Source organism: Enhydra lutris, unplaced genomic scaffold (assembly GCF_002288905.1).
Source record: "Enhydra lutris kenyoni isolate GAN:26980312 unplaced genomic scaffold, ASM228890v2 scaffoldscaffold39, whole genome shotgun sequence".
NCBI lineage: Eukaryota > Metazoa > Chordata > Mammalia > Carnivora > Mustelidae > Enhydra > Enhydra lutris.
The window spans coordinates 13,510,640-13,648,136 of NW_019154123.1; the positions used below are offsets into that span (position 1 = coordinate 13,510,640).

General features: G+C 40.1%; 1 protein-coding gene across 1 annotated transcript; it reads left to right on the forward strand.

Annotated features, from left to right (window-relative positions):
- Positions 1-15,155: 15,155 nt before the first annotated feature.
- Positions 15,156-121,331, forward strand: LOC111154965 (collagen alpha-4(VI) chain-like). The gene is made up of 37 exons (XM_022514923.1): positions 15,156-15,231; positions 18,747-19,349; positions 21,722-22,309; positions 22,991-23,596; positions 27,662-28,291; positions 33,805-34,350; positions 34,694-35,248; positions 38,869-39,203; positions 40,177-40,255; positions 43,304-43,449; positions 43,609-43,701; positions 45,879-45,932; positions 53,693-53,764; positions 54,826-54,852; positions 56,451-56,495; positions 58,751-58,804; positions 60,877-60,939; positions 61,466-61,531; positions 67,911-67,964; positions 68,082-68,117; positions 79,406-79,468; positions 81,457-81,519; positions 82,601-82,663; positions 83,209-83,271; positions 85,561-85,611; positions 90,370-90,405; positions 90,511-90,573; positions 92,055-92,117; positions 93,315-93,350; positions 94,517-94,553; positions 97,716-97,727; positions 97,816-98,309; positions 111,358-111,448; positions 112,731-113,414; positions 114,472-114,568; positions 115,067-115,296; positions 121,156-121,331. Exons 1-37 carry the CDS (start codon positions 15,156-15,158, stop codon positions 121,329-121,331), a joined length of 7,050 nt encoding a protein of 2,349 aa, XP_022370631.1.
- The last annotated feature ends 16,166 nt before the right edge of the window (positions 121,332-137,497 follow it).

A 137,497-nucleotide genomic window follows, 5' to 3' on the forward strand; every position in this document is an offset into this window, starting at 1 on the left:
TCAGTTACTGGCGAATACGGTTGTTAATTGTTTATGTGTCTCTTGGGCAAATTGTATCACCTTTTATGACCTCAAGTTTTCTCTGTAAAATAATGAGGTTTGACTAGGTGATATGTAAGATCCCTTCCAGGGCTAAATTTTGTAAAATGTACAAGCATTTGATGCTGCTGGATATTGTATTTGGCTCTAGAATTCCTGGTAGCAAAAGAAAATTGGAAGAGATATTGAATTATCCATTGTTCATTGATGAACATTGTTCATTGTCTGCAGAGATAGAGTAAAATGCAAGTAAGAAAGTATAATTTAGGACCCTGAAAAAAGTTTTAGATTGTCTATGTAAAAGTCATAATGATGATTCTCAGTTACAAATGACCAACCAACCAACAAACAAACAAACAAAACCAAAACCAAAACCCAACAAAACAACAAAAAAACAAATCCCCAAGCAAACAAACCAAAAACCAAAAACCAAAAACCAAAACCAAAACCAAAACCAAGAAAGCCCCCAAAACAGTGGAAGGGCAGGTACTTGAATGTCCTCAAAGTTTCATCTCTGCTTTCCTCTGTTCTGGGGTCAGGCTGCCTGCCCCACAGTGCTGAAACCATGGCGACAGACAAATTCAGCATTTTATCTTTACAGCTTCATAACCAGAGATGTTGGGGAAAAATTTTAAGGAAGGATTTTCATTTGTCAGGCTTGGGTCACATGCTGATTCCTGGGCCAGTCATAGTATGGGGACTGCAGCTCCCACTGGAGCAGAGGGTGGAATGGAAGCTTTTCATAAGGAGGCTTTCATTCCAGGTAGTTGAGGAGTAAAGGAGTGTTTCATCTTGTTTTGGTTATTTTCTTTATCCCTTCAACTCTAGGTTTGGGTCTACCATATAAATTTGCCCTTCTCAGAAGTCCATTATAGACTCAAAGCCCCTAGGTATTTAAAAAAAAATTATGGCTTATCTCCTGACCAGAGTTTGCCTGCCAGGTCTTCTCAGTGTCTATCTCTAAGTGCTTTTCATGGTAATGACTAGCAACCTTGATTTATTTGTCTGTGCTACAAACAAATTGGCCGGAGGCGATAAAGTCCATCTGATAAAAGCCACCAAGGAGCCACTTGTCATCCAATAAGGTTACTTGCTGAGTTAAGGGACCACACACCAAAGGGGCACCTCACCAAAGGAAGACTCAGGCTTGTTGTAGTATTTAAAGGGGTGGTGGGGCTTAAGTAAAATTTCAACAAAGCAGTGTTCTGCTCACTCAAAGTGAAGCAGGGGGTTGTATAAAGGAGTTGACATCATGTCTGGGCTGAGATGAGAACTCAGGGTCCTGTTTCCTTGGAAACCACAAAGTTAAGATAAATGTGGAATGCTGTGTTCAAAACTCTTATCTGAAGCTCTGCACCTGGGTTGGAAATTGAGTCTGTTTTTCTGTGTTAAAATGATTTAGATCCTCTAGGCAAAAAAGAGGTGTTTCATTCTCACTAAATGTTATTTCAAACATCAGTTTCTGACAGTCTATGTTTTTAGAGAACAAGTTTTCTCATGTCCTTTTGTTAATTAACAAAAGCATTTCCCCCAACCTCCCCAAAGCTTCACAGAGGAGATTCTCTTCCACTCATCAGATACACAGTTGATCAGAGTCTCCCTTGAAATAACAACATGGCTTTTGTAATCAAACATCAAGGAGTGAGTTAAAGTGAAAATGTCATGTCAGTCACAAAGAGAAGTTAAAGGTCTTTTGAAGTTTATGTATATTATTTAGGCAATTATTTGCTATTTATTCACTCTGCAAATATTTGTGGAGCTCCTACTTTGGACTAATATTTGCAAAGGAGATAGAATTTCTATCCTTGAGCAGCTCACAGTTTAGTGATGGGAACATTGCAGAAGGAAACAAGCCCAGTATGTAAGGGTGAAGACAACAATGGATTTTGGCATAGACATTTTCGAGAGCAAAGAGGAAGAAGTTGTGAACTTTGAGCTTAGAATTTAGCTCAACTCATGGGGAGAATAGCCAAGGGGAGGCAGAATCTGAGATTTTTGAGGTGAGGAAACTTCGAGTTGAAGAAGTTGGCACATGTAGCAGAGGCTGTTGATCCATGCTCCAGATCCTCTCAGTGCATCTCTGAGCTCCTTGCAGCTGTGGACAGTTTCTGACCATGTGCTCATCTTCCCACCATGGTCTTCCACTTGAGAGCTTTCTCAGTTGCCAAGAGAGTTTACTTACTCAGTCTGCTCACAGAGCAGCTTGGAAGTGCTGAGAATTTCATATCCACCCCCCTTTCAGTTCTCAACCACTGAGGGATGGCTTTCAGGGACTAAATCCCAACTATATCTCCCTGGGATTGTTCTCAAGGCCATTCTGAGTTTGTCAGAGGGTTCCCAGAGAGATTGAACCTCAGTTGCCTACCACAGTAACATACACATCGAGGCAAGCTTTTTGGCTTTTATTCTTTCAGGTTTAACTTTCCATATTCCCTCTCTTCCTTCCTTGGATGGCTTTCCAAATAAATGACATACCTCCAAGTCCTTTTCTCAGGGTCTGCTTTTGGAGGAACCCAAATGAAGATGGCAAACTTCTCCCTTATGAGAGAAGAGGAGACAAGAAGTAGGAATATTGCTTGAAGGTCAAGAAGAGGGTACAGAGCAGAACAGAATGGTGAACGTTCTGAAGTAACAGAAAAAATAAGGACCTTGCTATTTAACCAGGGTCTGTGTTAAAGAGTTTAAGATCTTGAACCTAAAGTTATCTTGGGGTCTAACCTACTGCTTTGGGGAATGAAAGGGAGACAGAAGGGGGGGATGCTGTGAGGTGGGTGAGTTGCAAGGTGTGGGGGGAGCGGGGAGGGGGAAACATGACCTGCTGAGCAGGAAGGCACAAAAGACTGAAAGTGCTGGTTGGCATTGAATATCTGAACAACACTGTTTTTACTGAAGAATTTTACATGTGATGGCTTGATTATTTCCCTTAGGGAATCAAGAAGAGTTAGTGAGCACTTACAGCTTCTTAGCTGTATATGAAGCTACTCTATTTCCAGGTAGAGCAAAGCTCTGCTCCTGTTATCCCCACATCAGGAATAATTAAGGGAAACTTGATGAAGAATGAGCTAACTTATCATTTTGGAAGTTATCTTCTGTGTAGCAGGCTCTCTAGGTTTTAGGTCAAATTTAGCAATCCTGGAAAAACACAGAGAAGCCTGAATTCAACTGTTAATGATACATTATCCTTCTATTAATAATTTCTTTTGGGAAACTTCACTTGACCCCATTTCCTTGAATACTTATGCCAGAAATGGGTCCAAGTATGGGTCTTCAGATTTTGAGATAATGGTGAATGACAAGTATACAAAATGTGATGGAGATGGTAGCTGACCAACCCCTCCTCCACCTCCATTCTCCCTCTCCTCCTTTTATGGGGACAGAGTTGAGCAGGGTACATGGTTGCTTGGTGGGAAACCAAACCTCAGGTGCCCCTTCTCTTGGATGTGACAGTGTCACTGAGCTCTGACCAGTGGAATGTGAGTGGAAGGAATGTAAGCAGCCTTTCCCTTGCTCTTTTAGGAGGAAGTCTGTAGGGTTAGCTCTTTCACCCTTCCCACTGGCTACCATCATGGTACTTGCAGAAACCCTAGATGCCACATGTTGAATACTAGCCTGGGTCCCCAAATGACCGTGTGGAGGAGAGCAGCTTGCTGACCTGGAATACCCACCTTGGCTGAACTACGTGAGAAGGAAATGACCTTTGTTGTTAGGTTTCTTGTAGCTGCTTAATGCTTAGTTTAACTCATGTATATATACTTATAAATACTTACATATTTCCTTTGACTCCATCCTGATCTGTAATCTGGTTGGTGTGGGCTGGTTTAGAACATCCCAGATGAGTACAGACAGTTGGTAAATGTTGTCCATGCAGACAGTTTTTATCGTTGGCCAGTTCATGAATTTATCTACCCATCCATCCACCAATTCATCTAACCCTTATGCCTACTATTTTGAGACCTGTGTTAAAATAATTTGTATGTATAAGTATGTATAAGTATGTATGTATAAGACCCTTGGCTGGGGGATATCCAGGGAACATGAGTGACCCAAAGATGAATTATATTCAGTTCCTGCTTTCAAGAGGCTTATAGTCCAGAGACTTTAGGTGGAGACTAAATCAATGAAATAAGGATAACTAGGATAAATTTTTATTCTAGGAATTTTTAATTAAATTTGAAAAAAGCTAGTTTTATTTCTATTATCTTATTATTATTACTGCTATTTTTTGAGAATGCTCTTCCTGGTAAGTTTTTGTATGCATTTTTGAGACCAGTGTTTACAGAAGGACACTTTATATTTAATGGCAATAAAACACGCATGAGAAAAAAACAATGCATCAGTCACCATAAACACCGATTTTGCTCCTCCCCTCACCCCCCCCTTTCCTTTCCCCCAGGAGAGGATTAAATACTGGAAAAGCTGATGTGTCACTGTACCCTTGAGCCTTCCTGTACTCTAGGGAATTCCCAGGGCTCAAACAGCTTCTTAAGGGATGAAGACCAGAAGGACGAATTAAAAGAACAAGTCCGAAAGATTTTGCCAGGTAGGAGGAAATGCCTTTTCCCAGGGAGAGTTTGGTAGGTGGGAACCCTACTTTGTTTCCATGTATTTTTGCAAATGCCCTGCTTCTCTTTCACTTCCGGGCAGAGAGAGACAGGGACACATAGACAGACCAACAGAAAAGAAGGTGATGCAGAGAGACCTTGCATAGCAAAGAGATGGAGAGAAAATGAGATGGGGATGAAGATGTGGAGGAAAAACCCCAAAGAGTATCTCTGTTAGATATACAGAAGAAGGGTAACCTTTAAGATTCAAAGTATGATGAAAGGAGATCTGTAACTCTGAACTTTTGTGGAGTAGGAAGATGTGAAATATTTGAAGATTGGGCCTAGAATTTACCATCTGTGTGGAAAGGGGAAACCAATTTATGGGGATTCACATATGTCTCATGAATTATTTCACTGATGAGAATCTTTGGGAGAATTTTAAATATGGAGATTAGAGTTAGAATTGTAAGGCCAAAGGAAGAAAGAAAACACTAAAGACTCAGGGAATAAATAAAGCTTTAGTAGAGTTATAAAACTCAGGTAAAAATGACTCTCTTGGAACAATCCTAGAGGCAATTTTGAGTTAGAAATAGAATTTTCTCCTATCTAGTTTGCCAGGATTCATAGAATTAGGCTCTCATTTTCCTTTCCATTTGACTACCATACACAATTTTAAGAAATAAGTTAGATGATTATTTAAAATTTTAATGAAAAATTTCAAACATAGAACAAAAGTCACAGAATTCACAGGGAATACATGTACCCACCACTGAGATTCGCCGTGAACATTTTAATATAGTTGTTTTTTTTCACATATCCATCCCTCTAGCCATCTGTTAATCCTTCTTATTTTTAAATGCATTTTAAAGTAAATTATAAACATCAGCAAATTCCCTAAATACATCAGCATGCATAACATTTACTAGAGTTCAAGAAAATGATTATAAAGTACCTCAGGAAAAGTTAATGTAAAATTGACCAGATTCAGATTTTACGGGCAATTTTTTGATGACTGGGGTTAATACTTAGACATTTAAATTCACTGGACAAAGATAGGGATGGTGACAGCTATTAAGGATGACTTCTGTGGGGTGAAAGGACCAAATATTGACTGAGAATTATTCCACGGGACTACAGGAGAACAATCTAGCATCTTTTTGTTCTCTTTTGTATTGATCTGCAAAAGCTAAGAAATTGGCCCAGGGACTTACAAACGTAGAAGGGTCCTTTTTATTTCAGCCCTGACTGTGTGTATGTCGCAGGCCTTTGAAAGTAGTCTGCCATCACATATATTCTGTCTGATAGATTCTGACTCATAGAAATGGGCTTTGAGAGGTCTATGGATGCATTTATTCCATCACTGACCAAGAGTAATGAAGCCTTGTTTACATTTTTGCCAAAATAGCACCTATAGTGCATTAGAGAGTCACTAGGAAGTGAAATAATGGATGCTATCTACCTGATATTTTGGCCTGAAACAAAACACCATGAGTCCTTTAAAAAGATTCTACAAGAAATTGTTTTGCCCCAACATTCCAACCTAATCTTATGTCTTAGGTTTGAGCAACTCACCGTATACGTGAACTTCTGTGACTGTGAGTTTTAAAAGATTCACCTCTGGCTGCACCTCTCCCCTGCCTTCTTGGGCATGCGTATAGTCATAGACTGGCTCCATTTTAGATTTCTCAGAGATCTTAAACCAAGTCTCTTCTAATACTGTGCCTGTGATCTGGTTTTACTTATTCTACAAACTTGCCAAATGTTTAGTTTTATGATGTTTGTTCTGATTATATTTTTTTAATTCAAATGAATTAAAAATAAAATTATAATTAAAATATAAAAGTGAGCCCAATTGGCTTTGAGTCTTCTACTTGCCAAAAGATAATGGCCTAGGGGGCACCAATCTTCCCAAGAATGCCTCTGAGTCTTTGTATAGAACATTCTGTCTTAAGGACCTGAATTTTTTTTTCTGAAAAGATGAATTTATGCAACAAATTCTTTCTGAGCTATATGTCAGGCACTGGGGATATATCATGGAAAACAAAATTCTTTATAGTGCTTCTATTCTAGTTAAAGATGGGGCATGGCAACAGGTAATTAATAAAAACCATGATGAATATTACATAGCATGTTAGAAGGTGATAAAAGAAGAAAAGAGGGAAAGCAGAGGGGGATAAATGGGGTTGTGTGCTGGGAGTACAAGGATGAGTAGCAATTTTAAGTAGAATGGCTACGGTGGAACTTACTGAGATGACAAGGGAATCAGCCATGCAGATATATGGGGATATATATGATATATGGGACCATATGGGGATGTGTGTAGGTATATGGGGACATATGTGGATATATGGGGATATATGTAGACATAGATGGTCATATAGGATATATACGGGTATTTGTGGATATATGTAGTTATCTGTGGATATGTGTAGATGTGTGTGACTATATAGGTTAATTTGTGGGTATATGGTGTTACATGGGGAAGAGCATTTCAGATGGAGGAAACCGTAAACACAAAGACCCTTAGCAGGGAGTGTAACTGGCTTATTTGAAGGACAGCCAGTAGGCCAAAACAATCAGGGTCTAATGTGCAAGGTTGAGAGGTGAGTTAGAGAAAACTGGGGGCCAGATTACATAGGACCTTGTAGCCTATTTTGTTTTTTCACTCTGAATGAAACAGGGAGCCATTGGAAGCCTTGGAGCAGAGGTGACTTTAGTTTTAAAAGGATTTTGCTGGATATATGTTGAGAACAGGCTCCAGAGAAAAAGGTTAGAAGCAGGGAGAGCCATGGAGGTTGTTTTAATAACCAAGCAAGAGAGATGATGGTGGCTTGAACCAGCCTGTTTGCAGGAGAAATGATGAGAGGATCAGTTTCTGTGTAAACAGCTTTAAACACTGATCCAGCATGATTTCCTCACAGGTTGGATGTAGGGTGCGTATGAGAGAGGAGTTAATGATAACTCCATGGTTTTTGGTCAAGGTTGTAGTTGCCAGGAACTGAGAGAAATGAACAGATGGAGGGAAGAGGAAGGAAGGGAGGGAGAAAGAACAAAGGAGAGCAAAGGGAACTGTTCTAGGTGCTGAGCATATATTAATGGTAAAGACACAATTTTAATAAATCCCAGTCATCCACTGAAATAAATGTACAAGTTTCAGGGAGTGAGTTGCCATCAGGCTTGGATTAGGAAGGTGACATGTAAGCTGAGTTTTGAATGGTGAATGGAGCCTGCAGGTGTGTGTGTGTGTGTGTGTGTGTGTGTGTGTGTGTGTGTGTGTGTGCATGAGCACGTGTGTACTGGGGCCAAGGAGTAGTATGCCACCTTCTAGGCAGAGGGAAGGAATAAGACATACTCTGAGTCATCCAAGTCTGAGTGGACTTGGCAAAACACACTGACTTATAATTTTGTAAGCTCCAGAAAGATGTGTAGCATGGTCAACACTTCTTGCAATCTGTAAAGAAATATCATTACCTTTCCAAGGGGCGATAGGTTTGTGTTGCTGAATTTAGTGGGTAGTTTTTCAGTTTGTCTGTAAAAATTTTATTATACACTATTTAAGATATGCACAAAAGATACAAAGAACTGTTCAATGGCACTTGTTATTTTTAAGCTGAGGCCCTGGAGACAAAAGTGAAAGATTCAACCCAAAGAACATAGCTAAGATTTCCTAACATAAGATTTCCAAGAGCTTATCTCATCCAGGTGACCATCAGCTTGCTGTCACACCTGGTGCCCGACTTCTCTGATTTAGGGAATTTTCTCTCTGCTGTAGCACGTCCGTTCCTATATGCTTTCATCATAGTGTGATTATTTCCTAGACATAATGAAGCAGAAATGTAGCCACAGCTCTTTGATTCAAGCAATGCATTCTTTCCTCTTAGAATAAAAAAATTCTGAGGCTTCGTTTTGTCAGTGAGAAAGGGTTCAGTTTTTGGAATTGTGTTTTGTAGACTATTTGCTTGACGAAAGTAATGGTAACCTCTCAAGTTTTATAGCTTTCTACAAAGTCTTTCCTACTGCATTAGCTTATGCTATCTTCACAATAACCCTTCCAAACAGTGATGGCACAGTATCATTACCTCTATTTTATGCTGACAGAGCTGTGGTTTAGTGAGTTCAAGAGACTTCCAAGATGCCAAATAACAAGAATGTGGTAGGGTTGACTCTTGAACCAAAAAATTCGAAGTCAAGATCCATGCAATTTTTATTGCTCCACACTACACTTTCTTTTCAGATTCTGGAGCAACTTTCTTAAAGGACATCAAAGAAAAAAGGGATTGGGTGTATGAAGCCCTAGACAATTGAAGAGGGCCACTGTGCCCTTGTTTACTACCATGACCTGCTCCTTCTATGTTTCTTGGTGATAGGAAGTAGGGAGTGGCAGAGTGTCCTGACCTGCTCCAGGTGTTTAGAGGGGCCTGATCTATTTAGTGGATTGTAGGCATTCTTCCTGAATGAAACACTTGAGAAAGATAGGGTAGTTATTCCCATTTCTGCCAGAACCAAGCTCATGGAATGCTGGGGTGATGGAGTTTCTAAGCTACACATAACTTGAAAGCGTTTGAGTATTCTTTTTCCCTTGGATTAAATCACTCAGCAGTTCAAACATTTATATAATGATCACAAAAGGGAAAGATTTATTAGTTTCAACAAAGAATCCAGCACTGCAAAGATTTCTCGGATTGTGGCTCCTCCCTCTGTGTGTTCACAGCCCAGTAAGGCAGATAAATGATTAAGCGATTAAGCAATGTCAATACGATATGGCAAAGAAAGTAGATGACCTATGAGTCAGACACAGTGGGAAACTAGGTGAATCAGTATATGAAAAGGGACTAGGATATTTAAAAACTGCCCAAGAGCTGAGATTCTATTTGGTTCTAAAATTTTCAACACCTCACAAATTGTGTGCTAGTTTTGACATGACCACAGCTGATGGGAGTGTCATGGCTATGAGCACCCATTTCCTGCTTTGCACACTGCCCTGCTGAACTCTGCCATTGCAATTCTTATCCTTCCCTGGAGGAATGCTCCAGGATTCTGTATCTTGTTATTTTTTTTTCTGAGCCCCATGACACATTAATTTTCATTGAAATGTTTGACACAGCCTCCCTCAAATATGTTACAACAAAGTTTATATAAATCCAAATAGTCATAGGAATTGTGAATGGGCACAGAAAGCAAATGCTAATGTTTATGCAATAGGTTAAGGCTAACCTTCATTTTTCTTAACTGTTAAACATACCATGTGCATTCTAATGTGATGTGTATAGAAGAATCTGTTCATGTCCCCCGACTGTTTGCCTTCTGGAGCTTCCTGTGGCCCAGATGTGGTACATTTCAAGACCGTCTTGTAAGAAAGCCAAATAATACAGTGCTTAAAATAATCCTATTTAAATGACCAGAAAAATTTTGGAAAAAAGTTAGAGAAAGAACAGTGTTCTTTATTATTTCAGGGAATAGAGTATAATTAAAAAACAAATTGAAAATTTGTGTTAAGTTAATTTTGCACATTTGCATTGGGTCTTTCATCTAAATATTTTGAAGCTTCTGCTTACCTCTCAGTCAGGTACGTATAGGGAAAACATTTTTAATTGATCACCTCTTCCCTTTCCCCACTTAACGGGTAATAGACACTTGGCTTTTCTCCATGTGGCGCTCAAGACGCTGTTGAAAGTAAGTGCAGCACACATCTGTCTGGTTGGTAACCACAGCATGCTAAATGCAGAGAAGAGTAGTTATCAAAGTGTGGTGCCTTGGATCCACTCAATATGCAAGTTCTTACCACAGAAACCTATTAAATCAGAAAACTCTGAAGATGGGGTCCAGGAAGCTGGGTTTTAACAGGTCCTCTGGATGATTCTGATACAATGCTCAATCTAAGAACCACTGGCATAGAACATTAGAGATGGCATCTTTTCATTTTATTTTTGAGGGGTTATTAGAGGGAGAACAGGAAACTCGAAGGAGACTAGTGTATAAAGCACAGCTGTTTTAATTAAATAAAGTGAAGGTGGTTTATGGTTGAAGACTGAGAAACTCTACCCAGTTCCCTCTTCTATCCCACCTTCTGAGTTCACACATTTCAGAAAACCAAAGACTCCATGAGATGTATGCCCTCAGAGCTTATGCAGCACAGCTGTGTGAGCTCCAAGAAGGCTTACCCAGTTTCCTTGCACTCCAAAATCTTATCTCTCAAGGCCTTGGATGAGCTCAATCTGGGGTTGTCCAATATCTCTTCTGAGACCTTGCATGTTCTGTTCCATACCTGGAATGCTCTTTCCCCACTTGCTCACTTTTAAATTTCTATTCCTCCCTTAAATCTCAACTCCAGCATCATCTGCTCTGTGAAGCCTTCACCAAGTGAAGGGAGATGTTCACCCAAGTGTTCCTTAGCACCTTGTACAGTTTTCTATATTATTTTGCTCATGTCACATATTACAGTGTATCCATTTCTTTTTCTCCACTAGAGTGCCAAGTTCTTCTCTCAAGAGAAGAACTATTTCTTTAATATTATTTCTAGTGCTTGATATATTATTTGGCAAACAGTAAACACTCAATAAAAAAGTTGCAAAGTATTACAATATTTTTTCCTCTCTCTCTCTATGAATTATTATAATTCTGCTGAATCTTTAAGAGTAAGTGGGTGACCTTAAGACCCTCTGCCTCATATTATGTATATTTCTTAAGAACAAGGACTTTCTCTTCCATAACTACAACACAATGATCAAACTCGGGAAATGTAACATTGATACACAATTATTATGTAACATTCAGTCCATATTAAATTTTTACCTGTTGTCTCCCTTTATGTCCTTTACAGGTGTTTTTTTTTCCCCCAATCCAGGATTGTTCATTGTCTTTAATTGCCACTTTTCCTTAGACTGTTTTAACCTCAGTTGGTTCCTTAGGTTTTCTTTGTTTTTTCATGACACTAATATTTTTGAGGAGCCACAGGTCAGATGTTTTTTAGACTGTCTCCAACTTTTGTTTTGTATGATTGTTTCCTCACTATTAGACTTAAGTCATGGGATTGGAGGAGGACTACCATATAAGTGATGTAGTTTTCTCATGCATCACATCAGGAAGTATGTGATATTGGTATAGCCTACCATTGTTGGTTACATCATGTCTACCATGTTTTTCAGTTGTAAAGGTACATTTTTGCCCGCTGTAACTTACAAATAATGTGTTAGGAGATACTTTGAGACTGTGTTAAAACCTTTTTCCCCAACATGTGTCTACCCAATGGTAGTTTCATTTGATGATTGTTCCCTCAATCGGTTATTACTATGGTGGTTGCTTGCCAATTTTTTGTAATTTTTTTGCTTGTAATTTTTTGTACCTGAATGAATCAGTCTTAGAAGATAGATGGTCCTAGTCGACTATTGAACTATTTGACTTCTCTCAGCATACTTTGAGGGAAGTGTCATTCTACTCCACACCCATTAGAATTATTTCCAGAAAGAATCAGTATTCTATGCTAGCCCTACCTAATGGCACTTCATTTAATGGCTCAGTTTTTTTTCCCTCCACAATGAACTCTATATGTTCAAATGCAAAACCCCTTCAGAAACTTAAACTAGATATAGACATCCTCATGAAATTGTATATACAATATAGGTATTAAGTTCTTAATTTATAGAACTTTTTCTCTTCATTAATGTAAATACACATATGTGCAGCTGTAAAATGTTTATAAACTTCTGACTTTCCCACTGGATTTCCATGAACAGCTCTGGTACTTTATTTATAACTAACTAAAAATACTCCTCATTTCTTATCATTAGCTGCATTAATACTAATAATTAGGATATAACCGAATATGAAGATGTAGATACTCTACTTGAAGGTTTTCTATTTTATCCAACTTTATTAATCCAAGAGTTAAAAAGTTGCAGTATAGTATTTTATTATAACAATAATAATAATCATAAAAATAACATCTGAATTTATTTTGGATCATTCTTCTTGGCCCTTTCAAACTCTCAAGCTCTTTACTCTCAAGCTCTATTCTTTGTGATCATGCATTTGTTTACTTGCCATTAGATAAAAGTTTATTAGGGAATAGGATATTTACAGTCTTAAAGTATCTTCCCTCAAATTACCTATAAGCCTCCATGAGGAGGCATTAGTGGGAAGTTGATGTTTCTCTGAGGAACCGAGAAATCCAATTGTTTCACATCTATTATTGGAATATTATTGGACCAACACCCTCTGGAGTGTTTGCAATATAGTAGGCAATGTAGTAGATGTCCCAAATCAGTACCAAGCCCTTGAGAGTCATCACAACCTCAGAAGGGGAACTGGCTAGCTCAAGTCCACAAAGCAAATGGTCAAACTGACACCAGAATTAAGGCCTGCGGGCCCCTTTTGAGGTCAAGGCTTCTCCCAGTATTTTCTGTTACCATAAAGTGGTAAAAATAGATGTGGTTATCCCATATCCTTGAGTCATTTGTAAGTAGTAAATTAAGCATGCACAGTAGGAATGTGTCCTTAGGGAAACAGGATGGCTCCACTTAGGCTTTCTGGAAAGAGAGCCTCAGTTGTTAGATAGCTGGGATTTCTAGACATCATGCTATGATTTCCACACAACTTTCCCCTTAAAGGGCCCAAGACTGCAAAGTGATGTAGACACAAGGAGATACTTGCCTAAACTCTTTGATACATTTAAAGTATGCGTTTAAAGTTTCCTGAATTTCTTAGTGTTTCCAGTGTAAAGTTTCTCCCCCCAAATAGATTGTTCAGTTTTCTAAACATAAAAGCAAGGTTTGTAATTCCATTCTCTGGAGCACCCCACACAGCGTTTTGTAGATAAAACTGTGCTCTCTGAAGACAAATTGGTGGATACAGGAACTTAGGGCTTGAGTTCGCGTTTTTACCCCATGGTAAATTGTTCACAGGTCTTCATTTTACATGAGTTGGGCTCTGGAGAGTTGAGTGACAGTCTGGACTTGGGGATTTTCACTGAGGGGTTAGAATTCCTGTCATGCGCTGTACCTAGGGTGGGGTTACATGGAACAAAGCCTGGCAGTCCATGGCTGAGTAGCTGTGGTTTGCTACTTAGCCTTGTTGGGGCCCCATTTCTTCATTTCCATCAACAAGAGGAGCAGAGTAAGGTCTGCTCTGTTGGCCTTTCCCAGGTTTGAGGTGAGGAACACGGAGATATCAGCATAGTAACTTAAAAAATAGCAATCAACTGAGTGAAAATTAAATGAATTAAGTAAAAAATATAAATTAAAACACACACAAAAAATAACCTCCTTATGAGTGCACAATGCAGAGTATTACTGTTCCTCTACTTCTGCAGATTCTGAGTTTCGAGTTAGAGGCAATATTTCTTTACTTCATAGTGGGTAGGCAAGAAGACTTATTTTATTTAACAAGCACTTAAGGAGTGATTTCTATGTACCAGGCATAGGTGAAGCGTTTTACAGTAATGAGCTCACTTAATCCTGATGGCAAGACTCTGAGGTAGATGCCTTTCTGCTTCTAATTTTATAAATGGGGAAACTGAGGCACAGGGCAGTGAAGCAACTTGCCCAAGATCAACTACTAAGTAGTGGGTCTGGGATCCAAACTCAGACAGTCTGTCAAGAATCCTTACTTTCAGCTCCCTGAGGATGCTGAGGATGGCTGGCTAAGAATATAAAGAGAAGGTGTTCTCTGTTCCATTTGAAACCTCATTCAACGCGAATTTCTTCTTACTATTATTTTTAAAAGATTTTATTTATTTATTCGACAGACAGAGATCAGAAGTAGGCAGAGAGGCAGGCAGAGAGAGAGAGAGGAGGAAGCAGGCTCCCCGCAGAGCAGAGAGCCCAATGTGGGGCTCGATCCCAGGACCCTGGGATCATGACCTGAGCCGAAGGCAGAGGCCTTAACCCACTGAGCCACCCAGGCACCCCGCGAATTTCTTATTTTTAAACACATGGACTTCTTTAGAGTCAAAAAAACAGAAATGGAATTAGCACTGGATAATTTTCACTGAGGCCTTCAGAAATGAATTCAAGTCTGATATTCAGCTTCTTCTGGGAACATATAAAATATTTCCAGGCTATCCTGATTTTATCAGGCCAATGTGCTCCCAAGATATTTGAATATTTCTGCATGCCACAAATATTTATAAGGTCATCCAATGCTTGTATACAAATACAAACAAAATCATCCAGAAATGTTTATGTTCCACTGAATGAATTCAGTGTGTGAGACAGAAATTCTACCCGTGCCCCATATGTTTCAGACTTTTCAGGTCATATCCGGACAACTTTAAACGGTGAAGTCTGAGGTAGTCATGCCAGGTGTTTACAAAACTCTTCCTGAGCTGGGTCAGCAAGACCATCTTCCTTGCATAATTGAAACAATGTAGCAACAAGCCCTTTATTTATTTATTTTTTTAATCAAGTTTCCATTAGTCTGGGGAAAGACATGTTTTTATATATATATATATATTTAAAATTCAACTTTTTGAGATATAATTAACATATGACATGATGCACTCATTTTAAACATATGAAGACAGAATTTTAATTATGAGGTTTTTTTTTTTTTTCCCTCCCTAGGTCCATATCCAGAATGGAAACTTGGAAGGCATTTTGGGAGTTCATCTTTCTTGCAGCTAGTTTTGGCTTCATCAAGTCACAGAGAATTGGTAATGCATTGGATTCTCTAAGCTAGAAATGATGACCTTCCCGGGGACCTATGGTAGTGACTGTCTTAAAAGAAAATAGTACAGAAGCTTTATAATCAATGGAAGGGAAATGCTTCTTTTCAGGAGAGCTTAGAATCTAGAAGCTTTTAGGGAGCAGTGGGCACATGATTTTTTTTTTTTTCAAAGCTAAGCCTCAAATGACAAAAAAAAAAAAAAAAGCTATGAAAAAATGCTATACTTCTGAATGCATTTCCAGGCTCTCAAATGCTTCTGTAAACACAGACCTATTCTCTTGACTCTGCATTTTGCTTTGTCTCCTTTGGCAGAGCTGTTCTGAGACGTAATTGTCATCACAAGATGGATCGCTTCACTAAACGCCAGTGACACCTTTGTATTTGTTTTGCAGTCATTTTAACAGATTGTTGTGACTTTTCACGATGAAAGTCTCAGGAAGAAAAGATTGTTTGAGTAGCCTGAAGCCCCACTGAGACAATATTGAGGTTTAAATATTTATATATAATTACACAATACAATTGTTGGGGGGGAAAAAAAACAACACATGCAGCTCTCTAAATTTTCCCTCCAGTTCTGACTTCCCGCTATTGGGAACAGAAGCTGTGACAGTCTGTCTTTTCATGTTTCAAACACCTTCTAAAATGACAAAGGGCTGGTGGAGGGGTTAAGAAAAGGAACGATGTATAAAAATGCAATACATCTCTCCAGGTGTACGTCTGGAACCCATACTTATTTGCCTGGAAAACCGTTCCACAACTGTGAATTTTCTCCTGATTGGAAAGATCAGGGCAACACTCTCATGTCTGTGTTTATCTCCTCTGAAAGAGTTGTAAAGAGGACAAAACACTCAGTCATCCCTACACGGCATTGCATTCTGGAGAGCCAAAGGGAAATAACGCTTAAAGGTCCATCTGCCTTTTCAATAATCATGATTCCACTTGGCTTTATGACCAAGATTAGGCAAACTTCTGAGAAGTGGGACTCTGGAAACTTAAAGTGATTTAGTGTCTCTGGAGCACACCACTCTTTGTCAGCCCTTCTCTGCCTAAACTCTTATAGGGTCTTTGCCTTTCTATAATATAGACTTTTAATTTAATCTTCTTTATGGCAGTCCTGGATGTCAGGAGACCTGGTTTCTAACTGGTCTGTTCTAACTGATATATGTGAGTAATTTGCCTTTCTAGGTCTTATTGTCCTTATCTGTGAGGTGGACAAACTGGATTCATTCTTCTACACTTGCATTTTTCATTTTTAAAAAAACGTTATTTATTTATTAGAGAGAGAGTGAGAGAGCACAAGCAGGGAGGGGAGTGGAGAGGGGGTTGGAGAGGGAGAAGCAGACTACCTGCTGAGCAGGGAGCCCAGTGTGGGTGGAACTCGATCCCAGGACCCTGGGATCACGACCTGAGCTAAAAGCAGATGCTTAACAGACTGAGCCACCCAGGCACCCCTATACCTGCATTTTTCAATACGGTGGCCATTAGCTATATGTGACTATTTAAATTAGATTAAAATTCAGTAAAAATTAAAATTTATTTTCTCATTTGTGCTAGCTACATTCCAAGTGCTCAATCACCACATGTACCTAGTGGCTATGGTATTGTATTATATAATCTCACAGGATTCTTTCTAGCTCTAAAATTTTCTGATTCCCTTATTTGGTTTCATTAATGTTCAATATTTCCATTCTTATAAGAGATATCTTCTCCCTTTGTCCCTCCTTCTCTCCTCCCCTCTTTTCCAAATATTTCCTTCCTTGGATATTTTTCTGGGTGACTATGCTAGACACCCGAGTGATGGACAAACAAACAAAAGATAGGGTATCAGTTTGCACAGAGCCCACTCTCTAGTTGGGGAGATTGCTATTAGTTGAATAAGCACATTGATGAATGTTACATTAAAAAATGGGAAAAATGAACACGATTCTATGAGAATTTATAAAAAAAAAAAAGAAAGAGAGAGAAAGAAACTCAGCAGATGGAAGAGCATGTAGGGGCCACATGGCAGCTGTGAGAACTTGGACTAAGGAGCCTGGACCATGGAGAGCCAAGTGGAGAGGGGACAGTATGTACAGGGCCAGGCCCAGCCAGTATTTTAACCCTCCAGACAGAAGATCAAATACAAGATGTATTTAATCAGCGTGGGATAATCATCCGCTGGTTGTTGAACCACTTGAAACTAACATCCTCTTCAGCTAGTTTCTGTTTTGTTTCTCTTCTCTCTTATCGCTGATTTATGGGTTCTCCTACCATCATCATGGACAATCAAGTTGCCAAGTGTGGGGGAAAAGTCATGCCAGTTACTGATGAACAAGGAGCTCATAATCACCTCTTCGCTTCTTTTGGTCCCCACAAGCACAGTGTTCAATCCATGCATTTACTTCTTGCCACAGCAGTGCAATGTTTGAGTTGGAAGAGACCAGGTCATCTGGTCAAACCCTTATCATAGAGAGATGCAATCTGAGAAGCAGAAAGATGAGCTCTTGGCCCCAGTCCTGCAGCCACCTGGTGTCTGATCCCTTCCATGCTGGAGGCCAGGGTGGGCCCAGCTGGAGTGACACTCACTCTGGTCACTGTTGGGGTTGTGATTTCTGGGGTTAGAACTGGGTTTGGGAGACGTGGTGTATAGTGCAGGCTTGAGTTCAGGGAGCCAACGGACAAGTGGGAGCCACACTTATGGTAATGCCAGAAGATAAAACTGAAAGGGGCTGGTGGTAGCTAAGGAATGCCGGGGTCAAAGCTAGAAAGCAGAGGTCTTAGGTCAGGTTCTCTAGATGCAGAGCCTGGAAGGGATTTGGTGAACATGTTATTGTGAGGGAATACTCTTCAGAACAACCTGTAAGGGAATAAGAGAAGTGAGATAGGCTGGGGGTGAAGAAGCCAAGCAAGGACGTAGTCTCAGCTAACATCCAGCCTTGGCCTGAGCCATGGAAGATGCTGGAACGTAAATGGCACTGGAGTTGTTTCAGTCAAGGCAAGGTGGCTAGGTACTTGTGACACCATATGATTGGCCATTGGCCACCAAGGTGGTATAAATTTCCAGGTGTCTCCATATGTGGTTTCTCTGCTCACTACAGCCACGGACAGGTCTCTAGACAAAGTGTCAGAGGGAAGCAGTTAACTGTAGCACTTGAAGCAGCTGGGGCACAGGTGTGCCAGTCAGCAAAGATCTAGGTGGGGCAACAATACATCCTCTACTGGTTGAAAGTATTTTCTTTTATTAAATTTAAGGGATGGGTGGAGGGCCATAATCAGGGATCTCACTGTAGGGATCAGATATCTGTTGGAATGAAACAGAGTGGCTAGTGAACAAGGGTAGATGGTGGCCATGAGGAGGCAAAGAAAGATGACGATATGCTTAGGCTGTGCATATTAGCAATTGTCAAAGAGTTGTGCAGGCAGATCTGTGGGCTGTGAAGGCAACAAGTGGGGAGAGATAGAGTCACAGCTGGTTGCTGTCAATTTTGTGCTGTTTTATCTTGAACTGACTCTCTTCCCCAGTCTGCAGGGAGGCATCCGTGGGAGATGTCGTGTTTCTAGTGGACGCCAACATCAACCCCCAACATACCCGCAGCGTGCGGAACTTCTTGTACATCATGGTAAACAGCTTCAATGTCAGCAAAGAGTCTGTCCGCGTGGGGCTGGCTCAGTATGGTGACCAGCTCCATTCCGAATTCCTACTTTCCTCTTACCCCCGCAAAAGCGATGTGTTGAAACAAATTCAGAGGTTTCAGTTTAGGCCTGGGGGCCACAGGTTGGGCCTGGCCCTGCAGGTCCTTCTAGATGAGCACTTCCAGATAATAGCAGGGAGTCGGGCAACCCAGGGCGTGCCTCAGGTGGCCATGGTGATCAGCAGCAGCCCCACTGAGGACCGTGTTCGGGAAGCTGCCCAGGCCCTAAAGAGGGCCGGCGTCCACATTTTTACCGTTGGTGTCAAAGATGCAGTTTTGGCGGAGCTCAAGGAGATTGCGAGCAGTCCGGAGGAGAAGTTCGCTTCTTTTGTTCCCAGATTCTCTGATCTGGGCAGTCACGCTCAGAAGCTGCGGCAACAGCTGTGTGATACTTTGGCAAAGGCAGCTCAACCTGCTGATGACGTCTTTCCAGGTACAGAGAATTTCCCCTTCTTGTTTCTGATCTAGAAGTCACAGGACTCAAAGCTTTATCTCTTCTTCATCTCTCCCACTGTCCTTATTTTCCTTATGTGTGTATGTTGAATTTTAATATTACAATCTCACTAAACTATCTGTACCCAAATCTCCTCTCCAATCATTGACCAGAGACTTAGCAACTTTTTTTTTTCTTAAAGATTTTTATTTATTTATTTGACAGAAAGATCCCAAGTAGGCAGAGAGGCTGGCAGAGAGAGAGGGGACGCAGGCTCCCCCCTGAGCAAAGAGCCCGATGTGGAACTCGATCCCAGGACCCTGAGATCATGACCTGAGCTGCAAGCAGAGGCTTAACCCACTGAACCACTCAGGCATCCTGAGACTTAGCAACTTTTTAAATAAATCCTGTGGGCCATATGCTGGTTCTCTAAGCAGATGTAATGGAAGTTGTTTTTGGAAGAAGAATATTTGTTCTTAGAATGATATTCTTCCTGGATTAACTTATCCATGTTGCCTGGGTGGGGGACTGAGGAAGAGAGAGCAGCAGTAGATCCTCTAGGAAGCTTGCTTATTTTATTGCCACTGTGTTGGTATAAAGTATTGGTTATGAGGATGAATTTAGGGAAAAGTAAGGTCTGGGCTCAAATCCCAGTCCTCCACTTCTTAATGGTGTCAATTCGAACAAGTTACTTTATCTCCCTGAATCTAAATTTTCTTCCTAGGATGGTAGTACCTGCCTCAGAAAGTTGTTGAAGTCATTAAATAAAATTATGTAAGTCGGGTGCTTATCCTAGTTTTCAGCCCATCAGAGGTGATAGCATTATGGCCATTAGCCATGATGAACTGTCATTAGCTTTGTACTTCTGTTGGTGGTGATGGGGTAGAGACTTGCAGAAATCCTTTAGGAGTTTATTACTTAATTCTATGAGAAAACAAGGAACTTTGAGCAGAGGAAGAGAAGCTTGCTGGTGGTTTTCATCAAAATGCATAAGAGGATAGAGCCTTCATTACTTATTCATTATTTTGGCATTTCTACATAACGTAGGTAAATTGGAAGAAGTGTTGAAGCTTTTTACCCATTTGATGCTGCAGGTGTGTGGTGGTAGTATTGCATTTGTACAGCCAAATCATATACCTTGTTTTTGTGTATCACTCTAGGGTTTACAAAAAGGTTTTAAATACCTAGTAATACTAAATACCATTTGCTTGGTACTATACTATTTGACAAACTTGTTTACATTGCCCTTCTGACTGATAGATACATATGCAAGGTGATTCTTTGTTAGACCCATGGGGATGTGTATGATATGTAGGGTAATTGGTATTTACTTTTACATAGATATGTGAGGCAACTGGTATTATTATTTGCATTTTTAAAGTGAGGAAACTGAGGGCAAAGGTAACATAACTGGATGGCACAGCTAGGATTTGGTCCCAGGTTTTTAAGACCAGATCCATTCCAATAGGACAAGTGTTGTAGATTGCATTCCCCAGAAGCAGAGCTTGAAGCAAGGATTTGGATATACATTATTTATTATGGAAGATCTCCCAAGAGATTGGTAAGGATGTGGGGGGTGCAAGATAGAGAGGTAGAGGAAAGAAAGGAGGAATGTAATCTCAGGCAATCAGAGGGTAGTTTTAGCTTGATTCTAGAGGAGAACTCAGAAATATAAATTATGCTTCAGCTAGGCTTTCATATATGTAGGCAAAGCAGCTCCAGCAGCTGAAGGGAAGTCCTCCTATGAACAGTGTACAGAAATGGTGAAAAGGAATTCAAAAGAACTTGGGCAGAGCACAAATAATGTCTGCTACAATAGATTATCTTATTTTATCCTCAAAACAACCCTTTGAGAGTGTGAGGGCTGGTATAAAGGTTTCAGTGCTGTGGAGAAGAAAACCGAGTCTTTGAAAGGTGGTTGATAAATAGATCACAAGGCTCTATGTGGTAGAGCTACAATGATGTATATAATGAAACACAGGACACATTCCAGCTTTCTGACCTGTTGGTACCAGCACACTTGTAGAGATGAAGTTTATTATCACTGGAAAGAGGACAACTCCTTTCTCAGCATACTGCTACACATACCCCTTTATAGAAGGGGTTTTCTTCTTTATGAGATTCAAGGGATGTCCAAGTGAGTTCCAAGATTGGACATATCAGTAGAACAAGACAGAACCCTTGGGAGATGATGGAGTTGAGGGAAGGAAAGGCACAGGGAATGTTGTTACTTCTCTGAGCACTGTCATTTAGGGTGTCTGAAGGCCACAGAGTATAGTCTGATTGGCCCTACTCTCCTTTCTGTGTACCATTCTGCCCCATTAGTTCCAAGCATTTTGAGTGACTCCAAGATTTTGTCTTCTTTCTTGCAGCTTGCAGAGAGGCAGTCCTAGCAGACATTGTCTTCCTAGTAGACAGCTCAACCAGCATTGGACCCCAGAACTTCCAGAAAGTGAAGAACTTCCTTTATTCTGTGGTTTTGGGGCTTGACATCACCAGTGACCAGGTCCGAGTGGGACTTGCTCAGTATAATGACAACATATACCCAGCCTTTCAGCTGAACCAATACCCTCTGAAGAGTGTGGTCCTGGAGCAGATCCAGAATCTTCCCTACCGTACAGGAGACACAAACACAGGAAGTGCCCTGGAGTTTATCAGGATACGCTATTTGACTGAGGCAGCTGGCAGCCGGGCCAAGGATGGGGTTCCTCAGATAGTTATCCTGGTGACAGATGGGGAGTCAAATGATGAAGTCCAGGAGGCAGCCAACAAATTAAAAGAAGATGGAGTGGTTGTGTATGTGGTAGGGGTCAATGTTCAGGATGTCCAGGAATTGGAAAAAATAGCTAGTGAGCCATTTGAAAAGTATCTCTTCAACATCGAAAACTTTAACACCCTTCAGGATTTCTCAGGAAGCATTCTTCAGACTCTGTGCTCCACAGTGGAGGGTAAGATAAGAGGTAAGAAGGGGTGTCAAAGCCTAATATTCTGACCAGGACACTTAAATACAGTATGAGCTAGGACACACTGAGTGTAGTGAGAGGGCAGGAGAATGAGCTGGCTGCCATCACTGGAGAACCTGGGGGGACTTCCTAAGTGAAGGAACCTCAGAGCTGGGGGTTGAACAATGAGCACAGTTTTCATGGGTAGAAAAGGACGTCTTGCCATGTTGTCCAGAGGAAGTCCAGAAGACCTATGTTCTTGATCCTGCCTGTGCCACTTTCTAGTTAGGTGAGTGTAGAGCAGCTTTACTTCTTCACATCAATGTTCTCATCTGTACAGTGAAGATAATAACACTTGCCTAGTAGGATGGTTTTTGGAGACTAAATCAAATGAGTATAAAAATAGCTAACACAAAATAACTCCTCCATATATGTCCATTTCCCTTGCCTCTTCCATTGCTGGCAAGAGGTGCTTTAGTGTAATAAAACAGACAACAAAGGCAGCAGGGTGCAAGAGGGAGAGTCTTGTGAAAGGCTCACACCGAGGAGGAGGTGAAGTAGAATATGTACATTGTTACATAAATACAGTACTCTCCCTCTTATATTTCCTGCAGGCTTGTATTCAGTTTTCGTGAGATCTTGATTTGATTTACTTTCTCTTCTATGTCTTTGCCTTCTTCCTCCTTTCTTTAATTCCAGAATTCTCCCAGGTTTATGCAGATGTGGTCTTTCTTGCCGACACCTCACAGGGCACATCATGGGCCAGTTTCCAGTGGATGCAGAATTTCATCTCCAGAGTGGTTGACCTCCTGGATGTTGGCAGGAACAAGTACCAGATTGGGCTGGCTCAGTATGGTGGTCAAGGTCATACCGAATTTTTGCTCAATACCTACCAGACCCGGGATGAGATGACTGCTCACATCCGTGACCACTTTTTGCCCCGAGGTGGCTCCAGAAGGACAGGCAAAGCCCTGCGATACCTTCATCAGACCTTCTTCCAGGAGGCAGCGGGAAACCGGTTTCTCCAGGGTGTTCCCCAGTATGCAGTGGTCATGACCTCAGGCAAATCTGAGGATGAGGTCTGGGATGCCGCACAGAAATTGAGGGAGAAAGGCGTGAAAGTCATGTCTGTGGGTGTCCAGGACTTTGACAGGAGAGAACTGGAGGGGATGGCAACTACACCCCTTGTATATGAGATGGAAGGACAAGATGGAATCAGACAGTTGATGCAAGATGTGGGTGTGGTGATCCAAGGGACCAGGCAGCCTGGGTTTGGGATTACATCTGAGAAGGAGCCTGTAGTAGGTAAGATTTGGTTCCTACATGTGTCAGCCACTGGGAGGTCTCAGAAACTCTGGGGGAGAAAAGAAAAAAAGAAACTCTGGGGAAGAGCAGAGAAGGGGAGAATTCTGGATTCCTCAGTACTGGGATACCAGCACCAGTGGATGGGGAAGAGGAGGCGGCATGGGGTTTCCTCAGGCACATATCATGTTTTAGTTAACTACGATCACAGCGAGCCTGCGGAAGAAGCCATCCAAAAAGTCAGTGGCCAAAAAGAATCATTTATTTTTGCTGATCTGCTGGGGATCAACTAATCTTTGTTGGGCTCAACTGAATGGTTTTGCTGATCTTCCCTGGGCTTTTTCACAGATTTGAGATTTGGCTGAGGGTTGGTTGATCTACATTTGGCTCTGCTCCATAGCTCTTATCTTCCTCCTGTAATTACTAGGCCAGTCTGGGCACATTATTTCCATGGTAACTGCAGGGGTGCAAGAGAGAAAACCTAATTACATAAGCACTTTTAAAACCTCTGCTTCATCATCTGCTAACATCCCATTGGCCGAGCAAGTCATATAGTCATGTCATCATCAATGGAATAAGAAAGTATATTTCTCCCATGGAAGTGAGATGTAGGGAGTTAATATCTCTGAACAATAATTCAAGTTACCATATGCCTTTTCTAGGAGAAGGAGAATTCAGACTTCTCCCCAGAGAAGCTGGTGTTCAAAATGCTTAAGGGAGGTGTTATTAACATTTTGAGGGAGACATTCATAGTGTAGGATTGTACTGTGCACTGTCAGAGGTCTAGCATTCCTGGTCCCTGACAACAGCATCTCCAATGACAATTCAAAACATTCTCATATATTTCAAAATGTCCCCTGGGGATGAGAACCGTTGAACCTTATCTCCTGCTAAGTCCCTTTATATGTTCTAACCATTAGCCAAGCTGAACTACTCACCATTTGCTATATACGTGCCATACTTTCCCACCACTGTCTCTGTCCTTGAATGCATTGGACCACCAGCCTAGATGCCCACAGGCAAAACTTCATCCTTTAGTTGTTATCTTCTTGGCAGAGCTTCTGGTTGATCTTCACAACAGAAATGATAAATCCCTTCTTCTCTGAATTATCAGAGCTCTGCCCAGACCTCTCAACATGTAGAGGTTGAAAGTCCTTTGCATTTTATAGTCAGAGAGACCAACATATGTGAGACAAGATGAGGAAAATCCAAGCACAGATAATAAGGAACTAAGAAGCACTTTAAAGACATTATATTAAGTAAAAGTAGAATAGAAGGGGGGTAGGTAATGGAGAATCTGACCTGGGCAGAATTGTGTTGGTTCATCAATAATGGGTATGGTCTTAATATACAGGGAAAAGGGAAGAGCCTTCTTGGGAAGGGGAAGACCTTCAGTAAGTGGAAAGTGGAAGTGGAAATAGGCTGGATAAATGCGGAAGAAAATGAAAAAATGGAGCTGATTGGAGGAGGGGGAGGGTAGTGAGAGGTAATGAGAGGTAGTGAGAGATGAAACTGATGAGGTAGGATGGACCCCAAGGGTCCTAAAGGCCAGGGGAAGTAACTGTAGGCTTTTAGGCAGGAAAAATAACATGACCGAAATGGTCTTAAAGGAAGGCTTCAAGAGGCAGGCTGAGTTCCACACAACACCTCAGACTCAGAAAGACTGTAAAGCTGAGCTGTCATCTATCCACATATGGAGGAGCTACCTGGGTCAAGACCAATGCTGGCTTTGATAATGAGGAAAAGGAATGAATCTTGAAGACAACTTGAAAGAAAAATACAGTTGACCCTTGAACAACTCAGGAATTAGGGGCCCTTACCCCACCCCCACAGCTAAAAATCTCCATATAAATTTTGACTTCCCCCAAACATAACTACTAATAGCATACTGTTGATCAGAAAGCTTACGGATAGCTTAAACAGTGGATTAACACATTTTTGTATGTTATATGTATCATATATTGCATTCTTCAATAAAGTAAGCCAGAGAAGAGAAAAATGCTATTAAGAAAATCATAACGATGAGAAAATACTTTTATAGTACTGTACATACATTTATTGCAACAAATCCGCATACAGGCAGGCTGAGCCAGGGCTGCACAGGTTAGGCTTGGCATGGAGATGGCGATGTCCTACAGCCTGGTGGTTTTCAGTTGGTGGAGGCAGCTGCCAGGTGGGCCTGTGGCTGGTGGCAGTAACCTTGAGGTGTAGTATAGCTGCCCTATTGGCCTGGGGCTGTAGCACTAGCCTGTGGAAATGGGCAGATGTGGCCCGCCATGAGTGCACTGGCTTCTGGAAGGTGGAGGGGAGGGGCACCACAATGGAAAGGGGTCTGTCTGAGACCCTGGTGAGTGGAGAGCCAAGTGGGAGGGTGTGGGTAAACCCTGGTGAGTGGAGAGCCAAGTGGGAGGGTGTGGGTACACCAGGAGCTCAGGGTTTCCTGCCCAGTGCTGTCCCTGACCTCTAGGCATGTTCCTCTGCTTCAGCCCAGCCTCCTGCCCCAACCCTGGCACTTTACCCAACCACCCCATGGACACACAGGGCAACCTGCAGCCCTACCGAGTCCCAGGGCCCCAGGGGCAACTGACAGCCTTGGCGGGCCTCCTTCATACTCAGAAGCTAGTAGGCACCTTTGATTGTGTCCCTAGAGACTTGGATCAGCAGTTGTAAATAAATGCCTTGTGGCTTTTGGTTCCAACTCTTAAAAAGAAATCCCATGTGTATAAGAGGACCATCATAGGGCAAACCCATGTTGGTCGAGGGTCATCTGTAGTAGCACTTGGTACCAGCAGATGAAGGAAGGGAGAAGTCAAAGATGCTTTGGAGTTTCTATAGAACATGTTTTAGACTTGGCAAAATCAGGGGGCAACACTCTTTAAATCTAGGATTATTTGAGGGTCGTTATAAAAAAGGGAAATCACAGGATCGTGAGAGGCCAAAGGTGAGTCAAAAGGTGATTGTTGTCTCTCTAAACATTTTTTTAAAAAGATTTTATTTATTTATTTGACAGACAGAGATCAGAAGTAGGCAGAGAGGCAGGCAGAGAGAGAGGAGGAAGCAGGCTCCCTGCTGAGCAGAGAGCCCGATGCGGGACTCTATCCCAGGATCCTGGGATCATGACCTGAGCCGAAGACAGAGGCTTTAACCCACTGAGCCACCCAGGTGCCCTCTCTCTAAACATTATTTAACAGGATGCCGCTCTCTATACCTTGGCTTCAGCCTTTTGTATGGGTGATTTTGGTTCTGTGTTAGGTTCATATGTATGTGGACATAGGACATAGGTTCATATGTATGTGGACACAGTGGGTTTCCCTGCGTTAGGCAGGCAAAATCTTAAATTTGGAGGGAGGGTCTGCACTCCTCTTGGAAGGGAGTTTAGGCAGGTACAGCTCCATGCTCCCATTTGAGGTAGGTTCAGGCAAAGGCTCTTTTATAGCAGAATGAAAAAGACAGTTAGCCCAATTTGTGGACAAAGACTTTTCATAGGCAATCGCAACATTTCATGTTGCCTCTGTTGAATGAGATTTTTCAGAGAAAGATGCACAAGTTAATAGTCACAATCTCTTATCTGCATCTGTACTGAGAGGAAAAATTATTAAGTCAAGGAGGTTTTAGGCCTATAATAGAGAATTTGATTCAGTGTTTCCTGCAACTAGAAAAATGAAGGGAAAAAAAAAACTAGTCGAGGCAGGCTCAGATGTTTCTAATGGACATTGACGAATTGAAAAAATGATCTTAAAGCACTTCTTGTGGATATTCACATATTTACATATTTTGCAAGTGATGTGAATACTCTTCCCAGTGAAAAATTCTGTGATAAGTACGAAACCTGTGATGTTCTTTGACCATCATGCCAAATACTGCTCATAAAACTTCCACTAAATTCTAAAACCCATTCATATAAATTAGTATGATATACTTTTAGAGTTTATAATACTAAATATATTATTACAGTATATAAAAAGATAGCATAGTACAACATAAAAATATAACATGATACCAAATGAGTATATTGTCTTTATTACTCTGTTCTCATGCTAAAGTCCTTCTTTCTGTTTTTGTTTATAGCATGTCCGACAACTATCCCCACTGATTTGGTCTTTCTCATTGAGGAATTCAGTTGGGACAGGCAATCAAATTTCCAACAAGTTGTCAACTTCTTAAAGACCACTGTCAGCTCTCTAAACGTTCATCCAGATGGTGTGAGAATTGGCTTGGTCTTTTACAGTGAGAAACCACGACTGGAGTTTTCCCTGGATGCATTTCAGAACCCAGCCCAAATCTTGGAGTATTTGGACAAATTAATCTACCGGAGAAGAAGTGGAAGGACCCAGACTGGAGCTGCTTTGGAGTTCCTAAGGAATCAGGTTTTCATTGAGGAAAAGGGCAGGCGGTCCAAGCACGGTGTGCAGCAGATGGCGGTGGTTATCACGGAAGGCTTCTCCCAAGATGAGTTGTCCAAGCCAGCTTCACTCCTCCGTAAGGCAGGGGTTATCATCTACGGGGTGGGCACCCACCTTGCCTCAGAGAGTAAGGACCTGGAGACTATAGCGTCATATCCTCCTTGGAAGCATGTCATCTTGCTGGAATCCTTTCTGCAACTCTCTGTTGTGGGAAACAAGATTAAGAACCAGCTCTGCCCTGAGACTGTGGACAGAAGTGTTTCCATTTCTGGGATGGGCCAGGATCTGCAAGAAGGTAGGAGAACCTTTTCCAAATTTGATCTTTTTTTTTTTTTTAAATATCTTCACTCTGCTTGTTCCACATACTTGCCTCCTCTACTCCTCAACAATGGAAAGATTTTGGAGTCAGTTTATTAAAAAACAAGAACTCAGGAGGTGCCTGGGTGGCTCAGTTGGTAAAGTGTCTGCGTTCAGCTCAGGTCATGATCCCAGGGTCCTGGGATCAAGCCCAGCATTGGGCTCCCTGCTCAGTGGGAAGCCTGCTTCTCCCTCTGCTACTTCCCCTGCTTGTGTTCCCTCTTTTGCGTGTCTCTCTCTGTCAAATAAATAAATAAAATCTTTAAAAAAAAACCCACAAAACTTATTTTTGTTTTGATTCCAAACAGGGCAAAAGAATATGAAATAAAAAGTGAATATTCCTCCCTCATCCTATCTTAGCCTTCATCCCTTTTATTAGTTTTTAATATTTATTTTTATTTTTTATTTTAAAAAGGATTTTATTTATTTGTTGGACAGAGAGAGAGAGAGAGCACAAGCAAGGGGAGTGGCAGGCAGAGGGAGAGGGAAAAGCAGACTTTCTCTTTTTAAAAAATTTTTAAAAAAATTTTATTTATTTATTTATTTGAGAGAGAGAGAGAGGGAGAGAGAAAGGAAGAAGGATGTGAGAGAGAGACAGAGAGAGACTACAGCAAGGGCAGGGGCGGAGGGAGAGGGAGAAGCAGGCTCCCTGCTGGGCAGGGAGTCCGATGCGGGGCTTGATCCTGGACCCTGAGATCATGAACTGAGCTGAAGGTAGACGCTTAATGACCGAGCCACCCAGGTGCCTGAGAAGCAGACTTTCTGCTGAGCAAGGAGTCCTGTGTGGGACTCAGTCTCAGGGCCCTGAGATCATGACCTGAGCTGAAGGCAGACACTGAATCCACTAAGCCACCCAGGTGCCCCTTTTTTATCAGTTTGATGAAAATATATGTAATATGTAATTTACAGTAGAAGCCTTAGGGATGTAAGTATGGATTTACTAAATCTTAACTTTCTTGAAACAGAACATTATTTCTAAAAAGATAAGAATATTCTTGAAATTAAAAAAAAATTTAACTTAAAATGTAAATGAACATTAATTTGCCAGTCTTTTGTGCAGAGCCAAGGCTTCTTTGAAAATGAGCCCTGCTGATTGGATTTCCGTATGTTTTCTTCATCAAACATCCAATAGTATAGTTTGTGTAATTTCTAGTTTCTTTATTTTTTTAAAAGATTTTATTTATTTGTTTGACAGAGAGAGATCACAAGTAGGCAGAGAGGCAGGCAGAGAGAATGGGGGAAGCAGGCTCCCCACTGAGCAGAGAGCCTGATGCGGGGCTTGATCCCAGGACCCTGAGATTTGGACCTGAGCCTAAGGCAGAGAGACTCAACCCACTGAGCCTCCCAGGTGCCCCTAATTTCTAGTTTCTTTAGAGTGGGAAGAAAACTTAGCCACTTTTGAAACAATTTGAGTATAGAATCCTGATTTTTGGTAGTCTCAAAAATTCAGTTTTTGTAGTGCTATCTGGTACACCAACAATTTCCTTTAAAATAATTTGCTTTGTTGGATCTTGTCTAAGCAGTTAACCTGGTTTTCATAGACATAATAAACCTTTTATTCACACTCATATCCTATTGATTTGTACAATATTTGATTTGTTGTGTAATTGTAGTAACAAAACTGCCATACATAGGCTGAGCATAAACCCACATTATTCTTGGTAGGCTTATTCTTTGTTGACTTTACAAATAAAACAGTCTGTTACTTCACCAGTGAAAATGGGTTAATTTGGGAATGGCAGAGAACTGTGATTCAGGACAGGCAAGCTCTAGCAATAACAGTAGGCAAGTCCAACAAACAAAGGAGAAGAATATTATTTTATTGAGAAGGAAGAAATTGGGAGGGATTGTTTTGAATGAAAGTCCATTAGAAAAATGCAAGAGCTCAGAGTGATGGCAGCTTCCCCTTGGCTGAGTTGCTGGGATAGTTGATTTCTTATAGGAGATGCATTATTCATTCTTTTCCTGTTGGGGCTATAATAGTTTCTTTCCTGCTGAGGATTCTTCTGTGGGGGACTGAAATGGACAAGTGGTAGGGCATGAGAGTTCCCATTTCTGCTCTCCCATCTCCATTTTAGAGAAGTCTCCCTTTATTAATTTTCACATCTTCCACTGAGTTAAGCAGAACTGTGTTGTGTTACCCTTGGGGGTCCCATGGGGAGGGCACTCAGTGTATTGTGGGAGCATCATTCATGTGTGCCTCTTTCAGTCGGCGAACGGAAGAGGAATTAGGCACAAACAAGTCGGCTGCAAGAGAAAGGGAGCAGGGGACAACAGTCGAAAATACTGCTGTCCCGAGCAACTCCACAGTCTCACTTTTATTAGATAGAAACAATAACCAACAAAAGAGCCAATGAAGGTCAAACATTAGTCACATGTCTTGTGGACAAACAAGAAGGAGGGCAAACTTTATAGTTAAACAAGCACATTCAAAGGACTCATCTAACTAACAACAGGCACTTTTGGGAGGAGAAAGGGGAGATAACGGAAAAGGAAAGCAGGCGGCGTCCGCCCTGAGCCAGCTGGGCATTTCCAGCTGCTCAGCTTCAAGGTTGTATATTGTCCTTTCCCCCAAAGGCCTGTTGCCAATATGTGTTTTTCTTAAAGCTATATCTAAATGTGCTTGGTAACTAGTAAAATCTTCCAGGGGTTATATTTTAAGTAATACATCGTTCTGAGGGACAGTTGCACATGTGTGACTGGAGGAAGGGAAGAAGTCAGTTACCTGGTGAGCTGCTTAAGAGGAAGTTTGTAGGAGAGCTCCTGCTATGTATGCAGTTTCAAAAAAAAACACCAGAGAAAACATAGCAGTTAAGTATATACACCTTGGAGTGAAAGTGCCTGAATTTTAAGTCCCTAATTTTCCACTTACCAGCTATCCTAAGTATCTTTGTGTCTGTTCATTTGTCTATTTTTGTCCACCCATGCTAATATTTCTAAGATTCAAATCAGGATAATAGAAAGAAGTTGACTATTTGAAATGTAGATAATTAACTTAAAATTCAAGGCTGTGATTGTATCTTCAGGGGAAAATCACTTAGCTTTTTTTTTTTTATTAAACAATCAATAAATAATCTTGTAATTTCTTGTATTACTTGTGCCGAGGTCTAGAGATTTAAAATATCTAAATAAATTCCCATCTTTCACTTTGGCGTGTATTTTTGGTCCCTTTCTCTGTTATGGGAATGAGAAACAAAATTGTTATGAATTTCATTTCCTTGGGCACCCACTCCCTATAATCTGTAGGGGAGAAGGGGAGAAGAAGCCTCCATTTCTCTTTTCTAATTCATAGACAGCATAAGGGGTGAGGGTTGATTTCATTCCCACACTGCATAACAGCTAAAATGAAACCTGAAATCAGGAAAATCAGTCCAAAATCTAGAGTGGTTAGAGGTAAATGGAAGCTGGGGCAATTTTACCAGAAATCTGTCCCAGATGACCATAAGATCATGACTTACAATGTCTTATAAGATCATGACTATAATATCTGCCATTTATTACTCATCAGCTCTGTGGCAGACTCTGCTAAGCATTTTGTATATGTGATAGATATGGATGCATAACAGTCTCACTATAAAAGTTATTCTCTCTCTTTTCCCTCTTGCCTCGAAGTTCCATCTGCCAAGATTGGCATGAATGTCTAGTGCCAGACACTCTTTAGGGCTCTGGGATCCTTTGGACTGTGCAAAGGCCCAGCACTGCAGTGGAGCCTCTTTGGACGACTGCTGCATGGGGCTGGCTCCAGAGATGCCTCTTCCTGCCCAATAATCTTTTTTGCAGACTTGGGCAAGCCATCTAGCTGTCATCAGTGGGTGATGGCTTCTGGTAAGGTCTGCATTTCTGCCTTCTTTTTCTATAACTTCCCCTTGAGTCTCCAAGAATTCAACAAACACTCTACCAGAGAGGTAGATAACTATTTTCCACACCCTTCCAAGTCACACCGCCTTCCAATATCTGCCCCGCTAGACTAGAATTGTCAGGTACAGTGCAGGATGTCCAGTTGCCTTTAAACTTCATTCAGATAAACAATACTTTATAAGTGTGTCCCATGTATCATGCAGACCAAGGTCCTTCCAAGTGAAAGGCCTGACCAAGGGAGCCCATCTGCCACCTCAGACCACTTCCCATTCAGGCAGGAAACATGGAAAGTCTCCTGATTCTTCCCTGAGGCAAGGGAGTCTAGAGATTAGAAACACAAGGCTGGACCACATTTTCTGAGTGGTGCAAGAAGAAAATCATGTGTCTTTTTTTTTTTTTTTTAAGAATCTGCTGTGTGACAATGGGTGATCTTATTCATTTTTAATAATCAGCTCTGCTGTTTTTATATGATCTGATTTAGTCCTCACTATAATCTTACTGAGTAGGTGTTAAGATTGCTGTTTGACAGGTTAGGAAATTGAGACGCAAAGGGGCAAGCCTGGATACCAAGTGGTTGAGAAAGGATCTAAACGTAGAACTATCTTGCCCTTTGGAGTCTAAGCCTTCATACAGAGTGATTCACTTAAGTAAGGCTCATTTAAAACAGAAAGCTTTATATTAAATTAATTAGGTTTCAGAAAGTATACTCTTTTGCCTACCTATATTTTAAGAAGGCTGACTTGCATGGGACACAGGACTATTGGATACTCAGAAGATTCCTAACTTCAAATATGTCCTGATATTTTACTCTGGCTTGTCCTCAACTTCCCCATTTTATTTTTTAAAGATTTTATTTTTTTATTTGACAGAGATCACAAGTAGGCAGAGAGGCAGGCAGAGAGAGAGAGGAGGAAGCAGGCTCCCTGTTGAGCAGAGAGCCGGATGCGGGGCTCGATCCCAGAACCCTGGAATCATGACCTGAGCTGAAGGCAGAGGTTTTAACCACCCAGGCACCCCTCAACTTCCCCATTTGAGAAATATCAAGTACTACTTACTTCACGTCTGAAGTGTGGTTCACCAGAAACAGAATCTGAGAAACAGACTCTGAGACAAGGATACGGATGCAAGTGATTTATCTGGGAGGTGCCCCCCAGGAATATGGTAGGGGCGGGTGGAGATTTGAGAAAGGAAAGGAAGGCAGCCAACTGAGGCTGAATTAATGAGGTAATTACTGTAGGCAGCTGGGGCTCAGTTCTGCTGGGGACTCAGGGAGATTGCGTAGAGTTCACCTCAGAGTTGTCCCACCCAAAGGGCAAGGGAGCTGGGTATGTATCCACTACTCCCCTCTCAGAATTAGTTGGTGGTGCTTCCAAACTCACTCCCAGGCATTGCAGTCTGCCTGCTATGTAGTTGGTTTTGCTTCTGGTCAAACAATATCCCTAGGCAGAGTCATGGGTACTTTCAGTAGAAAGCTGTTCGCTCTCAAGGGGACAATGAGAGCTGAGGGCCTATGGGTGGGGATCAGGATGAACAGCTTTGGCTACGGGCTATGTCACACCCCATTCTAATAGGTCGCTCCTTCTTATTGTCTAGACTGTGTACACATGGAGAAGGCTGATATTTACTTCCTCGTCGATGGCTCTAGCAGCATCAACCACGACAATTTTCTTGAAATGAAAACGTTCATGAATGAAGCCATAAAGAGGTTCCAAATTGGGCCTGACAGAGTACGGTTTGGAGTTGTTCAGTACTCGGATGAAATTGATATTCATTTCATCCTCAACCAGTATTCCAGTGTGTCAGGGCTGAAGGCAGCCATTGATGACATCCAGCAGAAGAAAGGGGACACCATGACTGGTGAGGCCTTGAGCAGCATGGCTCAGGTCTTTGCGAATACCACTCGCAGCAATGTACCTTGGTACCTCATCATCATCACAGATGGTAAATCTGAGGACCCAGTGGCTGAGCCTGCAGAGGCATTGAGGAGAGAAGGAGTCACCATTTATGCTATAGGAGTAAAAAATGCTAATGTTATGGAGCTCAAGGAGATGGCTAAAGACAAGATATTTTTCACGCCTGAGTTTGATTCCTTAAAGGCCATCCAAAAAGATGTGGTACAAGACATCTGCTCCTCAGAGAGTAAGCGTCGTTTCTTTCTAGTCTCTCTTTCCCTCCAAGTATATGTATCAAATCTAATTAGATAGGCTTCATTCTCAAAGTGTGGACTCATTGGGGTCCAAAAGTGAATGATGGACACAGAGTGACCACGACCTGGAATGAAGTAAGCTGGTTAGATTCTATCTTTATCAGCTGTGCCTCCTTTGTGCTGGGTCACAGAAAATATATCTCATTGACTTCCTTTTCCGCCCCCTTTAAAAATATTTTCATGTTGTCTATATGCCACCCTGGACTGTCCCTGGGGACTTACAGTTTATTAGTTTCAGACTCTGAGTGAATGTTCTGTTCTCCCTTTTGTCCCCAGCCTGTAAGAATAGGCAAGCTGATATCATCTTCCTGATAGATGGTTCGGAATCCATCTCCCCGGAAAACTTTGAAAAGATGAAGGAATTCGTGAAGAGGATGGTCAACCAAGCTGATATTAGTGTTGATGAAATTCAGATTGGCCTTTTGCAGTTCAGCTCAGCCCCCCGGGAAGAATTTAGGCTTGACCAATACTCCTCAAAGGTGGACATCCACAGAGCCATCTCAAATGTTCAGCAGATGAATGATGGCACCCGCACTGGGAAAGCCCTGAATTTCACTCTGCCTTTTTTTGACAGTTCAAGAGGAGGGAGACCCAATGTTCAACAGTATTTGATTGTGATCACTGATGGGGTTGCCCAGGATGATGTAGTCATGCCAGCCAAGGCTCTCAGGGACAGGAACATCATTATTTTTGCCATTGGGGTGGGAGAAGCCAAAAGTGCTCAGCTTTTGCAGATTACTGATGACCCACAGAAAGTATACTATGAAGAGAATTTTGAGTCCCTGGAGAACTTGGAGAAGAAAATTCTTCTTAAGGTCTGCCTTCAACAAGGTGAGTGACAGAGGGTTGTTATTTGATCTATGAGCCCATCGTAAGTGTCAGGGATGCTGTTGTCTCTATTAATAAAATGAAACTGATCCTTCTAGCTGGAGGAGGGAGGGAGGGTCACTCTGAGGGGAGGAGAGTGGGCCTGAACCCCGGATGCTGTGGTTCACCTTTCCCTAGGGTTTCTTTCAATTGTTTTCATGGCTGTCTCCACTCTGGACTCCAGGGGCCTGAACCTTCTCAGAATTCTGTCTCTAGAATATCCTTACAACCCTTAGGTTTATTCCTTGTAGATAGAAGAACCAGACTAGAATATGTAAACACAATTTACTGAAGATTTGGGCATACCAGAAGGAAAATAGAAGCAGAGAATAATAGCAGGTACATAGGTGCTCTTTTGAACAGGTCTTTTTCTACATGGCTTTGTACAGAGGCCTCTCTACTTTGTTGCCAGGAAGCTTTGCTATGGCTGAGGTAATCCTCAACACCATTTTATCTCCTCAAGTTTTTATCCTAAAACTTAAAACCTAAAAAGGTCCAGAGAGAGGTGTTCTTCCTCCCAACAGTCTAGGTCTGCTCTTCCTCCAAGACTTGCCTTAAAACATGCCATTGACCCTCAGCATATCTTTATGGATAACTCTCCCTCTTATCCACAGGGAGTGAGATTCTCCAGCAAATCACATTATAATCAGAATGGTTAACCTTTAGATGGTCTCTTTTTGGTGCCAGGAGCGATTCCATTGGCCTCCACATATTAAAACACTTAATCTTCACATAACCTTATTAAATAGATACTATTTTACAGTTGGGGAAACTAAAGCACAGCAAAATCAGGTTATTTGGCCCAAGTAAATAGCACAGCTGAGATTTAAACTTGAGGCCGTCTTGTTCTAGAGTCTGTATACTAGGTATTGTTCTATACTGTTTTTTGGAACAGCATGGTAGAGCAGAAGAGGGCCTCTCAAACTTGAATATGCTTTTGAATCACCTGGAGCTCTCATTGAAAGGCAGATTCTGATTCAGTAGGTTAGGGTGGGATTCTGCAATTCTAACAAATTCCCAGGTGATGCTGATCCTGCTGGTACTCAAATTACACTTCGAGTAGGAGGGTAGTATAGTATAGTGTGTAGTATAGTGTAGTGTGGTGTAGTACAGTATTGTATGATATTGTAAGGCAACACGAAAGGTAGTATAGTATAGAAGAGTTTAATATAGTATGATATAGTGTAGAATGTCATAGGATGGTATACAATGGTATAATACAGTATAGTAATACATAGTAAAGTGTAGTATAGTATAATAAAGCATATTATAGTATGAAATTGTATAAAGGAGTGTATAATGAAACCCATAAAGCTTAATATTCCTACATCAACCCCATGTGAAGCAGATACTATTACTATGATACCAAATTACCAAATGAGAAAAGCAAGGAAGAGGTAAGAAATGCCGATAAGAAGTAGTGGGAGTCCAGGGTTTGGATTTTCCAGAAGTTTGGTGTTGAAAGCTGGAGCTAATTTTCTTGAGTATTAAATTGATATTTTTGTTTTACTGCATAAAGGATATCACTTTGCCGTGTCCTTGCTGAATTCAGAGATCAATCGAAAAGAGTGGATATGTGAAATTATTTTTTAAATAAGCATGGATTATGGGTTGTCCTGCATTATGTAGTTCAGATTTTTCAGGAGGTAAAATCCATTTCTGTTTGTTTGTTTATATGTACCTAGGAATTATTCCAGGCAGGCTAAGAGATACAGGATTCTAACTTCTTTTTTCAGATTATTTTGTACCATGTAGTAAATTAGGATTTACATTCATTTTCAGATTTGTCTTTTAAATTTTTGATAAAATTAGCTGAGCACCTCAATAATGGCTGGAACCTAATTAATTCTAGAATTCTAGAATCATAAACCTGAATCATAAAGACCTTAGAGATTACCTAGCAAGGTTCAACCCTCTCCATTAACAGGGGAAAAAAAATGCTTGCATATTCTTGCATTTACAGAATAAAGCCAACTGACATTTTCTGGGGGAAAATGTAAATTAGAAGTGTTGGAATGATATACCATACTGCAGAAAGGAAATTCCTTTTTTTCTGAAATGAGATCTGATGTAGAAATGGGATTTACATCTGTGAAAACTCCTTTTGGTGAATTTCAATTAGAGATTTAAAAGTCAAAACAAAATCAAGATTTTATATGAAAGGAGCGCATTTTCTGTCTTGGTAATTCTGGAAGCATTTGGTCACCTAGCACAGAGTGTATTATTTAGGGGATGGAAAAATAATGGCTCAGCCCTGGATCTCAGATCCGTGAGAAACTTTGAGACATTGTTTATGACCATTTTCCCTGATTAAGGGTCCAGCCAGTATTTATTTATTTTCTTCAAATTTCTCCCCTAAAATCTGCAGTTTTTTTTTTTATTGATTCTGAGCCAAATACTCCAGTGTGTGCTGGTCTAAGGAGAAAATGTCCACATGTCTTGGCTTGCCCCAGACAATTGCATGTTATGCTTGTTGTCCAGAAGTAGTTAATAATTGTGGCCCTTTTATGATTGTTAAGTTACATTTTAAGTCATTTGTCCAGATTTTAATTCAGGTGCATCTGTGATCAGCTTGGCCTCCCCATTGGAATTCTGTGCACAGTCTTATTATTCACCAGTGGGCGGGTGTGTATAGCATGAAAGATCAGTGGGTTTTCAGATTCTTACAACACTCTTCCAGTAGTGCTTAACAATTTTCAGATAGAAGAAACATTAAGTCTTTTTTTTTTTAAAGATTTTATTTATTTATTTGACAGACAGAGATCACAAGTAGGCAGAGAGGCAGGCAGAGAGAGAGAGAGAGAGAGAGAGAGAGAAGCAGGCTTCCTGCTGAGCAGAGAGCCCGATGTGGGGCTCGATCCCACCCTGGGATCATGACCTGAGCCGAAGGCAGAGGCTTTAACCCACTGAGCCACCCAGGCGCCCCATAAGTCTTGATCTTTTCTAATATGCTCCCCTGAAATAAGACGTGTGCAGAGGTGGTGAGTGAGAAAAGAAACTTCTTGGGAAGAAAGAAATAGTACAGCATGTGCTGAAAGAGACTCAAGGCTCATTTATATTCCCTTCTTTATTCATTTATCAAACACTTACTGAACATCTATCTGTATTAGGCATTGGAAAAGTAAGATGATGTAATCCCTACTATGAAGGAATCTTTGGTTAGTAGGAGAGAAGTTCAAGTAAAGTAGCATGGTCATACAGGGGCATTTGGTAAGTCAACCTGAGGACCTAGGAAAATGAGTCAGAGAGGGCTTTAAGGAGGGGCTGTCTTTGGAATTGCAACTTGAAGAACATGTTTGGGTTAGCCAGAATGGGGTGGAGGAGATGGGAAAGGACACTTCAGTTGGAGGGAATAAGATCTGCAGAGGAACAGAGGTATGAAACACCTCTGTTGTATGTATGTTGTATCAGTTAGCTTTGCTGTGTAACAAACCAGCCCCCAAATTAAATAATCACTGCCATTGTTTAGCTTATATTTCTGTGTGTTGGCTGGAAATTCTTCTTCAGGGTTGGCTAATGTCTTCTGGGCTCTGTCATGAATCTATTGATGACTAATTTGATTTTCTTCTCTTCCACCTTTAAAGGATGCAACATAGATTTGTCCATAGGAATTGATATTTCCACTCCCACAACACAAGTTCAGCAGAAGCTTCAAGGGTTACTGCCAGAGGTGATGCAACAGTTGGCCTTGCTTTCCAACATCAGCTGTAGTGATGCTGGTGGCCTTGACTTGATGTTCCGCTACTTGGTCCCTGGCTCAAATGGCCAGCTTATCTTCAACTCAGGCTTTAAAAAGTATAGTAATGATATTATTCAGACATTCTTAATTCATCAGACTGCCACAAGCAACTATATGGATGCGGATTTTTTGCAGTCCCTTGGAGATCATGCTATCCATCCCTCTTCTGCTAAAGTGAAGGTAATAAATGCTGAGAACCTGTGATATGGCACCAATTGCCAGGGTGGGAGGGATAAGGCTTTTGTAACTGAGGCCAATAAACTCTGTGTAGAATCTCCAGTAGAATCACTTACACAGAGGAAAACCATAATCTTACTCAGTAAAGACCAACAAAGGATATGTTTTCATTCAATCAACCGATATTTACTAAGCCCTAGAGGTTCTGTGCTCAATAATGCTAGTAGAGATAAAAGGATAAATCCCTGCCCTCAAGTTGCTTACAACATGGAGATCCAGATTCTTCCATGGTACAAGTTCATTCCAAAGACAACCTGGAAGATATCAGCTCCTTATCGTCACTGACTATCAAGTAGAGTAGGGCCCATTATTTTTCCAGTCTTTGAATTATCTTTAGTAACTAGCTAATGGCTTGTCAGTGGTCCTCCCTTCCTGGTGCCCAAGAACTACACCCCACTAAAGACTGCAGAGATGAAAAGGTCTTATGTGATGTTTATTAGGAAATGACATCCCCAGACTTTGCAAGTTACCTTTAGTTTTTCCTTCAATCATGCATTCAGTGGGTTTCTTTCTTAAAATATGGAATTCACTTTTAAATTAAAATTTTCTGTGAGTAAATGTAACCCGTTTTAATTATAAAACTGCATTAAAATTTTGGTATTTTTGCATTGATAAAGCTGAACATTGTAAGACCATTTTTGGAAGGTATTTTTAAGGGAACACATTAAGCTGGTTCAAATTCTTTTTTTTGCCAGCTGTCTTTGGAAATGTTGAAGTAAAAGTGAATGTGTAATAAAATAACAAATAAATAAATGGGTGAAATGAAACAGGGTGAAAGGCTGGATACCACAAGAAAAGCTAAGCTTATCCTTGCATTTTTACAAAATGTGTAACTTCCAGCATTTATCTTTCCCCTCTCCTCTTCCTCCCTGCCATCCTTGTTCTCCCTCCACCCCCCACCCCTCATAAACAACAGATCCTTTTAGTGTTTACAGATGGACTGGATGATAATTTCCAGAGACTGAAGATAACATCTGAGCTTCTCCGCAGCAAAGGTAAGTGCTTGTAGTTGCCCTGGTGTTCCTCCCACAGCTGAGGGTCTAAGATCCTCTTTCAGATTTCCTGATGGTACTGGATTCCATTAAGCCTTCCACAGACTAACCCAGGTGGTTGGAGATCAGTGCCCACAAGGCTTTTGCTTTGTATCAATCAGGGTTGAGAGAACCCTGGGTCCCATATCCCCGACACTGACCAAGGGTCACTGACTGAGACAGGACTGACCAGTTACCAGCCTGGCATCTGCTTTTGAGGGTTGAATGTGCAACTCCTACTTCCTGATAAATGGGGTCCCATTTGCTCTTGCAGGCTACCAAGCGGTCCATACGTCTCTTTTCCTTAAACTCTGGAATAACCCTTAAGTGAGCTTTGCTTTCTCCACTGCCCTTCCTCCCTCCTTTGCTCATCAATTCTTCCTCTTTCTCCATCCTCCAAGGGCTGCTACTAGTCTCTATGGCATCTTGGTGAAATCAGAACAAGATGCCAATGCTCTGGGTGTATGCAACCCAGTGCCTGGGCACTTGGCTTGAAAAGCAGTAGGCTGGCTGGATTTCAGGGCTCCCCAACTCCCTCAGCTGGGCAGTACCACCTGTGGAGCTGTATGCCCTTGCTCTTCTGTTCCCATTTTGTGTCATATAAAAGCTTGAAGGCAAACTCAAGGTGAACAACAGTCACTCAAGCTCCCTGTGCCCCTCTCCCTTCTCCGTAGAGTATGTCCAGAATATTCCTCTTGAGATGATGCTTTCCCTTGGTTAACAAGGTGCTGGAATATTTGCTGTGATAACTTGCTCCCAATTGGATTCACCACACAGGAAGTTTAAAATGTTGTGGATCTTCTGGAAGGGAATTTGAAGCATTTGACAAAAGATGGCAAACTTTGTCTACGTGCTAGATCAGGTTTCCATTTCTAGAAATTTATTTTGAGGAATAATTAAGAAACTGTAAACAACTTTTTTTTTTGTAAACAACTTTTTTTTAATTAATTAATTTTTTTAAAAATTTTATTTTTTATAAACATATAATATATTTTTATCCCCAGGGGTACAGGTCTGTGAATCGCCAGGTTTACACACTTCACAGCACTCATCATAGCACATACCCTCCCCAATGTCCATAATCCCACCCCCCCAACCCCCCTCCCCCCATTAACCCTCAGTTTGTTTTGTGAGATTAAGAGTCAATTATGGTTTGTCTCCCTCCCAATCCCATCTTGTTTCATTTACTCTTCTCCTACCCCCTTAACCCCCCATGTTGCATCTCCTCTCCCTCATATCAGGGAGATCATATGATAGTTGTCTTTCTCCGATTGACTGATTTCGCTAAGCATGATACCCTCTAGTTCCATCCACGTCGTCGCAAATGGCAAGATTTCATTTCTTTTGATGGCTGCATAGTATTCCATTGTGTATATATACCACCTCTTCTTTATCCATTCGTCTGTTGATGGACATCTAGGTTCTTTCCATAGTTTGGCTATTGTAGACATTGCTGCTATAAACATTCGGGTGCACGTGCCCCTTCGGATCACTACATTTGTATCTTTAGGGTAAATACCCAGCAGTGCAATTGCTGGGTCATAGGGTAGTTCTATTTTCAACATTTTAAGGAACCTCCATGCTGTTTTCCAGAGTGGTTGCACCAGCTTGCATTCCCACCAACAGTGTAGGAGGGTTCCCCTTTCTCCGCATCCTCGCCAGCATCTGTCATTTCCTGACTTGTTAATTTTAGCCATTCTGACTGGTGTGAGGTGGTATCTCATTGTGGTTTTGATTTATATTTCCCTGATGCCGAGTGATGTGGAGCACTTTTTCATGTGTCTGTTGGCCATCTGGATGTCTTCTTTGCAGAAATGTCTGTTCATGTCCTCTGCCCATTTCTTGATTGGATTCTTTGTTCTTTGGGTGTTGAGTTTGCTAAGTTCTTTATAGATTTTGGACACTAGCCCTTTATCCGATATGTCATTTGCAAATATCTTCCCCCATTCTGTCAGTTGTCTTTTGGTTTTGTTAACTGTTTCCTTTGCTGTGCAAAAGCTTTTGATCTTGATAAAATCCCAATAGTTCATTTTTGCCCTTGCTTCCCTTGCCTTTGGCGATGTTCCTAGGAAGATGTTGCTGCGGCTGAGGTCCAAGAGGTTGCTGCCTGTGTTCTCCTCAAGGATTTGGATGGATTCCTTTCTCACATTGAGATCCTTCAGCCATTTTGAGTCTATTTTCGTGTGTGGTGTAAGGAAATGATCCAATTTCATTTTTCTGCATGTGGCTGTCCAATTTTCCCAACACCATTTGTTGAAGAGGCTGTCTTTTTTCCATTGGATATTCTTTCCTGCTTTGTCGAAGATTAGTTGACCATAGAGTTGAGGGTCTATTTCTGGGCTCTCTATTCTGTTCCATTGATCTATGTGTTGTAAACAACTTTTTAACCACAAGATTGTTAAGTAGCTTGTCTGCAATAGCCAAAAGCTGATGTATGTATGTGTGTGTGTGTGAACTTACTGTTCAAAATATGAACAAATATTTATTTATTCTGAAATTCTATGAACGGTGATTTCTAGCCAATCTGAAAAGTGTCCTTGTCCATTTGTTTTCTGTTATGTGGGCAAATCCACATGATGTTTTAGTGCCTTCCTCAGTAGGATGGGCTCACACCGCAATAATAAACAACCTTCAAATCCCAGTGGCTTAAATTAGCTAGAATATATTTATCTTAGGCCTTATAACCATTCGTTTGTGTCTCATTCTCATCCCTTAAGGACCCAGGCTGAAAGAGGGCCTGTTCCTGTGGCAGGGGGCAGGAAATTGGGCAAATTATGCACTGTTTTGAAAATTTCTCCCAGCGAGTGACACATGCCACTTCTGCTCCCATTTCATTGGTCCAAAATACAGTTTGAGACAAGACTGGTGATGAATATAGGAAGGGTGAGATGATACACGACTGTCTAGGGCCAGGACAAAGACCGTTCAAAAGATGTGCAAGTAACTCTCCCACCTGCTGGTATTTTGTATATGTGCTGCCGAAGCGAGCACTCACCTGCCGGTATTTTGAAGGACTCTCTGGGCTCCTCTTCATTGGCCTGGAAGGTGTGCATAAATTAGAAGAGCTCCAGGAGCTAGAATTTGGCAGAGGATTCATATATAACCAGCCCCTGAGCGTCACACTGCAATCCCTCCCAAGCATCTTACTGAAGCAACTTGTAAGTATTTTTTCCTTTCTAATACCGTCCTTCGCTATGTCTATTCACCCTAATAATTTAAAAAACCAGAGGGAATTTTGTCTTTTTTAGTGCGTCATATGACACAGGTTAACAGAGATGAAAAAAAAGAAATCATGTTACATGAATTCTGCTTTTCAGGACTCAATTGTGGAAAGAAGATGCTGCAACGTATTTATAAAGTGTTTTGGAGAAGATGGGTACCAGGGCGATAGTGGGAACCCCGGGAGCAAGGTGAGAATTGTTAGACGTGGATGGTGGGGGTGAGAGAGAGTTTTTCAACACCAACTGCATACCAAGCCCTGTGTTCTGTCTTTAACACACCTTTGCTAATTATGCCCTTTAACAAAATTTCGAGGTGAATGTTACCTTGCAGGTGTGGCAGAGGGGACATTGCTTTCCCAAAGTCACACAGGTACAAAGAGCCATTTTGGGACTTAAGCCCCTGTGTCTACCTGACACCAAGGCTCACGTTCTTTCCATTATATTTTGCTTTCCCCTCACATTTATTTGATAAATAATCTCACAGACAAGTTTCACATACTCTCCTGCTGCATAGAGGTTTTCACTTGTCTACAAAATGTTCCCTTGTGTACCAGCTTCTTTCTTTACAGGGGTTACTGCCTCTTCCCCTCCAAGCTGACTGTTCCATTCTGTGACATTAAACTGTGGAGAGATGCAATCGCTGGTTCACGAGTGGTCACTTTACGTCTTTCTGTTAACTCCACAGTGAAGCGATAGCAAAATTACCACATCCCACTATTAAAGGAGAATAAATCTCATTAAAAATGGTCCTCAGTTATGCAGGAACACGAGTACCCTTCACACATGAACTACAGTTTTATGATGGTGGGATCATCACAAATCCTCATGTAAGGTTGAATCAAACCCATTGGCTTTTCCCATCTTTTCACATTCTCTCTTTGTATGGTTTTCTGTGGGGTTGTTGGAATTCTGACTGACTTTGCACATCAATCTTGATTTAGAAGAGTATAAAGTATATAATGACTTTTTGAGAAAAATTGTAGATATGCCTTAGCACAAGATTTTTCCCCCTTGCATTGTTCTTAAATATCAGACTGGAGAATCAGGAAATTAAGCTTGGGAACCTCTTGACATATTTTTTTGTAACTCAAGGACTCATCCACAAAGGCCAAAAATGGGAATGTTTTGAATACTTGACTTCTCTGCTCTTTCTGTCTCTAAGAATTCAGTGGTGGTTGTATTGATATTCATGTCTTTGTTGATCCCAAAGAGAATATGGCTCCCATATCTTATTTACTATTTTTAAATCAAATAAACACATCTGGCTAGACATGGCAAGCCGAAGTTCCCTGAGAGGAAATGGTTTGTGTGTTTGGTTATCTAAGAAGAAGTAAAAAAGAGGAAGAGAAAGAGATTGGAAGAGACTAAACAGTTGAGTCGGACAGAAATAAACAACCATTTCTCATAAATAGCATAGACGGTAACACCTTTGCTTACTGACATTTTGAAAAACGAGGTCAAAGATCTCTTTAAGAGGTGCAGTGTTCCTAAAACATTTAACTAGAAACTAGTTTTTGTTTGGATTTTCAGAATAGAGTGGTAAAATGGTATTTTAGAAAAATAAAAATAGGCTGACGTGCCAGCTATTAAGACAAACAGGTATTCAAGTTTTCACTTCAGGACAAACCAAAAACAGAATAAAGATATGTTCATTTAAAATTCAAGTTTTTTTGTGCATGATAATCACCAGACTGATTTTCTATTAGAAGAATACATTCAGGAGATGGGTTTCTAAGGAAAATGGCCCAAAAAACTTTCCATAAATTAAAACTACTTGTGTGCAGAAAAAAAGAAGCCAAAAGTATTTGTTTCTTCATGTCCCTACACATTGTGCTCGACATTTAGTTGATTCTCAATAAAATACCAACTCAACAAGAAAAAGGTATCTATTAGTAACAGTTTTTTTTTGAAATTTTTGAATTTATTATTATTATTTTTGTTTTTAGAGGGAGAGCCTGAGTGGGGAGGGACCGAGGGGGAGAGAAAGAGAATCTCAAGCTTTATTGAGCCCAGAGCTGGATGTGGGCCTTGATCTCATGATGGTGAGATCATGACCTGAGCTGAAATCAAGAGTTAGACTTTTTTTAAAAAAAGATTTTATTTATTTATTTATTTGACAGAGACAGAGACACAGCAAGAGAGGGAATGCAAGCAGGGGGAGTGGGAGAGGCAGAAGCAGACTTCCTGCCTAGCAGGGATCCTTATGTGGGCTCGATCCCAGGACCCTGGAATCATGACAGGAGCTGAAGGTGAAGGCTTAACAACTGAGCCACCCAGGACCCTACTAACAACAATTTTTATTTCATATAGATTTAAGAAAAGGATTTAGAATCCAAGTTATTTCCTTTGCTTTCCTTTTTTCTCAGGGAAAGCCAGGTGCTGATGGATTACCTGGTCATCCTGGTGAAGAAGGTGGACATGTAAGTACTGACTCTTTTTTTTTAATTTGAAGGAATATGGTAAAATGGGTCAAATATTAGAAATAATTGCACTTAAGTCATGAAGATTTTTCTAATCTATGCCATTTAAAATGGGATTAAGTATCTATATAAAAATAATCATTTTTTATAACAAATGTTAGGTGGACAAATTTTGTAGATACAGGCTCTAAAATGTGTTTAATGGTGAAAGGTGGTCATTTTAATCTGAATTCGAGATAATTGAAAATGTGGGCTGTGTCTAGTGGGTATATATGTAATAGTAATTATTAATTGTGAGCTGAATTACAGGTAATTTGTTACTATTAATGAGATATCTGTGTTTGTAAGTAATTTAACAAAATAAATTAAAGAGAACTAAGGCCATTCTTATAACAAGATCCCTCAGATGCCTTTCTGAGTGGCCAAAAAGGTGATAGAGTTATAGTTACTCACGAAAAGTTTGTTTACAAGCCTGGATATATCCCTGGGCATGGGAAAGTTAGTCATCGTGTGATTAGCTGTGGGGAAAAATGTATATTATAGAGAGAATTGCTACCAAAAGGACTGGAATTTGACGGGGCCCATCTTTATTACAACATATGATATCAAAAGGATTTTTAAATGCCATAATTTTCAGTTAATTTTTAATTGTGGAAAACCACTTTACCACGGTGTCTATTTTAAAGTCGATATGTACATACCACTGGTCCTCAAACTTTCGGTCTCAGGGCACCTTTACTCTCTCTAAGGTTATTCAGATTGCCTAGATTCAAACAGTCAGTACATCACTTACACAACGTGGAAAGAAAAGGCGAGATATTCAACTATCTTCTCATCCATTTCTCCACTGATAAAATAAGTTTTATAGTATGTACTTGACAGAGATGTCATAAACATTACAGAATATGTATATGAAACATTTCACTCAATTCCTGATAAAGAGTAAATTACACTAAAAACTAGATGGGATGATGAGAAAACATCTGTTGATATAGTTTCTGTCTGTTGATATTTACTACGTTAGAAACTAAAAAGGAGAAAATTTTATTATTTTATTTTATTTTATTTTGTTTTATAGAGAGAGGGAGAGAGAGGGAGCTCATGGGGAAGGGTTGGGGCAGAGGGAGAGAGAGAATCCCAAGCAGGCTCCATGCCCAGTGCATAGTCTTGACACCATGCTCCATCTCAAGACTCTGAGATCATCTGAGCCAAAATCAAAAGTCAGTCACTCACCAACTGAGCAAACCAGGAGCCCCCAAATGGAAATAATTTTAAAATATTTATTTATTTTACTCCCAAATAACAAAAACAAGCCATTAATATAAATGAGACATTCCTTAATGAAAAATAACTATATGTTCCAAAACAAAATAGATAAGTGAGAAGAGTGGCATTGTTTTACATGTTTTCAATATCTGGTTTATTAGAAGATAACTAGATTCAAATGTCCACTTCTGTGTTCAGTCGGTTGTGATATCACTTGCTTTGTGGTTTCTTAAAAACTCTGCTGTACACTTGGAAGAGAATAAGAGTTACAAAAGATAATAGCATCTTCGTGTAATTGGAAAAGTAGTTTTAATTTTGTGAGCACCCCTTCCCAAAGGGTCTTGGGGACCTGTGGAGTCCTTGGACCACACTTTTCAAACTGCTGGGATATCTAAGCATTAATGTTCTCATTGCCCCCTCAGAGTTGCGCATTGTTTTACTGTTCTGAATATTTAGGCTGCTGGAACTTGGAAAATCATCAGAAATTAGAAAAAGAAATGCAGCTATTGGGAGCTATATCAGCCAATTCATTTCTCTGATTATATTTGTGGGAGAATTGCTCAACTTTTCTGTCTTTATTTTGCCTCAGCAATTATAGTCTTTGATGTTAGAAATACATTCAAAAGTGTGGGCTGTGGATTTTTGCTATTTTGTTCAGGTATGGTGAAAATATTCCTTTCCATTTTTATGATGTTTTAAAATGTCCTAGAAATGTTATTTTATATCTGTCTGCTTGGCCTATGGTTCAGTGAGCCTGGCCAAATTTTTTAAAAAGATTATTTATTTATTTATTTGACAGACAGATCACAAGTAGGCAGTGAGACAGGCAGAGAGAGAGAGAGGGTAGCATCCAGCTCACTGAGCAGAGAGCTGGATGCAGGGTTTGATGCCAGGACCTTGGGATCATGACCTGAGCCAAAGGCTTTAACCCACTGAGCCACCCAGGCGCCCCGAGCCTGGCCAAATTTAAGAGAATAATTTAGAGTCTTACCAACCTATTAGGAACACTGACACCAATTCCAGACAAATAACATAAACAAGCCCTTGTCTGTCTAGAGTAAGAGATAATTTTGTCCCCCTTTTCTGCTGTCTTAACATCCTAAAAACCATGGTGGTTTATAAAGACTGTCCAGTACAGAGCTAGGAATAAAATGTGAGTGATACATATAATTTTATAGAATTTAAAATTTCATAGTAGCCATCTTAAAGACAATAAAAAGAAATAGGTGAAGTTATTTTTAACAATTAAACCCAGTCTATCCAAAATATAATTATTTCAACATGTAACTAATATCAAAATGGTTAGTATTTTATTATTTAGAAATACACTGTCTTTGAAATCCTGTGTGTATCTTACATCTATAGCACATCTCAGTTTGGACTAGACACATTGCAAGGGTTCAGTACTCTGTGTGGTGTGTAGGGCTCTAGCATGTGTCGTTTTTTTTTCCTGCATTTCTTGCAAGAGAAGGTAACTACAAAATATGTTGTCTCCTGAATGGCTTTTAATGTTGTTCCCCCCCAGAGTAGGTCAAATTAGTCTGCGTAATGACTGAGACATCTCTCTGCAGATAGCAGGCTTCAGAATGGGGCTGTAATTTGTAGATTCAAATTGAAAGCGTATAAGGACAAAGAGCTAATTCATTGTTCCAGTTATCTATTACTCCTCTTCTCCCCCCTCCTCCCTACCCCCTACAAAACCAAAACAACAATCAATTTATTATATCCATGGGCTCTGGGGCGCGGCGTGGTGGGGGGGAGCTAAGACAGGAAGAGTGGGTGGCTGTCTCCTAGGTGTCTGAGGTCTCAGCTGGGCTGACTAGGCAGCTGGAGGGCCCCCTGCAGAGATGACTTCCTCTCTCACTCTCTGGAGCTTGGCTGCGATGGGAGAAGGATGGGCCATGGTGGTCCAAGGACAGGTATGGCTGCTGGGTCTGAGAGGGAGCTCCCACTAGGCAGGGTCCATCCTGAGAGGGAGGATTCCAGGAGACCAAGGCTAAGCTCAAATCTTCTAAGGAAGCCTCAGAAGTCACGTGGTAACTTGTATAGGCAAGTCACTAACTCCAGACTGGATTCAAGGTGGCTGGGGGTGGGGATTAGACCCTTCTTTTCGACTGTGGGTGTGACAAGGTTCCAGAAGAGCACTGAGATTTTGTCGTGGCCATCTTTGGAAAAGACCATCTGCCTGACTCATGAATTCTATATATTTTCAAAATATACCTCATATGAGATGGTGGTTTAAATATGCATTGGTTACCTATCAAAGCCTTATATATCAAATTAGATTATCTAGGGTCCCCCAAAACAGTTACGTAACTTCTGTAGGAACAAAACTAGCTGACATTTATTGAAGACTTCATATGTGTTGGATGCATGGCTAAACATTCTGTATACATTTCCTCATTTCATCTACAAAATAAGATACTAATGTTATTATTCTCATTTCTCAAAAATAACTTGAACCAGCCTAGCATTTGAACAGTTTATGATCGTGTTATTCTTTCCATAGAATCATGGCTATAGTTAGCTTTCAGCCACTAGTGTGGACAAATGGGAGACCAATTTTTAAACAGGATAGAGCTTAGTATTTGAATGAAAAACACTGTAAGCCCAAATTTTGTTTTCAAAACAATTTGACGTAGGTACCCGTTATAAAGTGATTCTTGTTTTCTCATGAGAATAATCTAAAACATTCTTTTGCCCAATTAGAAGATATAAACTTTGAAGGATAGGTGACAAATGTATACTTATATTATTTGACTTATTTAATTACTCATTAACATTTTAAAAGTCTTCATTATGTAAAGTGATGTAATAAGAAATTCTTTTTTCTCTTTCTCATATTTTATCAAGTATTTTTTTATTATTTATATTTTTATTAATTTTAACAAGTGTTTATCCAAATGTTTGCCACCTTTCCCCCTTCCCTCCTTCATATGCCACTTGTGAACCTTCCCAAGAACACTGTGGTGTATTTTTTTATTTATTATAATCTTTCTGGCTTAACAAGTGTGTTAAAAATTCTTCCCACAGAGTTTCTGTATCAGTTTTCCCAGCATTACTGGAGACTCTGTTTTGGAAACACCTTACCTGGTTTTCTAGAATATATTTTGTTAATTTCTGTCTAAGTTGTTTCAGTTAAACTGTGTGTGTGTGTGCGTGTGTGTGTGTGTGTGTGTGTGTGTAAGGGGGGTGGAGAGAAAGGGGGAGAACAGAAGGAGAGGAAGAGAGAGAAACTTAAGCAGGCTCTACACTCAGCATGGAGCCCAAAGCAGGGCTCGATCTCATGACCCTGAGATCATGATCTGTGCCAAAATCGAGAGTCAGATGCTTAACCAACTAAACCACCCAGGCATCTCTAAGATAAACTGCTTTTTAGATCTGCTTATAAAGTCTGTCACTGAAAATTTATTTTCAGTTTCAAAAACCGATTGCCTCATTTTTCTTGTGAGAATATTTTTATGGTCTTCACAGTATAATCATGAGTTCTATTGCTTTGAAAAGTGATTTTGAAAAATCTTGCTTGCATGGCATCTAACATTTGAAATTGTGAGACCTCACGGTCAAATACGATAAATAAGTGATCTCTCTTAGATTACTTAACCTCTATTCTTTTTCTCTTTTAACTAATCTGGTAGGTGATATCCTTGAGGATCTCATAAATAATCAAATATTAACATTGCCTGGGTGTCAACACTATGCTGTTCAAGGTTAAGCAATGGGCAGATGATTCTGAAATATGAGAATCTTTGTGAAAACTCAAGTTTAAAAATATCCTTTTTCCTAAAGAATAATTTTGGGAGAACTCATACCTAATTATGTCTGTATAACAACCAAAACTTTAGAAACTGGGAATAGAAGTCATGAGAGTAGGTTTTTTAATTTTTCTTCACAATTTTCTTTTAAATTTTTAGTTGTGGCAAATGACACACAACATAAAATTGACCATCTTAACCATTTTCAAGTGTACAGTTCAGTTATTAAGTGTACAGTACAGTTATTAAGTACATTAATACTGTTGCCAACAACCACCATCATCCATCTCTAGAACACTTTTCATCTTTCAAAATTGAAACCCTGTCTTCATTATCACTAACTCCCAATGACCCCATATCCCCAGCCTCTGCCAACCACCATTCTACTTTCTGTCTCTATGAATTCCACTACTCTAAGTCCTTGTTAAGTAGGATCATACAGTATTTGTATTTTTGGCTTATTTCATTTAGCATAGTATCCTTAAGATTCATCTATATTGTAGCATATCAGAATCTCTTTCCTTTTTAAAGCTGAATAGTATTCTACTGTATGTATAAGGACACTTTTTTTTTTTAATCAGTTTATCTCTTAAGGGACCCTTGGCTTGCTTCCACCTTATGGCTGTTGTCAGTAATGCCGCTATGAATGTGTGTGCGAATAGCTCTTTGAGACCTAGCTTCCAATTCTTTGGGGTGTATACCTAGAAGTGGAATTGGTAGATCATATGGTTTTTTTTTTTTTTTTTTTTGGAAACTATCATTTTTTTTTTTTTTTTTGGAAACTATCATGTTTTCCACAGCAGCTGAACTCTTCTATTCCCACAAAAAGTGCGTAAATGTTCCAGTTTCTTCACATGCTCATCAACACTAGCTTCTTTTTGTTTTTGTTTTTGATAATAGCCATCCTAAGAGTGTTTTGTTTTGTTAGAAATAAACTTTAAGAATTTTCCCTTTGTGCTCCTTCGTTAGGGACGTTTGTTTTGTATATAGCAACTATTTCCTAATGAAGGCAACGACCAATTATTCATGACAGGTAACACTGTGGAGGAGAAAAGAGTAAAGAGATGTCTTAAAATTAAATTTTCCAGATGAAACTTAACCACCACGTATGGAACCTAAAAATGCAGGCAGATGAGGAAGAGGGGGCGGAAATGGACATTTACTTGACATCTACTGTGTGTGAAGTTTTGCATTTGGCATTTTGTACACACTAAGACATTTCACCTTTGTGACATTTCTACTGATACGGGCTAATACTTTCATTTTATAGATGTGGGGCTCAAAACTCAAAGAGAGAGTGACTTATAAGGTCAGATAGAGAATTTTAGAGTTGTGCCCAACCCCCTGTCAGTCTGATGTCAGAACCTGTGCTTTTCTCATTATCTCTTCCTATTTAAGTACAAAACACCTCATTTGTCCAATCTGTATGATTTGTGAAGTACTTTCTTTCCTTCTTTTTTAAAAGATTTTATTTATTTTTTAAACATTTTATTGATTTATTTAATTTATTTATATTAAAGATTTATTTATTTGAGAGAGAGAGAGTGTGCATGAGCAGGGGGAGGGGGGCAGAGGAAGAAGGAAAGTCCAAGCACATTCCCATGCTGAGCCCAGAGCCTGATGCAGGGCTCGATCCCACGACCCTGAGATCATGACCTGAGCTGAAACCAAGAGTCAGATGCCTAATTGACTTCGCCACCCAGGCGCCTGTGAAGTACTTTTCAGTGCAAATTCTCATGCATTCAATATAATGATCCTATGAATGGCTAGCATCAGTATTACTAAGGTCCACATTTTATAAATGGAGGAAATTGTAATTCATAGAGTCATGTACTTATCCAAGCTCACAAAGCAAGTTGGAGGCAGAACTAGGACTTGATCCCAGGACCTTTCATTTTTGATCCAAAATGCTTCTCACTTTACCATGTTCTCTTTTACTGTCCCAGGCAGCTTGTGTCGTGAAGCCATTAAATCAAAGTGAGATTACATTTGTAGACCCTCCTGATGAAAGCTCACGGGATATACAATGCTTTCCAATTTATATTTAATCAATTTGGCAAAGGTATAATATCTACCAGTCCCTTCCCTATCCAATACCTAGATCAAAAGTTTATATTCACTAATGTAATTTAGGAAGTCATTCTTCAAATCTTGATTGGATGTCTGCTGCATGCCACACAGTGTACTTAGGGTTGGAAACCCAGAGATAAATACCAAATACATGTCCTTGTCTCCTAGAAGTTCTCAAAATAGCAGGAAACAATATAACACAGAAACGGGTAATAGCACACAATGTAACAGAAAAAACTTCTCAGAGGAGGAGGTGACGTATGATCTATACCTTAGGAATGGGCAGGATTTCACTTAGAAGAAAAGGAGTTAAATAATGGTTGATTCTTCGTAGAACCACAAGGAAAACTTTATCCAGTTCTAGCTTCCAGAAGGAAATGTTCAGACACACCTTTCGTTTTGCGTGGGTACTGAAGTTTTGTCCATGTGGCTTGAATGAATTAGTCAAAAAATATAGATAATACTGATTTGTAAGATTTGGGGTTATCAGTATGGGTAGTTGACAGATGAGTGTTCTGATTGTCTTGTAGGTGATCTGATCAGGTCTTTGAGGCTATAGAAGTAATTGTAAGGACAGTGTCATATTTTAATCATTCTGATGGTCTTTATTGGTTGGGTGATGATGAAGATAATTGCTTGACTGTCTCTGTGTGTATCTTTATTCCATAGGGAGAAAGAGGCCCCCAAGGCCTTCTTGGACCCCGAGGTGAGGAAGGTTGCCCAGGTGTGAGAGGACCTAAGGTGAGTATAGACCTCAAGCTGTGGAATTCTTTCCCTGTCCCAGTTTTATCCCTTGAGTTTGAGGAGCATCTTACTTTTTCAACATAGTGTCTTAGCTCTTTCTCAGACTGAGGTTTTCCCAGAAGTTGAGCCTAAGGAAAAGAATCAAGTGCAAATAGTTTCTTAGGAGGAGGTCTCAGTAAATACTAGCAAGACATGAGAGAAGTTAAGGAAGAAAGGTGACCTAAAAAGGGTATGGTATCAATTAGATGACCATGGTGGGTAGATAGAGCCTAATCCTGCTGAGGAACTGTGTGAACCAATGTTGAACATGTACCTCAATGTGGTCCCACCTAAGGGGAGAGAGCTGAGGTACTTATACCCCAAATCCTATCAGGTATTATTTGCAAGCTGCTCCCAGTGAGTATTAATTCCTCAGCACTCCTGAGCTGCATTGCATGTGGATAGGCTCTGGTACCAGAAAATGCCCTCAGGACAAATCATAGCTCTGGCAGTTGGAAGAGGGTTTGAAAATACTGAAATTTCAAAGCCTAAAGAACTAAAGGGTGGGGCTACTTTTTCGGTGGTTTCATAAATGTCTCTTAACCTTCCAGGATTAGAGAATCCCCTTTAATAAGGCTAGAAAATTTTCTCTATAATCTCTGAGTCCTATAGAGAGTTTTTCTGACCATAGCCACAATATTTTGAACATTCTAATAAGTTACACTTCAATTAATTTTTTCTATTGTTCCTGGGAGCCTTCTTAAGCTTCCTAGCCAGTGTATTCTCACTTTTGTTTGAAAACATATGATTGTGCTATTAATAAGTCGCAGGACATTGCCATTTCCTGCTCACCCCTACTATATGAGGAGTTACCGGTATGAATTTCTCCAAGTCACAGGCAAAGGGGAGTGGTAATAATCAGAGTGCTGTGATGGTCATTACAGTTGCTGAAGAGAAATCTTCATTTTGGTCTACTCATTGCATTTTCTTGGAATTCAGGAATATGTGGTTTCCTAAGTGAAACAAAGGTTTAAAAATCTTATTCAAGCTCAATTCTTTTTATTACTTTCTAACTTTAGGGAGCAAGAGGATTTTCAGGAGAGAAGGTAGGTGACAGTCCTTCCTCTTGCTTAAGCTAGAGAGCAATTTCTTTGGGAAACAGTCCGGAGTCCACTTGCTTTTCCTTTACGTATGTGAGGTGGGACTTAAAATTTTTTGACAAGGGGATATGTGGGATGATCTTAATAGCCAAACTGCCATGTTCATGAATGGTATAAAGCAGGGACATATATGAAAATGTATGCTTATCTGTAATAATTGAGCCACCATATCTGTCACATGATGCTCTTGAAGAGTGGGTCCTGAATTCAAGGAGTGGTAGTCAAGGGGAGTGTCAAATGGGGGATGGAGGCCAGTACGGGTTGATAGGAAAGGAGATGGCACAGTAGGATAACGACTTTACATTCAGATTCAGAGGCAAAGTACTCATTCGCTCATTCATGCACTCAAAAGATATTTTTGTAGGTACCAACTCTCTTCCCCACATTATCCTTGGAGTGACTACAAAGTGATGAACAAGACAGACAAGGGCTGATTGAGCTTCTTTACTCATGTCTCCTGGAGCCACTGATTCATCCATATGGCCTGTAGCAAATATATCACATAATTGTAGTCTGAGAGTTTGGTGTGCTTATTTTCATGCACTAACTCAGCTGTCCTTTGGTTTAAAAAAAGTGCCTGAAACTTGACTTCCTTGTACAGATAGTAGGAGTAAATGAACTATTTCACACATGTAATATGCATTTTATTTGGCTTGCAAAACTCTGGACATTCTTTTTCAAAAGATGATTTATAAGAAATATGTTTTTAAAAAAATTTTTTTTATTTTTATTTATTTGAGAGAGAACAAGAGGGAGAAAGAGAGAGCATGAGCAGGAAGAGGGGCAAGAGGGAGAACCAGACTCCCCACTAAGCAGGACCCTGGGATCATGACCATACCTGAAGGCAGACACTTCACTGACTGAGCCACCCAGGTGCCCCTATAATAAATACAACTGTCATTCTGAGATTGTTGGCAAAACGAAAGGCCATGAGTTGGAAGTGATGGAATATTTGATGAGACGGCACTCTGCAGGGGCCAGTTTTTACTCTTATTTAGTTAGTTTCAGGTTTTCCATTCTTAAGGAGTTTTCTTATGGTAAGTCTCCCCAAATACATACATATGGATATAGTCCATCTAATTCCTCCTTAATCTGAGAGATCTTCTGAGTTTCCATTATGTAAATTCATTCAGGCACATTTGCCAGTCTTTTTATATTAAAAACGCCAATGACCAAAGAACCACTTTTAACTTGCAGAGGACCAGTGGGAAATGTTTCATTCAGTCTTGTGAAAGAGTCACTACTTGTTCCCAGTGCAAAAGTTGAAAAAGAAGTCTTTCTATCCCTTAGATTTGAGTTTCTTATCTTTTTCTTTGGAAATTAAAACGGTCAGGAAAAACAGTGTATAACGCTAGGGACTATTTTGGGAATGAAAATGATCATTGTTTTTTAATATATGAATGTAGTATATAAGCGCCATTTCAGAAGGTCTAGATCCTCCTCCCAACTAAAACATACATTAGCAAGGAAGTTAACATCAAAGCAGTAAGCACGTACACCTGGTCCTCGTTTCCCTAACAGTTTCATCTTCCTTTGCTCCACAGGGAAGCCCTGGTGATGGAGGTGTTGACGGCTTTGTTGGAGAACAGGTATAGAAAGTTTCTCATTTCTATGTTTCTCCTCTATTAGTTTGGTATTTATGCTCTGTATTTATACTTTAAAATATAAAACACTATACTGTATTTTATACTTATATGTATATTTTATACATAGTCTACAAATGTTAGCATGCATACTCAACAGTGTCTAATCTATTATTTGCCCTTATCCTCAAAATATAAGGACCCTAGAAACATAGCTCTAATCAATTGTCTCCCATAATAACATGTTATAGTCCAGTATCTTTTTAAAAAAAAATTATTTATTTATTTGACAGAGAGAGATCACAAGTAGGCAGAGAGAGAGAGAGAGAGAGGAGGAAGCAGGCTCCCTGCCAAGCAGAGACCCTGATGCAGGACTTGATCCCAGGACCCTGAGATCATGACCTGAGCTGAAGGCAGAGGCTTAACCCACTGAGCCACCCAGGCGCTTAGTCCAGTATCTTATTCCCATTTATTTTTGTTAAATTCTATCAATTAGATATTGTTATTTTTATTGCTTTACTTAATCATTGCTTATCCAGCTTTACCCTCATATTTGTTACTTTCCCTGTATGCCTTCAAAGGAACATGAAAGATCTTGTCTTTTCCCCCAGGTACAACTTTTAGAATTTCCTTTAATGGAGTTTATAAACTCCTTTGGTTTTTGTTTTTCTGAAAAATTTTTTATTTTACCATTTTTCCTGAAAGAGATCTTGGGGAAATAATGATTTTCTTTCAGCACTTAGAAAATGGAATTTCATAGTCTTCTGGCTTCTATTGTCTTCTGTCTCTTACTAGTGCTGTTTAAGAAGTTATCCATCTTAACCTTCCAGCTTAAGAAGCTCCTGGGTGGCTCAGTGGGTTGAAGCCTCTGCCTTTGGCTCAGGTCATGATCCCAGGGTCCTGGGATTGAACCCCACGTCAGAGAGCCTACTTCCTCCTCTCTCTCTACCTGCTTCTCTGCCTATTTGTGATCTCTGTCTGTCAAATAAATATAAAAAAAATTTTTTTAAAAATAAGTTATCCATCAAACTCTTTGTTGTTACTTTTGTCAGCAATCTTAAAAAAATATTGTCATGTTGCTTTAAAAATTTCCCTTTCTTTCTAGTTTTCTGTGGTTTTAATATGTTGTGTCCAGGTGTGGGTTTCTTTTTATTTATCCTGTTTGGAGCTCTTTAGGCTTTTGAATTTGAGCATTTGTGCTTCAGTCAGTTTTGGAGACTCCTTAGCAAATTCTCATTTTGAAATGTTTATCCTTCCCATTTTCTCTATTATCTCTTTATGGAAGTCTAATTAGAAATCTATGAGAACTTGTGCTATCTGCAATGTCTCTTAACCTCTTTCATATTTTCTGTTTGTCTTTCTGTACTGCATTTGGAGTACTTTCTCCAGTTTCAAGTTCATTAATTCTTATGCCACTTGTGTTTAATATACCATTTAACCTGTCAATTGGATTTTTAATTTCAGTTATTCTGATTTTCACTTTAAGAAGTTCTATTTGATTCTTTCTCAATTCTGCTTGGTCTCTTTTTTAACAGTTGCTTATTATTTTACTCATTCTTTTTTTTAAACCTATTTAAATGAATGAAATATACTTATTTTATATTCTGCATATGATAATTCCAATAGCTGTAGTCATTACAAGTCTGATTTTGTTGCCTGTTGTTTCTGCTGGCTTCTCCCTCATGGTGTCTCCCTCACATGTGTTGTGAATTTTGATGGATTGATTGATTTGATTTTTTTTTCTCTCTTTTCCTTTTTTTTCTTCTTTTCCTTTATTTTTTCCTTTTTTGATGACTTTTGATTTAAGTTCATTTTTAAATGAACTTCATCTGTGAGATGTCATTAAGTTCTGCATTGAGGTTGTTTGCTTCTGTCTCATACGTGGTGACACGTCCTTTTGAGATCACTTCAAAATAAATGATGAGATTTGGTTTTTCACACTGCACTCATGGAGTGATCAGAAGTCCTAAGGACAGCCAATCACTATTCTCTGGATTTCTTCTTTCTCTTTACTCTGAACTCTAAGGATTTCTCTTGTTTTTTACCAGCTCATGAACATAAGTGGAGTATCTTAAACTTGGTTATCTGGAATTTATATTATTTTCAAAGGAAGGATTATTCAGGGTATTTAGTCTGTCACGTACATGTTGGATGGTAAAGAAACTTTCCGCTCTTGTATAGAATGTGAAACTACATGAAAAAAGTTTCTGGTGTGACTTGATATACAAAGCTTCTTTGTATATTTATTTTTCTTTTTCTAGGGTAATCGTGGAGCCCCAGGGTCATCTGGAAAAAAAGGAAATAGGGGAAATTGGGTAAAGTATGAAGATATTCTTCTCTCATATTTTTACTGCATAAACTAACCTTGACAGTTTATTTTTAAGTTCTGGGAAATAATCCTCTAGTGGTTCAAGTTCTAGATTGGGAGTTAAAGGGCAATAAATATTAGCTCTTTGGAATCTTTAGTGAAGACTCTCCTATGCTGCTAGTGAAATGAATGATGGAAACTGGCGTCCTTAACCCTTGGAACAGTAATCACCATGCCCTCATGGGCTTTGCAAGGCTTCCTGTCACCAGTGATTCAGTCTCACACCCCAGCCCTCTCAGCCACATCCTTCACTACTGTTAGTCCAAAAGTGTCCTTTCCAATAAGATTGTACTATTCATTGTCCCCTGAGAATCCTCGTACATGCCCACCTCTGTGTCTTAACTCATGCTAGGTACCCCATCCCTGAGTGGCTTTTCCAGCTTCCATTTCCAGTGTTTATTTGAATATCACTTTCCCTCCAATTTCCAACTCCTCTCTTTCCCCCTCATGATACCCCCTTCTTGACCATATCCATCTGTAGTGCCCTCTCCCTTCTCTACATCCTTCCCACATTATATTTCTATGTAAGGGAAGGCAGATGCCTGGTGTGTGTACCACAGCTCTACCTTCCTGTGCCCATGGCAGATATCACTAAGCAATTATGGAATCCAGCTAGAGGGATCCATCTCGGGACTGTTATACTCAGCTTCTATTGATTGACTGGATTAGATAAGGGGTGGAGTTATGTTTTTGTGTACCCCTCATGGCATTAGAGTAATGCTTTTACCCCAAGGTGGGGATTGATTTCCTGATAAGTAGCACAGGGAGTCACAAGAAATGGTTCTTTATTGAGGGAAGCTTAATTGATAAGCTGCAATTTGGGGATTAGATTTGGGAGAAGGTGGGGGACACCCCACTTCTTTCAAGACTGGAGAGCCTTCAGTTTCCATCCAATTCAGTTAAATTCAATAAATGCACGTTAAGGGCTTCTAACTTGTAGAAGGTATCCAGCAAAACAGTTAGAAAGTTAGGCACATCATAATAAGAACCAAATTCCAGGTTCTGTACTCAGCATTTTAATCGATTATTCCATTTAATTTCCATTGCAACCCGATAGAATGGGTACATCTGTTTCACAAATGAGAAAATGGAATCTTAGAGAAGTTGAAGAAATTTGCCTGGCTGGTAAATTGGATAGCAGGGTTGGAATTTAGAATCAAGTAATTCCCTTTTATCATTATATCAGGTGAGAAAAGAGATAAGGTGGAGTTACAAGTAACAATAAGAAGTGGCATTTTTTTTTTTTTTCAGAGTGTAGAGAACATTCCATTCCCTGCGTGTCTGAGAACCAGATCTCAGAGATGAGTCCCACTTCATTAGGGTCAGAGTGTGGCATAGACCCTCTAGAACAAGGCATATAACACAATTTGAGAAAGCTTTCTAGGGTGGGGGCTCTTCCCAACTCTGCAGGAACTACTACACAGAAGGGGTACCATTAACAGTATTTTTTTTTAAATTGTGTTATGTCACCATAAAACAGTAGGTTTTAAGAGAGGCAACCATTTGCTTATAAGGATAAGGTCATAGTCTTATGGCAAGTGGCTTCACCTCACTGGTTCTCTTTCTATAGTAGGAGCTCTAGAAATATTTTTCCCTTTTTTTGCCCCTTTCCATGAGATCTTGCTGTGTCAGTGCTGCCCATGTCTGTGATAGAGAGAGCTTCTTCTTTTGTGTGTTTCTGCGTAGGAATATCAGGGAGAAGTGGAAAGATCAGGGACTCAGTGGTAGGGGGGACTGGGTCCAACTTCCCTGAGCCTTGGGTTCCTTGCCCGCGATATGTACTTCCTGAGTTGTAAGGATTCAGGGAGGTAATGCACATCTAGGGCCACATAAACAGACTTCCAATAAAAGGATGCTCTTTTCTGCATTGCAATCTCACCTATTTAGCTGCAAATGCTTTAAAGTTCAAGTACTAAATTGCTCTTTTAATGTGATTCTCATTTCCCCTCTTAATGTTCTCTTTCCTTTAGGCAACAGATGATCTTTTAAAGTGACACTTTTTTTTTCCTGTGATTTAAGGGCTTGACAGGACCACCCGGATCTCCTGGAGAGCACGGAGAGCCTGGGTTAAGAGGAGACCCTGTAAGTGCTGGTTGAAGGATTAGAGCTGCTTTTATCCAGGGACTTCCAAACAGTTTGCTTATACGCAAAGACAACAATTAATTATTCATCAATGAGGCATCTGTTCAGCCTATCTTAGCCTTGCAACGAATAAGAGATTTGTGAAAAGACCCCATCTTATAGAATATTTAGGTTCTTTTTTTTTTTAATTAATTTTATTTTTTTTAAACATATATTTTTATCCCCAGGGGTACAGGTCTGTGAATCGCCAGGTTTACACATTTCACAGCACTCACCATAGCACATACCCTCCCCAATGTTCATAACCCAACCCCCCTTCTCCGAACCCCCCTCCCCCCATCAACCAGAACATTTAGGTTCTTAAAGAACTGAATGCAACTTTAACTGCATTGAGTATTCAGGATTTCTGAGCAGGCCTGGACAATTAAAATATCTACTTTGGTACCTTTAAAAAAATCATATTTCCTTTCACTTCTTTTCCTATCTTTCCCGTCCATTTGAGGTAAGCAAACTTTTCTTTTCTCAGGGGGATCCTGGAGCAGACAGTTACATCCAAGGCCCTAAGGGAGAAAAAGGAAGGCGTGGACATAGGGTAAGATGGTTTCTGTTTGTTCAGGGATGCTGGAACATGTGGGAAAGATGTTAGCTGGTGAAGAAGGCTTGAATGTTCTGGTTGGATCAGCATAGAGAGCAAAACTGTGGCACTCCACTGCCTGTAGAGACAAGAGCTCAGAATGCTAATCTCCACTTACAGCCTTGTCCTGGCATCCCTGTCTTGTGGTTCTTTTTTTTTCCCTGAAAAAAAAAAATCTAATTTCCCACAATACTAGTAACACAAGTTACTTAATCTCCTTTATCCTTGGTTTCTTCATCTCCAAAATGAAAGCATCGGGCTCAGTGATGCCTAAGATCTTTTTAGTTTAAAATTCTTCAATTTCATAATGATGTCTTGATTTAAAAGTGGTCAGGCCATTACACGGCTGACTCACTTTTCACCACTGCCAGTGTTGATGTGAATTGAATACTAGCCATTTTTAAAGATAGGATCCTTGTCTAGTTTGGAAGATTGGAAGTGTCCTGACAGAAGACCTTACCAAAGGTAGAAGACCTGTTAACTTTGTAGATACTGCTAACTAGTTAGAAGACATATTTAGATGTTTTATGTCCTAGTCATTAAAATGCATGACTGAAAAATGACTAAAGTAACCCAAGTGTCTCAGTCCTCACATCTTATCATTCCCAATTTCCAGAAACAGGGTCTACACAGCAAAATGTTTATAACTGGAAAGTACCCTCTATTTGCTTTGGACTCCAAATTACCTTCTTTGACAAAACTTTAGGATGTTGATTCTCTTCCCTTTTGTGGCTCATTCATATCCATTTCATATATGTGCAGGTCCCAAGTACAATCCAGTTTGTAACAGGATCAGTACTATGTATCTATGCCAGAAAACTGTCACTCTTTACTACAATAATTTCTCATCTTGTTGTTAATTATATTTATATTGAACGAACTCCATTGAGAGGGTTCTCTTGGGTGAGTTGAGATCAGAGAGCCCAGTGAATAGATACTCAATCAGTTATGGGATTGAGCTAAGAGAAGAGCAGGCCAGCACCCCTTAACCCATCTGGGCCTTGGTTTCCTCATCTGCAAGGTGGGAAGGTTAGAGAAACCATTTACAAGCTTTCATGAGTTAGTGGTTGTCATGGGAATTAAAATCTATGAATTGAGTTCATTTCCATGGTTTGCTCATGGTTTTACAACTGGGAAAGCACTCCAGCCTCTAGACAAACTGTCCAGTACTCTGCGCATCACAGCGCCCCAGCCATGGGGCGAACGTCCTGCTCCCAGTTTTTAGAGGTCTCCATCGCTGACTTTATAGCTAAGGGCTAACTTGGAACTTTAGATCCCTGAATTGCGTGTGCAAACCACAACTGTGACCCTCTGAAGTGGTGCCACGTCACACTGCACTGTGCTGAGCTCAAAGAAGGGTGCTAAGTATTTCCTGAATAGACTTGGGTAATAAAAGTCACTCTCACCAGTTACATAAGCCTGCTGCTGCAGAGGCTGAAATTCTTGAGATAGTCCATTAAATTCCATTAGAAGATAGACCTCTAGGGGGCAGTCTTTCCCCGGTACAGGTTTCTTTGGCTATCCTGAAGCAGAAGCAGAGCGTTCCTATGAAACCAATCATAAACAGAAACGGAGTAAGCAAAGAAGCAATTACCATTAGTTTCCGCGGAGACATGTTTAAGTGTTCCCAGACCCCCCAAAGAACCTCTCTTAGGCTTCCCTGATACCTTAGGACACATCTTGCTAAGGGATGCACAAAATAAATTGAGATGAATGGTTGCTCACAGAGTTCAAAGCTATGGTTGCTGCAGGCTGAGATGATGCTGAGTGTGGTCCCTGGGGAAGAAGCTTGGCTTGGCAGGGCCTCTGTAAAGGCTCAGTGCAAAACACATACTGAACGTTGTTTTCATTTTTTGCCCTTTTCCGTAAAAGTGAAAATCCTCCTTGTATTTCTTTTGGTTAGTGAAAACTGGTACTAATATAGATCTTTCATAAAAGTGAAGTGGCTAAACACATACTTTTAAAGAGGGAGGATACCTGTATTAGGTTCTGAGTTGAACCAAAGAGCAGATTCTATGTTGCAATTTGGATGGAGACAGTCCCCTGAAGGAAGCAGTCTTTTAAACGAAACAGAAACTTCATTATACACCCAGTATGGGGGAAGGAATGCAAAACCCGTCATGCTTTTCCTCACTTCTGAGAAGGAAAACCAATACAAGCCTTTTGGAAGGCAGTCTGGCAATGCACAGCAGCTAGGACTGCTGTTTGTTGCTTGTATATTTTAATCTACAAGTTTATATATTTTCATATGCAAGTGACAAAGCCTGACTAACAGTGTTTAGCTAATAAACATGTTTTTGATAATCCAGGGAAAGGTGATTCCTGGATTGATACATAGCTCTATGATATCATTAAAAGCCAGGGATGTCATCAGGGACTCAGCCCCTTTCTTACACAGTTATATCTTCAGTGTGGTCCCTGGGCTTAGCAGCCCAAGCATTTGTCTTCATGATTACATAAAATGCCAGAAGGAAAGGCACTTTCCTTTCATCAGGTCACGGTCAGCAATATTCTCTTTTTGTCCCCTTTGGCGCATTGTCTGGCTCCCGTGCGCCCTGCCTGCCCAAGATACCAGGGAAAGCAAGTTTCTGACAGAGGCAATGAGATTTCCATGACTGGTTCAGACCTGTCATAATTCGTTCCTTGGGGCTGGGTTGTTGTCCCAAATGAAACATTTTTTCAGCAAGAAAGAAAGGGGCAAGAGTGTTGTGTAGTCCCCAACTGCATCTGTCATGGTGTTAAGGTGTGTATGTCCTTTGATCCAGTCTCTCCAGTTCTAGAGATTTATCTAGAAGCCAATCATGGACCAATACAAAAATTCAGCTCCAAGGATGGAGATTAGATTATTAGATTTTAAATCACTACACTGCTTGAATGTCCAGTGATAAGGGATTGTTTATATAAACAATGGCACACAATCAAATATTACTAAGCTGTGAAAAATAGTTTAGAAGACTATTTCATAAACAAGGAAAACATTCATGATTTAATATTAAGTGAAAAGACCAGATTACAAAACTCTGTATTTAGCAAGAGTCCAATTTTTTTTTTTTAAGATTTTATTTATTTATTTATTTGAGAGAGTGAGAGAAAGCATGAGAGGGGAGAAGTTCAGAGAGAAGCAGACTCCTTCCTGGGAGTCCTTACCCTCTGTATTTTTGAAACATTCTATGATGAACTTGTATTATTTCTTACCCTGAGTTTTCATTTTAAAAAATTTTAAATCTACAGAAAAAGTTGTAGTTGCAAGAACAGCATAGTGTACACCAATTTTTATCATTTAGCCATATTTACTTTATGTCTCTCTATACAAATACATAGGTAATATTTGATATATTGATATTGAGCTATTTGATTAATTAATTAATCAAGGATTAATTGAAGGTCTTATAACATTTCTCTTCCAAATAGTCAGCAAGTATCTTTTTTTTTTTTAAAGATTTTATTTATTTGACAGACAGAGATCACACGTAGGCAGAGAGGCAGGCAGAGAGAGAGGAAGGGAAGCAGGCTCCCCGCTGAGCAGAGAGCTCAATCCCAAGACCCTGAGACCATGACCTGAGCCGAAGACAGAGGTTTAACCCACTGAGCCACCCCGGTGCCCCCAGCAAGTATCTTTTAAGAACAAGTACATTTTTTTATATAAACAAAATACAGTCATCACACTCAAAAAATTTAATATGGCACAAAATTATTTTCTAATATGCAGTCCATATTCAGATTTCTGCACTTACCCAAATGAGGTCCTTCATGTTTGTGTTTATTGTTGTTGTTCTGAAATCTAATCAAGGACTGTGTGGAATATTTAATTGTCCTGCCTTGGTTGTATCCTTCAATCACAGCTGTTGTCCAGTTATTTGTTTCCATGACATTGACATTTCTGACCAGTTATTTTGCTAAACATCCTTCAGTTAGGATTTGTCTGATTGTTTCCGCATGACTAGACTCAGATTAAGCATTTTTGGCAGATTAAGCAAAGCAGTACCCTTCTTCTTTTCATTTATTTATTTATTTATTTATTTTTAATTAACATATAATGTATTATTTGCCCTAGGGTGGTTCTTTTTCTTCTTCTTCTTCTCCTTCTTCTTCTTCTTTTAAGATTTTATTTATTTGCCAGAGAGAGAGTGAGTGAGAGAGAGAGAAAGTGCACAAGCTGGGGAGCAGCAGGAGGGGGAGAAACAGACTCCCTGCTGATCAGGGAGCCTAATGTGAGACTCAATCCTAAAATCCTGGGATCATGACCTGAGCTGAAGGAAGATGCTTAACTAAGCCACCCAGACGTTCCTAGGCGGTACCCTTCTCAATCATCAGGAGGGACACTGTGTTGGCTGTCTCATTACTGGTGCATTAATTTGGTCACCTGATGAAGATGAGGTTCACCAGACTTATCCATTGTAAACATACTTTTTCCTTCCTTGTAATGATCAAGTAATCTGGCAATGGTACTCTGAGACTGTAAACTTCTTGTTTCCCGACAGTCTTTCACCCAGTGATTCCAACATCTGCCCAGATGATTCCTTTGCTATGCTGCAAAAAGCTGTCTACTATTGAAATGAGAAAATGATAAGCATTTTAAGAAAAAAAATCTTTTTTTAAATCTAGACCAATCATGAGAGTGCCTTGTCTGAAGACTCCTTTCTCATTCAGCCTACCATATTAAAAATAATTCCCATTATAAAAGTAATGCTACCAGGGCACCTGGATGGCTTCATTGGTTAAGCGTCCAACTCTTGATTTCAGGGCAGGTCACGATCTCAGAGTCCTGGGATCCAGCCCTGTGTGGGGCTCCATGCTCAGTGGGGAGTCTGATTCAGGATACTCTCTCTCCTTCTGCCCCTCATTCCTCTCTCTCAAATAAATACATAAATCTTAAAAAAAAATTAACACTACAGATATTTGGGAATACAGAAAAGTAAAATGTAGAGAAAAATTTAATAGTTCCAGTAGCCAAGAAAAACTTCAGTTTATGGAACTTTCCTAACTTGTTGATGGCAAATCTATTCTCCCTGAGAAAGTCAGATAAGGATCCCATGGGCTTATTTTAATGTGTTCTAGTACAGTATAAAGAAATGAGGAAACATCATTTTGTCTTTCTCCATATTCAGGATAAATTATTCTTTCAGAAAATTTAACATACTTGAAAAGAATGTTATGACACATTTTTCCTCCTTCTTAAACTTCTGAGAAAACATAATTTTTAATAATTGCATACTATTTCAAAAAGTGTTTCTTACCGTAATTTTATCAACATTTCGCTCATACTGTGGGATATTTATATTGTTTCAGAATTTAATATATTATAAATAACAGTTGGAAGAACAGCTTTGCATAAATGTTTTTATTTCTGTATTTCACATTCTTTTCCTATTTATGTGTTCTTACTGAGTTGGCATGTGACTTTATTGCGTATCTGAAAATATCCCTACTTTGGAATCCAAGGTGGTCTCCATTTCTCCTGAAAGATGGACTCATTTTCTCTGGACATCACTCATCTTCTCACTTCTGACCTTGAGGAAGTGAGAGCACTAGAGCATTTCCTCATCCTGACCGTGTGTAACCTCTCCCTCTGTCATCATCAGTCCGTATTGGTCACTCCACACGTGCAGAGACTCGCTCTTCTGTCTTCTGTTTCTGTCAGCCGCTCTGCACCTTATAGGATGGGTAGGAAGAGAAGTACCGGTGTTTTTCAAATATTAAGCACAGGTTATTCAGGAATATCTCTGACTACTGTTCCAGCATGATGAACACTGAAAAGTTGTCACATGAACAATCTCTGGGGAAAGGTGCCTACAACATGGCTATTTTAAAACACCAGAATTGGGCGCCTGGGTGGCTCAGTGGGTTAAGCCGCTGCCTTCGGCTCAGGTCATGATCTCAGGGTCCTGGGATCGAGTCCCGCGTCGGGCTCTCTGCTCAGCAGGAAGCCTGCTTCCCTCTCTCTCTCTCTCTCTGCCTGCCTCTCTGTCTACTTGTGATCTCTCTCTGTCAAGTAAATAAATAAAATCTTAAAAAAATAAATAAATAAATAAATAAAACACCAGAATTAATGCATTTGCTTCTAGAGAACTACTGACCAACAGAACTTTCTGAGCTCCAATATCCTATATCTGTGCTAATATGGTAGCCACTAGCCACATGGAGTAACTGGACCCTTGAAATGTGTGTAGTATAACTGAGAAACTACACTTTTAATTTAATTTAATTCTAATGAATTTAAAATTGATAGCCACCTGTGACTAGTGGCCTCTGTATTGGAGAGCTCATGTCTGAAGAATAAATGCAGAAGAGTGTAGACCTCTAAACTTTTATATTCCCTTTACTTCTTCCTTTTCAGGGACATTCTGGTTTTGATGGACCACAGGGGGAGCCTGGAAATGTTGGCCCTCAGGTTAGTACAACCACTCATGGGTCTTATTTCAGCTGTTTTTGTGGAGGAAAGAGGTTGGCTGGGCTGAAAATTGGCTTGTTTCCTTTTCTAAGGTCTCTGCTTCCCTTCTACTCATAGGGGTCAAGAGGAAGACAAGGTGTGCCAGGGCTGAAGGTCAGTGCTTTCTGGAAAGACTTGCTTCTCACTCCACAGATATACCTACTTCAAATAGTTCTCTCTGACGTCAAAGGGAGTTCTGGTTGGGCTGTCTGAGGTTGCAGGAGGATCACTGAGAAGTTTTCATTAAGACCTTTTCCATGAAGAAGAAAAAGTTAATATGGTTCTCTGCTTCCCCTCCTACCTGGTATAATATTTCATTTAGGTTGAAAGGAAGCTAATACCTTAGTGAATGGTCTTACCTCTGAAATCACGATTTTTTTCATTTAAAGAAGTGGGACTTTCTGTGGGTACTCTAGGGGATCTCATAGTCCCTAAATGATGAAAAAAGATTGAGCTTTTAGCATTTATTCAAAGGGGAAGGATGTGATTTGTGGGTGGGATAGAGACTATCTCTGTGGGGGAATTGAATTATACTAAGCAATTATCTAGCCTCAGTCACTGTGCTATGCCTTTATTTCTAACACTTTAAGTAACCCTTCTAAGGCCCCAAGAGTTAGGAGCACCATTGGTTACATTTTACAGATAAGAGAAAAGATATAGATTTAGCAAAACTTGTCAGAGGGCACATGGCTAATAATCAGTAGAAATAGGATTCAAATCTGAAGATCAGGATGCTCTTAGAAATTCTTTTACGAAATAAATTTATTATATAGTCTTCTCTCTAACACAGTGTGGTCATGCTTGGCTGTTGGTTGTGTTTTTGTTTTGTTTTTTGTTTGTTTGTTTTTAGCATTCTCATAACTTAGAGATGGAGGAAAAGTCACAGATGGATTTATGTCAACTCTGAGTCCCTGTGTGTATGTGTGTGTGTGTGTGTTGGGTAGTGACTTCTGACCTCCTAGGTATAAAAGAAGATGGAACTGCTAGTCTTCAGATCAAATAGGTTAGAAAAGTATGGATATTGAGAAATTCAAAGTCAAACAAGTTCTGTCAACACCAAGTAAAATATTATTTCTCACAAAATGTTTAGGATTTGAAATCAATTCTTTTTTAAAAAAAGACATATATTTGAGAGAGGAAGGGAGAGAGCAAGCGAGCGAGCAAGCACAGTGGGAGAGGGAGAAGCAGGCTCCCTGCTGAGCAGAGAGCCTGATGTAGGGCTTGATTCCAGGACCCTGAGATCATGACCAGAGGCAGACACCTAACTGAACAATCCAGGTGCCCTGAAATAAATTCTTAAATCGATATTCTCTTGTACTATTAATTTGGTTTTAATACTTGTAAAATAAATGTCTTGAGCTATCATTTTATCCTATTGTTTTTACCCCCAAAAGGCAGAAAGAAATAGGCTAAGTTTTGAGGAAATTAAGTGGCTCTAGGCAATAGAAGGAATTTCTTACTCTTGAATTATTTAAGTCTTTTGTGATGCTACATGTAGTTTATCTAAATGTCTGCTCAGTTCACTGTGGATTCTCTGCTCAGTTGGGTCATGGTTATTTTTGTTTCCCTATGTCACCCCATCTCCTGTGTTCCTCTTTTTTAAATTTAATTTAAATAAGAGTGAAGCCTGTGTATATATTGAAAGTCAAACTGCATTCGTAAGCTTAATAGTGAAAGATATCTTCCTGTCTGTTCTTTCCAGCTCTTCGGGAACACTCACTTTCATCTCTGTGGGCAATTCCTTCTGGTATTATTGCTGTTTTTATTTTCTTTTTTATTTTATTTTACTTTACCTTATTTGATTTTATTTTTATTTTTTTATTAACATATAATGTATTATTTGTTCCAGGGGTACAGGTCTATGAATCATCAGTCTCACACAATTCACAGCACTCACCGTAGCACATACCCTCCCCAATGTCCATCCCCCAGCGACCCCATCGCTCCCACCCCTCCCCTCCAGCAACCCTCAGTTTGTTTCCATAAAAGATTAAGAGTCTCTTATTGTTTTCTATTGCTGCTTTTCTAAACAACATGCTTATTTTGCTGTTTCTTGGTTTTCAGTTTGGGATATTTTTCTCTCGATTTCTGACTATGGGGGAGAAAGATTGTTCTTAAACTGTGTGTTTCCTTCTCCATACACTTGTCTCCAGCTCATCCTTGCCGTACGCTTAACTTCTCCACTTCTGGTCAAGCCAGCTGATTCCTCATATGGCTGGGCAAATATTATTTGCAGCTATGTAACCTGTTTTCCTTGAGCCAGCCTCTCTTCTTATTTGCTTTGTGTTCTACGTGCCGATTACCAGTTAATTTTAAAGCTCTTTGAGAAAACTGAGAACTTCCCAATATATTCAAACATGTGGGATTTATTTCTCTTGGATTTCCTCCTTCCTGGGCCCTCTGTCTTCCTGCTCTAATTCAGATCCATTTTTCTCCAGGCCTCTGTACTGTTGTCTTATCGGGACAAATTGTAAAACAGCGACCTCTCATTTGAGGAGCAGAGAAAAATGTGTGCAAACTTCTGCCTTTCATAGAAAGCCTCTCCATTTAGCACATTGTAATCTTGATGAATCCCTGTCTTTGTTCTTTTTCCTTTGCTTTTTAAAATTTTTTAAAAATAAGAGAGAAAATCCCAACTATTTGCAGACTCCAAGGTGAAGTGGGGTTATTCAACACGTCAGTAGTTTGCTAGTTAACCCAGTGTTGCAACACTGGTCATATAGATGCATTTATGTTTTGAGGCTGCAGCTTGCTAAAGATGGGCAAGTACTATTGGAAGAGTACAGTGTACAGAGGTGCTGAATTCCAGATCACAGCATCCCCTGGATATGGAAAAAGATGGTTCATTACGGTCTATAAAATTAGAGATGCTGGCATCTACAAGATACATAATTAACTGGGATTCTAAATAATATTTTTTATGGAAAACATTGTATTATGGCAAACAAATCAATGCAGAGGTTATTTTGGCAATAAGGAAAAACTTGAACTTGTTAATTATGATAAAATTAAGAATATCATTTGTTTATGTGTCCGTAAACCCACTAGCCTCCAGCAATTTATTTTCATGTTTGTGTGTTTCCTGTACTAGATAGATAATAAAGAGTTATTATAATGGATATACTATTTTATAGTCTGCTTTTCTGTTTCCAAATCTTCCTATTATCAGTTTAATATATTATAGCATACTCTGTAGAAGAACAATGATTTGCTAAACAATTCTTATGTTGAGCATTTAGGTAATTTCTATTGTGTTAGATATCATAGTCAGTGATGTAAAGAAAAACTGTATGACAGGGTTTTTGTTTTGTTCCTGCTTTCGCTTTGTTGAAATGATTTCCTTAATATAAATGTATAGACATGGAGGTACAATAAAAGAGTCTGAACTTTGCTCCATAGAGCCAAATTGTTTTCCGAATGTTGCACTGTCAACGTCAGTAACGTGATAGGCAAACATTTCACAACCTATCTCAAAATTTCTAGCTACGTGCCTTTAAAACATACAAAATGAGGGTTGCTAGAGGGGAGGTGGGTGGGGGGACGAGGTAATTGGATGATAGGCATTAAGGAGGGCACGTGATGTGAGGAACACTGGGTGTTATAGGCAACTGATGATATTTTTTTAACTTTACATCTGAAAATAATGATGTACTATATATTGGCTACTTGAATTTAAATTAAAAAATAAAAGAGTTGGGGCACCTGTGTGTCTCAGTGGTTAAAGCCTCTTCCTTCTGCTCAGGTCATGATCGCAGGGTCCTGGGATCAAGCCCCCAATCGGGCTCTCTGCTCAGCAGGGAGCCTGCTCCCCCCCCCCCACTTGTGATATTTGTCTGGCAAATAAGTAAATAAAATGTTTATAAAAAATAAAAAAATTATGTTTATAAATCTAGAAATCAACTGCTAAAGACCAGAATAATACAGCAGTAATAATTGAGGGAAGTGCTTCCCATTTACCTGAATAGTTTTAAAAACTTCAGAAGCATGAGGAATTGATCCATGTAGTGATTAATTCTGAGTTCAAGATTTTTTTTCTCTTTGCAAATCCATGAATAAATAGTAATCTTCCCAACACCTGAACAACATGAAAAAGAAGGCAGAATAATTCACAAAATGGGTATTATCCTCAATCTTACAAAATATATCTTCTCTGTAGAAGTGAAAATATTAATTTGAGGGTGAAATTAATCAGTTATTAGATGAATCACGTTAACAGCTCACCTTTTGCCTAGAGAGCCAGCTTAATGTTGTAAGAACCTGTAGGATGGTTTTTTTTTTTTTTAAGATTTTATTTACTTGTTATTTAAAAGAGAGAGAGACAGAGAGAGAGCACAAGAGGGGTGAGGGGCAAAGGGAGAAACAGGCTCTCTGCTGAGCAGAGACTGATGCCGGTTTTATCCCAGGACTGAGCCACCCAGGTGCCCTGAGTCTGTAGGGCTTTAAAGCCAGTTTTCTGGGGGCAACCTGGGTGGCTCAGTCAGTTGAGCATCTGCCTTTGGCTCAGTTCAGAATCCCAGAGTCCTGAGATCCAGCCCCATGTAGGTTCCCTCCTCAGCAGGGAGTCTGCTTCTCCCTCTGCTTCTGTCCCTCCCCCTGCTCCTTCTCTCTCTCTCTCTCTCTCAAATTAAATAAAATCTTAAAAAAAAAAAGCCAGTTTTCTGCCATTTCTCTATGTGTTTTATGTGCCTTGCCCCAGAATGTCACGCCTGTTGCTGTGTTCAACCTTCTGAGTTTCTTCACAAGGACTAAGAGTCCTTAACACCAGCAAGCATTTAGCCCATATCACTTAAAAGGAATGAATGGAAGAGATTATGCTGAGTGAAATAAGTCAAGCAGAGAAAGTCAATTATCATATGGTTTCACTTATTTGTGGAGCATTAACAAATAGCATGGAGGACATGGGGAGTTAGGAGAAGGGAGTTGAGGGAAATTGGACGGGGAGGTGAACAATGAGAGACTATGGACTCTGAAAAACAATCTAAAGGGTTTGAAGAGGTGGGGGGGTGGGAGATTGGGGGAACCAGGTGGTGGGTATTAGAGAGGGCACGGATTTCATGGAGCACTGGGTGTGGTACAAAAACAATGAATACTGTTATGCTGAAAATAAATTAAAAAAATGATTTAAAAAAAAGGAATGAATGGGCTTTTTACGAACCTGTTGTTAAGTGGGAGCTTGGGTTATTTAAACAAAATATTTTTGCTTTTATCACCAGCCAAGATATTGGAAGGAGATATGCAAAGACTGGGAAAGACAGTAAGAATCTGGTTTTCCAACATAAGTGGAGGCCCTTCTTCCCATATCCTCTCTAATTCCAAGAGAATGGAGCACAGACAATCAAAACCTTTTCTTTCTTTCTTTCTTTCTTTCTTTCTTTCTTTCTTTCTTTCTTTCTTTCTCAGGGAGCCTGCTTCCCTCTCTCTCTCTCTCTCTGCCTGCCTCTCTGTCTACTTGTGATCTCTCTCTGTCAAGTAAATAAATAAAATCTTAAAAAAATAAATAAATAAATAAATAAAACACCAGAATTAATGCATTTGCTTCTAGAGAACTACTGACCAACAGAACTTTCTGAGCTCCAATATCCTATATCTGTGCTAATATGGTAGCCACTAGCCACATGGAGTAACTGGACCCTTGAAATGTGTGTAGTATAACTGAGAAACTACACTTTTAATTTAATTTAATTCTAATGAATTTAAAATTGATAGCCACCTGTGACTAGTGGCCTCTGTATTGGAGAGCTCATGTCTGAAGAATAAATGCAGAAGAGTGTAGACCTCTAAACTTTTATATTCCCTTTACTTCTTCCTTTTCAGGGACATTCTGGTTTTGATGGACCACAGGGGGAGCCTGGAAATGTTGGCCCTCAGGTTAGTACAACCACTCATGGGTCTTATTTCAGCTGTTTTTGTGGAGGAAAGAGGTTGGCTGGGCTGAAAATTGGCTTGTTTCCTTTTCTAAGGTCTCTGCTTCCCTTCTACTCATAGGGGTCAAGAGGAAGACAAGGTGTGCCAGGGCTGAAGGTCAGTGCTTTCTGGAAAGACTTGCTTCTCACTCCACAGATATACCTACTTCAAATAGTTCTCTCTGACGTCAAAGGGAGTTCTGGTTGGGCTGTCTGAGGTTGCAGGAGGATCACTGAGAAGTTTTCATTAAGACCTTTTCCATGAAGAAGAAAAAGTTAATATGGTTCTCTGCTTCCCCTCCTACCTGGTATAATATTTCATTTAGGTTGAAAGGAAGCTAATACCTTAGTGAATGGTCTTACCTCTGAAATCACGATTTTTTTCATTTAAAGAAGTGGGACTTTCTGTGGGTACTCTAGGGGATCTCATAGTCCCTAAATGATGAAAAAAGATTGAGCTTTTAGCATTTATTCAAAGGGGAAGGATGTGATTTGTGGGTGGGATAGAGACTATCTCTGTGGGGGAATTGAATTATACTAAGCAATTATCTAGCCTCAGTCACTGTGCTATGCCTTTATTTCTAACACTTTAAGTAACCCTTCTAAGGCCCCAAGAGTTAGGAGCACCATTGGTTACATTTTACAGATAAGAGAAAAGATATAGATTTAGCAAAACTTGTCAGAGGGCACATGGCTAATAATCAGTAGAAATAGGATTCAAATCTGAAGATCAGGATGCTCTTAGAAATTCTTTTACGAAATAAATTTATTATATAGTCTTCTCTCTAACACAGTGTGGTCATGCTTGGCTGTTGGTTGTGTTTTTGTTTTGTTTTTTGTTTGTTTGTTTTTAGCATTCTCATAACTTAGAGATGGAGGAAAAGTCACAGATGGATTTATGTCAACTCTGAGTCCCTGTGTGTATGTGTGTGTGTGTGTGTTGGGTAGTGACTTCTGACCTCCTAGGTATAAAAGAAGATGGAACTGCTAGTCTTCAGATCAAATAGGTTAGAAAAGTATGGATATTGAGAAATTCAAAGTCAAACAAGTTCTGTCAACACCAAGTAAAATATTATTTCTCACAAAATGTTTAGGATTTGAAATCAATTCTTTTTTAAAAAAAGACATATATTTGAGAGAGGAAGGGAGAGAGCAAGCGAGCGAGCAAGCACAGTGGGAGAGGGAGAAGCAGGCTCCCTGCTGAGCAGAGAGCCTGATGTAGGGCTTGATTCCAGGACCCTGAGATCATGACCAGAGGCAGACACCTAACTGAACAATCCAGGTGCCCTGAAATAAATTCTTAAATCGATATTCTCTTGTACTATTAATTTGGTTTTAATACTTGTAAAATAAATGTCTTGAGCTATCATTTTATCCTATTGTTTTTACCCCCAAAAGGCAGAAAGAAATAGGCTAAGTTTTGAGGAAATTAAGTGGCTCTAGGCAATAGAAGGAATTTCTTACTCTTGAATTATTTAAGTCTTTTGTGATGCTACATGTAGTTTATCTAAATGTCTGCTCAGTTCACTGTGGATTCTCTGCTCAGTTGGGTCATGGTTATTTTTGTTTCCCTATGTCACCCCATCTCCTGTGTTCCTCTTTTTTAAATTTAATTTAAATAAGAGTGAAGCCTGTGTATATATTGAAAGTCAAACTGCATTCGTAAGCTTAATAGTGAAAGATATCTTCCTGTCTGTTCTTTCCAGCTCTTCGGGAACACTCACTTTCATCTCTGTGGGCAATTCCTTCTGGTATTATTGCTGTTTTTATTTTCTTTTTTATTTTATTTTACTTTACCTTATTTGATTTTATTTTTATTTTTTTATTAACATATAATGTATTATTTGTTCCAGGGGTACAGGTCTATGAATCATCAGTCTCACACAATTCACAGCACTCACCGTAGCACATACCCTCCCCAATGTCCATCCCCCAGCGACCCCATCGCTCCCACCCCTCCCCTCCAGCAACCCTCAGTTTGTTTCCATAAAAGATTAAGAGTCTCTTATTGTTTTCTATTGCTGCTTTTCTAAACAACATGCTTATTTTGCTGTTTCTTGGTTTTCAGTTTGGGATATTTTTCTCTCGATTTCTGACTATGGGGGAGAAAGATTGTTCTTAAACTGTGTGTTTCCTTCTCCATACACTTGTCTCCAGCTCATCCTTGCCGTACGCTTAACTTCTCCACTTCTGGTCAAGCCAGCTGATTCCTCATATGGCTGGGCAAATATTATTTGCAGCTATGTAACCTGTTTTCCTTGAGCCAGCCTCTCTTCTTATTTGCTTTGTGTTCTACGTGCCGATTACCAGTTAATTTTAAAGCTCTTTGAGAAAACTGAGAACTTCCCAATATATTCAAACATGTGGGATTTATTTCTCTTGGATTTCCTCCTTCCTGGGCCCTCTGTCTTCCTGCTCTAATTCAGATCCATTTTTCTCCAGGCCTCTGTACTGTTGTCTTATCGGGACAAATTGTAAAACAGCGACCTCTCATTTGAGGAGCAGAGAAAAATGTGTGCAAACTTCTGCCTTTCATAGAAAGCCTCTCCATTTAGCACATTGTAATCTTGATGAATCCCTGTCTTTGTTCTTTTTCCTTTGCTTTTTAAAATTTTTTAAAAATAAGAGAGAAAATCCCAACTATTTGCAGACTCCAAGGTGAAGTGGGGTTATTCAACACGTCAGTAGTTTGCTAGTTAACCCAGTGTTGCAACACTGGTCATATAGATGCATTTATGTTTTGAGGCTGCAGCTTGCTAAAGATGGGCAAGTACTATTGGAAGAGTACAGTGTACAGAGGTGCTGAATTCCAGATCACAGCATCCCCTGGATATGGAAAAAGATGGTTCATTACGGTCTATAAAATTAGAGATGCTGGCATCTACAAGATACATAATTAACTGGGATTCTAAATAATATTTTTTATGGAAAACATTGTATTATGGCAAACAAATCAATGCAGAGGTTATTTTGGCAATAAGGAAAAACTTGAACTTGTTAATTATGATAAAATTAAGAATATCATTTGTTTATGTGTCCGTAAACCCACTAGCCTCCAGCAATTTATTTTCATGTTTGTGTGTTTCCTGTACTAGATAGATAATAAAGAGTTATTATAATGGATATACTATTTTATAGTCTGCTTTTCTGTTTCCAAATCTTCCTATTATCAGTTTAATATATTATAGCATACTCTGTAGAAGAACAATGATTTGCTAAACAATTCTTATGTTGAGCATTTAGGTAATTTCTATTGTGTTAGATATCATAGTCAGTGATGTAAAGAAAAACTGTATGACAGGGTTTTTGTTTTGTTCCTGCTTTCGCTTTGTTGAAATGATTTCCTTAATATAAATGTATAGACATGGAGGTACAATAAAAGAGTCTGAACTTTGCTCCATAGAGCCAAATTGTTTTCCGAATGTTGCACTGTCAACGTCAGTAACGTGATAGGCAAACATTTCACAACCTATCTCAAAATTTCTAGCTACGTGCCTTTAAAACATACAAAATGAGGGTTGCTAGAGGGGAGGTGGGTGGGGGGACGAGGTAATTGGATGATAGGCATTAAGGAGGGCACGTGATGTGAGGAACACTGGGTGTTATAGGCAACTGATGATATTTTTTTAACTTTACATCTGAAAATAATGATGTACTATATATTGGCTACTTGAATTTAAATTAAAAAATAAAAGAGTTGGGGCACCTGTGTGTCTCAGTGGTTAAAGCCTCTTCCTTCTGCTCAGGTCATGATCGCAGGGTCCTGGGATCAAGCCCCCAATCGGGCTCTCTGCTCAGCAGGGAGCCTGCTCCCCCCCCCCCACTTGTGATATTTGTCTGGCAAATAAGTAAATAAAATGTTTATAAAAAATAAAAAAATTATGTTTATAAATCTAGAAATCAACTGCTAAAGACCAGAATAATACAGCAGTAATAATTGAGGGAAGTGCTTCCCATTTACCTGAATAGTTTTAAAAACTTCAGAAGCATGAGGAATTGATCCATGTAGTGATTAATTCTGAGTTCAAGATTTTTTTTCTCTTTGCAAATCCATGAATAAATAGTAATCTTCCCAACACCTGAACAACATGAAAAAGAAGGCAGAATAATTCACAAAATGGGTATTATCCTCAATCTTACAAAATATATCTTCTCTGTAGAAGTGAAAATATTAATTTGAGGGTGAAATTAATCAGTTATTAGATGAATCACGTTAACAGCTCACCTTTTGCCTAGAGAGCCAGCTTAATGTTGTAAGAACCTGTAGGATGGTTTTTTTTTTTTTTAAGATTTTATTTACTTGTTATTTAAAAGAGAGAGAGACAGAGAGAGAGCACAAGAGGGGTGAGGGGCAAAGGGAGAAACAGGCTCTCTGCTGAGCAGAGACTGATGCCGGTTTTATCCCAGGACTGAGCCACCCAGGTGCCCTGAGTCTGTAGGGCTTTAAAGCCAGTTTTCTGGGGGCAACCTGGGTGGCTCAGTCAGTTGAGCATCTGCCTTTGGCTCAGTTCAGAATCCCAGAGTCCTGAGATCCAGCCCCATGTAGGTTCCCTCCTCAGCAGGGAGTCTGCTTCTCCCTCTGCTTCTGTCCCTCCCCCTGCTCCTTCTCTCTCTCTCTCTCTCTCAAATTAAATAAAATCTTAAAAAAAAAAAGCCAGTTTTCTGCCATTTCTCTATGTGTTTTATGTGCCTTGCCCCAGAATGTCACGCCTGTTGCTGTGTTCAACCTTCTGAGTTTCTTCACAAGGACTAAGAGTCCTTAACACCAGCAAGCATTTAGCCCATATCACTTAAAAGGAATGAATGGAAGAGATTATGCTGAGTGAAATAAGTCAAGCAGAGAAAGTCAATTATCATATGGTTTCACTTATTTGTGGAGCATTAACAAATAGCATGGAGGACATGGGGAGTTAGGAGAAGGGAGTTGAGGGAAATTGGACGGGGAGGTGAACAATGAGAGACTATGGACTCTGAAAAACAATCTAAAGGGTTTGAAGAGGTGGGGGGGTGGGAGATTGGGGGAACCAGGTGGTGGGTATTAGAGAGGGCACGGATTTCATGGAGCACTGGGTGTGGTACAAAAACAATGAATACTGTTATGCTGAAAATAAATTAAAAAAATGATTTAAAAAAAAGGAATGAATGGGCTTTTTACGAACCTGTTGTTAAGTGGGAGCTTGGGTTATTTAAACAAAATATTTTTGCTTTTATCACCAGCCAAGATATTGGAAGGAGATATGCAAAGACTGGGAAAGACAGTAAGAATCTGGTTTTCCAACATAAGTGGAGGCCCTTCTTCCCATATCCTCTCTAATTCCAAGAGAATGGAGCACAGACAATCAAAACCTTTTCTTTCTTTCTTTCTTTCTTTCTTTCTTTCTTTCTTTCTTTCTTTCTTTCTCCTTGTGGCTTTCAAGTGACATCTTGCAGGAAAGGCTGCCTTCAATAGAAACATTATTAGTGCCTGGTGAACTCACTAAGTTTTGCTTATTTTGACAGGGTATGCACGGAGAACCCGGTGAACGGGGTTACCAAGGAGAGCTTGGATACGCAGGCTCACAGGTTGTATCAGTGAACTTGTTTTTAGTGCTAAAGGATATTTGTTTGAAATTATCAAACAAAACAGATTCTTGGATAGGGACTTAACATATATCAGAATGGCCTTGGATATCTCTTTTCCAGGGCCTTCCAAAGCAAATTGTATAGTCTCTCTCCTGGGCAAGTTAAACTCCAATAACTAATATTTACTAAGTTCTTATTATGTCTTAAATATGGCCCTAAGCACTTGTATTAACACATTTAACCTTTAACGGAAGGTTATTATCCTTATTTTACAGAGAGAAATGGAGGGGGGGATGGAGAAGTTAGGTAAATTGGCCAAGCTCACACAACTACTGAATGATAAAGATGGGATTCAAACTCAGGCAGGCTTGTTATAAAATCTATGCTCTTAATTACTGCCTCTGAAACTGTGTCTTCAAAGTATTCAAATTTGGCATGAAAAATCAGTAAAGCGTTTATTGAGTATCTGTTATACATATGGCAATTTGCTAATAGGCGTGGGGTTCAGAATATTAAGGCAAGGAAGGGACTTGTCCTCAAGTGGGGTGTTGTAACTATTCAGTGATAACCGGAAATTTGAACTTCCAACCAGTTCTTTTGGAATCTTCTAAGTATAACCCAAATCTGTCATTCTGTAAATCCTTCTGGGACATGTCCTATCTCTTTTTTTTAAAGGCCAAATTGTTTCCAAGTATTAAATGGAAGAACTTTAAAACAACAATTCTTACTAACACATTAAATCATTCTCCATAACTTTAAAAAGTCTCTGAGCATCACGCGATAATTTTGAAAGGTTTCTGTTGTTTGTCGACTTGACAAAAGTATGAAAGAATGAAAAGGGTGATCGAAGTGTAATTAGAGATTGTATTTATTTTATGATAGAAAATAGTGTCTGGGGGCACCTGGGTGGCTCAGTGGATTAAGCCGCTGTCTTCGGCTCAGGTCATGATCTCAGGGTCCTGGGATCGAGTCCCTCATCGGGCTCTCTGCTCAGCAGGGTGCCTGCTTCCCTCTCTCTCTCTCTGCCTGCCTCTCCGTCTACTTGTGATCTCTCTCTGTCAAATAAATAAATAAAATCTTAAAAAAAAATAGTGTCTGAACATAGGGAGAAACAACCGAGAGATGGATTTTTGCCTTTCTTTTGATCGCTGGCTTAATTCAAATTTGGACCCCCTGCCACTGTGGTGTCGTGGTTTTCTCTTTTATATTCACTTTATCATACCGCTGAGTGCAAGGGGAGCAAGCTGTGTTATGAACCATGAGCAAGATAATCAATAAAAACCTCTCCTTAATTTCACCACCCACTGGGATGTATGATGCTCTATTTAAATGGGTGATTACAATGTCTCACGCAGGAGTATAGAAGGTATAGAAGACACGATCCATGCTTCTAACAGGAAAGCATTTCTCAGAAAAGCTGGAGAAAAATGAGTGTTGAAATCAGTAAAGTTAAATAGGTCAGGGAGAAAATGAGTACCTCCCCAGCAATGTGCCCAGTGAGATCAGGCTATTGTACTATTGTGAACAAGCAACTGTACTATTGGTTCTTGATAAAATCAAAATACGTTCTCCTGTCCTCAGCCCTTGGATATATAAAGCAAAGGTTGACTTTTCAAAGGAGATCAGTATCTTAGCAGCCCCTCTCTTTCCCCTTTAGGATTTAAAGGGGATTTAGGATTTAGGATTTAAAATTAGTTGGGCATATTAAAATATAAAAGCAGTGTTCTGAAATTTTAGGGCTCATTGGACTGAGCTGCGGACGTGGTTGTAGGTACAGATGGAAAAAGCTCACATTCAGTGTTTCTGGTAGAAAGAGCCTGGGGGGCTCCCTTGCAGATGCTGCTGAATGGAGTGTGATAAACACACTAGCGATGGGTCAGGGCACCCTGATTTGTGCTCTCATTGTTGACTAAGGTGACTTTGGGGTTACATGGGAAATAAATAGCTCCATAAACATTGGTTGAACTTTAATTTCATCTTGGGACTAGGGACTGAGAGGAAGACAAGGAATACCAGGAAATTTTGGACAAAGAGGCTTACCGGGTGCTGAGGTAAGTTGGAAGTACTAAAAGGTACAGCAGAGCTGCTCATTAACAATGTTAACAGTGGCCACGGCATTCAGATACCTGAGTGTTCCCGACGAATAACGTAAAGCTACGCTCTTTGCCCTGGGATTTGTGGATATCAGGGGTTTCTAGAAATAGCTAACTTGATCACTGGGTGTACCCCCTTCTCTAGGTATTGTGGGAATATAGTGATCAACGAGATTGGGTCGGAGCCCCAAGGGTGTTTAACCCAAGCTCATAGTGCCTTACTTATAGTGTGACAAAAAATAGAACCGTAAAAGGGGCATCAAAGACTAATTTACTGCTTATAAACATAAAAGGAAGCATTGCCATCCCAGTCTTATAGATGAGGTGACTGAGGCTCAAAGGGATTGAGAATGATTTGTCATCTGGATAGGAAGTGGCTGAAGTGTCTCCCAGCTTGGTTCCCTCTGGTGTCCCTTCTACTCCTAACCCAGGATCCCAGCGGTTCATAGAAGGGTCGGACCTCATTGAGGCAGGTGATGAGGAGTGGCTTCTAATGACAGGAGCATCTGGGCTTCAACACTGAGCAGCGTGATCTAAGTTAGGCAGAAGCATCTTGATCTGGAGATTTCAAACTCACATCTCCAGGATGGCCTATGTTCTAGGTCTGTTCTGACTCTTTCTCGAGCAGGACATGTCTAGTCCTGTAAACCCATTGTATTGTTTTCATTTTCATTTGATAATATTTTTGGTTTGGATTGGGTGAAAGTCCAGGTGTTTGTCTTCTGGATCTCCTAATCAAATGGTGTTTTTCCCTCTAGCAGCCAGATCATTGCTTCAGTGCTCAGTACTTGGGAGATGTGAATGCCTTGCCCAGAATGCCCAGAATGCCTCCCTCCTCCTCCCCCACCCCACCCTGCCGCCCAGAGATCAAATGTGCATAGGAAGCATTTTGTCTGTTGAAGGATACAATTAATTGTATAAAACATTAAAGGTGATTTGTGAGTATAGGACCAGTTCCAGACTATTTCAATAATAGCAAGAGAGTCAGACAGTTAACACTGTGCCCCTTGAGGTGATTTTAGTCCTGATCTTATTGCAGGGGATTCCTGGGCCTCCCGGGCCAACTGGTTCCAAAGGAAAAGCTGGACCAAGAGGAATGAAGGTAAATGTCAAAAACACATCTTTTTTTTTTTTTTTTAATTGCAACTTGGGTTTCCTTATGCAAATCTCTCCTTACATGATCGTTTCCAGCAGGAGTTTCTGATATGGTTGGTGGTGGTATTGACTGGCCATTACCTTATAGATAGAAAGAGGGTTACAGGGAAGGAAAGACATATAGACCGACATATAGAAAGATGGATGGATAGTTGGCCACCTATATCAGTAGGCAAAGACATATCAATAAAAAGATACATATATGGATTCAGTACAAATACAGATTCTCACATTTACACCTCGAAAAATCAGAATAATACAAAATTCTGTTCCTGGTGCTTCATACCTGGTTTTGCTAATTTTCAGTGCCAAAATCTCTACTCTATTTGTTATTATCTGTATGTAACAAAGTCTAGAGGAAGAGACTTACCTTGGACCAAATGGTGATGCCAATAGGACTTGAAAAGTGTGACTGTAGAATCTCATAGTGACATAAGATTGCATGAACTCACAGGAGAAAATTAACTTCATGTTTACTTTTTATTGCAAAAGGGGGAAGTTGGTGATGCAGGAGCCACAGGCCCGCAGGGTCCACAAGGACTAAGAGGACAACCTGTAAGTCTGCTTTCTTTGTTTTGGACTCTTGATTCACTTTCTTGTTTCTTATTTGTTCTTGTTTCCCACCAAATTCTCATATTCTTGATGAATATTTGGGACACAAATATGATCTGATCCCCAGAACTGTTGTGAATCTAGTCACAACAGTTGACTAGACTCAGAGGCAAAGATTCTCTAGTCACAACAGTTGACTTTGACTCTTTGAGAGTCAAAGATTCTCAAACTCTTCCTACAAATAAAGAACCTACAGTCATCTCAGGATTTATTTTGCCTTCTCCCATGCTGTTGAAGAGGGACGTGCCAGTGAGTGTCTTCTGTTTGACAAAGCTGTTTTACAAGCACGTGAGACTTTTTGGAATACAGACATGTTTTACGAAACCTTTTTTCCAGGGAAACAACTAAGACAGGCAATCAGAATGCAAACCTTTAAGTGCATGGGCTCAACTGCCCAGAGCACAGAAATAACCCTTGGAGACCAAGGATCGTTAGAGATTTACTTCAATAGGTAAAACTACCAGAGATAGGGCTATGCATTTAGACCTTCCTTAGTCATCCTTCTAAACATGAGAACAAGTTAATTATTTTATGGCTATTTTCAAGTCACCATTTTATGGGAAAGAGCTTTATGATATGGAAAAATATTGTCTTCCCTGCAGCTTCGATTTGTTTCTGAAATTCCTTTTATGAACAATGGGCAAAACCTGCTGTTGTTTCGCACTCAGTACTGAAATTGCATTGGTTAGGCAGAGGTGGAGAAAAAAAGCAGGCTGAGAAATTTAAACGTGGAAAGGGAAAGAACAAACAGGGATACTGTCGACCGGAATCTGAGACAAGTAGTGTTCTGCATCTACACTCAATCCGGATGATGAAGTTGACACTGTTTAACTTTGTGAAAATATCCTGATTTAAAATAATGCAAAGTTTGTTCCTACTGATCTCTCCCTGGGACAGACAAAGCTGGGGAGCAGTGCCTTTCTGGAAGGTGTCATTTTAGGAAAGTCAGAGGCAGATATCTCCAAAATAGACAGTTTGGGTCTCTGGGGTTATAAATGCCTGAAGCTCTGTGTGTCCTTCAATGGAAAGAAGATGGGAAAACCGCAAATGAACCTCATTTGCATTCTTTTGGGCTCCCAATAATTCATCTTTGGCAATCTTCTTTTTCTTACTCTTTTTCATTTTCTAACATTTCAAACTTTCCTCCTTAGGCCATAAGAATGATCTCTGTGGCTTAAAATTTAAAATTGTCCTTTGCAGTTGACTACTTGGTTTAGGTGCAGTTCTTGTCCCTTGAGCAAAAAAACACCTAAAGGTTCTGAATTCACTCCTTAATATAGGAAGCACACCGTGTACAGATGGTAAGATCCCAGTAGCATCATCAACATAGCCATAATTGCTAGCCTCACCATCACCTCCACCTTGACTGTCACTGTCTCCACCAACACCATCACTGTAACCAAAATCACCATCACCACCACTACTACCACCACCTCTGCCACCACTGCCTCCACCATCACCTCCACCACCACCACCATTGCCTCTACCTCCACCATCATTATTGCTCCTCTGCAAGCATCATCACTGCTGCACCATCAGCAGCAGAATAACGACTGCTTTCTCTGAGCTGGCATCGTGCAAAGTGCTTTCCGTGCATAAGCTCACTCAATCTTCACAGCAACCATGCTGTGTACATGGTGTTTTACCCCATCTTATGGGTGAGGAAGCTGAAATTTAGGTTGAATAACTTGCCTAATGCCCCTCATACAACCAGTTGGGAAATGGAATGAAAATTCAGGTCTGTCTTGGTTTATGTTCTATGCACTGATTCACTCAACTTCATTTCCTCTATCCCAATCTTTTTTCCTAAGGTCTGTCTTTATCTCTAGAGATTTACCAAGTTCTAGAGTTTCTGCCATTGTTACTCTACCCTGCAAGAAAAGCCCAAGGGGGTTTTTAAATGGTGATATGGGTCCTTGCAACTATGGTATCATCTTGGTGAGGTCTAGAATCTTGCTGAAGGAGTTAAAAACTGAAAACAAAACAAAACAGAACAAAAAACCCCTCAAACTGCTTATACCTTGCTCTTTAAAAATTTTAAGCCCTTATTCTCTCCTTATCCTGTAAAGGTAGCTTAGAGTTTATCCTATAAGATAAGATAAGCCTCTACCAGCCGGTCCATCTGCTTTGACCACTTCCTTCCACTGCTGATTAATCCAAGGGTTCAGATAACATAATTAACCAAGCACTGATATGGATAACTCTACCATTCATCTTGTGTCATTTTCTTAGGGTCTTTTAGGTCCAGATGGATACGGACATCCAGGAAGAAAAGGAAAAAAGGTGAGGCTTAAGTTATGAAGTATTCTGAATGAGGGACTATAGTTTTTATTTTATTTTACTAGATAGAATAAGACTTACTATCCAAGTGGTGTGCCAGACATGGTTTCTGAATGCTGTTTCTGAATGTTGTAGCTGCCAGAGTTCCCTCCTTAAAAAAAAAAAAAAAAAAAAAAGGCTGATTTTTTTTGTCACTGCCTTTTTTAAAAATCAAACTCCTTTTCTCATCTTCCACCTGTGCCACACGGTCCCACCTGAGCCAGGAACCTCCCCAACTCCTCGCCTCAGCAAACACTCTTGCCTTTATTTGGGATGTCCCTACCCATCTCCCTCCTTTTGACAGTTTTTCCTCATTTTCTTAGACCAACTCAAATATCAACTTCTCTTTGTGGAAGCCTTCTTGGACTTCCATGGACAGATTTGGTTGTCCTATACTCTGTGTTCCTAAGGTGTGTTAGTCATATTTCTACAGTAGTCCCTTTCCATTGAGGTTGTATTATAATTTATCCCTACGTATTTGTCAAGTTTGTGAATTTGACAGTAGACTGCATCTTATTCAGTTTTGTATTGCTGGAATGAGCCTGGCACAGAGTAGGTACTCAGTAAATATGTTTGAATATTTCTACTCCCAAAGAAGATGGTATTTTAGCATGTTGTAGTTGAAGGGTTGCTGACAGAGGTTTTGAAGAATGGAACTCACATGAAGCTTTCAACTCATCAAATGTCAATAGTTACAGTTATTCTGGTGCTTTGGTCTGTGAGTTACCATTTATTGCTTCACAACATAAGAAATCACTGGGATGTTTAGTGGTGCCCAGCTACTTAACCCTGGGCTGGTTTCTCTGCAATTCTCTTATTTCTCTTGATGGCACTGCTGCTATTTTATTGACCAGAAAAATGCCCTGAGTATAATTAATAGGCATAAATTCCCAAAACATAGTAAACTTTTAGTAAATATCTGTGCAATGATGAAAAATGGGGACCTCGGTGATCATCTAGTTTGGCCCTTTTGATTCACAGATAAGAAAATTGAGATTCAAAGAAGTGATGTAATGTGCCGATGGTCACACAGCTGGTCACACATCACAGTCACACATGATTAGAGACAGATCTGCGTGTAGAAGCTATGCCATTGGAGCCCCATCCTGGCACATTCTGTCTTTCTTCTCTAGTGGGGACTTTGCATAGCTGGGGAATTCTAGGTAGAATTCAAATGCCCATATTTTAAGCCACATACCAGCTCTGCACTAAATCCAAGGGCAGCCTCTCCTTGTTGTGGTGTGGTTAACACTGTGGAACACAGGGATTCAGTCCACATTTCATGGGTTTTTCCTGGCAAGACTTAATGGCTTTGTTTTAAACAGTCCTCATTGCTGCTTGGCTGGCTGGCTACCTTCCCTTTGTCTATTCACTCTCCTCTCTGAATTGACTGTTTCATACCTTCTCCCCTTCCCTCAGAATTCCAAGGCCTGCTTTCCCTTCCAAATTTCAGCAGACAGTTGTGCTTCTTGTTTCATGAAATAAATAGGAGAAATGAACAGAGAACATCTACATACATCCGCCATGACATAGGCCAACTGACTTGCCTCTGTACCCTGTCTTCCCTCCTACTGCTATAGATAAGAGTCCATGCCCTCATCTAAGACTGATTGCATCTCTCATGGAGTGGATTCCATTCCCTTTTTGCTTCGTTAAGGTCCTGGGTCTTTTCTCTTCTTCATCATCAAATTTTCTTCCCTCTCCATAGATCATTCCTGTCAATATACAAAGAAGTGTGAATATAGCCCATCTAAAAAAATAAACACAAAAACCCCTCACTTAACTACATAGTCCCATTGTGCCCTTTCTCTCTGGCAAAATTCTTTGACAGATTAGGTCTATATCTGTGGTTTTTACCCAATGGTGATTTTACCCTCCAGGCATAATTGGTAATGTCTGGAGATGTTTGGGTTGTCACAACTGGGGGAGGGCATGCAGAGGGCACCTAGTGGATGGAGACCAGAGGTACTACTTTTCATCCTGTAATACACAGGACAGCCCCTCACAACAAAGAAGAATCATCAGGTCCAAAATATTAGTAGTGCTATGGTTGAGAAACTCCACTTTCTGTCCTCTGGTTCTTTCGAGCTGATGACAGTTGAACCTTTACCCCTGGCCCCTGCCCACTCAATGACATCTGCTTTAGTCAAGGTAAAACCCATGGTGCTAAATCCAGTGGTCAGTTCTTCGTCCGCATCATACTCCAAGTCTCAGCAGCATTTGACAAAGGTGATCATGGCCTTCTTCTTAAAACCTTTCCTCTCTCATCTCCCAGAATATACCATTTCCCTGGTTTTTGCTGGCTTCTTGTTTTTAGTTTCTTTTGAATATTCTTGACCTCTAAATATTAGAAGACTCAGGACTCTATCCTTACCCTTTTCTTTTCTTTAATTTTAATTTTTAAAAATTTTTATTAAGTTTTTCATTTTAACTCCAATATAGTTAACATAGAGTGTAGTATTAGTTTCAGGTGTACGGTATAGTGATCAACACTTCCATATAACACCCAGTGCTCATCACAAGTGCCCTCCTTAATCGCCATCACCTATTTCCCCCATCCCTTTCCCCACCTCTCCTCTGGTAACCATCAGTTTTTTTCTCTATAGTTAAGAGTCTGTTTCTTGGTTTCTCTCTGTCTGTCTGTCTCTTTTTTCCTTTGCTCTTTTTGTTCCTTATACTTCTGTTGTTCTCCTCTTTACTTTCTTCTCAGGTGACCTTATCCAGTTCCATGGCATCAAGTATCCTTAATCTATCCTGTTACCTCCAGTGCACTTCTCCAGCTTGGACCGGTGTCTTAAACTCTAAACATGTTTCCACCTTAAAACTGGCATGTAACAAAACAACCTTCTCCTCCTCCTCCTCCTCCTCCTCCTTTCCCTCCTTCTTCTCCTCCACGACCTCCTCCTCTTTCTCCTCCTTCTCCTCCTCTTCCATCCCCCTCTTCCTTCCTTTTTCTTCTTCTTTTGTTTGTTAACCTTTGATTATGGAAAAATTCAAACATAGATACAGGTGGCAAAACTAATACAATGACACCTCTCCCCAGGTACCCATCACCTAACTCAAGCAATGAAAAACCCTTGGCCAGTTTTATTTTGTTTTATATGTACCCCACCACACCTGTATCCTTCCCCCAATTATTTTGAAACAATCCCAGATATCATATATTCCATGAGTAGATATTTCAAGTTGCATCTCTAAAAGATTCTTTATAAATATAACCACAGTACCATGATCAACCTAAGAATTAACAATAATCTTTTAATATCATCAAATATCTGGTCAGTCAAAACTGATTCCCCTGACAACCTGCCCCTCCTCTAGCCTTCCCTGTCTCAGGGAGTGCAGCCTCCCATCTGCCAGTTGTGCAAGGAAGATACTTGCTCCATCTTTAATAAATGTCTGTCTCTCAACTACTGTATTTACCTCATCATCAAATACTGTGAGTGTACCTTCCAGATACATCTAGCATTTCATCAGTTCTCACCCCTGCCACTGCCACCCTCTAGACCACGCCACCTGACTGGCATTCTTGTTTGCACTCTTGCCTCATCTATTTAGTCCTCTGAGCAGCAGCCAGAGCCCTATTTTATTTTATTTTATATTTATTTTTTTAAAGATTTTATTTTCAAGTAAACTCTACACCGAACATGGGGCTCAAACTTGCAACCTTGATAACAAGAGTCACGTGCTCTACTAATTGAGCCAGTCAGGCACCCCCAGACTCATCTTTTAAATGGATAATCAGACCATGTCATTCCTTTATTCAAAGCCCAGCTTCATCTCCTGGTGTCATTCAGAATTAGCCCCACTGTTAACATGGCCTACAAGACTCTATACAATCTGGTCCTTCTGTGAACTCCCTGACATCCTCTCCTCCTGCTCCCCTCCTGCCATTCTGCTCCAGGGTTCCTCAAACACAGCACACATTCATATTCTTGCCTCAGGGTTCTTCACACACTCATCCTTCACACACATACACGCTGTCTCCCAGATACCTGTTTGGCTGGCTTCCTCAAGTTATGCTGTTCTTTGCCCAAAAGCCTTACCAAAAGGCTTTGTCTGACCACCTTGTATAAAATAGTTACCCCTGCCCAAACCTATCCATGTCATTCTTTATCCCTTAATCCTCTTTCTAGAATAGCATTCATCTCTCCCTGACATACATTTCTTCCTCACTAGCAGGTAAGTTCCATGATAGCAGGGTCTTTGTTCTGTTCACTGCTGAATTCCCAGTGGCTAGAAAGGTGCCTGGCATGTAGCAGGTGCTAACTAAATACTTGTTGAATGAACAGTTGCTTTGTAGTGTGCCTTTGATCTGACAATGACCACCTGCTTTCTGGCAGCCAGTTTGGTACCCTTCCCTTTGGTTTACGTTGGATCAGACCTCTGGTTATTTAGACCACTGGATAAAAATGCTTAAGAAGGAAATTCCATTATGCAATATGTAACACATAGTCCCATAGTTCCCTTTCTGTCTGGCAAAGAAGGAAGGGGAAGATTGGTAAAGATCATTTGCCGGTTATTTCACATCGAATTATAGAAATAAAATATGGTCACTTGGGAGTAGCTCAAGATAACAATTGCTACTATAGTTGTTTTTCCTGGCACCTGTTTTGAGTCTGTTTTCTCAAAATTATAGTTTCTTCTTATTCCCTGAGGAATGTCAAAGAAAGACTTAATCATATGACATTAAACAAAACCTTATCTCATTTCTGACACTAGGGTGAACCTGGATTTCCTGGCTCTCCTGGTGCACAAGTAAGAAGATATCTTTCTGGGTCTGGCAACTGGTATGCAGCATGTGTCATTTGTTTGGAGCTATTTTTTTTTCAAACTCAAGGTTTTGCTTTTGATTCTGTGAAGGGGGAAGATGGTGACCCAGGCCACCGAGGAGAGAAGGGAGCAAAGGGAATCAGAGGGCGGAGGGTAAGAATCAAAGGAATTTCCCAAGATCTATAACTGCACATATCATGACACTACTCACAGGAGAATTTCTATTGGGTTAATGGACTTCTCAGCAGGAAGCTCTTGTCCTTCTCAGTAAACCATTCCATACCTTTCTCTGGCCACCCCACTCCCCCTGCCCCCCACTTAATACCACTCTCATTGATCTTGTGAATGCAAATGCGGCTCATCAAAGTGTAATAAAAGAAAATCCAAGTTGGAGTTTCAGTTACACAATATCAATATCTATGGTAAGTCTGGATATCACTTGGGAGGGTATTGTTTTAGCTGCAGAGCAAACATCGCTATTTCTGTCAGATTCCTTCAAGCCTTAACTTTGTCTTAGCTAATTTAGGACTAGACTCTCAGGAACGTGGCTGCCATCCTGGTGGACTTGAGCCATGTCTTCACTGTGCTTTGTGGAGTCCACCATTAAAAATCCATTCCCTCGGGTTCCAAAGATTCAGTCTCGAAAAGCTACAATCACTGGCAGCTCTTTTTGGAAAGAGCCTGTGGATATCTAAAACCTTGACAGTTTTTAGCTGATAGACATTAGAGAACAAGGCCTTCTGGAAAAGACATGGACTAGTATTCGGTGCAGAAAAGAGGAAAGAGAATATTTATTATCTAGGCACTCAATAATTGGTATTTTCATACACTGGCAAGGGCATAAAGGAAAAAACTAATCTATTCTTAAAGTGGTTTGCTGCTGGCTAATATTGCCCTGCTCTATGATGTCTCTGATTTCAAATAACTGATTTCTCTGATTTCAAATAACCGATGTCTCTGGTTTCAAATAAAAAAGGACAAAACATCGGCTAAATGCAGATAATGCTATGTCATTTCAGATACCTATAAGATGACCAGTAAACCATGGTCAGCATAGACCTTTTATCAGACTCTAAAGACCAGAAGGTGGTGAAAGAAATTTTCCTTTCTCTTGATGTCAGGTCCTCAGTGTGTATTTCTTTTTTTTTTTTAAGGATTTTTCTCCTTTTAATTTTTTATTTCTTTTCAGCGTAACAGTATTCATTGTTTTTGTACCGCACCCAGTGCTCCATGCAATCTGTGCCCTCTCTAATACCCACCACGTGGTTCCCCCAATCTCCCACCCCCTGCCCCTTCAAAACCCTCCTATATTCTTTTAATTATATGACTTGGAGTCTAAATTGACTATTGAGCCATCCTTTAAGGCCGGGTTTGAAAGTGTGTGTCTGTGTGTATGTCCACATGTTGGCTGAGGTTAGGTCTGTAGGGGGCCGTTTAGATGGCTCCCGAAGGAGACCACTTCCCTTTCTACTGTTGGCATCTCACTCCATTGATACAGTTCATAAACTTAACTAGTCCATAGCAGACTCATTGGAGCTTAGAATGACAGCTTAGTATCTCAAAGTGGGTCTGATGGTTTTAACCGAGTTATATTCAAGAGGAGAAGCTTATTCCTTTGGTTTGGCTATTTTTAGGGTAATGCTGGCTTTCCTGGACTTATTGGAACTCCAGGTGACCAAGGCCCTTCAGGACCAGTGGTAACATAGATTCTACTTTCTTTTATTTTCAACCTTTGTGTAAAAGTGAATAAGGATTTGCTAAGAGCCATCTGAATGAATGAAGAAATGAACATTTGGGAGGCACTAGAGGATCTGTATAGGGAATGAGCCAAGTTTGCTTTTGAGGACATTAGCTTCAAGTCCTTACACAGTAAATTTATTCAATGTATATTGTTTACTTGAAAATCGGGAAGATATTAGAGCAGCTGGAGATTTATAAACCTGTCTAAATACATAATACATAAATTCAGTGGAGACTGAGTTTATGAATGTAAACAAGATGAGCAAAAACATTTGTGTAAACATTGGAAGGAAATCCTAACAAAATGTGACATTTTTATAACCTGAACTAAACTGACAATGTTGCAAGTCCACAAATTTTTTTTTTTTTAATTCCCTGGGAGGTTATTTGGTATGAAGGGAAAGACTTTGGGGCTCTTGTCATTTTGCACTACCCCTTGTCACATGAGGCTAGGCAGTCCTTTCACAGGAGATGGTAGAGTAAGTGAGCCAGGGTCTGAACCTGGTGGTTTCACTCCAGTTAGGATTTACTGTAGAGGAGCCACAAAGTCATAGAAGCAAAAATCTTGGAAGCAGAATGATGCACACACCTATTTTACAGACGAGAAAACAAAGGCTGAAAAGATTATTATGACCTGCCTGAGGTTACAAATCACTAGCTTGTAAAATCTAAAGAAAAATAAGGATCTCTAGACTCCCAGAGTATCTCAGTCAGGACTATCTGTTCTGAAGGGTTCCAGGGATGGCTTATTTGGCACTAGAGCCGGGATAAGATGGTGGTGGGTAACCTGAGGAGGAGGGATAGGAAATGGCTGGGGTCTACTTTAGAACTGTTTCTGAATGGCCCTGAGATCTTGACAGGCCTTTTCTTGAATTGGATCCTAAACTGTGTGGCTTGCTCTCAAGATGACCTGATCTTCTAAGAGTCTTTATGTACCATGCTCCTGGATATCCTAGACTTTGAGGTCTGAGCACACCTCCGATCCACTCTGACTTTTTTCCTTAGGGGGTCAGCCAGAATTCCAGGGCCAGACTGTAGGGGAAGAAGGTGGTCTATGTACTATGATATCTTTCTGAGAATGTTTTGCTAACTCCAGAGAATAATTTATCAGACCTCAGAATCTTACATTTTAAACCCATTTCTACTCTTCCCAGGGCATCAAGGGTCCAAAAGGTTTGGCAGATATGACGGTAGGTAAACATTTTAAATTTAAACCTTGTTCTTTTTAGCACACGAGGCTTTCCTCTTCCACACAGTAGAAATCTATAGTCTACTATCATCTACTATTGTCCACTATATTCTACATATAATCTACAGATATGATGGTAGGTAAACATTTTAAATTTAAACCTTGTTCTTTTTAACACACGAGGCTTTCCTCTTCCACACAGTAGAAATCTATATTCTATTGTTTCTCCTCTTATAAATTCTTTAAGTACCTTAAGTTTATAGACTTTCCTCTGAAAGGTTATAATCACATCAATGAGAAGAGTAGAATAATGTTTAAATCATGGAGGCAATCTGGATGTTTCTGAGTGCTACTATTGGCTGACATGAAGGGCAAGACTTTGAGGCTACAACTCCCACACAATATGCCTTTTTGTAAAGTTCAGAAGTTGCTTATAAAGTATTTATAGATGGTAGAGTACATCTTCATGTTTCATGACACACCTGAAAACAATCTCAAAAGTTATGATCATTTTTCATCTCCGAAGCACAAAAATACTACTGTGGTGGGAAGGAAGTGGGGGCAAGTAAGAACCAAGAAATAAAGGGGCCAAGGGATAAACAGAACACAGAGGAAGAGATCAAAGGAACGAAGCAGAATTCTAATGGTGGTGTGAGGGGTCTGTGTCTTGGCATTCACCCTAAAGAATTGTTCCAGGAATTGCTGACACAGAGATCCAGGAATTGAATACAGTTCTTTGCATTTTAGGCCAAGATTTCTAGATTGAAACTTCCTCAAAATCAAATTTGATTCCATTGCTTTTTGAGGCAGTAAAAAAAATTATTTATTAATTATAATTATAAAATTATAAATATAAATATAAAAATAATTATAATTATTAAATTATAAAAATTATATAATTAATTATAAAATTATTTATCTATGTCTAGTAATATGAGCACTGTATGATATATAAAATATATTTTAAATGTTTTAAAATATCTAGAAATATAACTTCTGAATCATTTTATCTGCTGTAACAATTTTTGTGTTTTCTATTGTAGCTTAAAAAGCTTCAGAAAGAAACTGATAATACACAGATGACATTTCTAAGTCATGAGAGAGAGATGGAGTATGCTTCAGATTAAATACCTTTCCCTTTTCCTTCTTTTTCCATCTTTCTAACAGCCTTGTGAAATCATTGCTGTCATACAAGAGAACTGCCGTAAGTTGTTTGGGAAAGGCTCAAGTGGGGGCCAGTGGTGTGAGGTGGGGCTGGATCATGGTCATGGACTGGGGACATAAATCACCTGTAGATTTGACTGAGGGTTGGGAGAAGCCATTGTCTATCATGAAAGACTTATAAATTAATGTATTTGGCTCAGTCTCCCTTTGGGTAAGTAATCTTCACCAGTGGGGTCTCAGAAATGAAGTGGCTGAAAGGGATGCTGTCTCAATGGTGAAGAGAAATTCCACTATAATGTGGCACCTCATGAAGGGAAATGCCAACTGCACACCTGCATGTCTGAATCTCAGTGTTTCTTATCACAAAACAAATAAAGAAAAACTTTGCTATTCTTATTCCATCCATGTAAACAAGAGGGATCATCAGGGAGCCTTCAATAAGAAATGTGTCCTTTTTTATTTGCATTTATGTTTTAACAATGGAATTACAAATCATCAGATATTAATATTTGGTCCCATCCCCAGATTGGAATTTACTCATTGTCTTCAGTGTATTCCTGGATATTTGCTTCCTATAATATGTACACTTCTCCACTCACTAGCAATAGGGAGAGAACATTGTGGTTTGGCAGAGTGCTTAATTTGGGTGCTTGGGTTTTCTCCACAAATGCCTAGCCCTGCTTATTTAAACTTCATGTTCTGTCCATTCCCATTTAGTTGCTGTTGAAAGAGATTCTGGAGTCCTTTTTCCTAGAAATCACAAAAAATAATACCATAGTTTTGACGACAAAGGGAGAATATCAGAGTTGACCATGTAAAAAGTTAAAACCCGTTTATATTGAAGACCGCTGCGAAGTCAAAAGTGAACAGAAAGGGGTGTCTTGGAGGCTCAGTGGGTTAAAGCCTCTGCCTTCGGCTCAGGTCATGATCCCAGGGTCCTGGGATCGAGCCCCGCATCCAGCTCTCTGTTCATGGGGGAGCCTGCTTCCTCCTCTCTCTCTGACTGTCTCTCTCTGCCTGTGGGAGGCCATGGTTAAGGCTTGAGACGAGAACCAAACCAGGCCCTGACTTGTGCCTCCTTTAAAGGCTGAAGAGCCAAACAAAAGGCTTAGGTCCATTAAGTCAAGTAGCACTGAGAAAGGGTCTGTGCTATGTGTTGTGCGCTCGCCTACGTGACATCCCACACGTTCGCTAGTCAGATAGAGACGATTTGGCCGGGGTCAGAAATTCTTGGCTGGTCCTTGCTGTCCTTGCACGGGCTATAGACTACACCACTGTAAGACTGAGCTGTGCTTACATAAACTATGTTGTCTTGAGTGGCCTTGAAGTCAGTACATCTGGCGCTAGAAGGTCTGCTATTGATGTCTAGGAAATAGATAATGGGAAAGCTTGAAGGATTTTCTGTGCTTGTTGCAAACTCTTTACTAATCAGCTAAAAATAGACACTTTTCTTATGATTGTTTCTGTTAGCTATAAAATGCCTCACAGCCTTGAATAAAATTGGCACTATTGGACATCCTCCTTGGTGCTCCTCCTGCCCCCATCTCTTTGTTTCTTAATTTCTTTTCACCATCCTCTTACCCTCATGTTCCTGGTCGATTTGTCGTGCTGGCTGCGACATCTGCCTACTTGTGATCTCTGTCAAGTAAATAAATAAAAAATCTTTTAAAAAAAAGTGAACAGAAAAATGGGGAAAAAATATACACAATATACCAAGCCAAGGACCTAATTTTGTTAACTCTGTCATGTCGAAATATATATAATCGCTCAATCATTTTTTAAAAGATTTTATTTATTTATTTGACAGAGAAAGAGACAGTGAGAGAGGGAACACAAGCAGGGGGAGGAGTGGGGGAAGCACGCTTCCCACCAAGCAGGGAGACTGATGTGCTGCTCGATCCCAGGACCCTGGGATCATGACCCGAGCTGAAGGCAGAAGCCCAACGACTGAGCCACCCAGGCATCCCTGCTCAATCACTTTTATCTACAAGCTCAGATATTTCATATATGTTGAACCTAATGTAAAAAACTCTTAGACTGAAAAATCTAAGTATCATGAGACATCTATAGTGGACTAGGCAATACTGCTCTAAATTTATCGACGAAAAGAATTCATGTTCATCATACACTAAGTGAAAAAAGATTCAGAATAGGACATATACTAAAGTCCAAGTTTTATAAAATAAAATAACAAATTAAACATATACATACATACATAGATATTATGAATTAAGGATAATTTTAATTTTTTGTTTTCTGATATTTTCCATAAAAATATATTATTTGAGCAAACACACTTATACATAATATATAGTATATAATATATATAGTATATTATATATAATTTTAGATATATATATATATGTATATATGTGTGTATATATATAGTTTCAGAATAGCTCAGTGTATTAGTCAGGTTTAAGTTCAGTAAAGTGTGACCTCAGTGCTCAGTAATAATGACACAAAGGTATTTCTCAGATCAAAGCCATGAGGGGGTTAGTCTGGGGTTGAAATGGATGTCTGCAGTATTCAGGGACACAGGCTCTTTATATTTTTTCATTCTGCATTGAAGGGAGGGTGTTCTGTTTCCAAAATCACCTCGAGGTCCAAGATGTTGACCAAGCTTCAGGCAGCAGGAAAAGAAAGGGAAAGTTGTTTCTGAAGTAGTTTCTGAAGTTGTTTCTACTATATCTTTTTTTTTTTCCTTTTTTTTTTTTTTTAAAGATTTCACCCATTTACTTGACAGAGATCACAAGTAGGCAGAGAGGCAGGCAGAGAGAAAGAGAGAGGAGGAAGCAGGCCCCCCACTAAGCAGAGAGTCCAATGTGGGGCTCGATCCCAGGACCCTGGGATCATGACCCAAGCCTAAGGCAGAGGCCCTAACACACTGAGCCACCCAGGTGCCCCTCTACCATATCTCTTATTCCGTTCTTCCAGCTTCCCCACTAGGAAATGGAGTCTTTTTTCCGGGCAGCCATATGCCCCGGGACTGAGGATTTACTGCTATAGAAAAAAGGGAAAAATGGATATTGGGGAGCAAATCGAGGTCTTGGCCAAACTCAGGCAGGAGTCAGAGAAGGTCACTGCTTGAATTTCTCAGAAAAGATAGTTTTTCATATTGAAGCACTCACGTAGAAACCATACCACTGCCTATATAAACTAACAATGTCTTGTTTTTTCTCCAAAACAATTTCCCTTCCAGCTTGTTCGACAGGTAGGTAATATATATTCTTATTCACTCAGACATCACCTGTTCAGAGGCATTACAGAAAATCTTAAATCTGGGTGTCCGTTGTGTTAAGGTATTTCCAAATGCCCAGCCTTCCCTAGCGAAGTGGTCTTTGCCTTGGACATGTCAAACGACGTCTCCCAGTCGGATTTTGAGAGGATGAGAAACATTCTATTATCTCTGTTGGAGAGGATGGAAATAAGTGACAGTAACTGCCCAACGGGTGCCCGAGTGGCCATCATTTCATACAACGCCAAAACTGACTACTTGGTTCGCTTCTCAGACCACAAGGGGAAGCCCGCACTCCTGCAGGTGGTCAGGACGATCCCTCTGCAAGGGTCTTCTGGCAGCAGGAACCTTGGGGAGGCCATGAGGTTTGTGGCCAGACATGTATTCAAACGTGTGCGCTCCGGTCTTCTCGTGAGGAAAGTGGCTGTGTTCTTTCAGGCAGGCTGGTCTCATGACCAAGATGCTTTCAGCACCGCCACTCTGGAGCTCAGTGCGCTGGACATTACCTCTGTGATCATCACCTTCACAGAGGCACACAACCTCCCGTATGACCTGCTGGTAAGTGGGGGAGTCGCTGGGGGGCGGCGGCTTCATACCTGCTCCTTATCCCTCCATCAAGGACTGCAATGATGTGTATGCAGGGGGAGGGGTTGTTCTTCTTATGGACTCTGCTACAAGTGTAACTACTAGCACCAACTGGCCACTCTTGAGTGCTTACTCTGAGCTACTGTGCCTCACAAACATTAGCTTATTTAATATCCCCAAGACTCTCTGAGGTGAGTAGATAAGAAGATAAGAAATATCTTATTCAGAGATAAGAAAACTGAGGCTTAGAGAGTTAAGTATACCATCAAAAGTCAAATATCTAGTTAGTAGCAGATTGATCTGCCTTCAGAGCCCATGCTTAAACACTATGCTAAATTGTATCATGAGGGTTTGTAGAATGTAACTCTCCCTTTCCTCTCTTCTCCTCCCCTCTGCTCCCATCCCGTCCCCTCCCCTCCCCTCATCTTCCTTCTTTCTTTCTTTCTCTCTTTCTCTTTCTTTCTTTCTTTCCTTCCTTCCTTCCTTCCTTCCTTCCTTCCTTCCTTCCTTCCTTCCTTTCTTTCTTTCTCTTTCTCTTTTCTTTTCTTTTTTCTTTTCTTTTATAAAACACATACCCATATAACAAAGTGGGTAAAGCACATTAATTTAAAATGTACATCTGGATGGATTTTTATAAATGTTAAACTCCTTGTGACCAAGACACAGTTCAAGATATGAAACTCTCAGCATCCTTTAAGTTTTGCTCATGCTTCCCCAAACTATACGCTCCACAGAGTCACTGCTCTTCTGGCTTCTGTCACAGTCAAATAAGCAGTTTGGCTTGTTCTGAACCTTCCTTTCAATTGAATCCTATAACATGTACTCTTTCGTATCTGGCTTCTTCCACTCAACATAATGTCTGTTCTCCTTGTTTATCTATGTTGTGTATATGGGTACCATTATTTTTTACTGCTGTTCTGAACTATGCTAAGTGTGTACATACCATAATTTATTTACCTATTCTCCAGACTTGACTTTTCTAACTGAAACCCACATAACACATTCTCATGGAATATATGGGATGATTTATCAAAATAAAGACAGGTTCTCTAAGAGACTCCATTGCCAATATTCAACCGTGTTGGGCTAGCAAAAATGAAAATGTCATATAGTTCAGCCTAATAGCTAGTTAATTTAGCTGTGCTAGACCATTTAATTTTCTCTTAAAGAGAGATGGTAGGTGACAGACACTGTTATCACAGCTGTGGATATGCTTTTAAGAATCAATAGATAAAATTATGATAGCTTGCAACCATTGGACTACATACTCTGGGTTTTGAGAAACAAAGTTAAAATGCAAAGCACTGAGTTCTTTTCTTGCTGTAACATCCCTCTTGTCCAGGAGTATGTGCGGGCAGAGATGTGTTGTTGATGGAGCGGCCCTCAATAACTTCCTGAATGGATTCCTAAAGGCAGGATATAACCAAATAACAGTTAAAATTAGAGATTGGCTCTTCCATCAACAACGAGTGCCTTTGGAAAAGTCTCTTCATCTTTCTGAGTCTCATTTTGCTCAGCTCTAAAATGGAGAGAAGGTCACAAATAAATGTTATCTAGCTCTCTTCCTGGTGTAATGATCTTATTTTCAAAAAAGCATCTTCCTAACATTTGGAGAGTGACCCTTGGGGTACAGTTACAGTCCTCAAATGTCCAGCAGTGTGGCTGTCTGAGAGGATCCTGGGCAGACTGTTGGGATCTGATGTAGAGTGAATATTTGGTCAGGATGTTCTTGGCCTCTTAGTTGCTTTAGGTTCCAGGTAAAAGGATATAATCGTATGTGAAAAGAATCTGCTAGCTTCAGTACACTTGGACCTCAGCTCGGTCACTTCTCTCTGCTCTCCTTTCTGTTTCTTAGACATATTCTTGCCCTGGGATGCTAGAAACCAATTCTGTTTCCTAAATGTAACAAAGTAGAAATGTTACATGGTGCTAAGTGTTGCTTGCCCGCTCAAATGTAATGGATGACCTCGTTTCTGTTGACACCAGCAAGGAGAGAAACCATAAGAATGACAGCTCCATTCTCAAGGCCTGTCAGAAAAATCCTCATTTCTTCATAACTGGAGATAATTGCAGCCCTTAACCTCTCCCCTACTCTGTGCATTATCCTTAGGGGTATCCTGTTAGGAGAGTAGAAATATCCTGTAATTTGTCTTTGGAATTATCTGCCTGAGGAATCTCTTTGACATTGCGTGAGACTTTTGTCTTTCACCTCTATTTTGTTTATTTCACAAAACAACACCCATATGCTTCTTCTGGAAAAATGATAGTTGTTCAATTTGAAATCATTATATAAACAGATGTCCGAACCTCTCAGTCCATTTAAACATTTTCAGAGGCTGTGGGGCATATTAAGAAGACTTTTTAAGCCATCCATTGAGTCATTTTAGCCCTAAAAAAAAGTTTTGCAACATTGGACTATTTGTGTCTGGATCCAATTGTCTGTATGTATCTCAAAATCTTTGCCCCATTTTTTAAAGTTAAAAAACAGAGGATTGCAGAGAAAATGAAATTTGAGTCCCAGATTTCAAATTTTATTTTTCTTTATGAAAAGTCTAGTACATTTCCCCTTGAAACAGTACCTAGGAAAATAGCTCATGTTTATTGACTCAGACACTATACTAAGATCTTTCCATTTATTGGTTCTTGTAATCTTTATAACAACCCAGTGAGATAACTATAGTGGACCCATTTCTCAGATAATGAAACTGAGACGTGGAGAAGTTAAATAACTTGCTCAAGGTCTGGAATTTTCATCAGCAATGAGATTTTGAGTTCAAAAGTCAAGAACAGGAAGGGAGTTTAGAAGTTTTAATTCTTCCCATGTATTAATTCATTTTATCTTTACAACACTATGAGATAAACCTATGAACTAGCCCTTTTTTTATTTCTGTGTATTAAAAAAGAAGAATCCAAAGAATGGAGTGCTGGCTATCATGGAGACAAGAAAATAAGCTTTAAAGGATAGACACATTAAGAGGATGGTAAAAAAAAAATGGGGGTGGGTAATTTTAAGTTTTGTGTAATTTCAGGATTCAGAAAAATTATAGGAGGACTTTTTTTTTTTTTTTTTAATTAAGAAAGTGTTGGGTTGCCTAGAGAGCCTCTTTCAGAGGCCATGGATAACCTGCAGCTGAGGCCTTGTGGGTTGCTATTTTCCATTAGATTGTTACTGCTCTAAGTCCAGGATCAGCAGCCAAGGGAAGAAATTAGGTAAAGACTTCACATTCTGGGGGTGCCTGGGCAGCTCAGTGGGTTAAAGCCTCTGCCTTCGGCTTGGGTCGTGATCCCAGGGTTGTGGGATCGAGCCTCACATTGGGCTCTCTGCTCAGCAGGGAGCCTGCTTCCCCCTTCTCTCTGCCTGCTTCTCTGCCCACTTGTGATTTCTGTCTGTCGAATAAATAAATAAAATCTCAAAAAAAAAATTCACACTCTGTTTGGGTCCTATATGTTATCTGGACATGTTTTCTTGACACTGGGACATCAACTTATTCACCTATAAAATGGGGATAAGCTCACAGATACGTCGAAAGAGTTCTAAGAGGTGGTGCCTATAGGGATATTGGGCTGACACTTTCTGTGTGTATACTTAGTGGGTAGCCATTATTATTATCATCTCTTCTTCAGGGACCTGAAGATTGCCTCTTCACCCAAGAACTATTAAATTAGACAGCTTCTGTTTAGTAAGCACCTATGAAGTTCCAACCACTGTGCTATGTGGTTTTCATGCCTTGTCACCTTAACCCATCAATACTCAAAATGTGGTCCTGGGACCAGCAGCAAGACCATTACCCGGGTAATGAGAAATGCCAAATCTCAGACTCTACCACTGATCTAATTAATTGAGCTCTGCATTTAAAAAAAAGATTTTTAAAAAATTATTTGTTTAGAGAGAGAACGTGCTCGAGCAGGGGGAGGGGCAGAGGGAAAAGGAGAGAGAGAATCTCAAGCACACTCCACATTGAGAGTGGGGTAGAGCCTGATGGGAGCACCATCCCAGGCTCTGCATTTTTAACAAGATCCCTAGATGGTTTGCATGAGTGTTAAAGTTTGAGGAGTGTTGGTCCAATCCTCATAACTATCCCACAAGTTAATAATGATAATCTACATTTCCCAGATGAGGTAAGGGAAGGCCAGAGGTAAAGGAACTTGTTTTAACCTGCATAGTCCTGGAATTTGTACTCTAATCTGTCAGGTTTCCAAGTCCCACTCTGCCACCTGCCACCTCAATCCAATGCCAATCCCTAATGTTAGTTGGGAAGTCCAGGAGTAGGCAGCTGTTTCATGGCAGTCTTGGTAGGATGAGGTCATGCCAACTGCAAGGAGCCAGGGCTGGACTCAAGCTCCTGGGGTCAGTTACAGGTCGCATGACTACTCTGTCTACCTCCTTCCCCAGTTTGTCCATTTTCCCTTGTTCCCCAAGTTCTTGCCTCAACTGGAAGCCAAATGGTTTCTAAGTCTCTCTCCTTAGGGTCCAGTTAGCTCTCCCTCTGTCCAAGGCAAATCCTCCTCCCCAGCACTTGCTTTCTTTCCTTCTATTCCCATACAAGTCGAGAGCCTCCCCCAGCTCAGTTCCAGGAATAAACATTGTCCCATGACTCTGGCAGCTTTGTGCAGCAGCTAGAGCATTGGATTGAACCCTGTGGGTCTCTCCAGCTCAGGGCTCATGGGGACTTCTTTAAAAATTGGGGGCTGGAGTTTGAGAGTTGTCTGAATCCTTTGAAGAAGTATTTTTCTGTCTAAGAAATAAAAGAGGATGTGAATGCAAATCCATGTGCCATGTCTTCTCCCCTCCATAAACTCCCGTCTTTAGTATACCACTAGTCCTAACAGACTACAGCTGGACACTCAGGAATGAAGTTGAGAAACTCTCCAGGGGCATTGATTCAAACTACCGTAAAGCTTTGCGCCCCAAGCAGGTCACTTAGTCTGTGTTTAAGGTACTCTGTTTTTGAAATTTCCTTCTCTGATGCTGATGGGAGTTTTCACTAAGACTCATAGAGCCAATTTTCTCCTTTCCTCATACTGAATTCCTTCCCACACTGTCTCTCTGCTTGAGCTTTCCCGGGAATTATCTTGTTTACCTTATCAGTGACTAGGACCATGCTGGTACGCCCAAATTCAAAGTAATTAGAGGTTCATTAATGACAACTGGGTATGGATGAATCTATACTGAATCATACTTCCCTATGGACTTCCATTGTGTTTTTGTGTACTTGTTCCCACAATTCTATTTTTGCAAGAACACTAAACATTTTAGGCATGATCACAAAATTATTCTTCCTAAGAAAAGTTTTTAAAAAGATGCAAGTTTTGTAACTATTCCAATTCAGTTGGGTTTGGTAATTTTCCAATAAGCAGACAACAGATGGAAGAGTTACATCCTCTGAGTTGCTCGGATAGAAAAGGTAACATGAGGCAAATATAGAAGATTAGAACTGAGGACCAGGCTGTGTTGACACAGGAAGAAAAGTTGTGGCATCCATTCAGACCCTCAACTCTATTGCTGAGGAATCTGAGGCACCAGACCCTTGTCCAAGGTCACACAGCCAACCACGGCAGATCACGGACAAGGACCTGGGATACTGACACCACATCTGTTACTGCCGCATTGGACTCTTCTCATGGACCAAACTTGGGAGGATATTTGGATTTCTTTAATGTCTTTCATACAATCTTAAAAATTCACACAAACTCTGCATTTTATAGCACACTTCCGTATGTTTCTTGTGATTCAAAAGTAATGTACCCAAATTTAATGTTTCCCCACAACTCTTGGAATAAAATGGATGCTCCTAGGGTTATCTCAGTCTTCCCATAGCTCCTGGAACACTGCCGTGGATCCTGATTTCAGCAGCCTTTCAAAGTGCTTCATGTGATTTCCAGGAAAGCTATCAAATGTCTACTGTTCTCTCTAACCCCTGGTGATTAATCAGGACCATTTGGTTTGGTCAGTACTCAGATCTGATGACCATATGGAATAGATCTAAATGTTGAATTTGGGCAGCTCTGCCCTTTTTCTTCACGTCCGCCTCCACCATCTGGCAGGGGGTTCCAGGGTTTCAGATGTGCTGTGTGGCTGCACATTGGAGGTGGGCGTTCTCTAATCTATAGGGAGTGGGAACAAAGGAGACTTCTAGAGAAAACCACTATGTACCTCTGGGCCTTTGTACATGCTGTTCCTCCAGATTCTAATCCTTTTGCCTGCTTCTTTGCTAAGTAAATATCCTACTCATTCTTCCCAAAGTGCCAGATGCCAGAATCTTCATCAGGCTCCCTAGATCCCCTGAGCTTCAAACGAACCCTCTCTTCCTTTGTTCCTAAAACATATTATTGACCTCTTTCTTTCTTGAAATTTGTTTATCTGTCCTTCCTGCTAGGTCTTACACACTTTGAGGGTGTGATTGTCATTTTTGTATCTCTGTAAGGATTGTTAAAACTTCTGTTTTGTAGTTGTTCAATCAGTCTTGGTTGATTTGAATTAAGTCAGGAAATAGCATAACCAGGTGAGGAAATTTCAATTTTTTAATGTATGTTGGATTCTATTGGCTATTTTGGAACAGTTTCAGAAGAGTAGGTTTTAATTATTCTTTAAATGTTTGGTAGAATTGCGTTGGGAAGCCATCTGGCCCTGGGCTCTTGTTTGTTGGGAGATTTTTGATTATTGCTTCAATTTCCTTGCTGGTTATAGGTCTGTTCGGGTTTCTAGTCTTCAGGGTTCAATTTTGGTAGTTTATATACCTCTAGGAATGCATCTATTTCTTCCAGATTGTCTAATTTGTTGGCATATGGTTGCTCATATAATATGTTCTTATAATTGTATTTCTTCACTATTGTTTGTGATTTCTTCTCTTTCATTCATGATTTTATCTATTCGGGTCCTTTCTCTTTTCTTTTTGATAAATCTGGGCAGGGGTTTAACGATTTTATTAATTCTTTCAAACAACCAGCTCCTCGTCTTGTTGATTTGTTCTACTGTTCTTTTGGTTTCTATTTCATTGATTTTTGCTCTGATCTTTATTATTTCTCCTCTTGGGCTGGGTTTAGGCTTTTTTTTGCTGTTCTTTCTCCAGCTCTTTTAGGTGTGGGGATAGGTTGTGTATTTGAGACCTTTCTTGAGAAAGGCTTGTATTGCTATGTACTTTCCTTTTAGGACTGCCTTTCCTGCATCCAAAGATTTTGAACAGTGTGTTTTCATTTTCATTTGTTTCTATGAATTTTTTTTTATTTAAAAAAATTTATTTATTTTTTAAATTTCTTTTCAGTGTTCCAGAATTCATTGTTTATGTGCCACACCCAGTGCTCCATGCAATATATGCCCTCCACAATACCCACCACCAGGCTCACCCAACCTCCCATCCCCCTCCCCTCCAAAACCCTCAGTTAGTTCCTCAGAGTCCACAATTTTTTAAAATTCTTCTTTAATTTCCTGGTTGACCCATTCATTCTTTAGTAGGATGCTCTTCAGCTTCCATGTATTTGAATTATTTTCAACTTTCCCCTTGAGACTGAGTTCTAGTTTGAAAGCATTGTGGTCTGAAAATACACAGGGAATGAGCCCAATCTTTTGGTACCAGTTAAGAACTAATTTGGAACCCAGGATGTAACCTGTTCTGGAGAATGTACCATATGCACTAGGGAAGATTGTGTTTTCTGTCACTTTGGGATGGAATGTTCTGAATGTATCTGTGATGTCCATCTGGTCCAATGCATCTTTTAAAGTCTTTATTTCCTTGTTGATCTTTTGCTTAGAATATCTGTCCATTGTGGTAGTAAGAGGGGTGTTACTATTCAACTATTATTATATTATTGTCGATGTGTTTCTTTGATTTTGTTATTAATTGGTTTCTATAATTGGCTGCTCCCATGTTAGGGGCATAAATACTTATAATTGCTAGATCTTCTTGTTGAATAGACACTTTAATTATGATAGAGTATCCTTCCTCTTCTCTTATTACAGTCTTTGGCTTAAATTTTAATTTGTCTGATATAAGGATTGCCACCCCCAGCTTTCTTTTGATGTCCATTAGCATGGTAAATGGCTTTCCACCCCCTCATTTTCAATCTGGAAGTGTGGTTTTGGTCTAAAATGAGTCTCTTGCAGACAGCATATCGATAGGTCTTGCCTTTTTATCCAATCTGATACCCTGTTCTTTTGATTGGGAGCATTTAGCCCATTTACTTTCAGGGTAACTATTGAAAGATATGAATTTAGTGTCATTATATTGCCTGTAAGGTGACTGTTACTGTATATTGTCTGTTCCTTTCTAGTCTGTTCCTTTCAGTCTCTCTCTTTACTTAGAGGACCCCTTTCAATATTTCTTGTAGGGCTGGTTTGGTGTTTACAAATCTTTTAGTTTTTGTTTGTCCTGAAAGCTTTTTATCTCTCCTTCTATTTTCTTTTTTTTTTTTTAATTTTATTTCTTTTCAGCGTAACAGTATTCATTGTTTTTTCACCACACCCAGTGCTCCATGCAATACGTGCCCTCCTTAATACCCACCGCTTGGCTTCCCCAACCTCCCACCCCCCACCCCTTCAAAACCCTCAGGTTGTTTTTCAGAGTCCATAGTCTCTCATGGTTCACCTCCCCTTCCAATTTCCCTTGACTCCCTTCTCCTCTCCACCTCCCCATGTCCTCCGTGTTATTTGTTATGCTCCACAAATAAGTGAAACCATTTGATAATTGACTCTCTCTGCTTGACTTATTTCACTCAGCATAATCTCTTCCAGTCCTGTCCATGTTGCTACAAAAGTTGGGTATTCATCCTTTCTGATGGAGGCATAATACTCTATAGTGTATATGGACCACATCTTCCTTATCCATTTGTCCGTTGAAGGGCATCTTGGTTCTTTCCACAGTTTGGCGACCATGGCCATTGCTGCTATAAACATTGGGGTAGAGATGGCCCTTCTTTTCACTACATCTGTATCTTTGGGGTAAATACCCAGTAGTGCAATTGCAGGGTCATAGGGAAGCTCTATTTTTAATTTCTTGAGGAATCTCCACACTGTTCTCCAAAGTGGCTGCACCAACTTGCATTCCCACCAACAGTGGAAGAGGGTTCCCCTTTCTCCACATCCTGTCTAAAACATGTTGTTTCCTGTCTTGCTAACTTTGGCCATTCTAATTGGTGTAAGGTGGTAGCTCAATGTGGTTTTAATTTGAATCTCCCTAATGGCTAGTGATGATGAACATTTTTTTCATGTGTCTGATAGCCATTTGTCTGTCTTCATTGGAGAAGTGTCTGTTCATATCTTCTGCCCATTTTTTGATATGATTATCTGTTTTGTGTGTGTTGAGTTTGAGAAGTTCTTTATAGTACAGACAAAAGGTTGATATCCAGGATCTCCTTCTATTTTCAATGACAACCTAGTTGTATATAGTATTCTTGGCTTCATATTTTCCTCATTTAGTGCCCTGAATATATCATGCTAGTCCTTTCTGGCCTGCCAGGTCTCTGCGGATATGTCTGCTGCCAATCTAATGTTTCTATTGTTTACAGACCTCTTGTCCTGAGTTTCTTTCAGGATTTTCTATTTGTCTCTGAGATTTGTAAATTTTACTATTAGATCATGGGGTGTTGACCTATTTGTATTGATTTTGAGGGGAGTTCTCTGTGCCTCCTGGATTTTGATGCCTGTTTTCTTCCCCAAATTAGGGAAGTTCTCCACTGTACTTTATGCCTGTGTGCCTTCTGCACCCTCTCTCTTTCTTCTTCTTCTGGGATCCCAATTATTCTAATATTGTTTCCTTTTATGGTATCACTTATCTTTCGAATTCTCCCCTCATGATCCAGTAGTTGTTTGTCTCTCTTTTTCTCAGCTTCCTTATTCTCCATCATTTGGTGCTCTATATTACTAATTCTGTCTTCCGTCTCATTTATCATAGCAATTAGAGCCTCCATTTTTTGATTGCACCTCATTAATAACCTTTTTGATTTCGACTTGGTAAGATTTTATTTCTCCAGAAAGGGATTCTCTAGTACCTTCTATGCTTTTTTCAAGCCCAGCTAGTATCTTTATAATCATCATTCTGAACTCTATTTCCAACATCTTACTAACGTCTGTATTGATTAGTCAGTACTGCCTCTTGCTCTTTTTTTGAGGTGAGATTTTCCATTTTGTCATTTTATCCTGAGAAGAATAGATGAATGAGAACAAAATGCTAATAGTGTAACAACAACCCCGGAAAAATATACACTAGATTTGGATATATTTTGGTCTGTTAGACGAAATTGTCTCCCAAAATTTTGAAAGAAAACTCATATATATACACAAAAATAAGGGCAAATACAGTGGAGGGATGGAATATGACTATAAAAATGAAAATTAAAAAAGTATTTAAAACGGAATTGATAAGATGTTGGTTGGAAAAGGAAAGAAGAAAAATTTTTTTAAAAAGTAGAATAAGAAACAATAAAGACAATTTTAAAAATTTAACTTTGAAAAACTAAAGAATCATGGGGAAAAAGCTGTGAATTCTATGTGCTATATTCCCCTAGCACTGGAGTTTTGCAGTGCTCAATGATCGGTAAACTCGGTCTTGGCTGGATGTTCTTGCTGATCTTCTGGTGGACAGACCTGTTGCAGTGATTCTCAAATGTCTTTGCCTGAGGCAGAATTGCCTGGGACTTGCCAGGGGCCAGGCCAAGTAATCTGCTCTGTTTTGCTCTTGGTAGCTTTTGTTCCCTGAACACTTTCTGTACAGCTTTGGGGGACGAGAACAATAATGGTGGCCACCCGGTCTCTGGCCCCAGAGGAACCAAGAGCTTGGGGTCCCACTCTTCAATGTGCCCTCAAAGAAAAGGAGTCAGTGACTCCCATCTCCCTGGCCTCCAGCCGCACTCTGCTTACCCAGTCTGTGACAGAGCAGACTGGGTAATTTCTATCTCTGGTGCAAGGCCCCTGTGCCAGATTCCTGTCCAGATTCCTGCAGTGCACTCCTGTACCACTCCTCCCAGAGGAGGAAGGAGGGGGTCTCCCCAGATCTGCCACTTGTGGGATCTCTGTTCAAAGAACAGTGGCCTCACTGTGCATCAGATCACAGTTTATGGCAACCCCAAGCTGAGAGCCCACTCCTTGGCTCTGTCTCTGCAGCCGGCTTCCCCATCTGATACCTGGGAGCTCTGCCACACTCAGACACCCCTGGTTTTTTGTGATCCCGCAGGTCCTGAGACCTCACTGTCCCCACAAGTGCTCCACCCCCTGCTTAGCCACTGGAGTGACCTTCCTCCACAGAGCAGACTTGTAAAAGATCCAATTTTGTACTCCGCCACTCTGTCACTTGCCAGGAGCTGGGCCCTGCCCCTGTGGTCTATCTTTCCATCTATCCCCTCAGATTCTCTTCTCTGCCTGTCCTACCTTTCAGAAAGTGGTCGATTTTCTGTTCCTAGAATTGCTGCTATTCTTTTCTTCGATCTCCTGTTGAGTTTGTAGGTATTCAGAATGGTTTGATAACTAGCTGAATTCCTGGGACCAGATGAAATTTAGGTTCCTGCTCCTCCACCATCTTGCTCCTCTCTCCAAAAGTTCAACTCTTTATATTTCTTTCTCCACATGGGTTTTTCTTTCATGTAATCTCACTCGGAGAGCTAAAGGTGAGGATATGCTGCAGTCCCAACCAGAAAGACTGAAGAGCTCTGTTAGGAGGACATGTTACAAAAAATTCTTTCCCAAAGTAGCCTTTGCCTGTCTTCTCTCTTGAGGGTTAGCATGACAGCTTCATGTCCCTATAACCTTGATTCTAGAGGTGGGTCTACAACCTACTTGGCCACAGGGACTAAGGAAGAGGAATTGCCCTTCAGTGGTGCCCTGTCCTTCACATTTTGACAGAGAGCAGACAATGTGATGGACATGAATAATCTTAGATACCCCCTCACACCTGGACAGAAATAATCTGACAGTATTCCAAATTTCATCATGAGGTGTAGGGTCTGCAAATAATCTGCATCTGTCAGGGAAGGTTAACTGCAGAAACATTCATGTCCAAGTCTCAGTGGCTTAACATAATCAAGTATTCTTTCTTCATCTGTCACAAGGGAATGTGGGTCCTTGGATGTGGGTGTGGAACGGACAAGCGTTTTTTTCTATGCAGCCATTTCAGGACCTGGGCTTCTACCTTCATACAGAAGGGCCTCTAAATCTTTCTCTGAGTCCTTCATATTTGGCTGGCAGATGTGCACACACAGAGTATCATACTTGATCTGGAAATAGGATCCCTCCACCCACATGGCATTGGCTAGACCCCATTCATGGTCCCAGTTAACTACAAGGACAATGGAAAATGTCATCTGTTGTGGCCCTAGGAAGAAGAGGGAATGGGTTTGTTGATTACCTAGTTGTTACATGAATTTGTTGGATTTATTGTTGTTATCATTGTTTGTTTTTAAGTTTTGATATCAGTTATTACATTAATCATAATTGGAAAGGTTGAAGGAAGGAGGTAAATAGATTTGCCATCCCTACAAAGCCTTCCCTGAGTCCTCCTCCCTCTTGCCTTCTGGCTTTGGTATGTACCAGCCCTGAACACCAGGAATATGCTAGAGAGGGCTCCCTTATGGTATCTACCTCTTTCCATTCTAATGGTATATGACCTATATGACCACCTCCTCAAAGGGTCTGCCTGTTTGTGTTTAAAGCTCTCACCATATTTCATCTTGCATACTGTGGATAATCACTAAACATTTATGGAATTTATAAATGATTGAATCTTCAGTTCCCTGACCTTCATTCCAACACAACACAGCACAACACAACACTGGTTGAGTTTTATACACATCGGGAGTCTGAAGACCCACATGTCCCCACAGCAACAGTAGTCTAATGTTCAGGTTAGAACTAGAGAACTAAATGACAATAAATAACTGTAATAGGTAATACCAAATTATTTATCTGTATATAAATACATGTATTCTCTAAAACTATCAAACGAATGTCTTTCTCATCTGAATTGGAAAAAGCATGAAAAACGTGACCTGAAATTTAATTCCACTACTGATAACCTTGTGTATGTGTTTGGATTAGATGGATGGAACCAACAGATTTCAGCTGTTCGTCTGGGAGACCGAGAGGCACCAGGACGTGGAACACATGGCCCACTGTACTCTCTGCTATGGTAAGCCCTGACAGCATTTCTGATCAGACTGATGTCTTTAGAGCAGGATGAATTCACTGGTGGCCACAGGCTAGATGGGCCCTACAGATGTATTTTCACTTGAATATGTGCAGAGTCTTAGAATCTGGGAATTCCTATGAAGTCCGGATTTCCAGTTTTTCTTAGGACTCATCTTGAGAATCACAGACACTGTATTCCATTGTTGCCAAAGTCAGCCTGAACTGAGTTGTACTTGACCTCTTTTGATGGGCAAATGTCTTGGAGGGCCCCACAGTCCCTTCTATCCCTGTAGTCTTATCCCTAGTCTGCTCTGCTTATTTATCTGTCCAGCCAGGCTCCTGTTGATGGCTGGGCTTGTGTTCCTCACTTAGTGGGCCCTTAGTGTGCAAGGCAGACCTCTGAACTAATTGTCCGGAATCTTGTGTGCTCAACCTGGAACTGCCATTGACCCCAGTGGAATATTGGCAAGTCATTTGATGTGTCTGTGTCTCTGGCTTCCATCACTATACCTGCACTCATATTCATCTGTGCCAGAGAGAACTTTGTACTGAAGCCCTATGCCTGCCCAAGTGCAAAGCACTCTCATCCACACCCCTGGCACCCGGGGCCAGAGGGAGTCCTATAGGTGAAACTGAAAGGGGATTTAATTGTTCCCTCTACTGGTCCACACTTAGACCTAACACTGCCATGGGAGATTTGCCCTGAGAAGTTGGTCAAGTCAAATACAGTGACTGCTGTTTATAGTGTATGTTACAGTTGATGAGCTGCTTTCACACCCACCAAATCATTTGACACGTGGTTTCTCTGGGTCTTGGTTCCTTCTCCTATAGAAGGGTAAGCCTGGCTGGTATTTACTGAGTGCTTACTTGTATTAACTCATTTTTTATTTAAACCTTGCAGACAACCTCATAAGGTACATATTATTATCATCATTATATCCAACTGACAGATGAGGAAACAGGCATGGGGAAGGCTGAATGATTTGCCCAAGGTCACATACCCAATAAGAAAGTGAGGATCAATCATGCAGGTGTCTGTGAACCCAGAGATTAGAAAGCCATGGCCTAGTGGTTAAAAACATTAAGGGTAGGGCTGGATTATCTGAATTCATTCTTCTGAAAAAATGGGCATGATTATTTACATTGCCCATCAGCTCGCCTTGTTAACACAATGCAGGTCGCACTCAGCAGCCTGTGCTCTTACCGAGAGTCTGGGACTGTGTCTGCGTGGAATGGAAAGGGATGCGTGGTAACCCCAGCCTCTCCTGGCTCTTCCTCCCCAGACAAGTGCAGACCAGACCCAGAGTGTGAACAGAGCGTGCCAGGACCCCTCACAGGGGACATGGACATGGCATTCGTGGTAGACAGCTCCTATGGCGTTGGTGCTGATGTGTACCGCACTGCCCTGAGTCTAGTGGATGCTGTGCTCGATGACCTGGAGGTGGCGGCACAGCCCAGCATATCCCCCCGTGGGGCGCGTGCCGCCCTGGTGATGCACACGACTCCAGACTTCTGGCCAGGTGCAGGGAACCCCCCTGTGCTGGAGGGCTTCCACCTAACCTCCTACGGCCAAAAGATACGGATGCGGAAGTACATCCGGGAGGCTTCCCGGCGCACTCTGCAGGGACCTCCCGCCCTGGGACACGCCCTGGAGTGGACGCTGGAGAAGGTGCTCCTGGCAGCGCCTCTGTCCAGGCCGGTGCGGGTCCTCTTTGCCATCGTGGCCAGCGAGACCAGCAGCTGGGACCAGGAGAAGCTAAGGACTCTGTCTCTGAAGGCCAAGTGTGAGGGCATCACTCTGTTTGTGCTGGCCTTGGGCCCAGGCGTGAGTACCCAAGAGCTGGCCGAGCTGGAGGGTGTGGCCAGCCTCCCCACTGAGCAGCACCTGCTGCGTCTGGAGGGAATCTCAGACCAGGAAGTAGCTTATGCCCAGGGATTCACGAGGGCCTTCCTGAACATTCTAAAAAGTAAGCACTGAGGATGCCCTGGGTAGGGTTGGGAGAGGAACTTACTAGAATCTAGTATTTGGGCAAGTAGGTGCCCACTGAACCTTTATCCTTGTGTCCTCTGGGGAGTCCCCAGAGAACACCCCCAGCACATTTCCTGAAAACCCTGAGCTATCATTGCCTCCACACTATGTCAACCTAGTGCTGGTTTCTTATCTGGGCCCTCTCGTTTGTTGTGTGAGAGGCCTCAGATTTCCACTTTAACCTCTTGATTTTCTCTTTTACCAAAATGAGAATTACAGTCTCGTCCTTATTTGTGAAGTCTACATCCCAGTATATATGTGAATGGACTTTGAAAGCACCAGTGTTGTGCAAATACAAGGAATAATTTTTATTATTCCTATATCCAGGAATATGGATTACAGAATCCAGTGGCATATAACAGTGCTTCTCAAATTTTAATATGCATGTGTATCTTTCAGGGATATTGTTAAAATGTGGATTCTGATTCCTTACCTTTGTAGGAAGTGGAGGACAGAATTCTAATAGAATCTGGCTGGTGGCTTAGTGACTCTGAGGGAGAAGCAGGCAGGGGGAATCACGTTCCCAGTCTGTTCCAATTTCATTTTACTTAATTTTTAAATGTTTCATTATGTTAGGTTTAATTTTATGTTTTAGTATACTCTTTTATGTTCTGATTTTATTTTATATTATTTATGTGATAGGATGAATTTCATGTTTTTATTTTGTTGGATTTTTATTTTCTTTGCCTTTATTTTGGTGTTTGTTCTGTGATTTATTTGAATTTATATATTTTTTTCATTTTATGTTAGTAGATTTTTTTGTTCTGTATGTTTTGTTTGATTTTTTGTTTTTTATTTTATTTTATTGTATATTTCATTTTATTTTATTGTATATTTCATTTTATTTTATTTTATGCTTTGTCCTCTTGTCTTAAATTTTGTCTTAATGGATAATATTTAGTTTTTATACATTATTTTACTGTATGTTTATTTTAAAGTTTTATATTATTTTGTGCTTGATTTGACTTGATTTAATTATTGTATTTTATTTTTAGATGGGATAAACCAATACCCATCCCCTGAGCTCATTGGAAAATGTGGAGGCCCAAACCGAGGGGACACTCTGCTGAAATCATTTAGATCTATCAGGAGGTAGGCTGAAGGCAGAACTGAGGTTATCCCACAGCTTTGTCCCCATGCCGGAGCCTCTTTCCCTAAAGAAAGGTCACAGGCAATGCCAAGTCCTTGACTTGACCCAAACCATTGGTCTAGGATGCTCCTTTATTTGACAACTTTGATCTGTTTTTTTTTAAGTTATTATTTTTTAATGTTAAGAATAATATAGGACCAATATAACAAATTTAAAGGGCACATCAGTATATATAAGCAAAGAAATAACAATTTCCCATTCTACTACATCCTCCCAGCCTTTAATCCCATCCTCAGAGGCAAAATTAATAATGCCAACCATATTATTCTGATCTCTGTACAAACATCTCTGCAAACCTAAGAAACCAGCCAATCTCACACCAAAGTCATCAGGAAATGCTCAAACCTGAAGTTTCTTGAGCCCACTCATACCAGTTGGGGACTGAACCTCCCAGTTTTTGTGATTGTTTTGCAATTTGAGACAGAATTGTTTCTATGCAGGTTGCCCAAGCCCCAGTTCAGCAGATCTGGCTTTGCAGATGATCTGGAAGCACTTGAAGGGACAGATGTTTTGTTAAAGGAGAATAGAAAAGCCACAATGAAATCTGTAACTTGGCAAGAAGCACTTGATAGTCATGAAAAGAATGGATATGGTGCTGAAAGAAATGGACAAGAAAGGTCTACAAGACAAAAACAAACCGGCAAAGAAGGAAATTCAGGCATTGCCTATGGTAAAAACCAAACTATTTCTTGCTCCTTAGATTGTCTTCATTTAAAAAAAAATCCTTTGCACAGTGTTAGAGTAAAAATTTTGGCTTTTTAGGTAGTTTCCTTTCAAATGCACAAAGTCATGTACGTAACTAAAGCCATTAATTTAAGAAAACATATGAAGGCTGACTCTTGTCTGACTGTAAAACTAGAACTGAACGGCAGTTATTTCAGGGAATATTATTATGGAGACAAACCCTGTAAAGTGTTTACTTCATGGCCCAGAAGCAACGATCTATTGCAGAAGTGGAGAACATACTCCTAACCTTGAAGGAAAGTAGAAGGTTCCTTCATCTCTGTATCAGTGGCTACATATAACCTGAACAAGTTTAAAGAATGTTTTAGAATCATGTTTGGAATGTTTTGGATCCATCTAAAACAATGGTAGCATCGATTCTGATTATGGCATGTGATTGTGCAAATGCCATGTTACCTCTCACCTCTTAATGAGCAAACTAAGCAAAACAGTAAACACATCAGAAAGAGATGTGGTGGGAGGGAATTTGACCCTGAAGTCTTGAAAAGGCAGGGAAAAGATAGCTGAAAGAGGTATCTAGTGAGTGGTGGGGATCAGTCCTGCTTAGATTAAATGAGAGATAATTGCCCAGAACTTTTGAATGTGCCCAGATGGTTCTCCAGGGGCTCGGTTTTCTGATCGGTGAAGTGGAGATTATGTGAATACCTACCTCTTAGGATTATTTTTAGAATAAAACTGGATAATTTGTGTTTGCCACATAGAAGGATACAAGTTAGCTATTAAGACACCAATGATATGTCTTCTTCTCTTAGATTCCAAAGCAAACACATGTCCAAAGGGAAATAGCAAAACCAGACAGCTCAGGAATTGGCACTCTTGGCATGGACAGTTAAACATTAAGCATAGAGGAACTGATCTTGCTAGTTCTTGTATTTCCACTATATAATGTCCTCAGGTAATCTTACTAAGGCAGTGATTTTCAGTCTTGGCTGTAAATTAGAATTGCTTGAGAATCTAAACATTCTCAATGCTTAGACCCCACCCCAGACACATTCAGTTAGAATCTCTGCATGTGGAACTTACCCAGTGAGTCCACTGAGCAACCAAGTGTGAGAACTACTGCTCTCAGTCACCCTGTCCCACAAATTCAAGGTGAAGGAGATGGAGGAGAGCTTACCGGTTATCTCATCCAGTTCTATTCACAGCCAAACACTGAGGCTGGAAGTAACCCCCAATTTCCCACAGTCAGTAACTTGGCTCTGGCCAGTTCCTCTCCTGTTGCCTTCCAAGGGCCCTCTAAACCTTCACAACTTCTTCAAGTACCTTCTGCTATGTCTCTTTCTCTAGCAGATGCCCTTATTTTATTTTATATTTTTTGATTTCAAAAGAAATAAAGGTGGCCAGGTACAGCCTCCTGTGACCTCCTAGAGGGCTGGCTGCACACCCTCATTTCTAGCCCTCTTCAGAAAGAACAGCCAGCCCTTATCTTCAAGTGTGCTTCAAGCTGTCAAGAAGGACCAAAGGGCCCCTTCAGACCTGACTTGAGCTCCTTGGGGCTTTACCCACTACCTTTCTCTTCAGACCTCTTCCTCTCCAGGCTTCAGAAACAGCATTCTTATCTTGGTCTTCCCACTTCTCACTTGTCCATTCTTGTGGGCTCCTCTTTCCAGGTCCATCCTCACAGGGGGATCCAGGTTTTATGGAATCTGATGTTGATACAATGCTTACATATAAGCCAGTCTTTAAGAATAGGAAAAAAAGATATTAAAATTAAGGACAAAGTGAGTATTTCTTTAGAGGAAGCTTATGCACATGAGGGGAACAGACGCTTAGGCTTTGTTAATTTCAGGCTCAACCCTCCATGCTTTCCCCCAGGGCCTGCGGTCAGCCCCCGAGCACTATGCACACACACACTGGGATGAACTTTTCTGCCAGGACTTTGGCTTTCCCCTGTGACTGATGACTCCAAATCCATATCTTCTACCTTCACTCTCTTGAGCTGCAGACCATTGTATTCACCTACCCTCCAGATTGGGCTGTGGCACATGTCCTCAGTTATCTCAAACAAACTCAGTTAAATGAGCTCCACTTGTCTTTACCATTCAAACCTTCTCCTCATCTATTCTTTTACTGGAATGCACTGCCCTCAGCCCAGGAATGGAAAGCCAAAACCCAAACATGTTGGTCCTTCTCCTTTCCCGGCCTCCCTGCTCTAGCTGGCGACCAGACCTTGGTGTGGTTCTCCTCACCATCCCTCAAGTCCATCTCCCTTTCCCACATCTTTTTTCCAACACTTTGGCTTTCACTTCTAGGGTAATGGTGGAACTCTCTCTATCATCTCATTTCTTCCAATTTGTCCTGTTTCCAACTGCTGTCTGGGCACCAAATTAATTTTTCTTGTTTGCCTGCACATGTGTGACTGCCATTTCTCTTCTTCTATAGTTCCCCATTGTTTAGAAGATAGCATCTCTCTGCCTGGGAAAGGCACACAGGTCCCTCAATCAGACCCTTGCCGTGGTCTTCTGGGGCCTCTCTGGCCACCACTCCCCTGCAGATGCCTTGTGCAGTATTTGTCCCTTTATGCCCTGTTATTTATTTCCTGTCACCATAGAGGTGCTCACCCTCACCTGCCCGTCTGCCTCCTCTCCATGGTGGCCACCTGGACTACCTCTACTCACCTTTCATTACTCAAGTTCACCTCCACTTAGAGTCTGTTCTGACCCCAGAGAGTGTTAAATTTTCATGGCCTCCTTTGTGCCCCTGTATCTTCAGTCAAATTCTGCTGTAACACTGGCAATCTTTTATTGTACTTGTGAAGAATTAAGTGAGTATCCTTTCTTTCACAGAACCAGGCTAATCTTGGCATATTTTCAATTCCAGTGATCTCTCCAAAGCACACAGATCTGTTTTTTGTTTTTGTTTTTGTTTTTCTTCCATGACTACACTATAAGACATATATACCAGGAGAAACACCCATTCCTATCCAACACTCATCTTTCCTCCTTTTTTTCCTTCTTTCCTTGATTTCATGGACCTCTTGAGTAACACTGCTGTAGAATCTTTCTAAGAAGGTAAAAGTTAATGTTCATGATAAAAATAATGCAAATGTAAAATTGAGGGCTAACAATAATTGCTTGGGTGACATATATTGCCCAATGCCATACCCTACTGATAAGATAAAACTGAAGACTCAGAGGCTCGGAGTCTTAAAAAAATACCTCGGAGAGAAAGCATCAGGATTTACTCACCTATAGCTGTACTGACCACCCACTAGCCACATTGGCTATTTAAATTTAAATAACCAAATCAGTTCCTTAGTTGCAATAGCCACATTTTAAATTTTCAGTGGACATTAAGCATTTATTTTTATTTTACTTTTTAAAAGACTTAAAGAAAATTTAATTCAATTTCATTAACATATACTCTGTTATTAGTTTTGGAGGTAGCATTTAGTGATTCATCAGTTGCATATAACACCCAATGCTCCTTCCTTCAAGTGCCTTCCTTAATGCCCATTACCATCCCCCCACGTACCCTCTCCTCCAGCAACCCTCAGTTTGTTTCCTATAGTTAGGAGTCTCCTATGGTTTGTCTCCCTCTCTGTTTCATCTTATTTTTCCTTCCCTTCCCCTATGTTCATCTGTTTTGTTTCTTAAATTCCACATATGAGTGAAATCAAATGGTATTTTTCTTTCTCTACCTGACTTATTTTCTTAGTGCAATACCCTCTAGTTCCATTCACATTGTTGTGAATGGCAAGATTTCATTCTTTTTGAGATATATATATAGATATATAGATATATATCTATATATATATATATTCCACATCTTCCTTATCTATTCATCTATCGATGTACATCTGGGCTCTTTCCTAGTTTGGCTATTGTGGATATTGCTGCTATAAACATTGGGATGCAGGTGCCTCTTTGAATCACTATGTTTGTATCCTTTGGATAAATACCTAGTAGTGTAATTGCTGGGTCATAGGGTAGCTCTATTTTTAACTTTTTGAGGAACTTCCATACTGTTTTCCAGAGTGGCTGCACAGCTTGCATTTCCACCAATAGTGCAAGAGAGTTCCCCCTTCTCCATATCCTCGTCATCATCTGTTGTTTCTGGTGTTGTTAATTCTAGCCATTCTGACAGGTGTGAGGTGATATCTCATTATAGTTTTGATTTGCATTTCCCTGATGATGAGTGATGTTGAGCATCTTTTCATGTGTCTGTTGGTCAGCTGTATGTCTTATTTATTTATTTATTTATTTACTTGACAGACAGAGATCACAAGTAGGCAGAAAGGCAGGCAGAGAGAGAGGAGGAAGCAGGCTCCCCACTGAGCAGAGAGCCCGATGTGGGGCTTGATCCCAGGACCCTGAGATCATGACCTGAGCTAAAGGCAGAGGCTTTAACCCACTGAGCCACCCAGGCGCCCCCAGCTGTATGTCTTCTTTGGAGAAATGTCTATTCATGTCTTCTGTCCATTTCTTACCTGGAATATTTACTTTTGGGGTATTGAGTTTGATAAGTTCTTTGTAGATTCTGGATACTAACACTTTATCAGATATGTCATTTGCAAATAAATATCTTCTTCCATTCTGTAGGTTGTCTTTTAGTTTTGTTGATTGTTTCCTTCACTGAGCAGAAGGTTTTTTATTTTGATGAAGTCCCAGTAGTTTATTTCTGCTTTGTGAATGATCTATTTGAACAAGTCCTTGGCTGTCAGTTTAAATTAGTTTGTAATGGTAGAGGGTGCTGATTGCTGAGCCCCAGATCTGTTTATTGAATCTACAGAATACAGCCAAAAGTTCACCTTTGGAGTATTTTCCTATTAACTCTGACAAGTTTTGGAGAAGAATTTGCTCTGGTTTCTTCTCCTGGACAATTTCCATGAGCAGCTCTTTACCTCACTGAGAGTGTATCTCATTCCCTTGGGCCCAGCACATGTGGTCAACTCCTTCAAGAAAACTGGTCTGGGCTTGTTATAGCAATGGGAGGTGTCTTCCAGGGAACCGAATATGAATATTAGCCTCTCGCTTTCTGAGGACCTTATCATTTTTATTTGGATGTGCTTAGAAGGCCCAGGGGGAAATCCTATCTGGAGGATACCATTATTCTATGCTATATGGCCGCTGACCTAAGACAAGTATTTTTCTGTGACATCAAGTGTATCCAAGGAAATCTGTTCTCCCTGGAAGACAGAAGTTACATAGACAGGGAAATTAATGTCTGATGTAAAATTCAGGGCATCTCAGATTTTGTTCTGTTGTAACTTGTTAATTATAAATGCTATTTTTCATTTTTCAGGAACATCATGTTTTTCTTATAATAGATACATCTTAACTTCTTGGGCAAGTGTCAGGGTACTATAGTAAGAAATACATGTAATAAGCTGGATATTTTGGTAGGTCACTAGAAGGCTGGATGGGTTTAGGATTAGTCAAGGGATTGATATGATTTGAAAAAAGAGGGAAATGAGCATAACAGGTAAGCGAGGAGTTCTTGGCATCAGAAAGCTTCATTCATTCATTTGTTCTCTCATTTACACATTATCTCATGTAACTTCTGTATGGTGAGTACCGAGCAAAATAAGAGCTGTAACTGTATTGCACTTTTCACATATGTTCCATGGCCACCTTATGACAAACTTGTGATGTGGGTTTTTTCACTGCTTTTATGGGTGAAGAAACTGGGGCTCAGAGAGAATAAGTTCAGGTAGGCTCAGGCTCACAGAGCCAGTCAGTGGTGAGGCTGGGATTCGTTCCCAGGCTCTGTCTCCAAACCATCTTTCCTTTGCGGTCATGCTCCTGCAGGACATTCAGCTCTCCCTGCATTTGTTTTGCTGCAGATCCTTGTTCCATGGACCCAATGGCGGGGGAGTGCCAGGATTACATCCTGAAATGGTACTACGACAAGAAGAAGCGGTCCTGCCAACAGTTCTGGTACGGCAGCTGCGGGGGCAACACTAACCGGTTCGAAACCCAGGGAGAGTGTGAGACGCGGTGTGTCCCAACACTCCCCTAGGGCAGAACATCGTTCTGGCTGCTTCTGTTCTCATAGCCCATGAAAACAAGTTTACCTTTCCTGAGACAGCGCCACACAACACAGCAATTAAGTAGCTCAGTCTCTGATCTCATAGGTAGGATTCCTAATCCTCTGAATTTTTTCCCACCAGCGAGGACTTGGGCCAGATGATCTGGGACTTGAGAAGGACTGCATTCTAGTAGCTAAAGGAGTAACTGAAACTTTCCTGCGAGTTTGTAAGGGACCAAGAACTGAATGAAGAAGAAACTTAACTTGACCTGTAACATTACTTAAAATTTTGTTTTCGGCTCTAGCAAAAGAAAACTCAGTGTGAGCAGTGAGTAGAACCTAATTCAGGAATGAGTTGAAACTTGAATTCTTGTTTATCACTAGAGAACAGGAAAGTGTTAGTCAAAGCGGGGTCTGGAGATTTTTCATGTGATATTTAATCCTTGTCACTCAAAGTAAAAATAAAGATATTTTGTTTAAACCACTTATGGGAAACCATGTGTGATATTGCATTATATTCTGTGTTCTATTTTGTGATGTAGCTGTTGATAGGGAGGAAGCGGTGAGGTCACCTGGGACCGATCCTTTGTCATCAATTACAATGACTCTTGTCCTTTTGAAAGCTGGTGACTCAACAACTAAAGCCGAGGTTGTCAATGCACATATGAAGAAGCGAAGGGTCTAGGTTCACCCCGGATGAAAATTTTTTCCATATAGATTGTGAGGAAATTGTGGTTTTGTGAGATCTTCCTCGGGCTTCATGGCTCTATTCCCCAGGCCTTTGACTCTGCCCAGGCTCAGGGCAGAAGTGGGCACTGCATGGAAATCTAGAGCTGCTGGATATTGAGAGTGTCTCGTGTGGGGCCTTTGGGGGATCATATACTAACCAGCTTGGGCTGCCATAGCAAAATACCACAGGCTGGGTGGCTTAAACATCGGAAACTTACTTCTCACAGTTCTGGAAGCCTAAGATACACTGGAAGTCTAAGATCAAGGTGTGGCCAATTTGGTTCCTCGTGAGAGCTTCCTTCCTGGGTTGAAGAAAGCTGCCCTCTCGCTCTGCCCCTAAATAGTCTTTCCTCTATGAAGAGAGAGAAGGAAGGAGGAAGGGAGGGAGAGAGAGAGAAAGAGAGAGGAGAAAAAGAGAGGGAGGAAGGATTTTCTAGTGTCTCTTCTTACAAGAACGCTAATTCCATAGATGAAGACCCTACCCTTATGACATCATTTAACCTTAATTACCTCTAAAGGCCGTATCTCCAAATACAGTCACCTTGAGGGTAGGGCTTCAGCATATGAATTTTGGGATGACACAAACATTCAGTGCATAACAGATCACAAGCAGCTGGTGGTTTCCCCCAGGGACCCGAAGTGGTGCTTACTCTCTGCCAAGTTCCTGGTTCGATAACAAAAGCTGTCGTTTCTAGAATCCTATTTGTTCCTCCTCTCAGCCCAGTGACAAAGGAGATAAGATGGGAACCAGCTTTATATAAAACAATCATAGAAACATTAAAAATTTTATTCTATTTTCGTGGCAATTATTTTTATCTGATCACAAAAGGGTAACTATGTGTTCATGGTTGCAAATTTGCAAAACACAGAAATGCACATGGAAGAAATAAAGATCACTTAAAATCTTTACTCCCAAAGGTAATCATTTTGGTATAATCCAGGAATGACTGGAATACGACCTTTTTTTTTTTTCCCCCTTCCTTAACATACTACATTGTACCTGCTTTTGGCTAAAGCATGTTTGTGATGGGAACGGAATAACACATGCTCCATCTTGCTTGACAGAGCTGCTCATCGTTCATTTCTCTCTTTTAGGCATACCCTCAGCTGTGGTATGCAGGTAGGAGTTGAGCGTATATATCCTGAGAAGGGTATGTAAATGGAGTTGTGATGTATTTTCCACTTCTTATTCCCACCCTGTCCTTCCCTAACCCAAAGGCAAAGATTCAATGTAAGAGGAATGTTGGGAGGAGACATTCAGGTGTTGGTTGTTCTCATCCTTGGAATGCTTATGAGGCCCACCGGCAGATCTCCCCGCATTTATAAGATGGTGGTATAAGCCTTCCAGGGCGCTCTGCTGACCTTGGCAGAGAGTTTACTTGAAAAGCCGAGGTGGAGAGACAATCTGACCGAGGATTGGAAACCACGATAGTCTGCAGTTTACAAGGTGCTTTCCCACATATTTCATCTATTTACCTACTCCATTGCTAAATCTTGGATGTTGGCATTGTTCTTTATTTTTCCTGTTGTTCTTCCCATTCGCAGAAAAGCGAAGTGTCTTGACCAGGCACTTGACAGGAAACTGGCTTTGAATTCCTTTTGATCCCAAAAGCAGGGCTCCTTGGGCTCTACTCCACTGTTCCAAAGCATTTGATGCCATCAGAGAATTCTGAAGGTCAGAGCTCTAGGTGTTAGGGGTGGTGGGAGAAGGAGGATGGACTGTGACAGAAGAGAGAAATTTCCTGCTTGATATAAGGGAGCTTGACTTTGCTGTCTGCCTCAGATGCTCCCCACCCACCCCTGGGGTTCTGGTCTGGCCCAAGTCTGGGAGAAGCAGCAGCAGGCATGGACTGAAAGAAAAGTTGAACTATGGTGCAGGGAATCTTAATGACTGCCTCCAGGAACTCCTCAGGAAGCTCTGGCATTAAGGGCTTGCCAGAGTTGCCCTAGAGTGTGTCGAATTGGCTGGTCTTGTATCCTTTGCCTCCATTGGTCATTGGAAGTGGGTTCCTTTGGAAGTGGGCTCCATTGGCCTTTGGAAGTGGGTGTGCTCATGGGTGAGGCAGCTCTGAAGGGGTTCAGCTAAAGGCTATCTGCCAACCGCACTCCTACAGCTAGGGCAACAAGCTCTCCACTGAGGGGGATTCTGGGGGAGGGGTGCATCTCCATCACAGTTCCTTTATGGGGAATGTCCTTTTTCATTCTCTTCCCACATCCAAAGCCTCCCAAATCCAACAGGACTCACTCGGAAGCATTGGTGCAGCATTCAAGGCCTCAGAGATCAGGTTTTTGCCTCCAGTCTCTAGCCTTATCGATGGTGACGGTTGTTCTGTCCCTCCAAGTTTTCTTGAGCAATACTAAATAAATCATGTGTAGTTTCCTGGAAATTGCACAACCCATTCATCCATGCTGTTGCCTGTGGTGATACTTCCGTGGGTAGTGGCCTTTTAGTTCATTTGTTTGAGAAGTATTTCACAGGTATTTGCTGTCTACCAGGGCCATTATCTGTATCAAAATCCAGCTCAGCTCTCGTTGCCTCTGTGAAAACTCATCCCTTTTCAAGAAAGAATTCGTCTTTTTTTCCATCATATTTGCACCATTTGCCCATGAGTCTCCTTAGACTGTGAGCCTTTTCACCTTGGAACTGCTTGCCCTGCACAGGGTCAGGCAGATTTTCTTTTGGTCCTGAATTTGTAACTCTCTGTTTTCAAAGACTATTAGAAATGAACCACCCTCTCCCCACAACAATGCATGACTCTTTCATTCCATACCTCTTGCTCTAGAAGAAGCCTATGCTTTGCAGATGTTCTGCATTTGTTCCAGACACTCGGGTATCAATGCTCCAGCAGCCAAGTAGAAAAAAATTTCATGTGTTTTTAATGTCTTTCCTGGATCTGTTATCACAATGTCACTATGCATTGCTGTGGAGATAATAGTTTTTCTGATGAATTAAGATGTAGAAAGGTCAAGTGACATCTAATCTTATTCAATGAATAAAGTTGGCCTAAAATTAGAATTAAAAAGTGTGTGGAATTAACGTGGCATCTGCCTGGTTCACTGGGCAAAGTGGAGAGGTTTTAATCATTTGTGAATTGATTGCTTTGTGTTTTTAAACATACAGTTGATTTCATTGATTCCAGAGTATCAGAGGGTTTAGGTTTGTTAGGCTCTGAACTTGGTTCCCAGCCCTCTCTTAAAGCGTAAAAATTAATCCAAGGATTTTTCCTGAGCTCTCCTGAGTAGGACTTATGCTGACCAGGCACTTTCCCAGCCTTTCTCCTTTTTTACATTTTTTTAATCTTGTGATCTTATGGTGGATTATTCCTTTGGTTTTTGAAGAGTCCCAGAAGTATGTTTTCAATGCCGCTGGAGATTCACAGTTATAATTATGGTGTTATGGGAAATAATAAGACTGGGGTACTTGAATTCAGCCCCTGATTCCCTCTGTGAATTCCCTGGTGACCTTGTGAAACTCACTCCATTTTTCTGGGCCAAGTCTTTTCTGGCTGAGGAGACTGGAGAGAGGCACATCTCTTGCTTCCTGTAGTCTCTCTAAATTATGCATGCAAACTAAATCACTCTTTCTTTAGCTCATTTCTTATCTTAGGCATCTAAAAGAAGCAAGCCTAGCTGAGGACAAAAGAACCACCCAGTTGAGTCCCACACAAATTGCTGACCCCTAGCATAATGAGCTAAATAAATGGTTGTTGTTTTAGAACACTAAGTTTTGGGGTGATTATAATTTGATGAAAGTTGTGGCTGAGCTGGCTCATCTGAATACAGCCAAGCACCAGTCTATTGGTGAGTTGTTTGGCTTAGGCTCACTTCATAATGATAAAAAATTATATATTCGTATGCACCTAATAATATAGCCTTACTCTATGTAAAACACCATGCAGTTAGGTTAGAGAAAGTTTTATTTATTTTTTTAAAAGATTTTATTTATTTATTTGAAACAGAGAGAGAGTGCACAAGTAGGGGGAGCAGCAGACAGAGGGAGAAGGAGAAGCAGGCTTCCCGCTGAGTAGGGAGCCTGATGTGAGACTTGATTGCAGGCTCCTAGGATCATGACCTGAGCCAAAGGCAGCTGCTTAGCTGACTGAGCCACCAGGCACCCAGAGAAAGCTTTTAGAAGCAGAAGAATTGGAAAGGAAGAAGTAACAATCTCTTTTTGTAGATGACATGAATATGTTTCTGGGAAAGTAAAAAGTTCTAAGAGAACAACAGTGTTGTAGATAGAGCCTGCTTCATCAGCCTGGATCTTATAGGGATCAGGAACAACTTACTGTGATGGAAACAAAATATGGCTGAGAAAGTAATCTTTGTTGTTGTAAACCACTGAGATTGAGGGGATGTTACTGCAGCATTACAAAGCCTAGTCCCAGTGATACAGATAGAGAGCAATGGGGACTCTCAAACATGGCTCTATGGAGCAAAAATGAGAAAGCATTCTGGCGTTTTCTATTAAAATTTAAAACGTAAATATCCTGAACCAGCAATTTCACTTTTACACATATCCCTTGGAAAGTTATGAACATGATCACCAGGATTCATACATGTTCATGTGCAATGTTCATAGCACTGAGTTCAGACCCCTAAAGTCATGAACAGTCTACATGTCCATTAATAGTGAGATGAGTAAATATGCTGGGATATCTTAAAACAGAGTGTACAACAGTGAAAATGAATTAATGGAACTGAGTTAAGTTTCAGCCACGTTGCTGAATCTTAAAAGAGATTTTTTGAGACAAAAAGACAGAAGTGTCCATAGAATAGGGTTCCATTTATCAAAGCTTTGAAAACAGACAAAATTAAATTATATTGTTATCCTTTATGTGATGAGACTAGGAAAAAAAAAAAAAAAGCAAATATGCATTTACCATTGAAGTCAGGATGGCAATGTGGTAGAGGGGGTCAGCTGAGAACTTCGATGGGACTACCAGTGCAGCCCAATGACCCTCTGCCTAATTAGATTTTCTTCCCTTCCTTTCCACAAGTGTTGATCTCAAGAGCATTCTCTTATAAACATCCTACATGCTAAGCTCTGTTTCAGAGACTACTTCCTAGGGTCCCTAGCCCATTATCCTTCTGCAGAGGGAGGAGCTGGGGACTGGGAAGCAGAACTGGGGTGTCAGTAAATGTTCTCTATTTATAGTATAAACAGTATATATATATATATATATATATATATATATATATATATATATAAACAGTACTCTATTTATAGAGTGTACATTTATGTTTTATGTCATTGATTCATGGCTTTTTAAAAATTTATGCTTTATGCATCATAATAATACAGAAATTTCTTAGAAATACGAAGCCAGAACATGAGAGCTAATGTTATCTTCATAGAACCCTTGATTCAGGAATGTAGAACATATTCTATGTTGGTCTGAGTTAATTTCCTTCTTTGGAAGTGGTGGCAAACTCTTCATTATGCATTTATGACTGGGCACATTTTAAAAGCATGATTTTTCATTCATCAGAAGATAGCAATTATGTCAGAGTTCCTTCTCTTACAAAAAGATATACTCAGACTGGGCCTGGTTTTGATTTCTTAATCACTTTCCTCAGGGAAAACTAAAGAGTGATGTCAGAATGTTCAGACTCATTTTAATCTCAAGGTCCTTTGAAATACCTTGTTTTTTTTTTTTTTTTTTTTTTTTTTTTAATTCCAGTACAATTCATGTACAGTGTTCTATTGGTTTCTGATGTACAATATCAACAGTTCTATACATTACCCCAGGCTCATGAAGATAAGTGTAATCTTAATCCCCTTTACCTATTTCACCCATCCCCCACACACCTCTCCTCTGGGAACCATCAGTTTGTTCTCTAAGGGTCTGTTTTATGATTTGTCTTCTTTTTTTTGTTTTGTTTCTTAAATTCCACGTATGAGTGAAATCACATGGTATTTGTCTTTCTCTGACTGACATTTACTTAGTATTATACTTTCTAGATCCATTCATGATGTTTCAAATGGAAAGATTTCATTCTTTTTTATGACTGAGTAATAATTATATTGTATAAATAACACATCTTCTTTATCCACTCATGTATCACTGGACATTTGAGTTACTTCCATATTTTTGGATATTGTAAATAATGCTGCAATAAACATAGGGGTGCATTTATCTTTTCAAATTAGTGTTTTCTATTCTTTGGGAGAATAGCCAGTAATAGAATTACTGGATCATATGGGTAGTTCTATTTTTAATTTTTTGAGGAACCTCCATACTGTTTTCCAGAGTGCCTGCACCACTTTGCATTCCCACCAAGAGTGCACAAGCATTCCTTTTTCTCCATATCTTCAACAACCCCCCCCTTTTTAAAAAATGTTTTTGATTTTAGCCATTCTGAAAGTTGTGAGGTGATAGCCCCTTGTGGTTTAATTTGCTTTACCCTGCTGATGAGTGATATTGAGCATCTTTTCATATGTCTGTTGGTCATCTGTATGTCTTCTTTGGAGAAGTGTCTGTTCATGTCTTCTGCCCATTTTTAATGGGACTATTTGTTCTTTTTGGTGTTGAGTTGTATAAGTTCTTTATATAATTTTGGATACTGACCCCTAACCAGATATATCATTTGCAAATATCTTCTCCCATTTAATAGGTTGCTTTAATTTCAACTCTTAGAATTGGACAGGGCTTAAAAAGAAATTTATAAGGAGAGAAATAAGAAGTAATATCCATTTATCCAAAAAAATATTTACTGAGCACTTACTTACCTTAGTTCTTATATGCTAGGAACACATCTTTTAGCTTGGGATATATAAGTAAAGAATAAAGAAAGAAGTTCTTGCTCTCATCTGCTCACATAGTTACCTTTTTTTGTTGTTATTGTTATGTGGAAAGAGCACCTGAAATTTACCCTGTTAGCAAATTTCCAGTGTATCTTATAGAATTATTAACTATAGTCACCATGTTTTATATTATACCTCTAAATACTCAACCTACGTAATTGCTACTTTGTACCCTTTAATCAACATCTCCACATTTCTCCCACCTCTCTGAGCTTGGTAATCACTGTTCTACTCTCTATTTTCATGTATTTGACTTTTAAAAGATTCCACATATAAGTGAGATCATAGAGTATTTTTCTTTCTGTATGTGAATTATTTCCCTAGTGTAATGTGTTCCAAGTTCATCCATGTTGTTGCAAATGGCAAGATATCCATTCTTTTTTAAGGCTGACTTGTATTCTATTGTATATACATACTATAATTTCTTTATCTATAAATCTGCCAAACGACACTTAGGTTGTTTTCACATAGTGGATATTGTGAATAATACTGGGGTGAAGGTTGGAGCATGGATATCTCCAAGGTACTGATTTCAGTTCTTTTGTATATATACCCAGAAGTGGGATTGCTGGATCATATTATAGTTCTACTCTTCATTTTTTGAGAAACCTCCATACTATTTTCCATAATGGTTATGCCAGTTTACATTCCCACCAACAGTGCATAAGGGATCCCTTTTCTCCACATCCTCATCAACATTTGTTATTTCTTTTTTAGAATGATTTTATTTATTTATTTAAGAGAGAGAAGTAGAATGTGCATAAGTGGGGAGGGCAGAGGGAGAAGGTAAGCAGACTCCCCACCAAGTGTGGAGCCCAAAGTGGGGCTCAATTCCAGGACTCTGGGATCATGACCTGAGCTGAGGTCAGATGCTTAACCAACTGAGCCACCCAGGCATCCCTGTTATTTCTTTTTACTAATAGCCATCTTAACAGGTGTGAGGTGATATCTCATTGTAATTTTGATTAGCATTTTCCTGATGATTAGTGATGTTTAGTACCTTTTCTTCTACCTATGGCCATTTGTACAACTTCTTTGGAAAAATGCCTATTTGGGTACTTTGCTCATTTTTTCAAACTGTTGTTTGCTTTCTTGCTATTAGAGTAATTTCTTATATATCTTGGATATCAACCCCTTATTAGATATATAGTTTGCAAATATTTTCTCCCATTCCATAGGTTACCTTTTCATTTTACTGATTGTTTCCTTTGCTGCGTGGAGCTTTATAGTTTGAGGTTGTTCCATTCTTTTATTTATTTTTTTTGTTATTGTTGCTGCTTAAGCTTTTCGTGTCACATTAAAAAAATCATTGTTGATCAATATAGGATGGCAGAGTAGTTGATACTGGCCTTTGTCTCCTCATAACCACTGCAACAATAATTAGACAGCTATCCACAAACAAAAATAATACTGAAAGAGCTCAAGAGCCCTGTTAAGAATCTACTGTAACACAGTGGGATAAAAAATGAATAACTACAGAGAAAAGATCACTGAGGAGATTGTCTTACTTGAGATGTTTGGAGATGACTAGGAACAAAGAAGAGGTATGGAGGCCTCTCCTATTGTGATCAGGTACCACTTGCTGCCATCTCTCTAGTGGCCTACTCTGCCGAGGACCACTTCTGCCTTTGCTGCTGAGGACCTCACAGCCCCAGCAACAGCTGCAGATTCCCCATAGCTTTCATGGCAGAGGACCCCATAATGTCACCGCTAGGGACCCCAGCAGCCTACTCTATTGAGATTAAACAGCTTTGGCCACTGACATACCAACAGCCATAGCTGCCATGGACCTCCAGAAGAAAGACGCTGCTATGCACCTTTCAGAATGAACTGCTGTTGTTTTTGCCCTGGAACTCAGATAGCCTGCCCACCACCCCCATCCCCCACAGGCCCATGCTTGCCTGACTTCAGAGTCACAGTTGCTCCATATGCAGCTGCATTTCAGACCCTGGCTCTATGTGCACCCACACTCCAGTTCCTGGCTTAATAATTGCTATGTGTACAGCTCCCTCTCAGGTGCCAAAGCCACTGTTAATGCAGACAAACCAACACTCCAGATTCTCAAGTGCTACCTCCCCATGCATATCTTTGCTTTAGAATCTGGCTCTGTGGCCACTTAGTGCTCACCTTTGTCTCAGGCACCCAAGGAAACATGTGTGCTAGCCAGTGCCTTGGACCTCAGAGCCACTGTTTCTCTGTGAATGCCCATACTCCAGATCCCAAGTCCACAGTTGTGCCACAGACACCCACACCTGAGGCACTGGGGACACTACCACTTCAGTCTAGACACTGCCCAATCCTTGGAGCTGCTGTCACTCTGTGAGCACCAGTGCTCCAGACTTAAGCTCAGTGGCTGATTCACAAATGCATCAGATACCAATACTGCCAACACCATTAGGGCACCCATAAGCTTGACCCAGCACCAAGAGGAATCCTCTTGACCATGACATCCCTTAGAGGAGAAAAAGAGATCAGGTGGTCCCCAGTGGTCTTCACCACTGAAGATTCCAGTAGCCTTTACTGATGCTACAGACACCTTGGTCTAGGTGTTGATTGTTGAGGACCCATACAATCTTTGCCATCACTAACCAAAACTGAGTTGCACAGAGTTGCACAGAGACTATACCAGTAGTCCCCAAATCTGAAACCACCACATCTACCCTAGTACACACCTGCAGGGGAACCACTTGTATGTCTGAAAAAGGTGATTGCTTTAGCAAACATTCAGACATTACACAAAGCTACAAGAAACATGAAAAATTAAGGAAACATGATACCACCAAAGGAATATAATTTTCCAGTAACTGCCCCCCAAAAGAGCTCTGTGTATTGTCTGACAAAGAATTCAAAATAATTGTTTTAAGGAAGCCCAGCAAATTACAAGAGAACACAGACAGCTCAATGAAATCAGGAAAATAATATGTGAATAAAATTGAAAGCTCAACGGAGAGATAGAATACATTAAAAAGAACAAAAAAAAATTCTAGAATGAAACAATATAACAAATTAAATTAAGAGATGCAATAGAGAGCACTGATAGCACACTGAACAAGGAGAAAGTAAGAATCTGATCTTAAAGGTAGGTCATTTGAAATTATCAAGTCAGAGAAGAAAGAAGAAAAAATGAATGAGTGAAGTGAGCCTAAGTGAATTGTAGGGCACCACAAAGTAAAATAATATTTACATTATGGGAACTTCAGGAGAAGGAGAGAAAGAAAGGAGCAGAACTATTATTAAGGAAATAATGGCTAAAAACCTCCTAAATCTGAGGAGTGATATAAATGAATATCTAGGTACATAAAGCTCATAAGTTCTCAAAGAGATTCTACACAAAGAGGACTTCATTGAGACACGTTATGAGAAAACTGTCAAATATCAAAGAGAACTTATTCATGAACAATTAGTCAGAAAATCAAGAGAAATAAAAAAAATCTTGAGACAAATAAAAATGGAATCATAACATATCAAAACTTAGTGGATGTAGTAAGAGCAGTTCTAAGAGGGAAATTTATAGTAATAAATGTCTATAGTAAGAAAAAAGCAATCTCAAAAACCCTAACTTTGTACCTCAAGAACATAAAAAAAAGAACAAACTAAGCTTAAAGTTAGCAGAAGGAAGGAACTAAAAAATATTTGATCAGAAATCAATGAAACAGAGACTAGAAAGACAATTGAAAAGATCAACCTAAGAAAGTGTTGGTTTTCTAAAAAGATAAAACTGTCAAACCTTCAGCCAGACTAAGAAAAAAAGAGAGGGGACTCAAATAACATCAGAAAGAGGAGACATTATAATTGATACCACGGTTGGGAGCGCCTGGGTGGCTCAGTGGGTTAAAGCCTCTGCCTTAGGCTCAGGTCATGATCCCAGGGTCCTGGGATCGAGCCCCACATCGGGCTCTCTGCTCAGCAGGGAGCCTGCTTCCTCCTCTCTCTCTGCCTGTCTCGCTGCCTACCTGTGATCTCTATCTGTCAAATAAATAAATAAAATCTTAAAAAAAATAATTGATACCACAGAAATATAATGGATCAAAAGAGATTACTATGAACAGTTATATGCCCAAAATTGAATAACCTAGAAAAAAATGAATAAATTCCTAGAAACAGCCTACAAAGACTTGATTGTGAAGAAATAGAAAGTCTGAACAGATCAATAACAAATAAGAAGATTGAATCAGTAGTCAAAAATCTCCCAAAAAAGAAAAGCCCGTGTTTTGTGTTATTCTCAACCTATCAATAGTGATGCTATGGGCTAGAAATAACTGGGGGCATTCACCTGGAATGGTACATGGGCTGGTGAGTCCTGATAGATATTTCTCTTGCCAGAACTAATGTTATAGCTGCATTGGCCCTTGAGGTTCTTATTATGATTGAAAGATGCACCTCAGCAACAACTATCTGGGAACTTTGAAAAAAAGCAAGGTTTATTACCAGTGCTGGAGGGCAGGCAGTATGCCCCAGGGCCACACAGCAAAGCTGTGCGTAGAGAGAGATTGAGAGGGTGGACCTCAGTTTTGCACCTACTAGGGTTGAAGGAGGGGTGCCTAAGGTTTCACAGGCTCAATTTTTATCGGTGAATTTAAAACATAAGACCGGGAATTAAGTCAAAAGAAGGGAAAAGCAGAGTCATTCAAATGGTTAATTATGTAGGTCACCCAAGACTTTCATGTGTAAGACTGCCTGGCTCTTTGTCTTGTGTGATAGGATATTTGAGATGAATGTGTTTATAATGGATGACTTGGCAATGAGAAGCTTAATATCTGGCACTTATATTACAATCAAAAAAGCTAATTACACCAGGCATTTACACCACATCCCAGAATCAGATGGCTTCAGTGACGAATTCCACCAAAAATTTAAAGAATTAACAGGATCCTTTTCCTACTCTTCCAAAAAATTGACTAACCTCATTTTATGAGACAATAATTACCCTGTTAGTAAAGCCAAATAAGGACACTAAAGAAGAGAAAACTACAGACCAACATCTCTGAGGAATATAGATGCAAAAATCCTCAACAAAATGCTAGCAGACAAAATTCAACAGCACATTAAAAAGATAATATACCATGATCAAGTGAGATTCATCTCTGGGATGCAAGTATGATCCAACATATACAAATCAATAAATGTGATACACTACATTAACAGAACAAAAGATAAAATAGATTATCTTGGGGCACCTGGGTGGCTCAGTGGGTTAAAGCCTCTGCTTTCAGCTCAGGTCATGATCCTGGGATCCTGGGATCGAGCCCCGCATCGGGCTCTCTGCTCAGCAGGGGGCCTGCTTCCTCCTCTCTCTCTGCCTGCCTCTCTGCCTATCTCTGTCTGTGAAATAAATAAATAAAATCTTAAAAAAAAAAAAAGAAAGAAAAAAAACAGATTATCTTAATAGGTACAGAAAAAGCATTTGACAAAATTTAGTATTCTTTTATGATAGAAACTCTCAATAAATTGGGTAAAGAAGAAATGTATTTCTACTTAATAAAGAAATATATGACAAGCCTACAGTTAAGTTCATACTCAATGGTGAAAAGTCGAGAGCTTTTCCTCTAATATCAGGCTTAAGGCAAAGGTGCTCATTTTCCCCACTCCTATTCAACATAGTACTGGAAGTCCTAGCCAGAAGCAATTAGGAAAAAAAAGTTGGAAATAAAAGACGTACAAATCAGACACGGCTTCTCTGCAGATGATGTGGTCTTATATTTGGAAAACCCTATATAATCCACCCCAAAACTGTTATAATAATAAACAAATTCTGTAAAGTTGTAGGATACAGAGTCAACATACAAAAATCAATTGCATTTTACACACAAACAACAAACTATTTGAAAAAGAAATTAGGACAGCAGTCACATTTACAACCGTATCTAAAAGAATAAAATACTTAGGAATAAATTAAACCACAGTGTGAAATACTGATGCACTAAAAATTATTAAGACATTGGTGAAAGAAATTGAAGACAACACCAAGGAATAGAAAGATATCACATATTTTTGGATTGGAAGACCTCAATCTATTTAACTAGTCTCCAACATACAGATGAACTAGTAATTTCCAGTTTTTAGTTAGTATATAAACTTTAAGACTGATATTAAAGACATTATTACATGGGCACTCATCATACAGATGGACACCAGCAGAAGACCATATCAACATATAATGGTTGAATATCAGTTCTTTTTTAAATTTTTAATTTATTTGGCAGAGATAGATCAGAAGTAGGCAGAGAGGCAGACAGAGAAAGAGAGGAGGAAGCAGGCTCCCTGCTGAGCAGAGAGCCTGATGGGGGACTTGATCCCAGGACCCTGAGATCATGACCTGAGCCGAAGGCAGAGGCTTCACCCACTGAGCCACCCAGGTGCCCCGAATATCAGTTTTGATTGCATTGTATTCTGACAAATGATGATAAATAAATTCACTACTAGCAATGAGATTGCTGCAACAAAATAGGCATCTATCTTAAATTTTAATAGATCTTGCCAAATAGCCCTTGAAATGATGGAACTAATTTAGATTCCCACCTGTGGTGTGAGAGTGCCCACTTTCTCTTACATTTATCAGCACTGGTTTCATCAAATTTCAAAATTTTGATGAATCTGATATATTAAAAATGGTAACTTATTTTTATTATAGTTCTTTAATTATGAATATGATCACCTTTTTTGGGATGTCTAATTGGATTTCTTTTTTTGTTTGTTTGTTCTAAAAACTGCCTATTTATAGTCTTTAAGTCAGATTTTCTACAGAGTTCATTATCTTTTTCTTACTGATAATAGGATCTCTTTGTAAATAAAGAAAATTATGTCATATGCGTAACTAATACTTTTGATAGTTTGTCATTAGTTTTTAGACCTTGTTTTATATATACACATACATATATGTATATATACATATATATGTATACATATATGTATGTACATGTACATATGTATATGAATACATATATATATATTCATATATATATATATGAAATATAGAGGGTGGAAGTTTTCCAATGTTATGTAGCCAATTTGGCAATCATTTCCTTTATGGTTTTTCCTTTTGTGTATTTTTCATGTCTTTTCTCTTTTATTTAAACAAAATATAGAATGGTGTTTGTGATGATCATTTCTTTTAATAGTGGCAGCTCCCCACAATCTGTACCTCCCCAGGACTCTCCCAAGCTGACAATGGGATGAGAATCTCCCAGCTGGAAAAACACCTGACAAAACAAATTCTGTCCCTTGAATACTGACTTCCTTTCTTACTGCCTCTTTTTCTTACTGCCCACGATCACATTCTCTCCTTGGGTTTCAACCTTTCCAACCCTATTCTACTCTATAGTCTGAAATGCTGAAAGCCCAATTTCTTAGACTCCCTTGCAGCCAGGGAGGCTGTGTGATTCAGAAGTTCATAGGAGCTTGTTGTGCTGTCTTTCAACTTCCTTGTTCTTTTTGCCTACAATGTGGACATGAGCCTGCAGACAAAGACCTCTTTGCTAAAGATGGCAGAAAATTGGAAAAAGTCTGGAATCTTGTTAGAGTTGTCAAACCTACCAGTGTCTACTGCCTATCCTGGACTTCTTATCATTTGATTATAAATTCCTTATTTGTATGAGCTATTATTTACTAGGTTTTTGGGAACCAGCCACCAGTCAGAACCCTTCTTGATACATAGGTATTCAAAACTCCTCCTTTAAATCTCTAGTTCAAGTACAGATAAGTCCCTCATCTCTTTTTTTTATAATTTTTAAATTTTTTTATAAACACATATAAAAAACACATATAATGTGTTTTTAGCCCCAGGGGTACAGGTCTGTGAATCGCCAGGTTTACACACTTTACAGCACTCACCATAGCACATACACTCCCCAATGTCCATAACCCCACCAGCCTCTCCTGACACCCCTCCCCCCAGTGACCCTCAGTTTGTTTTGTGAGATTAAGAGTCTCTTATGATTTGTCTCCCTCCTGATCCCATCTTGTTTCATTTATTCTTTTCCTACCCCCCCAAACCCCCCACGTTGCATCTCCACTTCCTCATATCAGGGAGATCATATGATAGTTGTCTTTCTCCAGTTGACTTATTTTGCTAAGCATAATACCCTCTAGTTCTATCCACGTTGTTGCAAATGGCAAGATTTTATTTCTTTTGATGGCTGCATAGTATTCCTTTGTATGTATATACCACCTCTTCTTTATCCATTCATCTGTGGATGGACATCTAGGTTCTTTCCATAATTTGGCTATTGTGGACATTGCTGCTATAACCATTCAGGTGCACATGCCCCTTTGGATCACTACGTTTGTATCTTTAGGGTAAATACCCAGTAGGGCAATTGTTGGGTCATAGGGTAGCTCTATTTTCAACTTTTTGAGGAATCTCCATGCTGTTTTCCAGAGTGGTTGCACCAGCTTGCATTCCTACCAACAGTGTAGGAGGGTTCCCCTTTCTCGGCATCCTTGCCAAATATGTCATTTCCTGAGTTGTTAATTTTAGCTGTTCTGAGTGGTGTGAGCTGGTATCTAATTGTGGTTTTGATTTGTATTTCCCTGATGCTCAGTGAAGTGGAGCACTATTTCATGTGTCTATTGGCCAACTGGATGTCTTCTTTGTAGAAATGTCTGTTCATGTCCTCTGCCCATT

Excerpts from the sequence above, each read along its gene's own strand:
- LOC111154965 (XM_022514923.1), top strand. The coding sequence starts at position 15,156 with ATGGAAACTTGGAAGGCATTTTGGGAGTTCATCTTTCTTGCAGCTAGT. Across the intron at positions 68,118-79,405 it reads AAGGTGTGCCAGGGCTGAAG|GGTATGCACGGAGAACCCGG; the intron begins GTCAGTGCTTTC and ends TTATTTTGACAG. Across the intron at positions 85,612-90,369 it reads CAGGAAGAAAAGGAAAAAAG|GGTGAACCTGGATTTCCTGG; the intron begins GTGAGGCTTAAG and ends TTCTGACACTAG.